We start from the raw sequence: 144,179 nt of genomic DNA on the forward strand, positions 1-144,179 counted from the left end.
AGGAAGTGAGAGAACAAAGGAAAAAAAGCATAGAGGCTGGAGGGGCATGTGGATCTCTCTGTCCCAGCCTCTGCGTAAGCCATTTTCGTGTGGTTCAGAGGAACGGACCAGGGCAGAAGGAGGAGTACAATCAGGCTCCAATTGATGCGATTAAACAAGGATAGCAGGAGTTGGACGCGAAACAAGCCACCAGCGACCAGACAGGAGGAATCGTCTCACCTAGCCCAGAGGACAAGCCATTCCTGAGTGTTGCTTGCTGCAGCGACGAGACTGGTGAGGGGCCTGTGGCCACAGTACTTTGGGTTTAATTGTTCCTTCACCTGGCGAGCGAGAAGGGGCCCCTGCCCCTCTCAGCTCAGAGTCCTTTGGAGAGCTGGTCGTGCCATGTGGATTACAAATACCTTCTCTTGAAGGTCTGAGCGCTCCAACATTAACTTGAATGGGCCCCATCGCTAGCAGACTTTATAGCAGTTTCACCACTGGCCAGTGGTTAGTCAGGGTTTGAAATGTTTTAGCTAAGTGCAGTAGCTAGTTGCACCTCCTCTGCTATTTGTGTGAATTGCATATAACTGTTTGCCTGTTTGATTGTTAAGAATTGTACAGCAGTTTTGTCTCTCTCTCACCCAGTGCATTAAGGGGCAGAGTCTCTTCACGGGTGGACAGGGGAACAAACTCTATTTATGACTGTTGCACTATTGAACTGCTGTTTCTGCTTCACTAACCCATTGTCACTAAGCTGTTGCTTTTATTTGATGCCATTGTACCCCTATACCATTGTGAATCCTGTTTGCCCACACCCTTCTCACAGGGCATCTTGTCTGCCCCTAATAAAACCCCCTTATAGTTATTGGTGTGTCGGAGTATTAAAGGGTCCTTTCACAGGACGGGTCATCACTGGGGACAGTAGGAGAACCCAACTCTTACAGCAGCTCCTGTGGGAGTCAGTGCTACACGTGGGGGCTCGTCTTCTGGGATTCTAACCTAGCCCCTAGAGTGATGACTGCCCTAGGAACAACGAGCCAGGCCAGCAAAATGGACCCAGTCACTGCTGCCCGCTGGTGTGAAGAAGAAAATGGTAGACTACAGTTCAGTGTGGTGATGGATATACCTGCTGATGGATGGACAGAGAATCAAATAGATAAAGCTATCACAGCCCTAGCACTTGATCGTCGGGTGTTCGTCTTAGACACACGGACTGATCCGGAGATCTCTCACACATATGCCCTGCTAGAAGTGAAAAAAGGCCTTCCCACTTGCTTCCAGAACACAATCTTACAGCTAACGGATGACATCAAAGTTCAGTTGATCCGACCAAGTCCCTCAACCAACCACTCAGACAGTTCCAGTGAAAGGCCACCAAGTAAAAGAGAGGTCTGCTCAGCCTCTGTTGACTCCATGCCCACCACCCCAGGATATCCACCCGCTTCCTTCTACACTGATATGGGAAAACTGATGGAAAATTTAGTGACAAATTCATTCCAACCTATCAGTTATGGGTACAGAAAACTGAGGGTTTGTTCTGGGCAGATACCTGTCCCATCCGGGGAAGATGACTTTGAGACCTGGATAGACCAGGCTGCACAGGCCTTAGATGAGTGGGAGGTCTCAGATACAGTCAAGCGACAGAGGATTGTAGAGAGTCTACGTGCCCCTGCTTCAGATGTTGTCCGGAATCTTAAAAGAGACCAGCCGGGTTGCACTGCCACAGAGTGTCTGGATGCCCTTCGTGAAGTTTTTGGGCAAATAGAAAGTTGTGCTGATTTGCTACATCAGTTTGGACATACCTACCAAGAGGAAGGGGAACGCCTATCCACCTTTGTCACTCGCCTGGACAAGATCCTACACCAAGTAATCCTAAAAAAAGGAATGGCACAAGACAATGCAAGTGAGGCTTTATTGACTCAGATCCTAAAAGGTGCACAACCTTTAGACCCTATCATGCTGAAAATTCAAATGAGAGACCGAAGTGACCTTTTCACCTACTCAAAACTGATTAAGGCCATTCGAGAGGAAGAGACACTGTTGTCCGCTAAGTCCCAGAAGATGACCACCTCTGCTGGTTCTGGGCGAAGTAGTGGTAGTGCATCTGTGTACTTAGCACGAACCCCCTTGGAAGCTCCGGGAGAGATGGACAGTAAGACCCCTTCTACTGCTGAGGCCCTCACTCAGGCGATAACACAGATGGTGCAGTCAAATTCCACTTTACAACAAGCTTTTACTGAGATTCAGAGATCGATGATGCAAGTGATAGAGACTCAGGCAGGGATGCAACAGTCCATGGCTGAGCTGCAGAGAGCTATTGCACACCCTACCCCAGAGGGCTCACAGCTATCCAGAGGAATAAAGAGTAGAAGATATTCAGCCGGAGTAGAGTGCTTTAATTGTGGGCAAACTGGACATTACCGAGCCCAATGCCCTAAACCCCGGCACTCTCGGACCTTAACAGAGGAAGTGCGCCAGGCCCTACAGGATCTTTTACCTGCCAAGCCGGCGGAAAACTTCAGAGGGCCCCGGTGAAGGAGCAAGCCGGGAGCCCAATTGCTTCAGACAGCTCCAGCCCGCATCTAAAGGATGACTGGGCAAACGTACAGGAACCCTTGAGTAGGACATTGCACCGGATTCCTAAGAGACAGTCAAATACGCCTCCCTCAGCAATGGGCCCCAGTGTACAGGGGAGAAATACACATCAATGTGAGAAAGGCCACCAGGAGCATCGCTTAGAGCGTAACAGGAGGCCAAAAGGAGTACAAGCTCAACCAGCCAGGCCTACAAGTACACCTCCTTCTGGGCAAATCCCTGCTAACTTAGTGGGCCCCTCTCCAGTGGTGCCTGTTCAAATAGAGGGCATCTTCACAAGAGCGTTACTTGACTCGGGTGCACAAGTGACTTTATTATATCGAGACTTCTATGATAAGTATCTGCAGCACCTGCCCCTGCGAGAATTAAAAGACCTAGAGATCTGGGGAATTGGAACCGAGCAGCTCCCCTATGATGGGTATCTGCAGATCAAGTTGACCTTTGACCCACTGGTTGTTGGGCAACCGGGAACCTTTGACACCTTGGCCATTGTATGTTCTCGACCCCCAGGTTCAGTGAGAAGTTCTTTAATTGTGGGGACTAATACAGACCTGATAAGACGAATCTTGTCCCCCATAGCCTCCTGCTATGATCTACCACCAGAAGGTGTGCACCCCATGCTTCATCCAGTCTACCAACGTTTAGTCCAAGAACAGAGGGCTCCAGCCGAGGGAGTGGGAAGATTGTGGCGATTGGGGAAGAAGGAGAAACTGTTGCAACCAGGGGAAGTGGCATGCCTTCAGGCTTCAGTAAGACTGAGCTGGGATCTGCCGGGACCGCATGTCCTGCTAGAAACCATCCCTGGAGAGAAGACAGCCCCCGGGATAGAGTTGATCCCTGAAGTGATCCCAACAAAGGCACTACAGAAGGCTCAAGGAAAGATCTCCGTCAGTGTTTGTAACACCACTGACTCCCCAGTGAGGATCAAAGCCCGGATGCTTCTTGGACAGGTGGGCTCAGTCACCCCAATTTCGCCATCCCTTTCAGTGGGGGGAACTGAAGATGGAATCCCTGTAGACAGCTTCTACCCAGCAGACTCCCCGATATCTCCAGAATGGAAGAGCAGGATTCAAGCCCTGCTTCTGAAACGGCAAGAGTTATTCTCCAAGAGTGAATTTGATGTTGGGTGTGCGAAAAGTACTCAACATCGCATACGCCTACAGGAAGACAAGCCTTTCAGAGAGAGATCTCGTCGGATTCCATTTGGGGATTTGGAAGATTTGAGGGAACAGATTGCAGAGTTGAAGAGAGCTGGAGTGATCCGTGAATCCCGAAGTCCCTATGCCTCCCCCATAGTGGTGGTTCGGAAGAAGGATGGGTCCATCCGAATGTGCATAGACTATCGCACTCTTAACCGTCGTACCACCCCAGATCAGTACACAACCCCACGAATAGAAGATGCCCTACATTGCCTAACAGGAGCTAAGTGGTTCAGTGTACTGGATTTGCGCAGTGGGTATTACCAAATTCCAATGCACCCCGATGACAAAGAGAAGACCGCTTTTATCTGCCCTTTGGGGTTCTACGAATTTGAAAGAATGCCTCAAGGTCTTTCAGGAGCGCCTGCAACCTTCCAGAGGCTGATGGAGCGCACAGTGGGAGACATGCATCTGCTAGAAGTCTTGGTGTATCTGGATGACGTGATTGTCTTTGGAAGAACACTGGAGGAGCATGAGCAAAGGCTGGAGAAAGTACTGAGTCGACTTCAGGAAGAAGGACTGAAACTGTCCCTTGAGAAGTGCCAGTTTTGCCAACCGTCTGTCACCTATCTGGGGCATGTAGTCTCAGCTGAAGGCGTGGCCACAGACCCCAAGAAGCTGGAAGCTGTGGTCAATTGGCCTAGACCGCAAGATGTAGCGGGATTGAGATCATTCCTGGGGTTTTGCTCCTATTACCGAAGATTTGTGGAGGGATTTGCCAAGATGGCCCAACCCCTTACTGAGCTCTTAAAGAATGAAGGTGACGAAAGTGACTCGAAACTTTCAGACAAGGCTCAATCAGCTAAAGGGCCCAGAAGACCTCGAGAGTCAATACAGGAAGAGTGGTCCGATCGTTGTGAGGAAGCATTTCAGCAGCTGAAGTGGAGTCTAACCCATGCCCCAGTCCTAGCCTATGCTGATCCTACTCTTCCTTATGAACTGCATGTGGATGCTAGTAGAGAAGGGCTCGGTGGAGTGCTGTACCAAGAGCATGAACGGCATCTAAGACCTGTTGCTTATGTAAGTCGAAGTCTCTCCCCATCTGAGAAGAACTATCCTACCCACAAGCTGGAGTTCTTGGCTCTTAAATGGGCAGTAGTAGACAAGCTTAGGGACTACCTGTATGGGGCTGAGTTTGTAGTCAAGACAGACAACAACCCACTCACCTACATCCTCACTACCGCTAAGTTAGATGCTACAGGACACAGATGGCTAGCTGCACTGGCTGAGTTCCGCTTCAGCTTGAAGTATCGACCAGGAGTGGGGAACAGAGATGCTGATGCCCTGTCCAGAAGGCCTCATAACACTGGAGCTTCGGAAAGAGACTGGACTCAGCTGACCCCAGAAGGGATACAAGCCTTGTGCCAGGGGGCAGAACATTGGGTCAGAGGAGTGACAGGGGCTGAAGTTGTTGGAGTCAGTACAAAAGGGGTCCCCAAACTCTACTGCAACCTGACCCAATTGAAGGATGGGAACTTGCCCATCCTTAGAAAAAAGGATCTGAAGCAGGACCAGTCAGAAGATCCCCTCTGCCGACTGACCCTGGAGGCCCTAGAAAGCCAACGACCAGAGCTCCTGCAAACTGAATCTGTTGAGAAGGCCAAGATGGTTTACAGAGAATGGAATCGGCTACAGCTCCGAGATGGACTGGTCTACCGTAGAGCTCCTGTTGATGATCTGGAAGAAAAGTGGCAGTTATTCCTTCCTGAAAAACACAGAGAGACAATACTAGTGGCCTTGCATGATGACCATGGTCATTTGGGAGCAGAGAGGACTCTCGGCCTAGTCAAAGATAGATTCTACTGGCCCTGTATGAGAGCTGAAATAGAAAGCTACTGTCACTCATGTCTGCGGTGTATACAGCGAAAGACCTTGCCCACTAGATCTGCCCCAATGGGTCACCTACAGAGCCAAGGCCCCATGGAGTTGGTATGCATGGATTTCCTGTGCCTGGAACCAGATATGAGCGGACAAGGAAGTATCTTAGTGGTGACTGATCACTTCACCCGATACGCCCAAGCTTTCCCCACAAGGGACCAAAAAGCTTCCACAGTAGCAAAAGTCCTAGTAGAGAAGTTCTTTGTCCATTATGGTCTACCGCAGCAGCTTCATTCAGACCAAGGTCGAGACTTTGAGAGTAAACTCATCAGAGAGTTATTGCAAGTGCTGGGGGTGCAAAAGTCACGGACTACTCCTTACCACCCCCAGGGCGATCCACAACCCGAGCGGTTCAATCGCACACTTTTGAATATGTTAGGGACACTTACCTCTGAAAAGAAGCAGCACTGGAGTAAATATGTCTCAGCAGTGGTCCATGCATACAACAGCACAAAGCATGATACAACAGGATATTCACCTTACATGCTAATGTTTGGAAGAGAAGCTCGACTACCAGTGGATCTTGCCTTTGGCACCTCCACTGATGGGACTTCAGCTGCATCTCATAAAGGCTATGTTGACCGACTTCGGAGGAACCTGAAAACTGCCTATGAAAAGGCCCAAAGTGCTTCCAATATTCGGGAACAGCAAAACAAGAGAAGATATGATCTGAGGGTTCGGGTCCATGACTTACAACCGGGTGACCGGGTGTTATTGAGGAACCTGGGCCTTCATGGGAAGCAGAAGTTAGCTGACCGGTGGAGCTCACAGCCATACATTGTTTGTGCACGGTTGCCCGGCCTTCCAGTGTATCAGCTCCGTCCAGAGGGGAAGACAGGGCCCTTGAAGACTTGGCACCGCAATCACCTTCTACCACTGAATGAAATAGTGCGGGTGCCCCCTCCACGTGAACCATCCCTGCCTAAACGAACCCCAGTAACTCGGTCACAATTGCCTTCTACTGCAGTGGAAGAAGAAGATGACGAGGAAGAGGACCTGGAGATGGAATGGCTGTGGCGGTTTGACCCCATTGCTTCCACACCGCCTATAGAGGACAACTACTCTAGGCCATTAAGAGCTGATGCACAAGAATTCATACCACGGGCCCAGGTTGAGGAGGGGCCAGAACAGGTACCCACTGAGCCTGAAGAGGAAGGAGAGCCCCAAACTATGGCTGAGACCCCATCAATGCCACCTCGGGAGATTGTAACAGAATCCCCCGCGAGAGAGGTTGTAACTGAATTCCCTGCCAGAGAACCCCTAGAGCCTATGGAGCAGAGAACCAAGCGACAGATCAAACCTCCCCTGAGGTTGACATATGACTCCAGAGGAAACAGTTCTGAAGAAGCCATCACCACCGTCTGCAGATCTACTAAGACACAAGTCCATCAGACCACTGTACCAGTGTGTGATACCTCCTGCCCCGTATCCGACACACCATGGTGGGAAGTCCCACTGCCCACAACCCAGGATAGCTTCAGTTACCTAGTTACATGTAGGTATTAAGTTAGATAATTGGTAGTTAAAACTTTGTTCTTTGGGGGCCAAAGACTTTCAGTGGGGGGAGAGTGTAACATCAGTGGATTGAGACTGCAATATTTATACCCACCACACGATGGCAACCTCACCCCTCTTGCAGAGTTAAAGGAAGTGGACAGAGGGGGGTGATGGGGGGAGGACAGGAGAAAGGAGGAAGTGAGAGAACAAAGGAAAAAAAGCATAGAGGCTGGAGGGGCATGTGGATCTCTCTGTCCCAGCCTCTGCGTAAGCCATTTTCGTGTGGTTCAGAGGAACGGACCAGGGCAGAAGGAGGAGTACAATCAGGCTCCAATTGATGCGATTAAACAAGGATAGCAGGAGTTGGACGCGAAACAAGCCACCAGCGACCAGACAGGAGGAATCGTCTCACCTAGCCCAGAGGACAAGCCATTCCTGAGTGTTGCTTGCTGCAGCGACGAGACTGGTGAGGGGCCTGTGGCCACAGTACTTTGGGTTTAATTGTTCCTTCACCTGGCGAGCGAGAAGGGGCCCCTGCCCCTCTCAGCTCAGAGTCCTTTGGAGAGCTGGTCGTGCCATGTGGATTACAAATACCTTCTCTTGAAGGTCTGAGCGCTCCAACATTAACTTGAATGGGCCCCATCGCTAGCAGACTTTATAGCAGTTTCACCACTGGCCAGTGGTTAGTCAGGGTTTGAAATGTTTTAGCTAAGTGCAGTAGCTAGTTGCACCTCCCCTGCTATTTGTGTGAATTGCATATAACTGTTTGTCTGTTTGATTGTAAAGAATTGTACAGCAGTCTGTCTCTCTCTCACCCAGTGCATTAAGGGGCAGAGTCTCTTCACGGGTGGACAGGGGAACAAACTCTATTTATGACTGTTGCACTATTGAACTGCTGTTTCTGCTTCACTAACCCATTGTCACTAAGCTGTTGCTTTTATTTGATGCCATTGTACCCCTATACCATTGTGAATCCTGTTTGCCCACACCCTTCTCACAGGGCATCTTGTCTGCCCCTAATAAAACCCCCTTATAGTTATTGGTGTGTCGGAGTATTAAAGGGTCCTTTCACAGGAAGGGTCATCACTGGGGACAGTAGGAGAACCCAACTCTTACAGCAGCTCTTGTGGGAGTCAGTGCTACATATGTATACACATATTACACAGATCTGTACACCAGCCCTGAAAGAGGGACACATGAGGAGGAAAGAGGGACAGGGGGAGCTATGTATACACATATTACACAGATCTGTCCATCAGTCCTGAAAGAGGGACACATGAGGAGGAAAGAGGGGCAGGGGGAGCTATGTATACACATATTACACAGATCTGTCCATCAGTCCTGAAAGAGGGACACATGAGGAGGAAAGAGGGACAGAGGGATCTATGTATACACATATTACACATCTGTCCATCAGTCCTGAAAGAGGGACACATGAGGAGGAAAGAGGGACAGGGGGAGCTATGTATACACATATTACACAGATCTGTCCATCAGTCCTGAAAGAGGGACACATGAGGAGGAAAGAGGGACAGGGGGAGCTACGTATACACATATTACACAGATCTGTCCATCAGCCCTGAAAGAGGGACACACGAGGAGGAAAGAGGGACAGAGGGAGCTATGTATACACATATTACACAGATCTGTCCATCAGTCCTGAAAGAGGGACACAGGAGGAGGATGAAAGAGGGACAGGGGGAGCTATGTATACACATATTACACAGATCTGCCCATCAGCCCTGAAAGAGGGACACATGAGGAGGAAAGAGGGACAGAGGGAGCTATGTATACACATATTACACAGATCTGTCCATCAGCCCTGAAAGAGGGACACATGAGGAGGAAAGAGGGACAGAGGGAGCTATGTATACACATATTACACAGATCTGTCCATCAGTCCTGAAAGAGGGACACATGAGGAGGAAAGAGGGACAGGGGACGGAAACGGCTATTTAGCCGCACAATGAAATGGACGCGCCGGTTCAACCTAGTGTATCTTCCATACCGTTATGATCCACATTACAAATCGGCGCCGTATCGGCTTTGATAACGGCGCGGCCAACATTCTCGTACCGTTGTGGATCATAACGGTATGGAAGATACACTGCGCACTGTATCAGACACTTGCGAGGTGACCCGGCCGGGGTTGCACTGGGGATGGGCGGACGGTAGAGCAGCAACCCGGCCTTGGATGGTCGGACACGGGCGTAAATGCCTCCTCCTCCCCGGGCGTAAATGCCTCCTCCTCCCCGCTGAGCAGGTACCTCCAGGCAGGGGCAGCTGGCCCCGGGGTGTCGGAGCACACACCGCCTGCTCTCAGCTCCCGGAGCCGCTCTGTAGGAGGGATCCGCAGCCAGGCCCCGCACTCGCAGGCCGCCCTGAATATCCCTGGAGCAGCTCGGGACTCTGGCAGCAGCACCCCCGAAGAGGGAGGCAGAGAGCGCCCGCCGGGGGGAGGCGGTGGTTCTAGACTGCTCATTGGATCTGGACGCGTGTGTTGCCGCAAATCTCATGTCTAACAGCAACCTTCAATGTTTCATAGCCGGTTGATAGCCGTATATTAAAAAGTAAAATATACGGCTATCAACCGGCTATGAAACATTGAAGTTTGCCGTTAGACATGAGCTTTGCGGCAACACACGCGTCCATTTCTAATCGCGGCTAATATTCTCGTACCGACAGGGGAAGCTATGTATACACATATTACACAGATCTGTCCATGCCAGAGCAGCATCCTGGGCACAACCCCCCCCTCCACACCTCACCACCCCCCCTCTCTATTCTGCTGAGCAATCACTGTGTGTGTAATGGAAAGGCAGAGCCTTTAGCTTCCTCTACACAACCCCACCCCTCTATCCTGCAGTGCAGAACTCCTTCATTCCTTTCACTTTCTAGTAGAATGATTGAGATGCTGATGTGTTTCCTCCTCAGGGCAGAGGAGTTCCTGTACTGCAGTAACAGCTGCACTCACAGATCTGGAGAGAAGTGTGGAGTGACGTCCCATCATCAGCCAGGAACTGCTCTATTCTCCTCCTTCTACTACAGGTAGGGTGGGGAGGGAAGGATTATCTGCTGCTGAGACACAGCCGGTCCATTGTAGCTTCTATGTGTGTAACACAGCTATTCCACAGTGGGATCCATCTGAAAATGGCGCCTGCAAATAATGGCGCACGGTGTTGCCGCTAATCCGTTTGCCACTTATCGCTATTTAACGTTAAAGCCTTATTGTTATTTAACGTTAAAGCCTTATTGTTATTTAGCGTTAAAGCCTTATTGTTATTTAGCGTTAAAACACAGAACCCTCTCTGTACCTATCCCTAACCCCTAAACCCCCCCTGGTGGTGCCTAACCCTAAGACCCCCCTGGTGGTGCCTAACCCTAACCACAGCCCTGGTGGTGCCTAACCCTAAGAACCCCTGATGGTGCCTAACCCTAAGACCCCCTGGTGGTGCCTAACCCTAACCACCCCCCTGGTGGTGCCTAACCATAAGACCCCCTTGGTGGTGCCTAACCCTAAGACCCCCCTGGCGGTGCCTAACCCTAAGACCTTCTGGTGTTGCCTAACCCTAAGACCCCCCTGGTGGTGCCTAACCCTAAGACCCCCCTGTTGGTGCCTAACCCTAAGACCCCCCTGGTGGTGCCTAACCCTAAGACCCCCCTGGCGGTGCCTAACCCTAAGACCCCCCTGGTGGTGCCTAACCCTAAGACCCCCCTGGTGGTGCCTAGCCCTAAGACCCCCCTGTTGGTGCCTAACCCTAAGACCCCCCTGGCGGTGCCTAACCCTAAGACCTTCTGTTGGTGCCTAACCCTAAGACCCCCCTGGTGGTGCCTAACCCTAAGACCCCCCTGGTGGTGCCTAACCCTAACCACCCCCTGGTGGTGCCTAACCCTAAGACCTCCCTGGCGGTGCTTAACCCTAAGACCTTCTGGTGGTGCCTAACCCTAAGACCCCCCTGGTGGTGCCTAACCCTAAGACCCCCCTGGGTGGTGCCTAACCCTAAGACCCCACCCAGTGGTGCCTAACCCTAACCTTGACAGTGTTACATTAAATCCATTCACCGTTTTGCAGTTAAATAACGTCTGCAGTTTGGCTTATGAAGGGCGCTATTGATAAATAACGTTACTGTGGGCAATAACGTCTGCTGTTTGGCAAATGAACGGCACTATTGATAAATAACGTTAGTGTGTGCCACTATTGATAAATAACGTTAGTGTGTGCCGTTTTTCTTCTTTTTTCCCTGTGCGCCATTATTATGCAGCACTAACGATAAATAGCGATAAGCGTATCTTTTTAATGCGGCACCATTTTTATGCATAGGCGCTGTGCGCCATTATTCACTGATCCGCCACAGTGTTCCCAGCAGACTGTGATATGGGGGGAGGAGTGACACGGGCTCCTGCTCTGTGCTGGTGTAATGCAGCCATTCCACTGTGTTCCCAGTAGCCTGTGATATGGGGAGGAGTGACACGGGCTCCTGCTCTGTGCTGGTAATGTGTGTGTAATGCAGCTATTCCACAGTGTTCCCAGCAGCCTGTGATATGGGGAGGAGTGACACGGGCTCCTGCTCTGTGCTGGTAATGTGTGTGTAATGCAGCTATTCCACTGTGTTCCCAGCAGCCTGTGATATGGGGAGGGGTGACACGGGCTCCTGCTCTGTGCTGGTAATGTGTGTGTAATGCAGCCATACCACAGTGTTCCCAGCAGCCTGTAATATGGGGAGGGGTGACACGGGCTCCTGCTCTGTGCTGGTAATGTGTGTGTAATGCAGCCATACCACAGTGTTCCCAGCAGCCTGTGATATGGGAGGAGTGACACGGGCTCCTGCTCTGTGCTGGTAATGTGTGTGTAATGCAGCCATACCACAGTGTTCCCAGCAGCCTGTGATATGGGAGGAGTGACACGGGCTCCTGCTCTGTGCTGGTAATGTGTGTGTAATGCAGCCATTCCACAGTGTTCCCAGCAGCCTGTGATATGGGGAGGAGTGACACGGGCTCCTGCTCTGTGCTGGTAATATGTGTGTGTAATGCAGCCATACCACAGTATTCCCAGCAGCCTGTGATATGGGGGGGTGACACGGGCTCCTGCTCTGTGCTGGTGTAATGCAGCCATACCACAGTGTTCCCAGCAGCCTGTGATATGGGGAGGAGTGACACGGGCTCCTGCTCTGTGCTGGTAATGTGTGTGTAACACAGCTATTCCACAGTGTTCCCAGCAGCCTGTGATATGGGGAGGAGTGACACGGGCTCCTGCTCTGTGCTGGTGTAATGCAGCCATACCACAGTGTTCCCAGCAGCCTGTGATATGGGGAGGGGTGACACGGGCTCCTGCTCTGTGCTGGTAATGTGTGTGTAATGCAGCCATACCACAGTATTCCCAGCAGCCTGTGATATGGGGAGGGGTGACACGGGCTCCTGCTCTGTGCTGGTAATATGTGTGTAATGCAGCCATACCACAGTGTTCCCAGCAGCCTGTGATATGGGGAGGGGTGACACGGGCTCCTGCTCTGTGCTGGTAATGTGTGTGTAATGCAGCCATACCACAGTGTTCCCAGCAGCCTGTGATATGGGGAGGGGTGACACGGGCTCCTGCTCTGTGCTGGTAATGTGTGTGTAATGCAGCCATACCACAGTATTCCCAGCAGCCTGTGATATGGGAGGAGTGACACGGGCTCCTGCTCTGTGCTGGTAATGTGTGTGTAATGCAGCCATACCACAGTGTTCCCAGCAGCCTGTGATATGGGGAGGGGTGACACGGGCTCCTGCTCTGTGCTGGTAATGTGTGTGTAATGCAGCCATACCACAGTGTTCCCAGCAGCCTGTGATATGGGGAGGGGTGACACGGGCTCCTGCTCTGTGCTGGTAATGTGTGTGTAATGCAGCCATACCACAGTGTTCCCAGCAGCCTGTGATATGGGGAGGAGTGACACGGGCTCCTGCTCTGTGCTGGTAATGTGTGTGTAATGCAGCCATACCACAGTGTTCCCAGCAGCCTGTGATATGGGGGGGTGACACGGGCTCCTGCTCTGTGCTGGTAATGTGTGTGTAATGCAGCCATACCACAGTGTTCCCAGCAGCCTGTGATATGGGGGGGTGACACGGGCTCCTGCTCTGTGCTGGTAATGTGTGTGTAATGCAGCCATACCACAGTGTTCCCAGCAGCCTGTGATATGGGGGGGTGACACGGGCTCCTGCTCTGTGCTGGTAATATGTGTGTAATGCAGCCATTCCACAGTGTTCCCAGCAGCCTGTGATATGGGAGGAGTGACACGGGCTCCTGCTCTGTGCTGGTAATGTGTGTGTAATGCAGCCATACCACAGTGTTCCCAGCAGCCTGTGATATGGGAGGAGTGACACGGGCTCCTGCTCTGTGCTGGTGTAATGCAGCCATACCACAGTGTTCCCAGCAGCCTGTGATATGGGGAGGAGTGACACGGGCTCCTGCTCTGTGCTGGTAATGTGTGTGTAACACAGCTATTCCACAGTGTTCCCAGCAGCCTGTGATATGGGGAGGAGTGACACGGGCTCCTGCTCTGTGCTGGTGTAATGCAGCCATACCACAGTGTTCCCAGCAGCCTGTGATATGGGGAGGGGTGACACGGGCTCCTGCTCTGTGCTGGTAATGTGTGTGTAATGCAGCCATACCACAGTATTCCCAGCAGCCTGTGATATGGGGAGGGGTGACACGGGCTCCTGCTCTGTGCTGGTAATATGTGTGTAATGCAGCCATACCACAGTGTTCCCAGCAGCCTGTGATATGGGGAGGGGTGACACGGGCTCCTGCTCTGTGCTGGTAATGTGTGTGTAATGCAGCCATACCACAGTGTTCCCAGCAGCCTGTGATATGGGGAGGGGTGACACGGGCTCCTGCTCTGTGCTGGTAATGTGTGTGTAATGCAGCCATACCACAGTATTCCCAGCAGCCTGTGATATGGGAGGAGTGACACGGGCTCCTGCTCTGTGCTGGTAATGTGTGTGTAATGCAGCCATACCACAGTGTTCCCAGCAGCCTGTGATATGGGGAGGGGTGACACGGGCTCCTGCTCTGTGCTGGTAATGTGTGTGTAATGCAGCCATACCACAGTGTTCCCAGCAGCCTGTGATATGGGGAGGGGTGACACGGGCTCCTGCTCTGTGCTGGTAATGTGTGTGTAATGCAGCCATACCACAGTGTTCCCAGCAGCCTGTGATATGGGGAGGAGTGACACGGGCTCCTGCTCTGTGCTGGTAATGTGTGTGTAATGCAGCCATACCACAGTGTTCCCAGCAGCCTGTGATATGGGGGGGTGACACGGGCTCCTGCTCTGTGCTGGTAATGTGTGTGTAATGCAGCCATACCACAGTGTTCCCAGCAGCCTGTGATATGGGGGGGTGACACGGGCTCCTGCTCTGTGCTGGTAATGTGTGTGTAATGCAGCCATACCACAGTGTTCCCAGCAGCCTGTGATATGGGGGGGTGACACGGGCTCCTGCTCTGTGCTGGTAATATGTGTGTAATGCAGCCATTCCACAGTGTTCCCAGCAGCCTGTGATATGGGAGGAGTGACACGGGCTCCTGCTCTGTGCTGGTAATGTGTGTGTAATGCAGCCATACCACAGTGTTCCCAGCAGCCTGTGATATGGGAGGAGTGACACGGGCTCCTGCTCTGTGCTGGTGTAATGCAGCCATACCACAGTGTTCCCAGCAGCCTGTGATATGGGGAGGAGTGACACGGGCTCCTGCTCTGTGCTGGTAATGTGTGTGTAACACAGCTATTCCACAGTGTTCCCAGCAGCCTGTGATATGGGGAGGAGTGACACGGGCTCCTGCTCTGTGCTGGTGTAATGCAGCCATACCACAGTGTTCCCAGCAGCCTGTGATATGGGGAGGGGTGACACGGGCTCCTGCTCTGTGCTGGTAATGTGTGTGTAATGCAGCCATACCACAGTATTCCCAGCAGCCTGTGATATGGGGAGGGGTGACACGGGCTCCTGCTCTGTGCTGGTAATATGTGTGTAATGCAGCCATACCACAGTGTTCCCAGCAGCCTGTGATATGGGGAGGGGTGACACGGGCTCCTGCTCTGTGCTGGTAATGTGTGTGTAATGCAGCCATACCACAGTGTTCCCAGCAGCCTGTGATATGGGGAGGAGTGACACGGGCTCCTGCTCTGTGCTGGTAATGTGTGTGTAATGCAGCCATACCACAGTATTCCCAGCAGCCTGTGATATGGGGGGGTGACACGGGCTCCTGCTCTGTGCTGGTAATATGTGTGTAATGCAGCCATTCCACAGTGTTCCCAGCAGCCTGTGATATGGGGAGGGGTGACACGGGCTCCTGCTCTGTGCTGGTAATGTGTGTGTAATGCAGCCATACCACAGTGTTCCCAGCAGCCTGTGATATGGGGAGGAGGAGTGACACGGGCTCCTGCTCTGTGCTGGTAATGTGTGTGTAATGCAGCCATTCCACAGTATTCCCAGCAGCCTGTGATATGGGAGGAGTGACACGGGCTCCTGCTCTGTGCTGGTAATGTGTGTGTAATGCAGCCATACCACAGTGTTCCCAGCAGCCTGTGATATGGGGAGGGGTGACACGGGCTCCTGCTCTGTGCTGGTAATGTGTGTGTAATGCAGCCATACCACAGTGTTCCCAGCAGCCTGTGATATGGGGGGAGGAGTGACACGGGCTCCTGCTCTGTGCTGGTAATGTGTGTGTAATGCAGCCATACCACAGTGTTCCCAGCAGCCTGTGATATGGGGAGGGGTGACACGGGCTCCTGCTCTGTGCTGGTAATATGTGTGTAATGCAGCCATACCACAGTGTTCCCAGCAGCCTGTGATATGGGGGGGAGGAGTGACACGGGCTCCTGCTCTGTGCTGGTAATGTGTGTGTAATGCAGCCATTCCACAGTGTTCCCAGCAGTCTGTGATATGGGAGGGGTGACACGGGCTCCTGCTCTGTGCTGGTAATGTGTGTGTAATGCAGCCATACCACAGAGTTCCCAGCAGCCTGTGATATGGGGAGGGGTGACACGGGCTCCTGCTCTGTGCTGGTAATGTGTGTGTAATGCAGCCATACCACAGTGTTCCCAGCAGCCTGTGATATGGGGGGAGTGACACGGGCTCCTGCTCTGTGCTGGTAATATGTGTGTAATGCAGCCATACCACAGTGTTCCCAGCAGCCTGTGATATGGGGGGAGGAGTGACACGGGCTCCTGCTCTGTGCTGGTAATGTGTGTGTAATGCAGCTATTCCACAGTGTTCCCAGCAGCCTGTGATATGGGAGGAGTGACACGGGCTCCTGCTCTGTGCTGGTAATGTGTGTGTAATGCAGCCATACCACAGTGTTCCCAGCAGTCTGTGATATGGGGAGGGGTGACACGGGCTCCTGCTCTGTGCTGGTAATATGTGTGTAATGCAGCCATACCACAGTGTTCCCAGCAGCCTGTGATATGGGAGGAGTGACACGGGCTCCTGCTCTGTGCTGGTAATATGTGTGTAATGCAGCCATACCACAGTGTTCCCAGCAGCCTGTGATATGGGGGGGTGACACGGGCTCCTGCTCTGTGCTTCTGCTCACTAATATCAGCATTATGAGGAGCAGAAAATGTGTCCTTAATATAAAAAAGGGTTGCAATTGATTTAAAGTGAACCTGAGATTAAATAAAAGAAGGAAATTGTACATACGTGGGGCTTCCTCCAGCCCAAGTCACGCAGAGGGGTCTCTCCCCATCCTCCTCGGCCCCCTCGCTATTCCGTTAGGAGTTTCCGGTAATTCCTGCAGTCGCCACGTACTGCACATATGCAGTTCGGCCGCATCGTCCTCCCGCTGCCACGAGCATTCTGTGCCTGTGCTACTCTGCTGGTGCTGCACGCTGCCATCTAAGGGAGCACGGCGAGGGAGTGTGTCCAACAGCGCCTACTGTACAGTATACTGGGACCCCTAGCGGAATATCCAGGTGACGAGGGACCCATCACAGTGCTGGAGGAAGCCCCAGGTAGGTATCATTTCTTACTTTTATTTGATCTCAGGTTCTCTTAAAGAGGAACTGTCGCGAAAATCTGAAAATTTAAAACACATACAAATAAGGAGCACGTTTCTTCCAGAGTAAAATGAGCCATAAATGACTTTTCTCCTATGTTGCTGTCACTTACAGTAAGTAGTAGAAATCTGACATTACCGACAGGTTTTGGGCTAGTCCATCTCTTCATGGGGGATTCTCAGCATGGCCTTTATTCTTTATAAAGACATTCCCTGAAAGTGAGTAATACAATGATGCTAGCCAGTCTCCCTGCTCACTGTACACTTTTTTGGCAGTTGGATAGAGCAACTGCCATTCACTAAGTGCTTTTAAAGCAGTAGGATCAGCCATACTATGCCAGGGAAAAATCACATACAGTATATAAGTAGATAAATACTTGATCTACTTACATAACACATGTATTATACTGTCCACGTTTTGATTTCAGTGAATGTTATATAGTAAATGACGAGAATTCTGTTCCTGGTGGGGGCCATGTCTTTTGCCCATAGTTAAGGCTAACTCGTGATGTCATTTCTGCCCTTTACTTTTTTTTCTTGTCTCCTCCAATCACTGAGTCGCCTCAGCCTTGCTTGTAAACACAAGTGAGTAGGGGATTAGGTTTCAGATAAGAAGCTGGCAGGGAAATAAAGGGAAGAGGAGGAATAGATTATAGATAAAAAGAACCCCCAGCATGCAATTCTTTGGCACAGACTACTAAATGTAATGAATGGTGTCAGCACACAGAGAGTATCTGATTATTGATAATCTGCAGTATCACCAACAATACAGATGTATACCTGATTATTAGTCATCTGCAGAATCACCAATAATACAAGTATGGCTAACCTCTGGACACCTAATAAAGTGTAAGGGCTGGTGCACACCGGGCGGCTTTTTGGGCGTTTTCAGATCCGCTTGCGGCTGCGGATCTGCTTGGTCAATGTATCTCAATGGGGTGGTGCACACCAGAGCGGGAGGCGTTTTGCAGAAACGAAAAATGCCGGGGTGAGGCATTTTTTGGATTGCAGATGTGTTTCCGCCTCAATGTTAAGTATAGGAAAAACGCAAACCGCTCTGAAAAACGGCAGTTCAGAGCGGTTTTGCAGGCGTTTTTGTTACAGAAGCTGTTCAGTAACAGCTTTACTGTAACAATATATGAAATCTACTATACTGAAAACCGCAGCAGCAATCCGCAAAACGCTAGCAAAACGCCATAGAAAAATAAAAAAAAGCGTTTCAAAATCTGCTAGCATTTTGCGGATCTGCTAGCGGTTTTTGGTGTGCACTAGGCCTGAGTGTTTGGGTGCAACTGTAACTTTAATAGTTTGAAGAAACCTCACCAGAGGGGCTGGTGAGGTACTATTAGTACACGCAGCGTGCACTAGCGTACAAGTTCCAGCAATCTGGAGAACAATACTGAAGTGGCTGAATCTCCCGAGGAGCAGGTGACTCAGAATATACTGCAGGCAAATGAACACCCGAGGGGCGGGTGAGTCAGACTGTACGGCAGCCTACGAGATGCAGTAATACTAAAATGACAGGTACCTAAAGAGCAGGTAATTAAGGCTGAACTATAGCCTAGCAGAGTTTCTTAACCAGTGGAGCTGGCGTAGTAACACCTCACCAGTGGCGAGGGCCCACTGGCAAGTAGAATGGTCAGGCAGGCAAGGTTCGGCAACAGAGAGGTAAGTATCAGTACAGAATCGTGAGACAAGAGAGTAATCGGTAATCAAGCAGAGGTTCAGCAACAGGAAGATACGTATCGGTACAGAATCGTGAGACAAGAGAGTAAACGGTAATCAAGCAGAGGTTCAGCAACAGGAAGATACGTATCGGTACAGAATCATGAGACAAGAGAGTAAACGGTAATCAGGCAGAGGTTCAGCAACAGGTAGGCAGATAGGCGAAAGTACAGGATCAGAAGGCAGGATCAGAGTCAGAGGTAATAGCTAAGAGTCATACACAGGAGATCAATACAGTGAGCAATATCCTAGTCTAGGTGTGATATCCGTGGCATCAACACCCGGGAACTAGTCTACAAGTAACAATAGCAATACAGCAATATCCTAGTCTAGGTGTGAAATCCTTAGCATCAACACCAGGGAACTAGCCTAAGGTCTGAGGGCTAACACGCAAGTATTCACGACTACAGACAATCCTACAATGAAGCCCGGAGGCTTATGAAGCAGAGGAGACCTCACTGGCACACCCCCCTCTCATCAGCCAATCCTGGGCGCCGTGGGACTCCTCTGACGTCAGCCGACCGACAGGTCAGCTGACGGGCTTCCTCCCTGCATAAAGGTCCCGCCTGTGCGCGCGCCCGTGCGCTACGGCGACCCCCTGCCTAGGAAAACGTTCCGCCCTCGGCGTCCTGGACGCCGAGGGTACGGATGGCCGCATGGAGGCAGCTGCGGCGGCGGTGCTGTTCGCCGCAGCTGCCTCGTTTCTCACACTAAAGTGCCAGTACTCTTTAAGTATGTGATAACTCCAAATCATAACAGCAGAAAAAGTTTTGAAAGTTTTTGAATGCAGGATTAGCATCTTTATCACTTAATACACTCAGACCAGTTGCTGTTGAAATTTGATTTTTATGGTGACGATACCCCTTTAAAAATAAAGAAAACCCTGAGAACCTCCCATGAGAAGATGGGCTAGTCTAAAATCTGTTGGTTCTACTACCTACTGTAAGTGACAGCAGCATAGGAGAAAAGTAATTTATGGCTCATTTTACTCTGGGAGAAATGTACTTCTTATTTGTATGTGTTTTAAATTTTAAGATTTTTGTGACAGTTCCTCTTAAACCATTTAAGCCGCGGGGATGTGAGCTTGATGTCTGCAGCGGTAGGTGCTAGAGCCGCAAGGGCACGCTAGTCACGTCCCTGCAGATTGGGGGGTTTGCAGGCGATCGTGCGGGCAAATGCCCGCAATCGCCCTGCTGCTGCTAGCAGGGGGGATTGGCTGCTGGGGACAAAAGTTCCTTGTGCCAATCTGAGCAGGTCCGTCGACAATAAACACTGTTTTTGTTCAAAAACAGTGTTTATTCTTACATACAGCCGCCGTGCTATCTCCCGCCGCTGATTTCCGCCGCCCAATCATTCAATTTATGAATAGAAACAATGTTTCCATTCATAATTCCCCGCCGCCACTGTGATCTACGTCACTTCCCCTAGTTACAATGTAACGATACATTGTATCCTATGTAGCGTAATTGTACCCTACACAGAATTTTGCTCAGCGTGGACATCTTGTGGCCAAATAGTAAGATACACCTACTGACTATAGGGTAAATAAATAATAAGAAGATCTATGTCAAGAAGGTATCTTATTATTAAATAATAGGCTCAAAATTAGTGATGGAAGTAAAACTGAAAAAATGCACCTTTTATATCCAAATAAAATATTGTCACCATACATTATACTAGGGATATAATTTTAACGTTGCAATAACCGGGACAAATGGGCAAATAAAATGTGTGGATTTTAATTACGGTAGCATTAATTATTTTGAAACTATAAAGGCCAAAATCTGAGAAATAATGATTTTTTTCCATTTTTTTTTTTTGTGTTATTCCCGTCAAAATGCAACTAGAATAAAATAATTCTTAGCACAATGTACCACCCAAAGAAAGCCTAATTGATGGTGGAAAAAACAAGGTATAGATCATTTCTTTGTGATAAGTAGTGATAAGGTTATTGGGGAATGAAAGGGAGAAGAACTGACAGGGGAAAATTCCTCTCGTCCACGAGGTGAAAATTACCTGCGGGCTGAAATGCTTAAAGAGACCGAGGGATGAAAAAATAAGAAGAATTGATACTTACCCGGGCCTCCCTCCAGCTCCATAAACACGTGCAAGTCTCTCGCCGTCCTCCTGCGGTCTGCCGTGATCAGCCCCGGTAACAGGCTCAGTCAGGATCAGGCTGGGTCCTCTGCACATGCGTGGTCCTCCCATGCATGCGCAGAGGACCCAGACTGAGCCTGTTACCGGGGCTCACTGCGGCTGTATGGCAGACTGCAGGAGGACGGCGAAGGGCTCAGACATGTTTATGCAGCTGGAGGGAGCCCTGGGTAAGTATCGATTCTTCTTATTTTTATCTCTTGGTCTCTTTTAGTTGAGATGCATTTTCTTTTTTTTTACAGCAGAAGAAAGAAAAAGTGATGTCACATCGCCAGCGGGGTCTCCTGTCAGATATACAGGGCTAGAGGGGGTCAGTGATTGTTTGCCTGGCATAGGTGCTGTCTCCATGAAGATTGGAGGATTATTTATTGTATTTATATAGCTCCATATATTACACTGTGCTGGAGAATAGATGATGGAGACCGCCAGATGCTGTGCTAGCTGCTGGCAATGTTGTGCTAGCTGCTGGCAATGTTGTGCTGGCCAAGCATCAACACCGGACAGCCCATCAGCACGGCTAGTCCCGATTAGCACCCCTTCCAGCCATCCCGACCCCGTCCCCGACCCACCCAGCCCAGCATCACCTCCTGACATCACAGCACTGCCGGGCAGCTCAGCATCACCGCCAGGCAGCACCGTACCACCAGACAGCTCAGCATCACCGCCAGGCAGCACCGTACCACCAGACAGCTCAGCATCACCGCCAGGCAGCACTGTACCACCAGACAGCTCAGCATCACTGCCAGGCAGCACCATACCACCAGACAGCTCAGCATCACCGCCAGGCAGCACCGTACCACCAGACAGCTCAGCATCACTGCCAGGCAGCACCGTACCACCAGACAGCTCAGCATCACTGCCAGGCAGCACCGTACCACCAGACAGCTCAGCATCACCGCCAGGCAGCACCGTACCACCAGACAGCTCAGCATCACCGCCAGGCAGCACTGTACCACCAGACAGCTCAGCATCACTGCCAGGCAGCACCATACCACCAGACAGCTCAGCATCACCGCCAGGCAGCACCGTACCACCAGACAGCTCAGCATCACTGCCAGGCAGCACCGTACCACCAGACAGCTCAGCATCACTGCCAGGCAGCACCGTACCACCAGACAGCTCAGCATCACCGCCAGGCAGCACCGTACCACCAGACAGCTCAGTATCACCACCAGACAGCTCAGCATCACCGCCAGGCAGCACCGTACCACCAGACAGCTCAGCATCACCGCCAGGCAGCACCGTACCACCAGACAGCTCAGCATCACCGCCAGGCAGCACCGTACCACCAGACAGCTCAGCATCACTGCCAGGCAGCACCGTACCACCAGACAGCTCAGCATCACCGCCAGGCAGCACCGTACCACCAGACAGCTCAGCATCACCGCCAGGCAGCACCGTACCACCAGACAGCTCAGCATCACTGCCAGGCAGTACCGTACCACCAGACAGCTCAGCATCACTGCCAGGCAGCACCGTACCACCAGACAGCTCAGCATCACCGCCAGGCAGCACCGTACCACCAGACAGCTCAGTATCACCACCAGACAGCTCAGCATCACCGCCAGGCAGCACCGTACCACCAGACAGCTCAGCATCACCGCCAGGCAGCACCGTACCACCAGACAGCTCAGCATCACCGCCAGGCAGCACCGTACCACCAGACAGCTCAGCATCACCGCCAGGCAGCACCGTACCACCAGACAGCTCAGTATCACCACCAGGCAGCACCGTACCACCAGACAGCTCCACATCACCGCCAGGCAGCACCGTACCACCAGACAGCTCCACATCACCGCCAGGCAGCACCCTACCACCAGACAGCTCAGCATCACCGCCAGGCAGCACCGCACCACCAGACAGCTCAGCATCACCGCCAGGCAGCACCGTACCACCAGACAGCACCGTACCACCAGGCGGCACAGCATCACTGCCAGCCCGGCACATCATCATCACCAAGCCAGCCAGGCCCAGCACCCAGACCAGTCAGCCAAAGAGGACACAGAATCCAGGTGAGGAGACTCTGCTGCATGCACTCTGTCTTTTTATGTCTACATTGTGATCGACTTACTGGGCACCCCTGTAATAGAGGGTCAGCTTCAATACTCGACCAGTTATCTTAAAGGACAACTGAAGCGAGAGGGATATGGAGGTTGCCATTTTTATTTTCTTTTAAACAAAACCAGTTGCCTGGCTGTCCTGCTTTATCCTTTGCCTCTTAACCCCCCTGTCAGTGAGCCCGCCGCGGAGGATTTCTCAGGCCCTGGTGGGCCGATTTGCATAATTATTTTTTTTTAGTACACGCAGCTAGCACTTTGCTAGCTGGGTGTACAAACCGATCGCCACCGCTCCGTGCCAATTCGCCGCTACCCGCCGCGCCGCCCCTCCCCCCCCCCCCCAAGACCCCTTGCGCAGCCTGGCCTATCAGCGCCAGGCAGCGCTAAGGGGTGGATCGGGACTCCCCCGTGCGCCATGACGTGGATGACGTCGGTGACGTCATCCAGATCGTCGCCATGGCGATGGGGGAAGCCAAACAGGAAATCCCGTTCTGAACGGGATTTCCTGTTTGCTCTGATTGCCGGAGGTGATCGGAAGGGGAGGGGGATGCCGCTGCACAGCAACTATCATGAAGCTAACGCTAGGCTAGCTACATGATTTAAAAATAAAAATAAAAAAAGTGTAATGTGCTGCGCTGCCCCCTGGTGGCTTTAATAGACCTCCAGGGAGGTTAATACTTATAGCCATAGACCCTGAACAAGCATGCAGCAGATTGGGTGTTTCTGACAATATTATCAGATCTGACAATACAGCTAGCATGCTTGTTTCTGGTGTTCTTCAGACGCTATAGCAGCCAAATAGCTCAGCAGGGCTGCCAGGCAATCAGTATTGTTTAAAAGGAAATACATATGACAGCCTCTATATTCTGCTAACTTCAGTTTCCCTTAAAAAGCTGCGCATGATTATCATAAGTGGAAATGAATTGTACATCCATACTGCGTTTATTTCTATCCATCCTCTCTCCAATGTTGCCCCTGTTTGTGCTGTTTCTTTTAAATGTTTCTCATCATAGCCCGTTGCTGTACATTATTTTACCGTCTGTCAGCCTGTATTGAATAAGTCACATCATTGGACGTGATCTGCTTAGCCCTGAGGAACTGGCTTTTAGGAAGTCCTCGTATCAGAGATATCAGAGGCTGAGGATGGCAGCTTGTCGCCAATAAAGCATTATTTCTATCAGTACTCTTTCTGGAAAGGTCTGTGTGAAGCATACTTCCATCAAAATCAGGGCCAGATTTACAGCTTAGGACAGGGGCGCCTCTAGCCATTTTGTCACTCCAGGCTAGAAAATCCATGGTGCCCCCACCCCCCATGAAAATAATCATAATGCGGCAGCGTTTCACCAGAAAATAACTGTCATGCGTCAGAGTTGCACCAGAAATTACACTTATTGTGGCAGTGTTTCACCAGAAAATACATGTAAGAAAGAAAATACATGTAAGGAGGAAGGCACACAAAGGGGTGGGTGAAAGAGGCACAGGGGGACAGAGGAAGGTGCAGGTGACAGAGGTGGCACATGGGAACTGAAGAGGCATATGGAGACAGAAGGAGGCACAAAGAGAGACAGAAGGAGGCACAGGAGGACAAAAGGAGGCAGTGTGGGACAGAAGGAAGAACAGGAGGCAGAGGTAGCACAAGGGGAGAAATAAAGGCAAAGAGACATAAGGAGGCACAGGGGGACAGAAGGAGGCACAAAGGGGCACAGAAAGAGGCACAGGGGGACAGAGGAAGGTGCAGGAGACAGAGGTGGCACATGGGAACTGAAGAGGCATATGGAGACAAAAGGAGGCACAACGGGAGACAGAAGGAGGCACAGGAGGACAAAAGGAGGCAGTGTGGGACTGAAGGAAGAACAGGGGGCAGAGGTAGCACAAGGGGAGAAATAAAGGCAAAGAGACATAAGGAGGCACAGGGGGACAGAAGGAGGCACAAAGGGGCATAGAAGGAGGCAGAGGTGGAACAGGGGCACAAAAGGAGGTGGAGGTGGCACAAGGAGACAGAAGAAGGCACAAAGGGAAACAGAAGGAACAAACAGGGGGTCAGACATGGCAAAAGGGACTGAAGGAGGCACAAGGAGACAGAAGGAGGCACAAAGGGGGAAAGATGGATGCACAAGGCACAGAGGTGGCAGCTGCCTGCAACTTACGCTAAGTAGATGCAGCAGAAAAAAGCAATAGAACATCCATGGAGTGGGGCTTAGTCCTGGGGTTGGGGCTTAATTTGGGGTGGGGCTTAATCCAGCAACATGGTGCCCCCATGACCAATCACACTCCAGGCAATGGCCTGTACTGCCTATGCCTAGAGGCTCCTGTAGCTTAGGAGCCTATAGGCACAGAAGTTCTGGCGCCCTTAACTCCGCCCCTTAGTATAGGCCACACCCCCTTTTACCAATTTCAAAAATGCAAAGAAAAAAGGGGTTTTAAAGGAAAAAATAACAGTTTAAAAACCATTTTTCTTTAAATATTTAAAATCGATTTTCTCAATAACTACAAGTTTTTGTTTTTTTTTTTTAATTCTTTTTTTTTTTACTTGTACCCATTATTCTCCTTAACATACAGTGGGTTGCAAAAGTATTCCGCCCCCTTGAAGTTTTCCACATTTTGTCACATTACTGCCACAAACATGAATCAAATTTTATTGGAATTCCACATGAAAGACCAGCACAAAGTGGTGTACAGGTGAGAAGTGGAATGAAAATCATACATAATCCCAAACATTTTTACAAATAAATAACTGCAAAGTGGTGTGTGCATAATTATTCAGCCCCCTTTGATCTGAGTGCAGTCAGTTGCCTATAGACATTGCCTGATGAGTGCTAATGACTAAATAGAGTGCGCCTGTGTGTAATCTAATGTCAGTACAAATACAGCTGCTCTGTGAGGGCCTCAGAGGTTGTCTAAGAGAATATTGGGAGCAACAACACCATGAAGTCCAAAGAACACACAAGACAGGTCAGGGATAAAGTTATTGAGAAATTTAAAGCAGGCTTAGGCTACAAAAAGATTTCCAAAGCCTTGAACATCCCATGGAGCACTGTTCAAGCGATCATTCAGAACTTGAAGGAGTATGGCACAACTGTAAACCTACCAAGACAAGGCCGTCCACCTAAACTCACAGGCCGAACAAGGAGAGCGCTGATCAGAAATGCAGTCAAGAGGCCCATGGTGACTCTGGACGAGCTGCAGAGATCTACAGCTCAGGTGGGAGACTCTGTCCATAGGACAACTATTAGTCATGCACTGTACAAAGTTGGCCTTTATGGAAGAGTGACAAGAAGAAAGGCATTGTTAACAGAAAAGCATAAGAAGTCCTGTTTGCAGTTTGCCACAAGCCATGTGGGGGACACAGCAACCATGTGGAAGAAGGTGCTCTGGTCAGATGAGACCAGAATGAAACTTTTTGGCCAAAATGCAAAACGCTATGTGTGGCGGAAAACTAACACTGCACAACACTCTGAACACACCATCCCCAGTGTCAAATATGGTGGCGGCAGCATCATGCTCGGGGGGTGCTTCTCTTCAGCAGGGACAGGGAAGCTGGTCAGAGTTGATGGGAAGATGGATGGAGCCAAATACAGGCCAATCTTGGAAGAAAACCTCTTGGAGACTGCAAAAGACTTGAGACTGGGGCGGAGGTTCACCTTCCAGCAGGACAATGACCCTAAACATAAAGCCAGGGCAACAATGGAATGGTTTAAAACAAAACATATCCATGTGTTAGAATGGCCCAGTCAAAGTCCAGATCTAAATCCAATGGAGAATCTGTGCCAAGATCTGAAAACTGCTGTTCACAAACGCTGTCCATCTAATCTGACTGAGCTGGAGCTGTATTGCAAAGGAGAATGGGCAAGGATTTCAGTCTCTAGATGTGCAAAGCTGGTAGAGACATACCCTAAAAGACTGGCAGCTGTAATTGCAGCAAAAGGTGGTTCTACAAAGTATTGACTTAGGGAGCTGAATAATTACGCACACCCCACTTTGCAGTTATTATTTTTTTTTTTTTAATGTTTGGAATCATGTATGATTTTCGTTCTACTTCTCACATGTACACCACTTTGTATTGGTCTTTCATGTGGAATTCCATTGAAATTGATTCATGTTTGTGGCAGTAATGTGACAAAATGTGGAAAACTTCAAGGGGGCCGATTACTTTCGGAACCCACTGTATATACCAATTTTGGTAGCAAAGGGCATTTGGCACAAAATTTCACGAAAATTAAGTAAAAATTACGCAAAATTATGAAATACTTCTATTACATATGTACTGTATATTCCTGCGTATAAGACTACTTTTTAAGCCTTGAAAACCTTCTGAGAAGTCAGGGGTCATCTTATACGCCGGGTGTCATTGATGCCGGGTGATACGCCCTGTCCTGTTACCGCCTCTCAGATCTCGCTGCTGAGGACTGTAGTGAAGCGGTGCAGGCGCACATGTGTGAGATCCTATCCTGTTACCGCCTCTCAGATCTCGCTGCTGGGGACTGTAGTGAAGCGGTGCAGGCGCACATGTGTGAGATCCTATCCTGTTACCGCCTCTCAGATCTCGCTGCTGAGAACTGTAGTGAAGCGGTGCAGGCGCACATGTGTGAGATCCTATCCTGTTACCACCTCTCAGATCTCGCTGCTGAGGACTGTAGTGAAGCGGTGCAGGCGCACATGTGTGAGATCCTATCCTGTTACCACCTCTCAGATCTCGCTGCTGAGGACTGTCGTGAAACGGTGCAGGCACACATGTGTGAGATCCTATCCTGTTACCGCCTCTCAGATCTCGCTGCTGAGGACTGTAGTGAAGCGGTGCAGGTGCACATGTGTGAGATCCTTTCCTGTTACCGCCTCTCAGATCTCACTGCTGAGGACTGTAGTGAAGCGGTGCAGGCGCACATGTGTGAGATCCTATCCTGTTACCGCCTCTCAGATCTCGCTGCTGAGGACTGTAGTGAAGCAGCGCAGGTGCACAGCACATGTGTGAGATCCTATCCTGTTACCGACTCTCAGATCTCGCTGCTGAGGACTGTAGTGAAGCGGCGCAGGCACACATGTGCGAGATCCTATCCTGTTACCGCCTCTCAGATCTCGCTGCTGAGGACTGTAGTGAAGCAGCGCAGGCGCACATGTGTGAGATCCTATCCTGTTACCACCTCTCAGATCTCGCTGCTGAGGACTGTAGTGAAGCGGTGCAGGCGCACATGTGTGAGATCCTATCCTGTTACCACCTCTCAGATCTCACTGCTGAGGACTGTAGTGAAGCGCAGGCGCACATGTGTGAGATCCTATCCTGTTACCACCTCTCAGATCTCGCTGCTGAGGACTGTAGTGAAGCGGTGCAGACGCACATGTGTGAGATCCTGTCCTGTTACCGCCTCTCAGATGTCACTGCTGAGGACTGTAGTGAAGCGGCACAGGCGCACATGTGTGAGATCCTGTCCTGTTACCGCCTCTCAGATCTCGCTGCTGAGGACTGTAGTGAAGCGGTGCAGGCGCACACGTGTGAGATTCTATCCTGTTACCTCCTCTCAGATCTCGCTGCTGGGGACTGTAGTGAAGCGGTGCAGGCGCACATGTGTGAGATCCTATCCTGTTACCGACTCTCAGATCTCGCTGCTGAGGACTGTAGTGAAGCGGCGCAGGCACACATGTGCGAGATCCTATCCTGTTACCGCCTCTCAGATCTCGCTGCTGAGGACTGTAGTGAAGCGGTGCAGGCGCACATGTGTGAGATCCTATCCTGTTACCGCCTCTCAGATCTCGCTGCTGAGGACTGTAGTGAAGCAGCGCAGGTGCACATGTGTGAGATCCTATCCTGTTACCGACTCTCTCAGATCTCGCTGCTGAGGACTGTAGTGAAGCGGCGCAGGCACACATGTGCGAGATCCTATCCTGTTACCGCCTCTCAGATCTCGCTGCTGAGGACTGTAGTGAAGCAGCGCAGGCGCACATGTGTGAGATCCTATCCTGTTACCGACTCTCAGATCTCGCTGCTGAGGACTGTAGTGAAGCGGTGCAGGCGCACATGTGTGAGATCCTATCCTGTTACCACCTCTCAGATCTCACTGCTGAGGACTGTAGTGAAGCGCAGGCGCACATGTGTGAGATCCTATCCTGTTACCACCTCTCAGATCTCGCTGCTGAGGACTGTAGTGAAGCGGTGCAGACGCACATGTGTGAGATCCTGTCCTGTTACCGCCTCTCAGATGTCACTGCTGAGGACTGTAGTGAAGCGGCACAGGCGCACATGTGTGAGATCCTGTCCTGTTACCGCCTCTCAGATCTCGCTGCTGAGGACTGTAGTGAAGCGGTGCAGGCGCACACGTGTGAGATTCTATCCTGTTACCTCCTCTCAGATCTCGCTGCTGGGGACTGTAGTGAAGCGGTGCAGGCGCACATGTGTGAGATCCTATCCTGTTACCACCTCTCAGATCTCGCTGCTGAGGACTGTAGTGAAGCGGTGCAGGTGCACATGTGTGAGATCCTATCCTGTTACCGCCTCTCAGATCTCACTGCTGAGGACTGTAGTGAAGCGGTGCAGGCGCACATGTGTGAGATCCTATCCTGTTACCGCCTCTCAGATCTCGCTGCTGAGGACTGTAGTGAAGCAGCGCAGGTGCACATGTGTGAGATCCTATCCTGTTACCGACTCTCAGATCTCGCTGCTGAGGACTGTAGTGAAGCGGCGCAGGCACACATGTGCGAGATCCTATCCTGTTACCGCCTCTCAGATCTCGCTGCTGAGGACTGTAGTGAAGCAGCGCAGGCGCACATGTGTGAGATCCTATCCTGTTACCACCTCTCAGATCTCGCTGCTGAGGACTGTAGTGAAGCGGTGCAGGCGCACATGTGTGTGATCCTATCCTGTTACCGCCTCTCAGATCTCCCTGCTGAGGACTGTAGTGAAGCGGTGCAGGCGCACATGTGTGAGATCCTATCCTGTTACTGCCTCTCAGATCTCGCTGCTGAGGACTGTAGTGAAGCGGCGCAGGCGCACATGTGTGAGATCCTGTCCTGTTGCTGCCTCTCAGATCTCGCTGCTGAGGTCTGTAGTGAAGCGGTGCAGGCACACATGTGTGAGATCCTGTCCTGTTACCGCCTCTCAGATCTCGCTGCTGAGGACTGTAGTGAAGCAGCGCAGGTGCACATGTGTGAGATCCTATCCTGTTACCACCTCTCAGATCTCGCTGCTGAGGACTGTAGTGAAGCGGTGCAGACGCACATGTGTGAGATCCTGTCCTGTTACCGCCTCTCAGATCTCGCTGCTGAGGACTGTAGTGAAGCGGTGCAGACGCACATGTGTGAGATCCTGTCCTGTTACCGCCTCTCAGATGTCGCTGCTGAGGACTGTAGTGAAGCGGCGCAGGCGCACATGTGTGAGATCCTATCCTGTTACCGACTCTCAGATCTCGCTGCTGAGGACTGTAGTGAAGCGGGGCAGGCGCACATGTGTGAGATCCTATCCTGTTACCGCCTCTCAGATCTAGCTGCTGAGGAATGTAGTGAAGCGGCGCAGGCACACATGTGTGAGATCCTATCCTGTTACCGCCTCTCAGATCTCGCTGCTGAGGACTGTAGTGAAGCGGCGCAGGGCACATGTGTGAGATCCTGTCCTGTTACCGCCTCTCAGATCTCGCTGCTGAGGACTGTAGTGAAGCGGTGCAGGCACACATGTGTGAGATCCTGTCCTGTTACCGCCTCTCAGATCTCGCTGCTGAGGACTGTAGTGAAGCGGTGCAGGCGCACATGTGCGAGATCCTATCCTGTTACCACCTCTCAGATCTCGCTGCTGAGGACTGTAGTGAAGCGGTGCAGACGCACATGTGTGAGATCCTGTCCTGTTACCGCCTCTCAGATCTCGCTGCTGAGGACTGTAGTGAAGCGGTGCAGACGCACATGTGTGAGATCCTGTCCTGTTACCGCCTCTCAGATGTCGCTGCTGAGGACTGTAGTGAAGCGGCGCAGGCGCACATGTGTGAGATCCTATCCTGTTACCGACTCTCAGATCTCGCTGCTGAGGACTGTAGTGAAGCGGGGCAGGCGCACATGTGTGAGATCCTATCCTGTTACCGCCTCTCAGATCTAGCTGCTGAGGAATGTAGTGAAGCGGCGCAGGCACACATGTGTGAGATCCTATCCTGTTACCGCCTCTCAGATCTCGCTGCTGAGGACTGTAGTGAAGCGGCGCAGGGCACATGTGTGAGATCCTGTCCTGTTACCGCCTCTCAGATCTCGCTGCTGAGGACTGTAGTGAAGCGGTGCAGGCGCACATGTGTGAGATCCTGTCCTGTTACCGCCTCTCAGATCTCGCTGCTGAGGACTGTAGTGAAGCGGTGCAGGCGCACATGTGCGAGATCCTATCCTGTTACCACCTCTCAGATCTCGCTGCTGAGGACTGTAGTGAAGCGGTGCAGACGCACATGTGTGAGATCCTGTCCTGTTACCGCCTCTCAGATCTCGCTGCTGAGGACTGTAGTAAAGCGGTGCAGACGCACATGTGTGAGATCCTGTCCTGTTACCGCCTCTCAGATCTCGCTGCTGAGGACTGTAGTGAAGCGGTGCAGACGCACATGTGTGAGATCCTGTCCTGTTACCGCCTCTCAGATGTCGCTGCTGAGGACTGTAGTGAAGCGGCGCAGGCGCACATGTGCGAGATCTGAGAGGCAGAGAAGGAGGTAAATAGGATACAAGGGCGGGGCCAGAAGGGTGGCGTGTTTTATGGGCACAGCGCAATCTATTCTTCCATACCGCGCTGATAAACAGGTTCACAAGGAGAGCTGACCAATCCAACCAGTCAATCACCTATATACTGTTATATACTGGGTACCACATACAGTAAAGCACCAGTATCTGTTCATACATAGCACCAGTATTTGATGTTTGTTTTTTTTAATTTTTATTTGGTGTGCAATGGAAGAGGGGTAGTCTTATACGGCGAGTATATCCCAAACTCTATATTTTAACTGGAAAAGTTGGGGGGTCGTCTAATACACCCAGTCGTCTTATACACCAGAATATACGGTAATTATGAATTTTTTCCCTGAAATTTTGCATTACGATTATGATGCGTAAATGTGAATTTAGATTCAAAATTTTGCATTTGCGAAATTTCGGCCCACCACTGCGCATGAATACTCAGTAAACATTTTGGTTTTCTATTCTGCTCAGAATATAACTAAATGTACTGATTCAGCATTAGGTTATACCATGACCGATATAAAAAGCGCTAATAAAATACCCATTTCTTCATAATCCTATGATAAACAGGCATGTAACATGTTAATTAGAACACACTTCTTAATCATTATCTTAAATCATATATCCCAGGATCTTATATCATATATAAAGGGAAAATGAAATCATATCTATCTTTTTTGTCTATAAATTAATCAATTCAATCTTCTATATTGGTAAATGCGACAATTGTGTGGCGACATATGCTGTCCTCAAGTCTAAGTTGTTTGGATATCTGTGTTTTTTTGTTTGATTTGGCTTGTAGATTGCTTCTTAGTGACTTGCATTCACTGTCAAACCATTTCTTTGAGTTTTTCGATGATGGACTCTTTGACATCATTGATCAACAACGGTGAAAACGCACCCATGAGCAAATTACATTCTAGGATGTTGCCTGGAGTGTCTTTGCCTAAAAACAGCCCTGATTGGGAGAACATCGCTGTAGCAGAACACAGCTTGCTGCTGAGACCTACTCCACAGAAGGTTAGTGTGTTGAAGTTACTAAACTATTACCGCAAAAGTGTCTAAAACACTGAATGCGGTAATTTACCAACCTATAATTTTTTTACCATAACAGCCCTTAGTGAATTGAGCCCATTGTCCCTAGAGAATGATCCCCTATTGTTAACAGTAACCTCCTCCCTGCAACGTGGTGGACAGGTTCCCCACATACTAACATGCAAAAATTGGGGCCATGGGGGAAAGAATGGGACACAACTATCCAGGTAGATATGGGCTGTTGATTGGAGTCTTCTGCTCATGGGAAAAAGGTAGGGGAACCTTCCTTCAAGAAAGACTAAAGGAAAAATACAAAGCGATAATAAATTACAGCCTTGAACTGTCAGATGTGGGCAGCTGTTCCTTGCTTACTTCCTGAAAATAAAAAGAAAGTAGTGTATTTATTGAATCATCAGGAGGGAACTAATATATATATATATATATATATATATATATATATATATATATATATATATATATATATATATATATATATATAGTGGCTTGCAAAAGTATGCGGCCCCCTTGAAGTTTTCCACATTTTGTCACATTACTGCCACAAACATGAATCAATTTTATTGGAATTCCACGTGAAAGACCAATACAAAGTGGTGTACACATGAGAAGTGGAACGAAAATCATACATGATTCCAAACATTTTTTACAACTAAATAACTGCAAAGTGGGGTGTGCGTAATTATTCGGCCCCCTGAGTCAATACTTTGTAGAACCACCTTTTGCTGCAATTACAGCTGCCAGTCTTTTAGGGTATGTCTCTACCAGCTTTGCACATCTAGAGACTGAAATCCTTGCCCATTCTTCTTTGCAAAACAGCTCCAGCTCAGTCAGATTAGATGGACAGAGTTTGTGAACAGCAGTTTTCAGATCTTGGCACAGATTCTCGATTGGATTTACATCTGGACTTTGACTAGGCCATTCTAACACATGGATATGTTTTGTTGTACACCATTCCATTGTTGCCCTGGCTTTATGTTTAGGGTTGTTGTCCTGCTGGAAGGTGAACCTCCACCCCAGTCTCAAGTCTTTTGCAGACTCCAAGAGGTTTTCTTCCAAGATCGCCCTGTATTTGGCTCCATCCATCTTCCCATCAACTCTGACCAGCTTCCCTGTCCCTGCTGAAGAGATGCACCCCCGAGCATGATGCTGCCAACACCATATATGACAGTGGGGATGGTGTGTTCAGAGTGATGTGCAGTGTTAGTTTTTTGCCACACATAGCGTTTGGCATTTTGGCCAAGAAGTTCCATTTTGGTCTCATCTGACCAGAGCACCTTCTTCCACATGGTTGCTGTGTCCCCCACATGGCTTGTGGCAAACTGCAAATGGGACTTCTTATGCTTTCTGTTACAATGGCTTTCTTCTTGCCACCCTTCCATAAAGGCCAACTTTGTACAGTGCATGACTGAGCTGTAGATCTCTGCAGCTTGTCCAGAGTCACCATGGGCCTCTTGACTGCATTTCTGATCAGCGCTCTCCTTGTTCGGCCTGTAAATTTAGGTGGACGGCCTTGTCCTGGTAGGTTTATAGTTGTGCCATACTCCTTCCATTTCTGAATGATCGCTTAACAGTGCTCCGTGGGATGTTCAAGGCTTTGGAAATCTTTTTGTAGCCTAAGCCTGCTTTAAATTTCTCAATAACTTTATCCCTGACCTGTCTGGTGTGTTCTTTGGACTTCATGGTGTTGTTGCTCCCAATATTCTCTTAGACAACCTCTGAGGCCGTCACAGAGCAGCTGTATTTGTACTGACATTAGATTACACACAGGTGCACTCTATTTAGTCATTAGCACTCATCAGGCAATGTCTATGGGCAACTGACTTCTCTCAGACCAAAAGGGGCCGAATAATTACGCACACCCCACTTTGCAGTTATTTATTTGTAAAAAATGTTTGGAATCATGTTTGATTTTCGTTCCACTTCTCACGTGTACACCACTTTGTATTAATCTTTCATGTGGAATTCCAATAAAATTGATTAATGTTGGTGGCAGTTATGTGACAAAATGTGGAAAATTTCAAAGGGGCCGAATACCACGAAGCCACAAACAGCCAATCAGATTTCCTTGGTGGATAAACTGCTTTCATTCATACATTTTTGATGCCAGGAACCTGAAAGCTCACACACTTGGCCATTGGGTGACTGTGTGTCAAGGTTACAAAAAGTAGGCAGAGCCAAAAACAAATTTCACTGGTAAAATATAAACTACAGCCATTCTTACACTGTTAATGGCAGGGTTCCCAATCTTTGCACAGTTAGTCACTGGGTGACTGGGATTAATATTCAGGGAATTGGGTGGAGCCTACAGTAGCCAATCAAAATTCACCTGTTATTTTTCAAGGGGAATATTTAAATTGCTGTATTTTTACACTGTTAATAGCAAATGCCTCAAACCTGGTACAGGCGGTCATTGAGTGATTCTGGAATTCTGGAAAGGGGTGGAGCTACAAACAGGCAATCAGATTAGTTTAATTTCTATGGGAATATACACAAGGACCCCAAAGCTCATAAACTTGGTCATTAAGTGACTGCATGTCAAGGTCAGGAAAAGTGGGCGGAACCAACAACTAAGTTTTTTTTACATTGGAAAATATAAACTGCTGCCACTTCTTCCACTGTTAATGCCAGGGTTCTCAAAGTTGACACAGTTGGCCATTGGATAACTGGGGTTAACCATTTTTCCAACCACTCCACGCCAATTGATGTGAACGCGGCAGCAGCCCCAGTACTGCTCAATGCCAATTGGTGTGAAGTCTTGGGGCGGGGTTTTGTAGGAGATCGCGCCTCCACTTGAATGACGGAGCTCCGTATCAGACTGTTTGATGTCGAAACCGCCATCTATTTACAATGTACAGTGCTGCAATCTAAGGCAGCACTGTACTGGGTACAGCCGTGTCACTCGCCTGTCCCCTACATAGGATCAGGAGTAATCGGCTGTCATAGGCTGATGCAGGGGAGGAAGGGAGGGCTGGGGATTAAAAATAAAAAAAATAGACACATTTGTTTAAAAAAAACAAATAAACAAACAAACAGGGCAGTAGCGATCAGATCAGAGCCCACCAACAGAAAGCTCTGTTGGTGGGCAGAAAAGGGGGGGGGATCACTTGTGTGCTGAGTTGTACGGCCCTGCAGCAAGCCCTCAAAGGTGCAGTGGCCGGAATTGTAAAAAATAGCCTGGTCACTACTAGGGTGATGTAAGCCTACGGTCCTCAAGTGGTTAATATTCAGAAAAGTGGGTGGAGCCAACAACAGCCAATCAAAATTCAACTATTGATTTTCAAGGGGAATATTTACATTGTTGCCATTCTTATACTCTAAATGGCAAAGGCCTCAAACCTGGTACAGTCAGTCATCGGGTGACTGGGGTTCACATTCTGAAAAGGGGGCGAAGCCACAAACAGCCAATCAGATTTGTTTCATTTCAGTGGGAAAATTTTAATTATTGATGCCAAGGACGACAAAGCTCACATCACAAACTTGGTCATTGAGTGACTGTATGTCAAGGTTTGAAAAAGTGGGCGGAGCTAACAACTACATTTTTTACACGGAAAAATACAAACATCCAATCAGTCATTAAGTGACTGGGGTTTAAAATCACTAAAGTGAGTAGAGTCACTAACAGCCAATCAGATTTCTTTGGTGGATAAACTGCTTCCATTCACAAAATTTTGATGCCAGGAACCTGAAAGCTCACAAACTTGGCCATTGAGTGACTGTATGTCAAGTTTACAAAAAGCGGGTGGAGCCAAATATTAATGTCACTGAGAAAATGTAAACTGCAGCCATTCTTACAGTGTTAATGGCAGGGTTCTCAAACTTTGCACAGTTGGCCACTGGGTGACTGGGATAAATATTCTGAAGTAGCCTAAAAAAGCCAATCAAAATGTATCTATTGATTTTCAAGGGGAATATTTAAATTGCTGTCTTTCTTGCACAGTTAATAGTACGAGCATCAAACCTGGTACAGTTGGTCATTCGGTGACTGGGGTTCAAATTCAGAAAAGAGGGTGGAGCCAAAAACAGCCAATCAGGTTTGTTTCATTTCAGTGGGAAAATACAAATTGATGCCAAGGACCCCAAAACTCACAAACTTGGTCATTGAAAAATTGTGTGTTGGGGTTAGAAAAAGTGGGCGGAGCCAACACCTGCCAATTTCATACCTGGGCAACGCCCAGTCATCAGCTAGTATGAAATAGTTTTGTCTTTGTCTTTTCTGGTAGGAGATGGAAGGCAGATAAATATCTTGGTGTGATTGGCTGGTGGGAATAGGAAGGAGCGGATATACAGTGGTGTTAGGATACATGAGAAATGCACACCTGGGATTGGGATTGGGCACCGTATGTTGGTTGGGAGTCAGCGGTGATGACATGGGAAGGGTAGATAAAATGCGTTAATAGTAGATATGTTGGCAAATATGACTTGGCTGGTTTCTCCATTCCACATGAACCATATGGAGGCTGTACTGCAATTTAGCAAGGGCCTAACCTGATCACAATCTCATGCATAACTTGCAGCTTTAACCCTTTCACCTCCAAGGGTTTTTAAAAATAATTAACATGTCTTTCATATTTCTATGGGAAGGTGTATAATAAGGTATTTGGATGAGGTTTTACTTTTTGGCCACAAGATGGAGATATAGAGTCAGTGTGTTCTAAAAATAGAAACAGAACCATCTGTTTATATTTGTTTGTATTTGTGTACATACAGGGACATAGATACTCGTGCTGGGGGAGGTGAAAAGGTGGCAACGGTGAGTTGTTGTGCTGGACAGCTGAGCTGTGCAGGAGGCTTTCTGTAGATACGAATTTGGAGTATTTGCCAGATGTTGTGTAGATGTGAACTGAAGGCTTTGCTTGCCTAATGAACGGGCATAGAGTATTGCTGTACTATGGCTGGATGAGCTCTTCTAACCATGTGTAGGAAGGTAAAGCCCTTCAAATGAGAGAAGACCTTGTGATCATTCAGGCCCTTTATACACCAAAAATGTCACTAATATAACAGAGTCATATGCATAGGCCCGCCCCCCAGCTAGTAAGGTACTCCCTGCAGCAGAGTGCGCTGACAGAGTCATATGCATAGGCCTGCCCCCAGCTAGTAAGCTTCTCCCTGCAGCAGAGTGCGCCGACAGAGTCATATGCATAGGCCCGCCCCCACCTAGTAAGGTACTCCCTGCAGCAGAGTGCGCTGACAGAGTCATATGCATAGGCCCGCCCCCCAGCTAGTAAGGTACTCCCTGCAGCAGAGTGCGCCGACAGAGTCATATGCATAGGCCCGCCCCCCAGCTAGTAAGGTACTCCCTGCAGCAGAGTGCGCCGACAGAGTCATATGCATAGGCCCGCCCCCCAGCTAGTAAGGTACTCCCTGCAGCAGAGTGCGCCGACAGAGTCATATGCATAGGCCCGCCCCCCAGCTAGTAAGGTACTCCCTGCAGCAGAGTGCGGCGACAGAGTCATATGCATAGGCCCGCCCCCCAGCTAGTAAGGTACACCCTGCAGCAGAGTGCGCCGACAGAGTCATATGCATAGGCCCACCCCCAGCTAGTGACGAACTCCCTGCAGCAGAGTGCGGTGACAGGGTAAAATGCATAGCTCCACCCCAGCTCAGTGACGTACTCCCTGCAGCAGAGTGTGTCGACAGAGTCATATGCATAGGCCCGCCCCCAGCTAGTAAGGTACTCCCTGCAGCAGAGTGCGCCGACAGAGTCATATGCATAGGCCCGCCCCCAGCTAGTAAAGTACTCCCTGCAGCAGAGTGCGCCGACAGAGTCATATGCATAGGCCCGCCCCCAGCTAGTAAGGTACTCCCTGCAGCAGAGTGCGCCGACAGAGTCATATGCATAGGCCCGCCCCCAGCTTGTAAGATACTCCCTGCAGCAGAGTGCACTGACAGTGTCATATGCATAGGCCCGCCCCCAGCTAGTAAGGTACTCCCTGCAGCAGAGTGCGCCGACAGAGTCATATGCATAGGCCTGCCCCCAGCTAGTAAGGTACTCCCTGCAGCAGAGTGCACCGGCAGAGTGATATGCATAGGCCCGCCCCCAGCTAGTAAGATACTCCCTGCAGCAGAGTGCACTGACAGTGTCATGCATAGGCCCGCCCCCAGCTAGTAAGGTACTCCCTGCAGCAGAGTGTGCCGACAGAGTCATATGCATAGGCTCGTCCCCAGCTAGTAAGGTACTCCCTGCAGCAGAGTGCGGCGACAGGGTAATATGCATAGCTCTTCCCCAGCTCAGTGACGTACTCCCTGTAGCAGAGTGGGGTGACAGAGTCATATGCATAGTGCATATAGGCCCGCCCCCAGCTAGTGACATACTCCCTGCAGCAAAGTGCGGCGACAGAGTCATATGCATGGGCCTGCCCCAGCTAGTGACGCACTCCCTGATGTACAGGAAGTCCCGGATTCCCATCATCGATGCCACATTGTGCTCCTGTCGATGAAATTCTTGCGTTGCCTATCGCCTTCAATAACTTCTGTCGCCACAGAAGTCAAGCGGTAACATGCTGCAGCCTTTGCGTGACGCAGTGGTGGATCGGAAGCTTCCAGCGCAGTGGTCAGGTCAGCATTAACTGTGGAAGGCTGCATAGCCATACGTCACGTGCATGTATATACTGTGCTCATGTATGTTTATGCTGTGCGTGTATGATTATACTGTCTGTGTATGTTTATGCTGTGCGTGTATGATTATACTGTCTGTGTATGTTTATGCTGTGCGTGTATGATTATACTGTCTGTGTATGTTTATGCTGTGCGTGTATGATTATACTGTCTGTGTATGTTTATGCTGTGCGTGTATGTTTATGCTGTGCGTGTATGTTTATGCTGTGTGTGTATGATTATGTGTCTGTGCATTCATCCATCCATCCACTTATATCATCCAGTAGGGAATTGCAGATTTTCAAAACAGCTTATATACCATAGCTGGGATTTGAACCCAGGATGCAGTGTGTAGTAGGTATCTGTCTTAACCTCTAGACCATGAACCACACTACATGGTAAAGCTATCCTAGCATAAACCATACTACCATTATGATCAATTCAATAGAAAAAGTAGCATGATTAAGGATTGGTACTTTTTGAAAAGCATGCTTATATACCATAGCATATCTATTGAATTGATCATAATGGTAGTATGGTACATGCTAGGCCAGCTTTAGCATGTAGAGGTGGGACAAGGTCCTTCAGCACCCAAGGCTGAGACAGCAAAGTGTGCCCCCCAGCCATCACACACTGATTGCTATTACACTAAGAGGTGCCCCAGGGCCCCCAACCCCCCCCCCAACACCTTAATCGCTACTTATCTGGCGTGCAGTCGCTGCCATGTATCACCTTTTCTTATTTATTTCTGCTTCAAACACAATTGGGAATGACAGCTGAATGAATTGTGCACCCCCTCCTACACTGCGCCCTGAGGCTGGAGCCTCTCCAGCCTCTGCCTTGGCCCGGCCCTGAGTGTGGTTGATGGTCTAGGGGGTAAGACAGATACCTACTACCATGTAGTGTGTTCATGGTCTAGAGGGTAACACAGATACCTACTACACACTGTGCCCTGGGTTCAAATCCCAGCTATGGTATATAAGCATGCTTTTCAAAAAGTACCGATCCTTAATCATGCTACTTTTTCTATTGAATTGATCATAATGGTAGTATGGTTTATGCTAGGATAGCTTTACCATGTAGTGTGGGTCATGGTCTAGAGGGTAAGACAGATACCTACTACACACTGCATCCTGGGTTCAAATCCCAGCTATGGTATATAAGCTGTTTTGAAAATCTGCAATTCACTACTGGATGATATGAGAGAGAGAGAGAGAGAGAGAGAGACTGAGAGACTTTTGATGTGATTCCGTCGGAATTATAAATTTCTGCGGAATTCCGTTTGAGAGATTCCGTTCCGACTAACAAAATCGGAATTGTTAATAATTCCGCGGAATTTTCCGACCATGCCTGGTCTGTGTATGTTTATGCTGTGCGTGTATGATTATACTGTCTGTGTATGTTTATGCTGTGCGTGTATGATTATACTGTCTGTGTATGTTTATGCTGTGCATGTATGTTTATGCTGTGCGTGTATGATTATACTGTCTGTGTATGTTTATGCTGTGCGTGTATGTTCATGCTGTGCGTGTATGATTATACTGTCTGTGTATGTTTATGCTGTGCGTGTATGTTTATGCTGTGCGTGTATGATTATACTGTCTGTGTATGTTTATGCTGTGCGTGTATGTTTATGCTGTGCGTGTATGATTATACTGTCTGTGTATGTTTATGCTGTCCTTGTATGTTTATGCTGTGCATGTATGTTTATGCTGTGCGTGTATGATTATACTGTCTGTGTATGTTTATGCTGTGCGTGTATGTTTATGCTGTGCGTGTATGATTATACTGTCTGTGTATGTTTATGCTGTGCGTGTATGTTCATGCTGTGCGTGTATGATTATACTGTCTGTGTATGTTTATGCTGTGCGTGTATGTTTATGCTGTGCGTGTATGATTATACTGTCTGTGTATGTTTATGCTGTCCTTGTATGTTTATGCTGTGCATGTATGTTTATGCTGTGCGTGTATGATTATACTGTCTGTGTATGTTTATGCTGTGCGTGTATGTTTATGCTGTGCGTGTATGATTATACTGTCTGTGTATGTTTATGCTGTGCATGTATGTTTATGCTGTGCGTGTATGATTATACTGTCTGTGTATGTTTATGCTGTGCGTGTATGTTCATGCTGTGCGTGTATGATTATACTGTCTGTGTATGTTTATGCTGTGCGTGTATGTTTATGCTGTGCGTGTATGATTATACTGTCTGTGTATGTTTATGCTGTGCATGTATGTTTATGCTGTGCGTGTATGATTATACTGTCTGTGTATGTTTATGCTGTGCGTGTATGTTCATGCTGTGCGTGTATGATTATACTGTCTGTGTATGTTTATGCTGTGCGTGTATGTTTATGCTGTGCGTGTATGATTATACTGTCTGTGTATGTTTATGCTGTCCTTGTATGTTTATGCTGTGCATGTATGTTTATGCTGTGCGTGTATGATTATACTGTCTGTGTATGTTTATGCTGTGCGTGTATGTTCATGCTGTGCGTGTATGATTATACTGTCTGTGTATGTTTATGCTGTCCTTGTAAGTTTATGCTGTGCATGTATGTTTATGCTGTGCGTGTATGATTATACTGTCTGTGTATGTTTATGCTGTGCGTGTATGATTATACTGTCTGTGTATGTTTATTCTGTGCGTGTATGATTATACTGTCTGTGTATGTTTATGCTGTGCGTGTATGATTATACTGTCTGTGTATGTTTATGCTGTGCGTGTATGATTATACTGTCTGTGTATGTTTATTCTGTGCGTGTATGATTATACTGTCTGTGTATGTTTATGCTGTGCGTGTATGATTATACTGTCTGTGTATGTTTATTCTGTGCGTGTATGTTTATGCTGTGCGTGTATGATTATACTGTCTGTGTATGTTTATTCTGTGCGTGTATGTTTATACTGTCTGTGTATGATTATACTGTCTGTGTATGATTATACTGTCTGTGTATGTTTATGCTGTGCGTGTATGTTTATACTGTCTGTGTATGATTATACTGTCTGTGTATGATTATACTGTCTGTGTATGTTCATTCTGTGCGTGTATGTTTATGCTGTGCGTGTATGATTATACTGTCTGTGTATGATTATACTGTCTGTATATGTTTATACTGTCTGTGTATGATTATACTGTCTGTGTATGATTATACTGTCTGTGTATGTTTATGCTGTGCGTGTATGTTTATACTGTCTGTGTATGATTATACTGTCTGTGTATGTTTATTCTGTGCGTGTATGTTTATGCTGTGCGTGTATGATTATACTGTCTGTGTATGATTATACTGTCTGTATATGTTTATACTGTCTGTGTATGATTATACTGTCTGTGTATGATTATACTGTCTGTGTATGTTTATGCTGTGCGTGTATGTTTATACTGTCTGTGTATGATTATACTGTCTGTGTATGATTATACTGTCTGTGTATGTTTATTCTGTGCGTGTATGTTTATGCTGTGCGTGTATGATTATACTGTCTGTGTATGATTATACTGTCTGTGTATGATTATACTGTCTGTGTATGTTTATTCTGTGCGTGTATGTTTATACTGTCTGTGTATGTTTATGCTGTGCGTGTATGTTCATGCTGTGCGTGTATGATTATACTGTCTGTGTATGTTTATGCTGTGCGTGTATGTTTATGCTGTGCGTGTATGATTATACTGTCTGTGTATGTTTATGCTGTGCGTGTATGTTTATGCTGTGCGTGTATGATTATACTGTCTGTGTATGTTTATGCTGTGCGTGTATGTTTATGCTGTGCGTGTATGATTATACTGTCTGTGTATGTTTATGCTGTCCTTGTATGTTTATGCTGTGCATGTATGTTTATGCTGTGCGTGTATGATTATACTGTCTGTGTATGTTTATGCTGTGCGTGTATGTTTATGCTGTGCGTGTATGATTATACTGTCTGTGTATGTTTATGCTGTGCATGTATGTTTATGCTGTGCGTGTATGATTATACTGTCTGTGTATGTTTATGCTGTGCGTGTATGTTCATGCTGTGCGTGTATGATTATACTGTCTGTGTATGTTTATGCTGTGCGTGTATGTTTATGCTGTGCGTGTATGATTATACTGTCTGTGTATGTTTATGCTGTGCATGTATGTTTATGCTGTGCGTGTATGATTATACTGTCTGTGTATGTTTATGCTGTGCGTGTATGTTCATGCTGTGCGTGTATGATTATACTGTCTGTGTATGTTTATGCTGTGCGTGTATGTTTATGCTGTGCGTGTATGATTATACTGTCTGTGTATGTTTATGCTGTCCTTGTATGTTTATGCTGTGCATGTATGTTTATGCTGTGCGTGTATGATTATACTGTCTGTGTATGTTTATGCTGTGCGTGTATGTTCATGCTGTGCGTGTATGATTATACTGTCTGTGTATGTTTATGCTGTCCTTGTATGTTTATGCTGTGCATGTATGTTTATGCTGTGCGTGTATGATTATACTGTCTGTGTATGTTTATGCTGTGCGTGTATGATTATACTGTCTGTGTATGTTTATTCTGTGCGTGTATGATTATACTGTCTGTGTATGTTTATGCTGTGCGTGTATGATTATACTGTCTGTGTATGTTTATGCTGTGCGTGTATGATTATACTGTCTGTGTATGTTTATTCTGTGCGTGTATGATTATACTGTCTGTGTATGTTTATGCTGTGCGTGTATGATTATACTGTCTGTGTATGTTTATGCTGTGCGTGTATGATTATACTGTCTGTGTATGTTTATTCTGTGCGTGTATGTTTATGCTGTGCGTGTATGATTATACTGTCTGTGTATGTTTATTCTGTGCGTGTATGTTTATACTGTCTGTGTATGATTATACTGTCTGTGTATGATTATACTGTCTGTGTATGTTTATGCTGTGCGTGTATGTTTATACTGTCTGTGTATGATTATACTGTCTGTGTATGATTATACTGTCTGTGTATGTTCATTCTGTGCGTGTATGTTTATGCTGTGCGTGTATGATTATACTGTCTGTGTATGATTATACTGTCTGTATATGTTTATACTGTCTGTGTATGATTATACTGTCTGTGTATGATTATACTGTCTGTGTATGTTTATGCTGTGCGTGTATGTTTATACTGTCTGTGTATGATTATACTGTCTGTGTATGTTTATTCTGTGCGTGTATGTTTATGCTGTGCGTGTATGATTATACTGTCTGTGTATGATTATACTGTCTGTATATGTTTATACTGTCTGTGTATGATTATACTGTCTGTGTATGATTATACTGTCTGTGTATGTTTATGCTGTGCGTGTATGTTTATACTGTCTGTGTATGATTATACTGTCTGTGTATGATTATACTGTCTGTGTATGTTTATTCTGTGCGTGTATGTTTATGCTGTGCGTGTATGATTATACTGTCTGTGTATGATTATACTGTCTGTGTATGATTATACTGTCTGTGTATGTTTATTCTGTGCGTGTATGTTTATACTGTCTGTGTATGTTTATGCTGTGCGTGTATGATTATGCTGTGCGTGTATGATTATGCTGTGCGTGTATGATTATGCTGTGCGTGTATGATTATACTGTCTGTGTATGTTTATGCTGTGCGTGTATGTTTATGCTGTGCGTGTATGATTATGCTGTGCGTGTATGTTTATGCTGTGCGTGTATGTTTATGCTGTGCGTGTATGATTATACTGTCTGTGTATGTTTATTCTGTGGTGCGTGTATGATTATACTGTCTGTGTATGTTTATTCTGTGCGTGTATGTTTATGCTGTGCGTGTATGATTATACTGTCTGTATATGATTATACTGTCTGTGTATGTTTATGCTGTGCATTTTCAGGCGTTTTTATACGATATAGTCATATAAACTATAACCGGATGTATAAAATCAAAAGCTAAGTCCTCCTACAAAAATAATGGGAGGAGTCTTACTATATTAAACGCTCAACCTTACGTTCTTTTAGTGAGTTTCTCAAGCTACTGGTACAAAGAGTGAAAAGTCAGGACAACTTTTTACTTTTAAAATAATTTATTTATTTAAGGTTGAATAATTTTGAACACAACTGTATATTTCAACGTTGAACCATCACTGTTTTGCCACATTTTACTTTTGGCAGCCCTCCTATCTTTCATCTTCAGCAATCAATGTAGTTATACATACTTTATATACAGATTCACTAAAATTGTCACTAAGGGTTTCTTTTTTTTTTTTTTTTCTTACATATTAGCTTTGGTGGAAAACAAGAAAAAACCTAATGATTCTCACAGAATGACATCAAAAGCGCAAAGGTGAGCAAGTCTAAACTTATTAGATGTAAAATGTATTTGTAATGTTATGTTTGGCCATTTATTACACATTACTATACAGTAAAGCATTGATAAAGTTTATATGGCTTAGATTAAATGCTTTACTGTGATTTACACTTTTATATACATTGATGTTGTGTAGGGGCATAGCTAGAAATGACTGGGCCCCATAGCAAAAAAAATTATGCCCAACAACCTTCCAACCCCACGGACCTCTGACCTCCCACCCAAACATTTTGTGGGGAAATCTGATTTCCCCACAAAATGCAACCAGATTGTCGGCAGATTTCCCCACAAAATGCTCTCTTCCAACCCTCCCCGGCCCCCTCGCACCTCCGTTAGTCCACAGCACAGCCAGCCAGCAGCCACAGCATACTTACAGTCCTGCAGCTTGCCTCGCTCCTGCCTCCCGCTGTCACTCTGCGGCCATGGCGTAAGGTTGGGTCGCTCCTTGGGTGACAGGTCCACCTCCGTCTCCAGTCCAGGGAAGGCCTCCAGTTCCAGGGCACACTCCTCTGGCTCCAGTCACAGGCGCTGCCACCGTCTGCAGTCCGCTCCCTCTCCGTGAGCCCTGCACGAGACCGCCGGGTGTAACTCCTCCTCCTTCCACCCTGGCTGGCTGGAACTATAGAGTGTAGGGTGACCATATTTTGATTTCCAGAAAAGAGGATGATCACAACAGCATGTGGACGTGGTCATGGGTGGGGCCAAATATACAAGAGCTTAGCAGTGTGCTGTCCAACTTCGTGGGCATAGAGGGCCAGACCACATGGTGGAGGGCTGGCCGACCACAAAATGCAATCAGATTTGCAGAAGATTTCCCCACAAAATGCAATGAAATTGGCAACAGATTTCCCCACAAATGGAATCAGATTGACAGCATATTTCTCTACAAATGCAATGAGATTGGCAGCATATTTCCCCACAAATGGAATCAGATTGGCAGCATATTTCCCCACAAATGCAATCAGATTGGCATATTTCCCCACAAATGCAATGAGATCAGCATCAGATTTCCCCAAAAATGCAATGAGATTGGCAGCACATTTCCCCATAAATGCTATGAGATTGGCAGCACATTTCCCCACAAATGCTATGAGATTGGCAGCACATTTCCCCACAAATGCTATGAGATTGGCAGCACATTTCCCCACAAAATGCAATTAGATTGTCAGCAAAACTACCCAAATAAAATGTTTAATAATAAAAAAAAAATTACAATAAAAAAAACACATAAATATTTACCTAAGGGTCTAAACTTTTTAAATATCTATGTAAAGATGAAATATTTCTTTCTATTTTTTTATTATAAGCTTGTAAATAGTGAAGGATGCAAAACTGAAAAAATGCACTTTTATTTCCAAATAAAATATTGTCGCCATACATTGTGATGGGGACATAATTTAAACGGTGTAATAACCGGGACAAATGGGCAAATACAATACGTCAGTTTTAATTATGGAGGCATGTATTATTTTAAAACTATAATGGCCAAAAACTGAGAAATAATGCATTTTTTTCCGTTTTTTTCTTATTATTACTGTTAAAATGCATTTACAGTAAGGTAGCTCCTAGCAAAATGTACCCCCAAAAGAAAGTCTAATTGGTGGTGGAAAAAACAAGGTATAGATTCAATTCAATTCACTTTATTGTCATTGTGTAACACAACGAAATTACTTTTCATGACAACCCCACGGTGCATATAGGGGCCATAGTGATAGTAACAAGGAAGAGAAGAAATTATACAAGTATGCCAGGTATTACAGATGTTTAAACAATTTGTACACAGTGTTAATTATTTCAGAGAGGATTCAGAGTTTATCAAGTTTATGGCGGATGGGAAAAATCTGTCTTTCAGTCTGTTTGTGTGTGTGCGGGTTGATCTAAAACGTTTACCTGATGGAAGGAGCTCAAACAAGGCATTTTCAGGGTGAGTGTTGTCCTTGATAATGTTTTTGGCCCTTCTCAAGCTGCGAGTATTATACAAAAGTTCCAGTGATGGTAGTTCAGTGCCAATAATGGCTTTTGCTGTTTTAACAACTCGCTGCAGGGCTTCCCTAGTAGCCTTCGTGCAGCTGTTGTACCAGGCCGTCATGCAATTGGTCAGAACACTTTCTATAGTGCATCTGTAGAAATTAACCAGCAGCTTCTGTGGGAGGTTAGCGCTCCTTAGTTTTCTCAGAAAGTAGAGGCGTTGTTGTGCTTTGCCAGTTAGAGCTAAAGCATTGTCAGCCCAGGACAGGTTCTCTGCGATGGTGACTCCCAAAAATTTGAAGCTGGAAACTCTCTCCACAGCCTCTGCATTGATCATTAGCGGTAGGTGATCAGTTCATTGTGATAAGTAGTGATAAAGTTATAGGGTAATGAATGGGAGGTGAACATTGCTCGGATGCATAAAGTGAAAACAACTGAGGGCTGAAGGGGTTAATTTGGATTTCAGCTGTCAGGCTGTCTTGGGTCCCTGTTCCAAACTTTCCTGCCAGTTATCCAGTGTGCCAGACTGCCCTTAATACTTTTTATTCTTTTTTTTTTTCTTTTTACAACTATTAATTGTATAAAACATTCAAGAGGGATATTCTAAAAATAATTATCTTTTGTTTTTTAGTGATCTTCTTTTAAATATTTTCCCTGATGTCATTTTGGATGCCGGTGAAGCCACCCTCGGTGAAAAACAGAGGGACACAATGAAGGACAAAGCAAAGAAGGAGAAACAGAGAGAAGCAATAACCAGAGCTGTGTGCGCCTTATTAAATTCCGGAGGTGGAATTGTATTGGTGAGAAGTGACGACCCAGATTACCAGTACATGAAGCATGGGTTAGGGATGGACATTGAAAACGAATTAAGTCAGCTGGTTTTATCTATTGCTAAATCTCATTACTGTGATTTCCTGCAACACGGGTCATGTTTACTGATTTTCATCAAAACCTGGATTGTTCAAGACAAACATCCCCGACTCTGCTCATTGCAGACTGGACTATACAGTAGATCTTTTACCTCCAAAAAGACGTTGGAGCTTGCGGAAGTTGGTAATCTTCTGGAGGAGAAGATAAAAGGGTGGGCTTCCTCCCCCTTACATAACAAACCCCTTGTTTTCCAGTATATTGAAGATAAATTAGAATCAGAAAACAATTCCCTCAGTGTGGGTGATGATTTTGATGTGGGAGAATCAGAATTTGTGGAGTACAAAAGTTTTATGTCAAAAAAGCTGAAAGATCGGATTAAGGAAAGTATTAAACAATATGTTTCAGCATTTGCTAACAGCAGAGGAGGGTATTTTATTATCGGTGTACAGGATGATACACTTAAAGTTACAGGCTGTGATCCCCAATTTACGGAAGAGGAACTGGAACGTGCTATAAATAAGGACCTTTCAGCCTTGAGAACTGTTCACCTTGACAACTGCAGCTCTGACAGGTCCAGCTCTATTAGGAACCTTTGCAAGGTGTCCTTTAAATCTGTCAAAGGTATAAATGGTGAAAATAAAGGCTTTGTCATTTTTTTAAAAATCGAGCCTTTCTGTTGCCTAATTTTTGCAATGGAGCCTCAGTCTTGGATATTGGATCCCAATATAGAGAGACTGACTGCATCTGAAAGGGATCCTAACCTTGATATAAAGGCACTGTCTGCATCTGAATGGACAAAGATGATGACCAGTAGCACAGGTAAAGTATTTTTCACTTTATCTATAGATTACTGTAGCACTGCCTGTTTCTTCTCATGTGTCAAATATCAGAGGGATGTGGACAATTACTTCTGTTCAATGATGAGGGTTTCTGTTGATAGCTTAGATTTGACATTCAGTGCCCAATCCAATTCACCATTTCTCCTAGGACATCATTTGTAATCTTCTGTGTAATACATTTTCAGCACCCTGCTGGTGAAAATATACCAAAAGGTAGGTTAAAAAGTTCTGTCCAAATTACTCTGAGTAATTTCCTGCTTGCTGTTGGCCTAAAATGCATTTTATTGATAAGATGTGAAATCACCTGGGTGAAAAAATTGTAGAAGAAAAAGTGAATTGGATCAGGCTCTTAGTCTATGCACTTTTTTCCCCCTCAACTTAAAGAGAATCTGTACTATTCTTACAATAAAAAGCATACCATTCTATTCATTATGTTCTCCTGTGCCCCTCTGTGCTGTTTCTGCCACTCCCTGCTGCAATCCTGGTTTGTAATTAACAGTTTTAGGCAGTATTTACAAACAAAAAACATGGCTGCTAACCAGCATGTAATAGGCTGAGAGAAGCTCAGTCTGTGACTCATACACAGCCTGGAGGGGGCGTGGAGAGGGTGTGTATAGCTTCTGCCTATCACAGCAGAGCAGCACATTCCTGCCTTGCCAACAAAGCTGACAAAGGAAAGAAGATTAGATTATATAACATATATAATATAGCCACTGTGCAACTAGAAAAGCTGCAGTAATCCAGACCACATTAGAACAGGTATTGGAACTTATAGGATAGAAGAAATAAGGCTGAACATTTTGTTACAGAGTCTCTTTAAAGAGGAGCTGTTAGGTATAAGGTCTCATAGAAAATAAACACATATATCAGTAGCTAAATATTGGCTGCACTTACATTACATATGCATTTCACTGTCCACGTTTGGATTTCACAGAATTGTTATATAGTATTTGCAGAGAATGATGCTCCTGACAGCTCATGGCAGGTTCCATGTTTTTCTGTCTCCTATGAAGCCAAATGTGTTGTCATGTCCTGCCTGCTTCCTGAGGATTCACTCACACAAAAGATCCCTAATGAATAACACTACTGTGCAGTGAATATTAATTAGCCATGTGGCTAGGAACAATGGCGGACTCCTGCAGTGTACTCTGCCCAGAGATTTTTCACTGCTACGCTGTTGTAACTTGACCCTGTACTTTCTCACTAGCAGCCGAGGGGAGGACCCAAGCAGCCCCAGAATGCTTTGCAGTATGGTATGCGGCCTTTCGTCCTTTTGAGAGCTTGGGTCTAACAGCTTTGCTGTTCAGCACACATTAAAAGTGAGGCCCAGTGCACACCGAGCGGTTTTTGGAGCGATCCGCCGGCCGCATCCGCCTATAAAAATGCTTGTCTAATGTATTGCAATGGGATGGTGCACACCGGCGGTTTGCGGTTTTTGCCAAGCCGCAAACGTGCCTCCTGCTGCGCGTTTGCGGATTTCGGAAGCGTTTCGTCCTCAATGTAAAGTATAGGAAAAACGCAAACCGCTCTGAAAAACGCTACTTCAGAGCGGTTTGCCAGGCATTTTTGTTACAGTAGCTGTTCAGTAACAGCTTTTACTGTAACAATATGTGTAATCTGCTACACAAAAACGCACCCAAAACCGCTAGGTATGTTTAGAAAACCTCTCTAAACATACCTAGAATCGCTCTGAAATCAGCTCCCAAAACTGCTAGCATATTGCGGATCTGCTAGCGGTTTTGGTGTGCACTGCGCCTAAGAGAGATTTTTAACTTCAGTATTGCCTTTTTGGCTTCCTTCTAAACTGTTTAACACAGGAGAATAGAGGTTTAAATTAGCTTTTGCAGCCTGACAGTTACTCTTTAAGCTCCTTGTAAACGTTTGTAGATTTGTGTTGTTGAAAATGTAATAACACTTTTTGTTGTGCTTTTATAGAACTGACTCTTGAAGAACTGCATGAAAGACTTACGCCTAGTGAACAACCACCCCAAGCTAAACCAGTATACAGCAAGAAAGGCTTGGAGACTTTGGAGCAGCAACAAGCTAATCTGTTTGGCAGTATGTATCCTTTTATCATCAATTTGTACTTACATAGCATTATCATGTCGCTAACTGTCCCTCAAAAGAGCTCACAGTCTAATGTCCCTACCATAGCACCATAGTGTTGAAGTATTTTTTTTAATAGTGAGCTAATTTATAACCATATTTTTTAATTTGTGTCTTAAGATCTGAAACTGCAGCAAGGTAAAACCCACAATCCCCAGTGATGACTGCAGTGGAAGCTAGGTGACTGCAGTCAGCCTAGGATTGTGACCTACTTCCTGTACAGAACCCAGAGACTAAATTAGTGTCCACGAGGGGCCAGCACATGGGGTCTTGGGTGGTTGTTTGCAGTGCAATTTGGAGAGGCAATCATCATTGGTGGAGGAGGTGTAGCAGGGCAGATTCCTCCAGTGCGAGGATGTACTCGCTGTGCTCTGGGAGCCAGCAGTCGGAAGCAGTTAAATCCAAAGCTGCCACCTCCAGACCAGCAGCTGAGTGTCTCCCGATGTTCCAGCAGATGAGGCCACCAGCTAATGCCTGGTGGGACCCAGATGAACCCCCTAAATGCAGGTATAATGGTAGTGCAGTTGGGAGATCTACACACATGCTGCCAGTCAGGCTGTCTGGTTTTCTGCACTGGTCTACCTAGCGGCTTCTGGCAATCTTGATTGGGCAGCTCAGCTGTGCATGAGGGTGGAGAGAGGAAACAGGTTTAGTGCTGTGAGTGGGAACAAAGCTCCCTGAGATGCCCTGCACCATGGATGCATCAGGTTAAGAATATTTTATTCCCCTGTTTTTTGTCCTCTAAACCAAGCTGTGTCTTATGGTATGAAAATACAGTAATACTGTATGTATTTCGGCGCTGGGCTAATGTCAATAGTTAATATACAGCCTCATTTATCTGGCATAGACGGGAATTGTCTGATGCTGAATATGTGCAGCCGGAATGACTTATAAATCCTATGCAAAGCTGCTGGAATCTGCAGGAGACAAGACCAGCGCCCGGAGGATACGTAAGTCATATCAGCTGCTCACCACTCTGCAAACTACGATATGAACACCCCTAGTCTCCCCCACTAGGCACGCTGGTTAGTTGATACAGCCGGATGCCTGAGTTCCGGTTAACAAGGAATTTACTGTACTGGTAACGTTACTGATATTTTGGATTAAAAACACTTTATTACCAATATTTTAAAACTTTTAAGAGTACAAGCATTAAAGGAGTGCCAGACATTACACAGCACAATACAATTTATTACAAAAAATAAACAAAAAATGAAAAGGGGGGAAACCTGATTGCTGTTATTTGGCTGGTGTTGGCTTCGCCCACTTTTTCTAACCCTAACGCACAAACACTCAATGACCAAGTTTGTGAGCTTTGTCGTCCTTGGCATCAATAATTTGTATATTCCCATAGAAATTAAACAAATCAGGCTGTTTGTGGCTTCACCCCTCTCCAGCATTTGAACTCCAGTCACCCAATGACCAACTGTAGCAGGTTTGAGGCATCTGCTATTAACAGTGTAAAAATGGCAGCAATTTAACCACTTAGCAACTTCTGCCACGCCTTTTCTACGTCCTTGTTTACAAACGCCTATAAACACATCTAAATATTTGGTTCTGTTTTCTATTTTTAGAAAACTGAGTACGTATAGCACCATCTTGTGGCCAAAAAGTAAAACTACTTCCAAATACACCATTATTCACTTACCATAGAAAAATTAAATACATTTTCATTATTTTGAAAAACTCCTTCACCCCTAACCCAAAATAAAATATTATCGCCATACTTTGTACTAGGGACACAATTTAAACATTGTAATTACTGGGACAAATTGGCAAATAAAAGATGTCTGTTTTATCTACAATAGCACATTTTATTTTTAAGCTACAATGGTGGAAAGCTGAGAAATTGTGATTTTTTTTTTCATTTTTTTCTTCTTCTTCCCTGTCAAATGCATATAAAATAATATAATTCTTAGCATAAAGTACTGCCCAAAGAAAGCCTAGTTTTTTCTGCAAAAACCAATGTATAGATCATTTCAGGGTGATAATTAGTGATAAAGTTATTACCGAAAGAATGGGAAGAGCTTTTGAAGGGGAAAAAACCTGTGGTAGAGAAGTGGTTAATTATTCCCCTTGAAAATCAACAGGTGAGTTTTGATAGGCTATTATAGGCTCCACCCACTTCCCTGAATATAAATATGTCACCCAGTGACCATGTGGGCAAAGTTTGGGAACCCTGCCATTAACAGTGTAAGAATAGCTGCAGTTTACATTTTACCAGTGAAATTTGTTTTTGGCTCTGCCCACTTTTTGTAACCTGGACACACAGTCACTCAATGACCAAGTTTGTGAGCTTTGGGGTCCTTGGCATCAATAATTTGTATTTTCCCATGAAATGAAACAAATCTGGTTCACTGTTTGTAGCTCTGTCCCCTTTTCTGAATTTGAACCCCAGTGACCCAATGACCAACTGTACCAGGTTTGAGGCTTGCGCCATTAACAATGCAAGAATGGCAGCAATTTTAATATTTTCCTTGAAAAGCGACGTGATTTTTGATTGGCATTTTTAGGTTCCACCCACTTTCCTGAATATTAATCCCAGTTGCCCAGTAACCAGCTGTGCAAAGTTTGAGAACCGTGTCATTAACAGCGAAGAAAGGCTGCAGTTTACAATTTCCCAGAAAAATCTGTTTTTAACTCCACCCACTTGTTGTAACCTGGACACACAATCACTCAATGACCAAGTTTGTGAGCTTTTGGGTTCCTGGCATCAAAATTGTGCTAATGGAAGCAGTTTATCCAGCAAAGAAATCTGGCTGTTTTTGGCTCCGCCCCTTTACTGAATTAAAACCCCAGACACTTAAAGTGAACCTCCGGACTAAAAATCTACTCAGCAGAACTGAAAAGGCTCGGTGTTTCTTTAACAGTTTCACAGCATCAGAACTTTGTTTTTCTTACCAAAGCATCATTTTTAGCTGCATTTTTATCTAAGCTCCACCCACCAAAGAAAACTGCCTGGGCTTTTTTTCCCTGATGCTGTGCAAAGCATGATGGGATTTCCTATGGTGTTATTCACGTTGCCTAGCAACTGGGAGGGGTGATCAGCACACAGGACAGTTGGAACTGTGTCTCATGCTACCTGTCAACTCCTTTCAACCAAAAATATGGCTACCCTCATGAAATCAAACATTTGCCTGTTCTTTTAAAACAGGGTGGGTAAGAGATTATATTACCTATCTATTTTAATTAACATAAGTAATGTAACTTAATAACAGTATGTTTGTTTAGGCTGAAGTTCCTCTTTAACGACCGACTGTAGCAGGTTTGAGGCCTCTGCCATTAACAGTGTAAGCATGGCTGCAGTTTTAATATTCCCCTTGAAAATCAATAGGTGAATTTTGATTGGCTCTTGTAGGCTCCACCTACTTTTCCAAATATTAATCCTAGTCACTCAGTGACCAACTGTGTCAAGTTTGAGAACCCTGCCATTAACAGTGCAAGAATAGATGCAGTTTATATTTTCCCATGCAAAAAGTTAGTTTTGGATCCGCCCACTATTTTTAACCTTGACATACAGTCACTCAATGACCAAGTTTATGAGCTGTGGGGTCTTTGGCATCAAGAAGTTGCATTTTACCATTGAAATTAAACAAATCTGATTGGCTGTTTTTATCCTGCCCCCTTCAGAATTTAAACCCCAGTCTCCCAGTGACTGACTGTACCAGATTTAAGGCCTCTGCCATTAAGAGTGCATGAATGGCAGCAATGTAAATATTCCCCTTGAAAATAAACAGGTACCTTTTGATTGGCTACTGTAGGCTCCACCCACTTTCCTGAATATTAGTCTCAGTCACCCAGTGACCAACTGTGTCAACTTTGAGAACCCTGCCAAAAACAGAATGGCTGAAATCAATCTAACAAATCTGATTGACTGTTTGTGTCTCCACCCCTTTAGCGAATTTGAACCCCAGTCACCCAATGACTGACTGTATCAGGTTTGAGGCCTCTGTCATTAACAGTGTAAGAATGGTAGCAATGTAAATATTCCCCTTGAAAATCAATAGGTGAATTTTGATTGGCTGTTGTAGGCTCCACACACTTTCTGAATATTCATCCCAGTCACCCAGTGGCCAATTGTGTAAAGTTTGGGAACCCTGCCATGTAAAAAATGTAGTTGTTGGCACTGCCCACTTTTTCTAACCTTGACATACAGTCACTCAATTATCAAGTTTATCAGCTTTGGGGTCCTTGGTATCAATACTTTGTATATTCCCATTGAAAAATAAATAAATCTGGCTGTTTGGGGCTCTGCCCCCTTTCTGAATTTGAACCCTAGTCACCCAGTGACCAACTGTACCAGGTTTGAGGCATCTGCTATTAACAGTATAAGAGAATGGTAGCAGCTTAAATATTCCCTTTACAAATCAATAGGTGAATTTTGATTGGCTGTTGTAAGCTCCACCCACTTTCCTGAATATTAGTCCCAGTCACCCAGTGACCACATGTGCAAAGTTTGAGAACCCTGCCATTAACAGTGTAAGAATGGCTGCAGTTTATATTTTCCCAGTGAAATTTGTTTTTGGCTCCGCCCAATTTTTGTAACCTGGACACACAGTCACTCAATGGCCAAGTGTGTCAGCTTTCAGGTTCCTGGCATCAAAAATGTGTGAATGGAAGCAGTTTATCCATTAAGTAAATCTTACATAGTTACATAGTTATTTTGGTTGAAAAAAGACATACGTCCATCGAGTTCAACCAATCTGATTGGTTGTTTGTGGCCCCACCCCTTTAGTGAATTTGGACCCCAGTCACCCAATGACCGACTGTAGCAAGTCTGAAGCCTCTGCCATTAACAGTGTAAGAATAGCAGCAATTTAAATATTCCCCTTGAAAATGAATAGGTGAATTTTTATTGGCTGTTGTAGGCTCCACCCACTTTCTTGAATCTTAATTGCATCCACCCAGTGACCAAGTTTGCCCTATCGATTTAAGGCCAGGAACTATGCCTCCTAGAGGTCATAACTACCCCCTGTCTGGTCCTGAGAAAAAATCTATGAAAGAATACATCAAAGAAAATTTTGAAAAGGGTTTCATCCGCCCTTCTAGTTCTCTGGCCGGTGCAGGGTTTTTCTTTGTTCAGAAGAAGGATGGTGGTCTTACACCATGCATTGCTTATTGGGGTCTGAATAATATCACCATAAAAATCAAATACCGCTTATAAAGGATTTGTTCTCACAAGTCACTGGGGCACAGATATTTTCCAAATTAGACCTCAGAGGGGCTTATAACCTAATCAGGATCAGACAGGGGGATGAATGGAAGATCGCTTTCAACACACAAGACGGTCACTACGAGTACCTGGTGATGCCTTTTGGGTTGTGTAATGCACCTGCTGTGTTTCAGGATTTTGTGAACGAGATTTTTAGGGATGTACTAGGTAGATTTGTTATCGTTTATTTAGACGATATTCTTATTTTTTCCAAGAATATTGATGTACATCGCCAACATGTTAAATTTGCGTTACAGAAATTGAGAGAGAACTCACTTTATGCTAAGATTGAGAAGTGTGTTATTGAGGTCAGAGAAATTCCATTTCTGGGATATATCATCTCAGATTCAGGTTTATCTATGGACAAGAAACATGTTGATGCAGTGTTGGAGTGGCCTCAACCTCTCGGTCTGAAACCCTTGCAGAGGTATATTGGTTTCGCGAATTATTATCACAAGATCATTCGCAACTTTTCTACCATCATAGCTCCTTTGACCAATATGACCAAAAAAGGAGCCGATCCTTCTAATTGGTCTGTTGAGGCGTCCCAGGCCTTTCAGACCCTCAGAGGCCTTTTGTTCTGCCCCCATCCTTATGCATGCCTGATGCCCTCCGACCCTTTATTGTCGAGGTTGATGCCTCAGAGATAGGGGTAGGTGCCGTCCTATCTCAATATTCTGGTCAACCAGAACGCCTGCACCCTTGTGCATTCTTTTCACGTAAATTCAGTTCGGCGGAGAGAAATTATGACATTGGTAATAGAGAATTGCTGGTGGTTAAGATGGCATTGAGTAATGGAGGCATTGGCTGGAAGGGGCAGAACACACCATTACTGTGTGCACACATCACAAAAATCTGGAGTACATAGATGGAGCTAAAAGACTGAATCCCAGGTAGGCTCGCTGGGCTTTATTCTTTTCCCGCTTCAGGTTTATCATAACATATAAACCTGGGAGCAAGAACGTAAAGGCTGACGCATTATCCAGATGTTTTGATCCTGTTGAGTCACTACCTGTTACTCCTTCTAACATACTTCCAGAACATATTGTCATTTCTGCAACCGAATTGTCAGCTGATTTATTGGAATCAACACTGGTTCAATTTCAGGCAGAGGCCCTGTCGGGGAAACATTCTGAGCGATTGTTTGTCCCTTTGCATTTACGACTATCTGTACTGAAGCAATGTCATTGCAGTAAGGTAGCTGGTCATCCAGGTGTCACCAGAATGTTGGATTTACTCCAGCGGCATTTCTGGTGGCCTTCTCTCCATACTGATTGTAGGGAATTTGTGTCAGCATGCACTATGTGTGCCAGAAGTAAGGCGACCAGGAGTGCTCCTGCTGGTACGCTACAACCGTTGCCAGTCCACAGTTCTCCCTGGACGCACATTTCTATGGACTTCATTGTAGATCTCCCTGCGTCCCAGGGAAAAACGGTTATCTGGGTTGTCGTGGATTGGTTCAGCAAAATGGCACATTCCATACCACTGGAGAAATTACCTTTTGCCAAAGAATTGGCCGATTTGTTTATTGAAAATATTTTTCCTCCTCATCCTTCCCAGTTCTGCAGGATTGGGTGATCAGTATGTGAGAAATTTGGGCCTCAGTGTGAGAAAACGCGGAAAAGCCGCCGTGTGTGCTCAGAACAAGGCGGCTGATTCCGCATCCAACGCGGCGGCCTAAATCTACCAGTATGGCTGAACGCGGAGAAACCGCCGCATGCCCTGATAGCGGTGCGGCTGGTTCCGCGTCCAGCGCGGCGGGTGGTACACAACACATGTCTGGTGTGGCTGGGACTGATAGTCCACACAGGTTCAGAAAGACGCGCGCGCGCTGAGAGGCAGAACTTTTATGACAGCCAGAAGGTGGTCAGCTGACCAAGCCGGTCAGCTGACGATTCAACCAGTTCCCATTGGTCCAGCACTTAGGGGAGGAGCTGGAGAGCGCTGCGCTATATATACCGGGTGCTGGTCATTCGCTGGTTGTCTGCCGTTGCGATCACTACGTGGAAGCACTCAGACCTTATTGTCAGAATCTGTGTTATCATTCTGTTATACTTCAGACTAGTTCCAGGGTGTTGATGATCAAGGACCTCACACCCAAGATTAGGGACTTGTGTTATCATTCTGTTATACTTCAGACTAGTTTCAGGGTGTTGATGATCAAGGACCTCACACCCAAGATTAGGGACTTGTGTTACCATTCTGTTATATGTCAGACTAGTTCCAGGGTGTTGATGATCACGGAGCTCACACCCAAGACTAGGCATTGTTTATTATCTGTTATGACTTACTGCTTTCCTGACCACTCTTCTGTTCACTGATTCGGTACTTCGCTATATCTGATACTCTGTTGCCAAACCCTGCGTGCCTTAGGATTACCGAATCAGCCTCCTGTCTTTGTACTTTGTATGTCCGTGTGTTGCCGACCTGGCTTGTCCGACCTTGAGAACTATCTCCTCAGTTTAGAGATAGTTCACAGATCAGTCAGTGACATCCTCCTATTGGTGTCACTCACGCTCTGGTCCTTTCTCCTCCCAGTCTGACTCCTCCCTGCAGGAGATTCTCAGGCTGCTGTAAGGTACTCATTCTCTAGTGCAGTATTCCTTACTGCCTTTGTACCTGTCCTCCAGATATTGTTCTCAAAGTATTACTGTTGCACCAAACACTCATATTACTCAGGTGTCCAGAGGTTAGTAATATATCTGATTATCGGTGATACTGCAGATCATCAATAATCAGGTATATATCTGTATTTTTGGTAATACTGCAGATCACCAATAATCAGACCCTCTCTGTGTTACACCGATCGTTACACTCAGTCAATCAGAATTTAAAGGAAGCTGTTGCATCTCAGAAGCAACAAGCCGATCGCCATTGCTCTCTTCACCAGCAGTTTTCTCCTGGTGATCGAGTATGGGTTTCCACAATAAATATTGGTTTGCGCCAGCCCTCGGCCAAACTCGATCCCAAATATATTGGTCCTTACCTTATTTCTGAAAAAATTAAGGAAGTAACCTATAAGGTGTCACTGCCGGCTTTTCATGTGTCATTGCTGAAGTCTGCTGCCAATGCTGATATTGATTCCACTAACCCCCCCTCCCGTAATTATTGATGGTGAACCTGAATATGAGGTAGAAAAAATTCTAGATTCTAGGAAAATAAGGAATTCCACACAGTATTTGGTACATTGGAAGGGTTACGGCCCGGAGGAGAGATCTTGGATTCCTGCTCATAAACTTCATGCAGATGAATTGATTTCTGAATTTCATAATTCTCACCTGGATAGACCAGTTTTGGCGTGTTAGTAGTCCACGCCTCGGGGGGGGGGGGGGGGGGGATGTCAGTATTCCTGCTCTTACCATGTCAGTTTCTGCTGCCTCCGCTGGCAGCGCATCTGGGACTTCCGGTGCGGCTGGCCGCATTGACAGGGATGGTGTCAGCAGCGTGCCTGCGGGGATCCGGCCGCATGATACTCAGATTGTAAATGAGGGCGGACGCATGTGCTGTCAGCGTCACTCCTCTTATGCTCTAAGGAAGCGTGTCAGCTGATCACCTGCTGACACGCATGGCTCCTCCTCCGGTTCCTGATTGGCCAAGTGGCCTGGGGGCGTGTTCTCCTGCTTACCTGGGCTTCTTGTTCTGGCACTTGCTCACTGTCTGCTCTAGCTAACACTTCGCAGTGAAGGCTTCAGACCTTAGTCAGTTCCGTGTGTGGCTTGAACCGGCAGGACCCCGGGGATTCCATACTAGCGCAGCTTATTATATATTGATTACTGTGTTTGACTTCTGCCTGGTTCTCTGACTACTCTTTGCCTACCGATTTTGTAACTCTGCCAATCTGATCTGTTGCCGACTTCTGCCTGATTACTCACTTAGATTTTGCCTGCCGACTCTGTGCATTTGCCAATCTGATCTGTTGCCAACCTCTGCCTGATTAACCACATTGTATTTGCCTGTCGATTTTGTACCTTACCAATCTGATCTGTTACCGACCTGATTTGTCTGGCCATTCTCATTATCTGTACTCAGTGTTAGTACAGCCTTCTACTGACACTGTCTGCAGACATTTCCCTTTGTGGGAACGTCTGATACTTGTCTGTCTGCTAGTACTCTCACACACTAGCAGCTCGTTACAAGGGCATTCCTCATGCCAAATACGTTTTTGTTTTTGTTTCAATACTCTAATTCCCTAAAACCTAAAACAAGCCTCGCCCACAGCTTTCCAGTGTCTTGGCATTCTCAGATCCATGTAGCAAGGGCTTATGGGAGCTCAGTCTGGGCAAGAGGAGGAGGAGATTACTAGCCATAGATTTCAGAGGCAGAGGGGAGGAGGTTGAAGGCTGGAGATGCTATCAGATTGTTTGTGTAATGTGACAAGCAGAACATGGCTGCCCTCATTGTATCACAGGAATAAATAATAATAAACTATTGAAGCTGTTTGCAGCTAGATTTGCTGTGCAAACTATCTACACTTTAGATAAGATATATAGACAAGTTACTTGTTATAGTTAGTTTTTCATCTTGGATCCGCTTTAACAATGACTAAGGACAAGTGATAATTCCTCACGCACTTTACAGTTGTTATCACTTGCATTCCTCTCTGAGAATTGACAGCCTGTCTTTAACTTTAGAATTTTGTCGTTATTTGAAGGATTGAAACCATAACTCTAGAAATCTCTCCTTGACTTAAAGACAGAATTCTTAACTTCAGGTTTGCCTGTGGTACATTGTTTAGTGAATATTACATGCTTCATCACCATGGTGATAACAGTAAAAACAGCTCAGAAACAGTATTAAAGACAAGAGATGAGCTTAGTGATTTGAGGCCAAAGTATTCTATCTTTTCATAGGACAACAGTGAAGATGTGACACTGTGATTGTAACGATCTGCTCAGCGGTCTGCACGGGCAGACAGCTGTTTGTCCATTTCTTAAGTCTGAGGGATGCATGTCTCTAGAAAAGAGACCTGCCTGTGCTTTGCAAGTATCTGACCTGTTCTGCTGCTGAGCAATTTGGATACACTTGTCATGCAAACGGCCTAGCTGCCTCCTTGGAAGGCTTGCAGTATAAATATCATGTGATCCCAGAATCCTTTGCCGCTCATAGAGGTTTGTTCCTGCTGGTCTCACCTGGAGTGTCAGCCACTGCTATCTTAGTATAGTTAATTCTTGGTGAGTGCTCCTTGCATTCCTAGTTAGTGCAGTCAGTTTGTGTATATTTGTACTGCCTATTCTGTCCTGTCTTGTCTGTCGCGATTGCGCTGTCGCCAGCGGCGGTTGATAGCGAATCGCTCTGTCTTGTTTGGATCGCACTAGCCTCTAGCGGTAGCGGCTGTGGATCCTTCTGATCTGAGTTCCTGGAGTGTAAGCTGGAGCAGCGGTTGCTACTTGCTACCTCATTTGTCTGTCTTGTCTGTTTGTGCTCATTTGTGTTATTTGTGGCTAGTGAGGGTGGCGTGCTTGTCTCTGTTGCGCTATTCGTGCGGAGACCGCGCTGTAAACATGTTCGCTGTTGCGAATGAATGCGGTGTTCGCGTTTAGCTAGCGTTTGTTATTTTCCTTATCTTTTATTGTTGTTTGCTGTGCCTTTGCTACTCTCGTGCTCTGTCCTGCTCAGTCTGGTGTCACTATTTGGCAATCGCCATTCTTGCGATTGCATTCCCACTTGGTTTCCGCTGTTGTGTGTTCACCGTCGCTGAGTGGCGACTAGTTTGGTGGACACACATTGATTCTGTCTCTTTGCTCTCTCTTTTTGGGGGCTATCTTGCCTTGTGTTGCTTCTCTTCGTACAATTCCCACCTGGCATCTGTGGCTGTGCAGAGGCTGTGTTCGTCTGCACTCCACAGCTCCATCTGCCGGTGGGAATTCCCCTCTACTGGTGCTTGCACCAAAAGCTGGCTTCTAGTATTTTGACACGCTTGTGGAGGACTTCCGCAGTGTCAGCGCACATCTTGTGCACTGACCACGGAGATATCCCACAATCGTTACAGTGATACAATGTAAAGCATTCAGGGTACAGCTTGTATTACAGGGTAAATTTGTTGTCCTATCATAATAACGCAATAACTCAACACACAACCATTATTGTCTCAACCGCTGGCAACAAAAGTGAGTGCACCGCTAAATGAAAAATGTCAGAATTTTGCCTGAAGGACGCAAGAAACTGAAGCTAGAAAGGGTAGATATACTATTTTTGGCCATACAGTAAGCATTATTGCATTAAAACAGCTAAAATATAAATGTGATATTTAGTAACAGATTCTTGTTTACTGTGCAGGTTTGGATGGAGGTGCGACTATCAGACCAGAAGGCTTGTACTCCATCCTCAAAGAGGAGCACCCAGAGCTGGAGGGCTTGCTACAACCTCTGATATCAGGTGCAGCAGGAATAGTGATTGTGTCCAGAAGCTGGGCTGTGGATCTCGAGTTTCCCAGAAACCCAGATGTTGTATGTGATGCTCTGGTACTGATCCCTGGAGAACATCCCAAACTGTACTCAGTGTTTAAAGGTGACATCTCTAAAGAGGCGTTTGCTTACTCACGTCGTACAGCCCTTGTCTTGAGACAAAAACTTGTTAACATGGGAAGTTACACCGGAAAACTCTGTGTAATACCTGCTGCACTGCGACTGAATTCTACAAATGAAAGTGCTCAGTTTCCATGGCCTGACATTATATACCCTGAGACATACCGGATGCCGGATGTGAACACCATAAATAAATTACTGCGGTCTCTTGCGATCGTCCTGCTCCATTTCAGATCATTTTTGAGTGACAAGGTTGGAATTGAATATTTTAACTTACTAACCACAGAGCAGTATAAAATACTGTCAGAGACATTGCTGAAGGGTCCTTATTTTGTGTGCGGACCACCAGGAACTGGGAAGACTGTTCTTGCTGTGAAGATGATCATGAAAATTAAAAATACTTACAACTGCTCCCCTGATGAAATACTCTACATCTGTAAAACTATACCTTTACGGGATTTTGTGAGGTGAGTTTTCTTTTCACATTTCATATATTTTATATGTATCAGCACAGTATGTGTATGTTGTTCTCAGAATCCAGCATTTGATGTGTTAATTGGCTGAAGAAAAAGACTTGCTTGTCTTTTCCTCTTTTTATAGAAAACCAGCGTAAGGTCCTGGAGCCAGGCATGAAAGAGTAAGTGGGTTACCTGGACACCTGGGTCCATGTCTGGGTTACCGTGCCACCTGGGCACATGTCTGATTTACCGTGCCACCCGGGTCCATGTCTGGCTTACCTTGCCACCCGGGACCATGTCTGGATTTCCTGCTCACCCGGGTCCATGTCTGAGTTTCCTGGTCACCCGAGTCGAGTCCATGTCTGGGTTTCCTGGTCACCCGGGTCCATGTCTGGGTTTCCTGGTCAACCGGGTCCATGTCTGGGTTTCCTGGACACCCAGGTCCATGTCTGGCTTACCTTGCAACCCAGGTCCATGTCTGGGTTACCGTGCCACCTGTGTCCATGTCTGGGTTACTTAGCTGCCCCCTAGGATCATGTCTGAGATTCTGTACAACCTGGGCCCATGTCTGGCCTACCTTGCCATCCAGGCCCATGTCTTCACTTACTTTGCCACCCGGGCCTTTGTCTGGGTTACCTGGCTACCCAGGTCCATGCCTTGGTATTTAATCACATTTTAAAGGAGTCATCAACAAAATGACTCCCCCAAGTAATACTTACCCAGGGTTTCCTCCAGCTCCTGGCAGCCGCTATGCTCTGCTCTCTGACGCTGGCTCCCGATTCCCAACAGTGCCTCACTCTACTGCGCCTGCCAGAGTGCTGCTGTCAATCACCTTCACGTGGTGCATAGCGTGCTGCACAGTTGCAGAACTGCTGCAAGACAAGAAAAAAGAGAGAACAAACCAGTTTATGCTGCTCAATACTGCATATTTATTGAAAATTATGAAACCATACACAGCTTATTATGCAAAAAGTGTCAGTGATCATCTAATGCCTAATTATTGAACTGTAAATACAGTATAAAGTGCTGTCCTGTCGTGGACAATGTGATCTCGACTATGAACTAGTGCAAGATCCATTTGGCTGGGATGCTCATCCGGATTTCGGGTATCCGGGTAACTCGAGTATCCGACCATTTTTACCCTATCCGGTCGGATCCAGATTCCAGATAGTTGGGCAGATATCTGGATAGCTATCTGCAGATAGTTTCACCACCGACCCGGATATCCGCGGATTTCTGCCAGATACCCGGACCTGGATTACAGGTTCAATAGCAAAAAGGACCACCATCTCGTCTTGCAGGGATTTTTCTTGCAGACATTTGTAGTATGTCAAAAGCAAGCTCACATACCTTGGCCAGGAATTGAACCTAGGTCCACTGCGTGGTGGGCAGCTATGCTCACCACTATACCAACAACCACACACACAGCAAAGGACAGCAAAGGACAGCACTTTGAAATCTAGAAGATTCCAGGGCAAGGGTGGGAAGGATGAAAAGCTAGGTGGCCATGCAACCATTCCTGTTAACCTAAAGCTTACTTATAGACAGTCATATGAGACACATGCCGGGTGCAGGGCTGTGTGGTGAGTGATCATACAGACAGTCATACGTGACACATGCTGGGTGCAGGGCTGTGTGCTGCTCCCATTTTACATCATGTGGATGTTACTTTTCCGTTTATTGTGGAAGTAGAAGCCTCCGACGTAGGAGTGAGGGCTGTACTGTCTCAATATTCTGGAACTCAGGGACGGTTGCATCCATGTGCATTCTTTCCCCGCAAGTTTTCACCAGCGGAAAATAATTATGACATCGGCAACAGGGAACTTTTGGCCATAAAAATGGCATTTGAAGAGTGGCGACATTGGTTGGAAGGGGCGGAGCATGTGATTACGGTGTACACAGATCACAAGAATCTGGAATATATTGAAGGTGCAAAGAGGCTCAACCCAAGACAAGCTCGGTGGGCACTCTTTTTCTCTCGATTCCGATTCATAATCACATACAAGCCTGGTAATAAGAACATTAAGGCCGATGCACTGTCCCATTGTTTTGAACCCGAGACAGTCCAGCCCTCCCTGTTAATATTTTGCCGGATCACATAGTGGTAGCAGCTACGGAGCCCATGGAGGATCTGACAGTCACTCTGCAGCCATATCAGATTGAAGCCCCAGAGGGAAAGCCAGATGCATTGGAAGGCTGGCCTAACTCGTGTAAGAGAATTTGGTCGTTGGTAAAAGTTAATCGGGAGAGAGCATTTAATGTGCAAAAGAGACAGGTAGATAGAAAGCATTCACCTGAGTGGGATTTTGCCCCAGGAGATATGGTATGGGTCTCCCCACATGCCACATAGCATTGAGACAGCCTTCAGCCAAGTTGGGGCCGAAATATATCGGTCCATACCACATTACAGAAAAAATAAATGAGGTGGCTTACAGGGTTGCTCTCCCAGCTACCATGAGGGGTGTAAAGTCCTTCCATGTGTCCTTACTTAAACCACTGTGTATGCGGATTCCTCTCCCCCCCCCCCCCCCCCCCGTGGTTATTGATGGAGAGTCAGAATATGAAGTGGAGGAGATTTTGGATTCTCGTAGAGTACAGAACTCTGTACAGTATTTGGTCCACTGGAAGGGGTATGGTCCTGAGGAGATGTCATGGGTCCCAGCTCATCATCTTCATGCTGAGGAATTAAAACAGCAGTTTCATTCATCACACCCTGAGAGCGCTTCGGGGGCGTGTCCGGAGGCCACGCCTCAAGGGGGGGGGGTAATGTTAGGAATATTGTTACCTCTGCAGCGGGGAGCGGCGCGGCCGCCGCTCCCGCGTCTGACGTCACGGCGGATCCCGCCGCGTCCTCTCGCTCATCTCTTTCCGGCAGAACAGGTCTCTCCAGGGTGCATCAGGACAGGATAGCGCACGCGCGCACCAGGAGACAGGACCTTTATGCATTGAGGAGGCGGGTCAGCTGACCTTCCGGTCAGCTGACAGTGATGGGCTGACTTTCTCTGCTGATTGGCTGAAATGCGCTGGGCGGAACTTCTGGATTGCCTGTTTGTATTTAAGACCTGAGCTGTCAGTAGCTCATTGTCTGCTGTTGCTGATACTTTGCGGTTAAGCTCTCAGACCTTAGTCAGTTCCTGGTGTGTTTGATCCGGCAGGACTCCGGGGATTCACACATAGCTTAGGATTATTATTATCTATTGTAATTGTAACTACTATATTGTATATCCTTATTGTGTATGAACCTTGCCTGAACTCTCGACTATTCTTCTGCCTTCTGATTCTGTACCCTGCCTATCTGATTGCTGCCGACCTCGGCCCGACCTCGACCCTGATATTGCCTCCTGATTCTGTACCTTCGCTCATCTGATCTGTTACCGACCTCGGCTTGTTTACTCACTACGTATTTGTCTGACGATATTGGACCGCTACCTGACCGACCTGTCACCGACATAGCCTGTACGACCACTGTATTTAGTGATAGTCCCTACAGCCAAGGGCTATCACATAGGAGTACTCCTGTGTTATACTGTGCACAAAAACACATGTGATCACACTCTGAATAAAATACTGACTACTGTGCTGTTAGATTTATTACTGATCATTACAGGAATCAGGAGATTCTTCCTCTATTACACATTCTTCATGCACAATCTGAACATCTATCAGGCCCTAGGCAATGTGACTGTGGGTGCAAGTAAGAGTGATGTGCAGGTACTCTGCAGGGGAATGAGGAGATTCCTCCTCTATTACACATTCTTCATGCACAATCTGAACATGGATCAGGCCCTAGGCAATGTAACTGTGGGCACATGTAAGAGTGATGTGCAGGTACTCTGCAGGGGAATGAGGGGATTCTTCCTCTATTACACATTCTTCATGTACAATCTGAACACGGATCAGGCCTTGGCAATGTAGCTGTGGGCTGTAGCGATTGGTGTTAGCAAACTGATGTCTGATTATTGAGTGATCTGCAGTATCACCAATAATCCAGACACTATACCTGATTATGTAGTGATCTGCAGAATCACCAATAATACAAATATAGCAACACACAGAAGGAATACAATGTATAGTGCTTGGTGCAACAGTAGAACTTGATAGATTCAGCTATACCTCACCAGAGGAGCTGGTGGGTACTATCAGTACAGAGGCCCTCACCAGATTTCAGGGCTCTCTGGTGGGGAGGCGAGGTCAGACAGGCAAGTTCGGCAACAGACAGGTATAGTAACAGTACAGAATCAGATAGCAATAGGAAGGTGGTTATACAGGCAAAGTCGGCAACTGGATCAGATGGGCAGAAGTACAGAGTCAGAAAACGAGAGAGAGGTCAGAGGCAAGCCAGAGTCATACACAGGTATCAATGAGAGTAATAACAATAATATTCCTATCTAGTGTGAAATCCCCGGTTTCCTCCCGGATCAAAGCACACCGGATCTATCTAAGGTCTGAGCGCTAACACGTAAGTATTCGCAACAGCAGACAGGTTGCGAGTGAATCCGAGAGGCTTAAGAAGCAGAGGAGACCCAATTGGCATGCCCACTCCTCTGAGCCAATGAGGAGCGGCGGACGTCTCCTCTGACGTCAGCCGCCCGGCTGGTTAGCTGACGCGCCTCCTCCCTGCATAAAGGTCCTGTCTGTGCGCGCGCATGCGACAATGCAACCCTATGTGCGGCTGACAAACCTGTCCTCGGCGTGCTAGACGCCGGAGACACGGGTGACACGCTAGGCACAGGAATGGAGGCAGCTGCAGAGGACGCCATACTGCCCGCAGCTGCTTCCTCCATGTTTATTACATGGGCACATGTAAGAGTGATGTGAAGCTACTCTGCAGGAGAATGAGGGGATTCTTCCTCTATTACACATTCTTCATGCACAATCTGAACATGGATCAGGCTCTAGGCAGTATAACTGTGGGTACATGTAAGAGTGATGTGCAGGTACTCTGCAGGGGAATGAGGAGATTCTTCCTCTATTACACATTCTTCATGCACAATCTGAACATGGATCAGGCCCTAAGCAATGTAACTGTGGGTACATGTAAGAGTGATGTGCAGGTACTCTGCAGGGGAATGAGGGGGTTCTTCCTCTATTACACATTCTTCATGCACAATCTGAACATCTATCAGGCCCTAGGCCATGTAACTGTGGGTACATGTAAGAGTGATGTGCAGGTACTCTGCAGGAGAATGAGGAGATTCTTCCTCTATTACACATTCTTCATGCACAATCTGAACATGGATCAGGCCCTAGGCAATGTGACTGTGGGTACATGTAAGAGAGATGTGCAGGTACTCAGCAGGGGAATGAGGAGATTCTTCCTCTATTACACATTCTTCATGTACAATCTGAACATGGATCAGGCCCTAGGCAATGTAACTGTTAGTACATGTAAGAATGATGTGCAGGTACTCTGCAGGGGAATGAGGGGGTTCTTCCTCTATTACACATTCTTCATGCACAATCTGAACATCTATCAGGCCCTAGGCAATGTAACTGTGGTACATGTAAGAGTGATGTGCAGGTACTCTGCAGGAGAATGAGGGGATTCTTCCTCTATTACACATTCTTCATGTACAATCTGAACATGGATCAGGCCCTAGGCAATGTAACTGTTAGTACATGTAAGAGTGATGTGCAGGTACTCTGCAGGGGAATGAGGGGGTTCTTCCTCTATTACACATTCTTCATGCACAATCTGAACATCTATCAGGCCCTAGGCAATGTAACTGTGGTACATGTAAGAGTGATGTGCAGGTACTCTGCAGGAGAATGAGGAGATTCTTCCTCTATTACACATTCTTCATGTACAATCTGAACATGGATCAGGCCCTAGGCAATGTAACTGTTAGTACATTTAAGAGTGATGTGCAGGTACTCTGCAGGGGAATGAGGGGATTCTTCCTCTATTACACATTCTTCATGCACAATCTGAACATGGATCAGGCCCTAAGCAATGTAACTGGGGGTACATGTAAGAGTGATGTGCAGGTACTCTGCAGGGGAATGAGGGGGTTCTTCCTTTATTACACATTCTTCATGCACAATCTGAACATCTATCAGGCCCTAGGCAATGTAACTGTGGTACATGTAAGAGTGATGTGCAGGTACTCTGCAGGAGAATGAGGAGATTCTTCCTCTATTACACATTCTTCATGTACAATCTGAACATGGATCAGGCCCTAGGCAATGTAACTGTTAGTACATGTAAGAGTGATGTGCAGGTACTCTGCAGGGGAATGAGGGGATTCTTCATCTATTACACATTCTTCATGCACAATCTGAACCAGGTTTATGGGTGATAGACAACACCTCTGTGTTCAATGTGCACAACATTTTAAGTGGATTCCCTGCAGCTCTTTGGGGAGTACATATGTAGAGTATAGTACTACTGTGTAACTTCATTTGTAGTCGCCTACCCAAGATTTAGGGCAGTAAGAAGAAAAGGATATCCCGCTACACTGTGGTGAGGGTTAAAAGGATCTCTCCAACTTTATTTAACACATCAGTGGATACAAAGAAAACAGCTCACGCGTATCGGAGCTCTGCATGGCTCCTTAATCATAGCTAACATCAAGCAACTAGACACAGGTTTAAATAGTCAGGTGCCCGCCTACAATTTACAACCCCCTATAGTCTAGAGTATAATAAAATTATTAATGTAATAAAGAAGTATTTGCCAGTTCTGCACTCGGACCCCGGGCTACGCACAATTTTGGGGGAAGGTTGCAGTTTTTCTGCACGTCGGGCTCCTACTTTGGGGACTCGCCTTTCTCCCAACCTTTTCACCAGTTCCCACCTGGTTGGTGCATAAAGGCTCTTTCAAGTGTGGGTGCAGCACATGTAGATACTGCCATGTCCACGACCAGACACGAGAGATTATGTCAACCACCAAAAAAGTTTGATATCAAGCAGTATATAAATTGTAACTCCAGTAATGTGTATTTGATCTCGTGTGCTGGTTGTGGACTGCAATATGTGGGTTGCACCACACGTCCTTTGCGTCAATGGATCGCAGAACACTAGAATGGACCTGCTAGATGCCTCAGAAATGAGGTGTAACGATTGGTGTCAGTAGGCAGAGAGAATCTGATTATTGGTGATCTGCAGTATCACCAAGAATGCAAATATATACCTGATTATTGATGATCTGCAGAATCACCGATAATACAGATATATTACTAACCTCTGGACACCTACGTATATAATAGTGTTTGGTGTAACAGTAAGACTTTGAGAGACACACCTAAAGAGCAGGTGATCTTAGGCAGTATGGGCAATACTGCCCTAGAGAGTACAGGAACCTTCCCACAGCTTGAGACTTTCCAGGGGGTGGAGTCAGGCTGGAGGTAGGAAGGACCAGAGAGTGAGTGACACCTAAAGGTGGATGTCACTATCTGATCTGGAGACTATCTCTTAAGGGGAGAGATAGCTCTCGAGGTCGGGCAAGCCAGGTCGGCAACTCACGGACAGACAAAGTACAAAGACAGAAGGCTGATTCGGTATGCAAGGCAGGCAGGGTTTGGCAACGGAGTATCAGATGTGCAAGGTACCGAATCAGAGATCAGAGGAGTAGTCAGGAAAGCATGAAGTCATAACAGATATCAAACAATGCCTAGTCTGGGTGTGAGGTCCTTGGTCTCTACACCCTGGAACTAGTCTGATGTATAACAGAATGATAACACAAGTTCCCTAGTCTGGGTGTGAGGTCCGTGGTCTCTACACCCTGGAACTAGTCTAACATATAACAAAGCAATTACAAGTAATCTGGCTCAGTGTGAATTCCCAGGTCCACCTGGTTCAAACACACTGTTGGATCTGACTAAGGTCTGAGTGCTTCCACGTAGTGTTAGCAACGGCAAACAACCAGCAACTGGCAAGCAAGCTGTATATATAGTTGCAGGACTCTGCTGCCCCGCCCGAACCACTCAGCCAATCAGGAGTCCAGCAGGAATCAGCTGATCGTCCTGATCAGCTGATACATCTCCTGCTGGTATAAAGGTCCTGACTTCTGGCCCGCGCGCGTGTAGCTCTCCATCCAGGTGCATTAGAGATCCCAGCCGACCAGACGCCCGCTGCTGCGTGCAAACCACCGCATTGGACGCGGAAACAGCCGCCTTGCTGCCAGTACATGCGGCGGCTTTTCCGTGATCTATTACAGTATCAGACGCATGCTGCTGCATACAAACCACCTCACTGGACGTGGAGCCAGCCGCCTTGCTGTCAGCACACGCGGCGGCTTTTCCGCTTTCTCTCACATGAGGCCTATGTTTCTCAGGTCTCCAGTGTATCTAAACACTTCTTGAATGTACATGGGGGTAATATGAGGGACTTTAGTTTTCAGGGAGTGGAGAGAATAATTTGTTCATCTAGAGGGGGAGAAATGCATAGGCTCTTGCTCAAGCGAGAGGCATTATGGATATGGAAGTTGGGTACACCTGTACTGGCGGGTCTTCATTCTAGATTGATCATCAGTCTAACCTATGATGTTAGGATATAACCCCCATACCAGCTGTCATTCCATTTCCATCTTTTGCTACATCCTCCCTCTCTCTGTCCCTTCCTACATCCTTCCCCTCCTTTCCCCTCCTCCTTCCTTCCCCTCCTTTCCCCTCCTCCATCCTTCCCCTCCTTTCCCCTCCTACATCCCCCCTCTCTCCGTCCCTTCCTACATCCTTCCCCTCCTACATCCTTCCCCTCCTTTCCCCTCCTCCTTCCTTCCCCTCCTTTCCCCTCCTACATCCTTCCCCTCCTTTCCCCTCCTCCTACCTTCCCCTCCTTTCCCCTCCTACATCCTTCCCCTCCTTTCCCCTCCTCCTTCCTTCCCCTCCTTTCCCCTCCTACATCCTTCCCCTCCTTTCCCCTCCTACATCCTTCCCCTCCTTTCCCCTCCTCCTTCCTTCCCCTACTTTCCCCTCCTACATCCTTCCCCTCCTTTCCCCTCCTCCTTCCTTCCCCTCCTTTCCCCTCCTACATCCTTCCCCTCCTTTCCCCTCCTACATCCTTCCCCTCCTTTCCCCTCCTACATCCTTCCCCTCCTTTCCCCTCCTACATCCTTCCCCTCCTTTCCCCTCCTCCTTCCTTCCCCTCCTTTCCCCTCCTCCTTCCTTCCCCTCCTTTCCCCTCCTCCATCCTTCCCCTCCTTTCCCCTCCTACATCCCCCCTCTCTCCGTCCCTTCCTACATCCTTCCCCTCCTACATCCTTCCCCTCCTACATCCTTCCCCTCCTTTTCCCTCCTACATCCTTCTCCTCCTTTCCCCTCCTACATCCTTCCCCTCCTTTCCCCTCCTCCTTCCTTCCCCTACTTTCCCCTCCTACATCCTTCCCCTCCTTTCCCCTCCTCCTTCCTTCCCCTCCTTTCCCCTCCTACATCCTTCCCCTCCTTTCCCCTCCTACATCCTTCCCCTCCTTTCCCCTCCTACATCCTTCCCCTCCTTTCCCCTCCTACATCCTTCCCCTCCTTTCCCCTCCTACATCCTTCCCCTCCTTTCCCCTCCTCCTTCCTTCCCCTCCTTTCCCCTCCTCCATCCTTCCCCTCCTTTCCCCTCCTACATCCCCCCTCTCTCCGTCCCTTCCTACATCCTTCCCCTCCTACATCCTTCCCCTCCTACATCCTTCCCCTCCTTTCCCCTCCTACATCTTTCTCCTCCTTTCCCCTCCTACATCCTTCCCCTCCTTTCCCCTCCTCCTTCCTTCCCCTACTTTCCCCTCCTACATCCTTCCCCTCCTTTCCCCTCCTCCTTCCTTCCCCTCCTTTCCCCTCCTACATCCTTCCCCTCCTTTCCCCTCCTACATCCTTCCCCTCCTTTCCCCTCCTACATCCTTCCCCTCCTCCTTCCTTCCCCTCCTTTCCCCTCCTCCTTCCTTCCCCTCCTTTCCCCTCCTACATCCTTCCCCTCCTTTCCCCTCCTCCTTCCTTCCCCTCCTTTCCCCTCCTACATCCTTCCCCTCCTTTCCCCTCCTCCTTCCTTCCTCTCCTTTCCCCTCCTACATCCTTCCCCTCCTTTCCCCTCCTACATCCTTCCCCTCCTTTCCCCTCCTACATCCTTCCCCTCCTTTCCCCTCCTCCTTCCTTCCCCTCCTTTCCCCTCCTACATCCTTCCCCTCCTTTCCCCTCCTCCTTCCTTCCCCTCCTTTCCCCTTCTACATCCTTCCCCTCCTTTCCCCTCCTACGTCCTTCCCCTCCTTTCCCCTCCTACATCCTTCCCCTCCTTTCCCCTCCTACATCCTTCCCCTCCTCCTTCCTTCCCCTCCTTTCCCCTCCTACATCCTTCCCCTCCTTTCCCCTCCTCCTTCCTTCCCCTCCTTTCCCCTCCTACATCCTTCCCCTCCTTCCCCTCCTTTCCCCTCCTACATCCTTCCCCTCCTTTCCCCTCCTCCTTCCTTCCCCTCTTTTCCCCTCCTACATCCTTCCCCTCCTTTCCCCTCCTACATCCTTCCCCTCCTTTCCCCTCCTACATCCTTCCCCTCCTTTCCCCTCCTACATCCTTCCCCTCCTTTCCCCATCCTCCTTCCTTCCCCTCCTCTCCCCTCCTACATCCTTCCCCTCCTTTCCCCTCCTACATCCTTCCCCTCCTTTCCCCTCCTCCTTCCTTCCCCTCCTTTCCCCTCCTCCTTCCTTCCCCTCCTTTCCCCTCCTCCATCCTTCCCCTCCTTTCCCCTCCTCCTTCCTTCCCCTCCTTTCCCCTCCTCCTTCCTTCCCCTCCTTTCCCCTCCTACATCCTTCCCCTCCTTTCCCCTCCTACATCCTTCCCCTCCTTTCCCCTCCTTCCTTCCTTCCTTCCTTTCCCTCCCCCTAACTATTTGTTCTGCAATTCCTTTCCCCTTTATTCCTTTCTGCATCTCATTTACATTCACTTATACAGATATAGCCTCAGATGTCATTGTTTGATGTCCATACTATGTGGTTGCATAAAGGTGCTTTTTGTAATATGACTCTTGATGTTTTTTCGATCTTGCCACTAGAGGGTTTTTTAACCTTTTTTGTACACACTGGCATAACCATTTTAAATGTGTCTTGTACTGTCACTTTAAGAAAAGTAACAACGCCCATTGTAGGCGGACACCTGACTATTTAAACCTGTGTCTAGTTGCTTGATGTTAGCTATGATTAAGGAGCCATGCAGAGCTCCGATACGCGTGAGCTGTTTTCTGTGTATCCGCTGATGTGTTAAATAAAGTTGGAGAGATCCTTATAACCCTCACCACGGTGTAGCAGGATATCCTCTTCTTCTTACTGCCTGAAATTGATGCACCTGGATCCCAGGCTCCCGTTGGTTACGCTGGTGGTTACCAGCGTAACCAAGATTGGGTAGTGTTACTACTAGTGTTGGGCGAACATCTAGATGTTCGGGTTCGGGCCGAACAGGCCGAACATGGCCGCGATGTTCGGGTGTTCGACCCGAACTCCGAACATAATGGAAGTCAATGGGGACCCGAACTTTTGTGCTTTGTAAAGCCTCCTTACATGCTACATACCCCAAATTTACAGGGTATGTGCACCTTGGGAGTGGGTACAAGAGGGAAAAAATTTAGCAAAAAGAGCTTATAGTTTTTGAGAAAATCGATTTTAAAGTTTCAAAGGGAAAACTGTCTTTTAAATGCGGGAAATGTCTGTTTTCTTTGCACAGGTAACATGCTTTTTGTCGGCATGCAGTCATAAATGTAATACACATAAGAGGTTCCAGGAAAAGGGACCGGTAACGCTAACCCAGCAGCAGCACACGTGATGGAACAAGAGGAGGGTGGCGCAGGAGGAGAAGGCCACGCTTTGAGACACAACAACCCAGGCCTTGCATGAGGACAAGAAGCGTGCGGATAGCAATTTGCATTTTGTCGCCATGCAGTCATAAATGTAATACAGATGAGAGGTTCAATAAACAGGGACCGGAAACGCTAACCCATCACAGATGTTCATTGTTCATGTTACTTGGTTGGGGTCCGGGAGTGTTGCGTAGTCGTTTCCAATCCAGGATTGATTCATTTTAATTTGAGTCAGACGGTCTGCATTTTCTGTGGAGAGGCGGATACGCCGCCGATCTGTGACGATGCCTCCGGCAGCACTGAAACAGCGTTCCGACATAACGCTGGCTGCCGGGCAAGCCAGCACCTCTATTGCGTACATTGCCAGTTTGTGCCAGGTGTCTAGCTTCGATACCCAATAGTTGAAGGGTGCAGATGGATTGTTCAACACAGCTACGCCATCTGACATGTAGTCCTTGACCATCTTCTCCAGGCGATCGGTGTTGGAGGTGGATCTGCACGCTTGCTGTTCTGTGTGCTGCTGCATGGGTGTCAGAAAATGTTCCCACTCCAAGGACACTGCCGATACCATTCCCTTTTGGGCACTAGCTGCGGCTTGTGTTGTTTGCTGCCCTCCTGGTCGTCCTGGGTTTGCGGAAGTCAGTCTGTCGGCGTACAACTGGCTAGAGGAGGGGGAGGATGTCAATCTCCTCTCTAAAGTCTCCACAAGGGCCTGCTGGTATTCTTCCATTTTGACCTGTCTGGCTCTTTCTTCAAGCAGTTTTGGAACATTGTGTTTGTACCGTGGATCCAGAAGGGTATAAACCCAGTAATTGGTGTTGTCCAGAATGCGCACAATGCGTGGGTCGCGTTCAATGCAGTCCTAGGCCGAAGAGGTCATAGCCTAGGGTCACAAAACCTGTTTATTGGGCAATTTCAATGGTGGCGAGTCTGACGTACATAAATCGCAGCAATGGCCGTTAGCAACGTCTGAATCTCACGAAATGTCTCATGCAGGTAGAAGACATATTGTTAGACTTGGGCTCCAAAGATGGGTTCCCTACATCTCTGCAAACCAGAGTTACAGGGCTCCAAATTTGGTAAAATCCCCCATAGGCTTTCATTGGGCCTCCTATTTACAGTTCCAAAATCTCACATCTTTTCAAAGGGCAATTACTCAGCAGTGGCAAATTTTCTAGCATTGTAGGGACCCTTAGGGGGAACATGACTGGTGAGTTTCGGGCCCCTAGGCCGAAGAGGTCATAGCCTAGGGTCACAAAAACCTGTTTATTGGGGCTATTTCAATGGTAGTGATGGTGACGTACATAAATCGCAGCAATGGCCGTTAGCAAAGTCTGAATCTCACGAAATGTCTCATGCAGGTAGAAGACATATTGTTAGACTTGGATTCCAAAGATGGGGTCCCTACATCTCTGCAAACGAGAGTTACAGGGGTCCAAAATTGGTAAAATCCCCCATAGGATTTCATTGGCTCCCTATTTCACTTTCCAAAATCTCACATCTTTTCAAAGGGCAATGGCTCAGCAGTACCAAATTTTCTAGCATTGTAGGGACCCTTAGGGGGAACATGACTGGTGAGTTTCGGGCCCCTAGGCCGAAGAGGTCATAGCCTAGGGTCACAAAAACCTGTTTATTGGGGCTATTTCAATGGTAGTGATGGTGACGTACATAAATCGCAGCAATGGCCGTTAGCAAAGTCTGAATCTCACGAAATGTCTCATGCAGGTAGAAGACATATTGTTAGACTTGGATTCCAAAGATGGGGTCCCTACATCTCTGCAAACCAGAGTTACAGGGGTCCAAAATTGGTAAAATCCCCCATAGGATTTCATTGGCTCCCTATTTCACTTTCCAAAATCTCACATCTTTTCAAAGGGCAATGGCTCAGCAGTACCAAATTTTCTAGCATTGTAGGGACCCTTAGGGGGAACATGACTGGTGAGTTTCGGGCCCCTAGGCCGAAGAGTTGATAGCCTAGGGTCACAAAAACCTGTTTATTTGGGCTATTTCAATGGTAGTGATGGTGGCGTACATAAATCTCAGCCATGGCCGTTAGCAACGTCTGAATCTCACGAAATGTCTCATGCAGGTAGAAGACATATTGTTAGACTTAGATTCCAAAGATGGGGTCCCTACATCTCTGCAAACCAGAGTTACAGGGGTCCAAAATTGGTAAAATCCCCCATAGGCTTTCATTGGGCCTCCTATTTACCGTTCCAAAATCTCACACCATTTCAAAGGGCAATGGCTCAGCAGTGGCAAAACTCACCAGTCATGATCCCCCTAAGGGTCCCTACAATGCTAGAAAATTTGGTACTGCTGAGCCATTGCCCTTTGAAAAGATGTGAGATTTTGGAAAGTGAAATAGGGAGCCAATGAAATCCTATGGGGGATTTTACCAATTTTGGACCCCTGTAACTCTGGTTTGCAGAGATGTAGGGACCCCATCTTTGGAATCCAAGTCTAACAATATGTCTTCTACCTGCATGAGACATTTCGTGAGATTTAGACTTTGCTAACGGCCATTGCTGCGATTTATGTACGTCACCATCACTACCATTGAAATAGCCCCAATAAACAGGTTTTTGTGACCCTAGGCTATGACCTCTTCGGCCTAGGGGCCCGAAACTCACCAGTCATGTTCCCCCTAAGGGTCCCTACAATGCTAGAAAATTTGCCACTGCTGAGTAATTGCCCTTTGAAAAGATGTGAGATTTTGGAACTGTAAATAGGAGGCCCAATGAAAGCCTATGGGGGATTTTACCAAATTTGGAGCCCTGTAACTCTGGTTTGCAGAGATGTAGGGAACCCATCTTTGGAGCCCAAGTCTAACAATATGTCTTCTACCTGCATGAGACATTTCGTGAGATTCAGACGTTGCTAACGGCCATTGCTGCGATTTATGTACGTCAGACTCGCCACCATTGAAATTGCCCAATAAACAGGTTTTGTGACCCTAGGCTATGACCTCTTCGGCCTAGGACTGCATTGAACGTGACCCACGCATTGTGCGCATTCTGGACAACACCAATTACTGGGTTTATACCCTTCTGGATCCACGGTACAAACACAATGTTCCAAAACTGCTTGAAGAAAGAGCCAGACAGGTCAAAATGGAAGAATACCAGCAGGCCCTTGTGGAGACTTTAGAGAGGAGATTGACATCCTCCCCCTCCTCTAGCCAGTTGTACGCCGACAGACTGACTTCCGCAAACCCAGGACGACCAGGAGGGCAGCAAACAACACAAGCCGCAGCTAGTGCCCAAAAGGGAATGGTATCGGCAGTGTCCTTGGAGTGGGAAAATTTTCTGACACCCATGCAGCAGCACACAGAACAGCAAGCGTGCAGATCCACCTCCAACACCGATCGCCTGGAGAAGATGGTCAAGGACTACATGTCAGATGGCGTAGCTGTGTTGAACAATCCATCTGCACCCTTCAACTATTGGGTATCGAAGCTAGACACCTGGCACAAACTGGCAATGTACGCAATAGAGGTGCTGGCTTGCCCGGCAGCCAGCGTTATGTCGGAACGCTGTTTCAGTGCTGCCGGAGGCATCGTCACAGATCGGCGGCGTATCCGCCTCTCCACAGAAAATGCAGACCGTCTGACTCAAATTAAAATGAATCAATCCTGGATTGGAAACGACTACGCAACACTCCCGGACCCCAACCAAGTAACATGAACAATGAACATCTGTGATGGGTTAGCGTTTCCGGTCCCTGTTTATTGAACCTCTCATCTGTATTACATTTATGACTGCATGGCGACAAAATGCAAATTGCTATCCGCACGCTTCTTGTCCTCATGCAAGGCCTGGGTTGTTGTGTCTCAAAGCGTGGCCTTCTCCTCCTGCGCCACCCTCCTCTTGTTCCATCACGTGTGCTACTGCTGGGTTAGCGTTACCGGTCCCTTTTCCTGGAACCTCTTATATGTATTACATTTATGACTGCATGCCGACAAAAAGCATGTTACCTGTGCAAAGAAAACAGACATTTCCCGCATTTAAAAGACAGTTTTCCCTTTGAAACTTTAAAATCGATTTTCTCAAAAACTATAAGCTCTTTTTGCTAATTTTTTTTTCCTCTTGTACCCACTCCCAAGGTGCACATACCCTGTAAATTTGGGGTATGTAGCATGTAAGGAGGCTTTACAAAGCACGAAAGTTCGGTTCCCCATTGACTTCCATTATGTTCGGAGTTCGGCCATGTTCGGCCCGAACCCGAACATCTAGATGTTCGCCCAACACTACACGTGACCCGTTCGGCCAATCACAGCGCTAGCCGAACGTTCGGGTAACGTTCGGCCATGCGCTCTTAGTTCGGCCATATGGCCGAACAGTTTGGCCGAACACCATCAGGTGTTCGGCCGAACCCGAACATCACCCGAACAGGGTGATGTTCTGCAGAACCCGAACAGTGGCGAACACTGTTCGCCCAACACTAGTTACTACCCAAGATTTAGTAAAATTGATTTCATGAGCAAAACAAGTTTAAAAATCATATAAAATTAGTACAGGAGCTGACAATAGTTGCATGTGTTCAGTCAACGCTCAAATGCACTTGTTTGGGGGAGATGAGAACAAGTTTGGGGACAAAAAATTGTTGATATCAACAAGAAGTTGAAAGTTGAAAGTCACCCAGGATTACTATAGAAATTTTACCACACAGGAATTGGAGAATTCCAGCAGAAAACTGATGTAAGGATAGGGAAGAAGAGCCAGGCAGCTGATAGAGGACTGCATTATGGAGGTGACAGGGGGGCTATAGACAGCATGGATTACAAAGGATGGGAGAGAGGGAATGGGGGCGAGTGGAGCATCTATCAGAGAGGAGAATAAGGATGGGAGAGAGGGAATGGGGGCGAGTGGAGCATCTATCAGAGAGGAGAATAAGGATGGGAGAGAGGGAATGGGGCGAGTGGAGCATCTATCAGAGAGGAGAATAAGGATGGGAGAGAGGGAATGGGGGCGAGTGGAGCATCTATCATAGAGGAGAATAAGGATGGGAGAGAGGGAATGGGGGCGAGTGGAGCATCTATCATAGAGGAGAATGCCCACCCCGCCACTATATCTGCACTAGAGATGTAGCGAACATCACATTTTTCGTTTGCGAACAGCGAACGCGAACTTCTGCGAATGGGCAAACCACCATTGGCTTCAATGGGCAGGCAAATTTTAAAACCTACAGGTATTATTTCTGGCCACAAAAGTGATGGAAAAGTTGTTTCAAGGGGTCTAGCACCTGGACTGTGGCGTGCCAGAGGAGGATCCATGGCAAAAGTCTCTGGGGAAATTACGTATTTGACACAGAGTAGGGTTATACGGGGACAGGCAAAAATGGCGCACAGCGCCAATAGTGTCAGAATGGTGCTGCACTTAAAACGATATTTATCGTTTTATATGTCAAGTTTTTTTTTTGCAGGGATCGGGCTGGAGAGGCAGCGGGCAGTGGGCTGGCAGCGGAGTCAGGGTGGAGAGGCAGCGGGCAGTGGGCTGCAGGGGCAAACGCAGGATTTTTAAGGGGGGGGTTCCTGAAAGGTCCAGAAGCACGTATGTCCCCGAGTGCTTCCGAATACAGGTGGCTCCATACTGCCCATGCACAAAAGTGCGCTGGCGTATTACGGAGCTGCCTATCTTTGGGACACGAGTGTTTCTGAGGGCTTCTGGTAGCAGCAAATGTGAACGGGGTACAGCGCTGGAACAACTCCCCAAGAGAGGAACAGGAGATAGACTTAGTTTGGACAATTCAGTGGAATATGCTACATAGTGTCACATACAACAAGCGATACCCATATGATGCAGGGATATATGCATCTGCGGAAGATGTCAGCGCTACATAAATACTAAATAATAATATTTTGCCTCACCAGGATTGCACTTTTATTTAGCTTTCCTGTATGGCAAGAAGACACAGCCAGCCAGCACTAGGGAAAGAGGGAAACAAAGGTGAATGAAGGAGGCTGCTGCACACCAAGAGTGCTTCTGAGCGTTTTTCAAATCAACAGTGATTTGAAAAGCGCTTGACTAATGTTACCCTATGTGGGTGTTCCCACAGCAGCCTTGTGATTTTTTCAAAATCGCAGGTATACTGCATGTAGCATGTTTTTGAGCAATTCATTCAAAAATCGCTCTGAAAATCACTTCACAAAATCACACTCACAAATTGCTAGCGATTGCTATTGTCATTTTGGCGTTGCACTAGCCCAGAGAGAGGAGTGTAGAAATTGAGAATAGCCTGAGATGGAGCAGAGAACTTATCTGTATTGCAGTCCCACATCAGACAGGCTACTTGCCTGTAATCGGACTCCTGTCCCTGTCAGTCTCTCACACAAGTCAGAAAGAAGCCCTCCTGGAGTCTAGGGACTGTCAAAAACTTTTCAGCTTGTTAAACACCTTACCCACACATGCAGTCATTATAACAATGGGGAGAGACCAGACAGATGTTTGCCCACGGACCCTGAGTCCAGGCAAGCTCTGCATCATGCTGTGCATATTTACCAGCTTGCCTGCACTCTAATTTCATCATGTCTGACACTTCTGTGCTGTGGAGAGTCCAGGACTCCATAATCAACATTCTCTCACTGCAGGCTGCATCTTCTTGTGAGGGAAGCTGGGCTGCCTCTCTCATTCTATTAGCTGGAGGGAAGCACCAGAAGTAAGAAGGGAGGGAGAATGAGGCTGTTTATATTATGCGGGCTTCCCTGGCTGAATACACAGCTCAGTGCAGGGGGGAGGTTCCAGACACCCGGAATAGCCCCCTCAGTTCGCCAGTGGGCTGGCAGCGGGGTCAGGGTGGAGAGGCAGCGGGTAGTAGGCTGGCAGCGGGGTCAGGGTGGAGAGGCAGCGGGTAGTAGGCTGGCAGCGGGGGTCGGGCTGGAGAGGCAGCGGGCAGTGGGATGGCAGCGGGGGTCGGGCTGAAGAGGCAGCGGGCAGTGGGCTGGCAGCGGGGTCAGGGTGGAGAGGCAGCGGGCAGTAGGCTGGCAGCGGGGGTCGGGCTGGAGAGGCAACGGGGTGGAGGGAGTAGGATTAGGTAGCATTGGTATACATTACCTCGTTCCGGCCGGCGATCGCTCCTTCACTTCAGAGCTTGCACGAGTCCTGCATCCAGCCAATCACCATGCGGAAACTGAAGCCGCATGGTGATTGGCTGGATGCAGGACTCGTGCAAGCTATGAAGTGAGGGAGCGATCGCCGGCCGGGACGAGGTAATGTATACACATGCTACCTAATCCTACTCCCTCCACCCCGCTGCCTCCCCAGCCCGACCTCCTCTGCCTGACTAGCTCCCTGAATTTTTCAATGGCGCACTGTTCCGCTGTTTTATAAAACGCTATTTACCGTTTTAATGTATATACATTAAAACGGTAAATAGCGTTTTATGATCGGCAGAACGGTGCGCCATTTTTTACTCTGCACCATTTTTGACTGTTATACTCCCTAAAGGGCAGAAATCACATTACATTACATTTCTACAAATAATGCACTGGAGTGGTACTGTGCCCGCAACTTAATGTGACCACAATAGTAGTAGTGTACACACAGCTGTGGGTGTCAGTGGGCTGTGGAGTGTCACACACAAAAAACAAACAAACAAACAGGAGATCGATGTGCTAGCCCTCAAAAGGGCTGTTTGGGGTGCTTTCACAGCAAGTGAGGAAAAAGGATACAGGCCTAGCTAATGCTTTCCCTACCTATCTGCAGCAAGTCAGACCCTGCTCTCACTATGCAGCCGAGCAATATGTCCAAAATGGCCGGCGCAACTGCGTTTTTTATAGGGGGTTGGGATGTCCAGGAGGGGGTGCTAGCTGATTGACTGCCATGTGTCTGCTGAATGTGAGGTAAGGGGTCAAAGTTTGGCTCCATGATGTATAGTCAAACATGCCATGTGTTCACCATCTGCCGCGAAGGCAAACAGCCAATGTTCGCTGGGAACTTTCTGCCGGTGAACAGTTTGGGCCATCTCTAATCTGCACTCACCTCTAGGGATAGGAGTAAAGTGTAGCCCTAGCCTTTCATCCTAAGCCTGCTCTATCAGCATATATTCCATGCCTAATCCGTAACAATAACACATTTTATTACAAGGTCATTTCTGAATAATGGAGAAGTATGACATTTTTTTTGAGAAGTGTAACTTCTTTTCCTTTTTGTAATGACTGTTTGTTTTATGTTTCAGGAGACAAGTCACTTGTGAGGTTGGGACATTACTGGACTTTCTGTACGGAGAGCATTCAAACATTAAACACATTGTTGTTGATGAGGCGCAAACCTTTGAGCGTAAATACGGCGACTGGTTTACAAAGGCAAAAGAAATGGTTGGTGAAACCCGCAGCTTGTACATTTTTCTAGATCCTTTCCAGTCAGGACAAACAACATATGAAGGCCTACTACCACCAGTGCAGGAGTACAATCATAAGATTTTGTACAATATAATCAGAAGCCCAAAAGGCATCTTTGCACACATACCTGACCTGATGAAGGGAACCATTACACAAGCAGAACGCATCAATGACTTTGTTGTACAACAATACAGATCCCCTGAAATGGAGAGGAATCTAAGGAAAACTGAGGTCAGTTTTTTGAGAGGCATCGTGGATGGATGCAAGTGTGCTCATGACGTAGCAGGATTGTGGGATTTGAAGGAGGGCATTCAAAGTCTTCCTGAACTAGTTGAGTTTTTGTGGGAAAGTTGCAAGAAATACCTTTCTGAGGGATATGCACCAGGAGATATCGCTATTTTGTTTGTCACATCAAAACGTGCAGACATGTCACTTCTTAAACAAGAGATGGAAGAACAAACAAAAGAAGAGTATTTTGTCACAGCAGCTCATTTCTCTGAAGATCGCATTGTTGTTGACAATGTTCATGAGTTTGCTGGCCTCGAACGCAAAATTGTGTTTGCAATAGTTCACGTTTGGGCGGATCCTGGTAACAGTAATGAACCATTGCTTTGTGCTGCCTCTCGTGCTACAGCAAAGCTACACGTTATAGATTTTATTTAGGAGGATTGACTCAGACTCCTCAGTTTGTGAAACCCCCGACTCAGAATCGCTCTGACTCCCCGACTCCACAGCACTAATGAGGATAGAGGCAGTGGCGTAGCAAAAGGGGATGTAGAGGTTGCAAACACAGCGGGGCCCTTGGGCCGGAGGGGGCCCACCCTCACCCTCAGTATTAGCTTTTCATTGGTCCTGTGCTGGTAGTAACTAGGGATGCTCGTTTGGTTTGATTTCTGATCGGAAATTGCATTTCCGCATCGGAATGCGGAAATCGGTAATACAAGTGCACTAGGCGGATTTACGCCAGACTTTAACATTGATTTTTGGTCTTTTTGGAATCTTTTGTTTTCATCTTGTTCACAGTCTTCTGTTTAATAAACCCTGAAAATTGTGTGTCTAGGACCTATGCGGGCTGTGCTATTAACCGCTAAAGTCGGTGGCTTTTGACTGTAATGTAAAATGCAGAAAATCCTCATTATCCGATATGCAGTAATTTTAAGCCAATCAGAAGACTCAGAATGAATAAACCAATCAAAGAATGTGGATTTAGGCGGAAATTTCAGCATTCTCTGATTGGTTTATTCATTCTGAGTCTTCTGATTGGCTTAAAATTACTGCATATCGGATAATGCGGATTTTCTGCATTTTACATTACAGTAAAAGCCACCGACTTTAGCGGCTAATAGCACAGCCCCCTTTTCTGGCTGCCATATAAGTTCTGCCTCTCCGCGCCTCTCCGCGCGCACGTGCGTCATTCTGAACCTTGGTGGAATATCAGTCCCAGCCACACCAGCACTGTCTTGCAATGTCTCTGCTGACCCATGCGCGGGGTTGGTCGCACCGCTATCAGCACAGGCGGCGGCCTCCCCGCGCTGGGTCAAAGTGTCCGCAACAGGGCCATGCGCGCTAACCGCCGCTGTCAGACGCGGCGTTTTCTCCGCGTTCCGCCATGCCCTCCATGGAAACAGCCGCCTCACGCTGAGTAGAGGCGGCTGCTTTTCCGCGTTTCCTCACAGTACCCCCCCTCCCCGAGGAGTGGACTCCGGACAGCTCCTTCCTGGCTTTTCAGGATGTAGAATGTGGAATTCCCTTTTCAAGTTGTCCGCATGCATGCGACAATCAGGTACCCATGACCTTTCCTCAATCCCATACCCCTTCCAATGCACCAAGTACTGCATCGAATTCTGTACTACACGTGAGTCTAAAATTTTCTCTACTTCGTACTCAGGTTGGTCATCTATCATCACAGGAGGAGGAGGAGTGGGACCCACATGGACTGCTGGCTTGAGCAGCAGTCAACTACACATGGAAAGATCTTACGCCACGCATGCTGGCAGGAAGATCAATGGCATGAGTAACATTGTTGATCCTTCTAGCCACCGGAAATGGACCAACAAACCTGGGGCCCAACTTGTCTAAGGGCTGTTTCAGGGTCAAGTGACGTGTGGACACCCATACTCAGTCTCCTGGTTGGAATCTCCACTCTGAAGAGCGTCTTTTGTCAGCTTGACCCTTTTGACTCTGAAACGCCTTTTCCAAACTATTTCTCACTGTCCACCAAATGTCTTTAAATGACCTTTGCCAGGCCTCCAGAGCTGGAAACGGAGTGGAGGCCACTGGCAATGGGGAGAATTTGGGCAATCTTCCAGTCACTACCTGGAACGGAGAAAATCCAGAGGAAGAACTTTTCAGATTATTTTGTGCAAATTCTGCGAAGGGCAGAAATTTGACCCAGTCATTCTGCGCCTCTGCAACGTAACACCTCAAAAACTGCTCCAATGACTGATTGACCCTCTCCGTCTGACCATTGGTCTGTGGGTGGTAGCCCGACGAAAACGACAGCTTCATGCCCATTTGGTGGCAGAATGCCCTCCAGAATCTAGATACGAATTGGACTCCCCGATCTGACACTATGTTTTCCGGAATGCCATGCAGCCGGAAAACGTGGATGATGAACAAGTCGGCCAATTCCTGGGCCGAGGGGAGTCCTTTCAAGGGCACAAAATGGGCCATTTTACTGAAGCGGTTGACTACCACCCAAATGACCGACATGCCCTCCGACCTGGGAAGCTAACCCACAAAATCCATGGACAAGTGGGTCCGCGGCTTCGGGGTGGGTAAAGGCTGCAACGTACCTACAGGTGCCAGCCGGGAGGGCTTGCTTTTTGCACACACCGCACATTCCCTAACAAACTCTTTGCAGTCTGCTGCCAGAGAAGGCCACCAAGCACACCTGGCCACAAGATCTTGCGTTCTAGACGCCCCAGGGTGTCCCGCATTCTTGTGTGACTGGAACATCTGCAAAATCCGGAGACGGAATGGCAGAGGCACAAATATAACCCCTTCAGGCTTACCCTCAGGGACATCCTGCTGAAAGGGACTCAAGGTCTCTGTCCAGTCTTCCCAAGTCTCCGTTACCGCTAGCACCAGTTTTTGTGGGATAATGGTCTCTGGGGCAGAAGGCTGTGCTGTCTCCGGCTCAAAGCATCTGGACAGGGCATCTGCCTTAATGTTCTTGCTGCCCGGAGTGTACGTAATTATAAATCTGAACCTCGAGAAGAATAATGACCATCGAGCCTGACGGGGATATAATCTCTTAGCCCCCTCGATGTATTCCAAATTTTTGTGATCAGTGTATACTGTAATCGTATGTTCTGCTCCTTCTAGCCAGTGACGCCACTCTTCAAAGGCAAGTTTAATGGCCAGGAGCTCTCTGTTGCCTATATCGTAGTTTCTCTCTGCCGGAGAGAACCTACGAGAAAAATAGGCACAGGGGTGTAGTCTTCCCTGCAACCCTGACAGCTGAGACAGCACAGCCCCTACCCCGACCTCCGAGGCGTCTACCTCAACAATAAAAGGAAAAGAGGTGTCAACGTGTCTCAGGATGGGTGCGGAACAAAACAAATCCTTCAAAGTGGAGAATGCATACAGAGCTTCAGGAGACCAGTGGGTGGTATCTGCCCCTTTTTTTTAGCAAACTCAAAGCCCATAAAATTAGCTGCAGAGCCAGAATCAACAAAAGCTTCAGTGACCTCGGTTTTATCTTCCCATGTAACTGTACAAGGAAGAAGCAACCGTTTATCTTCTAGGGGTAAGAGTCGGGTGCCTAGGGTGTTACCCCCTACAACTCCTAGGCGGTAGCGTTTCCCGGCTTATTAGGACAGTTTCGTACTCTATGCCCCCCTTCAGCGCAATACAGACACAGTTGTTCGGTCATTCTCCGTCTTCGCTCCACTTGGGTCAGTTTTGACCGACCAATCTGCATCGGCTCGGGTGGAGGCAAGACAGGAGAAGATGAGACAGGAGGAGATGGAGTCACTAGGGGTGCAGCGTAAGACATCAACCTGACACGGTGACTGCCCCTGGTCTGCCTCTGATGGCGTAGCCTGCGGTCGATTCGAATGGCCGATGAAATGGCCTCATCGACTGTTTTGGGCTCAGGCTGACTCAGCATCATATCGGAGACCTCATCAGACAAGCCTGACAGAAAACAATCTAACAGAGCATAGGTGTCCCACCTGGCTGAAACTGACCACCTCCTAAATTCTGCTGCGTAATCTTCGACCGGACCCTTGCCTTGACGCAAAAATTTGAGCTTCCACTCAGAAGTCGAGGCAAGATCTGGGTCGTCGTAGATTACTGCCATGGCTTTAAAGAATTCCTCCACATTGGTAAGGGCTAAATCTCCGGTGGGCAAACTGTACGCCCATGTCTGGGAGTCGCCGGATAACAATGTTTTAATAAATGTGACCCTTTGGGCCTCGGTTCCTGAGGATCGGGGTCTCAACTCAAAATAAGTTAACACTCTACTCCTAGAATTACGGAAGTCAGATCTGTGGCCAGAAAACCGTTCAGGAACAGGCATATGTATGTCTATACTAGGAGGGGATCGCACCTCATCCACTGCCGTCTGGAGGGTTTGTACAGACCCTGATAGGGCATCAATTAAGGCTTTATGATTACCCAGTACTTGATTGATGTTATCCACCGAAGTGGCAAGTACACCCAGAGGGTCAGCGTGTGCGTCCATCTTGTTTTTGGTCTGGCGTTCTGTAACGATCGGTGTAACACAGAGAGGGTCTGATTACCGGTGATCTGCAGTATCACCGAGAATGCAGATATATACCCGATTATTGATGATCTGCAGTATCACCGATAATCAGATATATCTCTAACCTCTGGACACCTGAGTAACTAGAGTGTTTGGTGCAACAGTAATACTTTGAGAACAGCTCTTAGAGAGCAAGTACAGAGCAGTATGGAGTACTGCACAGAAGTACGTTCCTTCCGTTAGCCTGGACTCTCCTGGGGGAGGAGTCAGGCTGAGCGTAGGAAGGACAGAGTGAGAGTGACACCAATGAGGGAGTGTCACTAACAGATCTGGGAACTGCCTCTAACAGTAAGGCCAGTTCTCGAGGTCGGACAAGCCAGGTCGTTAACACACAGACAGATCAGGTACCAAATCAGGAGACAGATGCAGAGTAAACGGACAAGCAGGGTTCGGCAACAGGAGATCAGAGATAACGAGGTACAGAATCAGAAGGCAGATGCGGAGTCTAAGGGTGAGCCGGGGTTCGGCGACAGAGTATCAGAATAGCAAAGTACAGGATCAGAGTTCAGAAGAATAGTCAGGCAAGCAGAAGGTCATAACAGATAATACAATTCCTAGTCTAAGGTGTGAGATCCTTAGCCGTCAACACCTAGGAAACTGTCTAAATAATTACAGCTAATGTCACAGAACGGACAGGGTCTGAGTGCTACCACGTAGTGATCACAACGCCAGACACCAGAGGAATGACCAGCCTCCAGTATATATACACAGACACTCTCCAGCACCTCCCTAAGTGCTGGACCAATGAGAGGAAACAGAATTGTCAGCTGACCAGCTTGGTCAGCTAACCTTTTTCTGGCTGCCATATAAGTTCTGCCTCTCCGCGCGCACGCGCGTCATTCTGAACCTTGGTGGACTATCAGTCCCAGCCACACCAGCACTGTCTTGCAATGTCTCTGCTGACCCATGCGCGGGGTTGGTCGCACCGCTCTCAGCACAGGCGGCGGCCTCCCCGCGCTGGGTCAAAGTGTCCTCAACAGGGCCATGCGTGCTAACCGCCGCGTCTGTCAGACGCGGCGGTTTCTCCGCGTTCCGCCATGCCCTCCATGGAAACAGCCGCCTCACGCTGAGTAGAGGCGGCTGCTTTTCCGCGTTTCCTCACACTCAGTTTATGATTGCTCTGACTCAGACTCCTCAGTTTATGATTGCTCTGACTCAGACTCCTCAGTTTATGATTGCTCTGACTCAGACTCCTCGGTTTATGATTGCTCTGACTCAGATTTCTCAGTTTATGATTGCTCTGACTCAGACTCCTCAGTTTATGATTGCTCTGACTCAGACTCCTCAGTTTGATTGCTCTGACTCAGACTCCTCAGTTTATGATTGCTCTGACTCAGACTCCTCGCTTCATGATTGCTCTGACTCAGACATCTCAGTTTATGATTGCTCTGACTCAGACTCCTCGCTTCATGATTGCTCTGACTCAGACTCCTCAGTTTATAATTGCTCTGACTCAGACTCCTCGGTTTATGATTTCTCAGACTCAGACTCCTCGCTTTATGATTGCTCTGACTCAGACTCCTCAGTTTATGATTGCTCTGATGCAGACTCCTCGCTTTATGATTGCTCTGACTCCTCTAATTTACATGCTGTATAAAAATCTCATTGATGTAACATAAAAGGAATTTCATTACTGTCAAAGCTTAGAACTTGTAAAACATCAGGGTCAGCCATACTATCCCAGGGGGAAAACACATATATAAGAAGATAAATACTTGTGCTATTTACATAACATACTGTATGTATTGTAATGCTCTATTAATTAGCCCCTTACCTCCTCCACTCTCACATAGTTACCAAAATAAAACTCTTGTGTATATATAAAAAAGTGAAATTTAACAAAAATAAAATACATAAATAGTTACCTTAGGGACTCAACTTTCTTTTAATATGTTTGCCATGAGAGAATATTACTGTTACTTTTGCAAATATGTGCTTGTAATTAGTGACGGACGCAAAACTAAAATAATAATACACCTTTATTTCCAAATAAATAATATTGTTGCCATACATTGTACTTAGAGATGGGCTGAAGTATTTGCCAGGCAAATACTTCGCCGTGAAGAATGCGTTTTCACATTCGCCACCTCAGACAAATATATGGCGGATTTGGTTCGTCCCCTATACATTATAATGGAGCCAAACTTTGACCCCTAACCCCAGAGTCAGCAGACACGTGGCAGCCAATCAGTTATCCCTCCCACATGGACCGCCCCCCCCATCTGAAAGCCAGAACAGCAGCCATTTTGCAGTCTGTGTTTGGCTTCTGTGCTAGGCAGATGAGGGACAGTGTGTTGTGACAAGGAGAGCGTTAGGTAGGCCTGTGTTCTGTGTCCTCAGTGCAGATTCTTGCTGCTACCACATTGTCCTGACACGCTAAGCCCTTCTCAGGACTGATACATTGATTTTCTTGCTATTGTATTGCTCTTTTGTGGCCAGTGCACAAGTTAGCTGTTGGAGACAGGTCTGCTGGTCCTAGTAGTGTGCCAACTGTAACCAAATAATCCTTCACACCACTTCTGGCATCTAGTATCCACTACTGGCCCCTGTATAAGACCTCAGTGCTGTTGGAGACAGGTCTGCTGGTCCTAGTTATAAACCTGAGACCATGGGCAAGCAGTAATGTGATACACAGATCTTATGGGAATGTGCGCACTAGTAATGCGACCTAAGTGTCGCTTCAATAGAGATGGCCCAAACGGTTCGCCCGGCAAGTAGTTTGTGCGGATATTAGCCGCCCCATACCTTGTCATTGGGCTAAACTTTGACCCTCTACATCACAGTCAGCAGACACATAGCAGCCAATCAGGCTGCACTCCCTCCTGGACCCCCGCCCCCCCCCTTTAAAAACCCAGCAGCATTGGCCATGTTCTCACTCTGCTGATGCTGCTGTCATGAGAGGAAGGGAAAGACATTTTGAGCTAGGGAAAGTGTTAGTTAGGCTCTTGTTAGCTTGCTTCTTGCTGAATTTTTTACTGAAAGCACCCCACAAAAGCTCTTTTGAGAGCTAATATTCTTCTGATGTGTTTTTTTTGTGTGTGTGACACTAACAGGCATAGATACAGCCCTGTCGCAGCTGGGCCTAGTTACTGTACTGTGCCAGGCCCAGCACAATGTATTACCATTGCATATCTTTCCACTGTATTTGTGATTTAACTTACTAAAGCATAGCTGTCTTTGTGGGTGACACTGCATAGATACAGCCCAGCCACAGGCAGTTGCCAGCCAGGCCAGCTGGGATTTGTAGTCCCAACACTGGCAGCACACTGTATTACCAGTGCATATCTTTTCACTGTATTTTTGATTTAACTTATTAAAGCATAGCTGTCTTTTGTGGGTGACATTGCATAGATACAGCCCACAGACAGTTGCCAGGCCAGCTGGGATTTGTAGTCCCACCACTGGCAGCACACTGTATTATACCAGTGCATACCTTCCCATTGTATCTGTGTGACAGCACACTGTATTATACCAGTGCATACCTTCCCATTGTATCTGTGTGACAGCACACTCTATTTTACCAGTGCACACCTTACCATTATATCAGTGTGACAGCACACTGTATTATACCAGTGCATACCTTTCCTCTGTACCTGTGTGACAGCACTCTCTATTATACCAGTGCATACCTTTCCTCTGTACCTGTGTGACAGCACACTGTATTATACCAGTGCATACCTTTCCTCTGTACCTGTGTGACAGCACACTGTATTATACCAGTGCATACCTTTCCTCTGTACCTGTGTGACAGCACTCTCTATTATACCAGTGCATACCTTTCCTCTGTACCTGTGTCACAGCACACTCTATTATACCAGTGCATACCTTTCCTCTGTACCTGTGTGACAGCACACTGTATTATACCAGTGCATACCTTTCCTCTGTACCTGTGTGACAGCACTCTCTATTATACCAGTGCATACCTTTCCTCTGTACCTGTGTCACAGCACACTCTATTATACCAGTGCATACCTTTCCTCTGTACCTGTGTGACAGCACTCTCTATTATACCAGTGCATACCTTTCCACTGTATCTGTGCTTAAACATACTATACCATAGCTTCCTTTGTGAGTGACACTGCGGGTGTCTTAGACACCCTTTGTGGGTCTTAGCCAAAAGGCAGAGAACCGTTCCATAGCTTGCAAGTCTCCACTGCGTGGCTCTGCATTGGAGTTGGGTGACACCACCACCACCAGGAATGGCAAGCAGGCCTGCTGCTACCAGCCTGACACCTGCTGACTTGCGTTTACTTTTTTTGAAAATTATCATTAAAATTAGAATTATTACCTTGAATTTTTTTTTATTTTTTATAAATAAATTTGTATTTCTTACTTTGTTATAAATAACAATTCTATACATAAATAACTGTCAAAATATTTTTTTTTCAATAACCTACCTTTCCCTGAAACGTATCAAAACAAATACTACAACTAGAGAAGGCACAGGTGTTTATACACAGCACAAATTCTTTATGGCACTGTACAGGTCAGCTCTCATCGGCAGGTATTAGCTCTGGTATTACCACAGTTATCAAAGTAACATATCAGGAAAATAACAGTGTAGAATTCGATAAATAACTCTTCAATTTTCAATCAGTCAAAAAAAACCAAAAAAACGAATTTTTCAATTTTCATCATCATGGCCTGCACTCTCGCCAACGTGCGCACGAGCACGGCCATCACTACACAAACATTGCCACCCTGAGGACTGACAGTTTGTCCTGGGAGTGTCAACTAATGACAACCCTTTGCAGCTGTTTGCGGTGCATTAAACCGTGAGTTTTGTCTGTCAGTGTGAAGCAGTACACTACTTACACTACCTGATCCATGTATACACACGCAAGATGTTTTCAAGAACTTTATGCTTCCAATTCAGGAATGCAATGTAATTTCTGCCCTTTAGGGATTATAACCCCGATCTCCATCAAATACGTAATTTTCCCAGGGACTTTCGGCATGTATCCCACTCCGGCATGCCACAGTCCATGCTTGTTCTAATTTTTCCTACTTTTTTCAGAGAAAGGGATGTTAATAGCTTCCAGGCAATCTTGGGGAATTTGTGGAAAGTTTATTAGGCTTAACCACTTAAGGGGAAGGTACACGGTCCCTAAAAAATAAAAAAATGCTAATCCACTTACCTGGGGCTTCCTCCAGCCAGTGGCAGGCAGGATGTGCCCTCGGCACCGCTCCGCAGGCTCCCGGTCTCCTCTGGTGCCGACCCAACCTGGCCAGGCCGGCTGCCAGTTCGGGCTCTTCTGCGCTCCAAAATGCGCCTCACGCGGGCGCGATGACTTCATCGGACGTCCTCCGGGCTGTACTGCGCAGGCGCAGTAGTTCTGAGCCCAAAGGCTTATACCCACCTAGTGACCAGGCCATTTTTTACAAAAAAGGCCACTGCAGCTTTGAGGCCGGCAGGGCGGTACAACTCAGCATACAAGTGATTTCCCCCCCCCCCTTTTACTGCCACCAACAGAGCTTTCTGTTGGTGGGCTCTGATCCCTGCTGGAGTGTTTATAAAATAAGCTTTTTTCTTTTAAACTGGTCTGCTGTCATAGTCTTCAACACACATTTTTGTGAAAGGCGCTGCACACTTTTTTCTAGAGTGCTATGAAACAGCAAGTGAAATGCAAGGTTAGTCAATTTGGAGGCTTCCTCTTTGGAAAGTTGACTTTCCATGGCATAGATACTAGAGATCATATGGCCCCATAGCAGAACTTGTATGGGGCCCTCAGATGTAGGCACTCTAAAGCTGTGTACACACTTGGAAGATTAATGAAAGATTACGGACAAATTTTACAATCTATTCTATTGAGCTGAACTCCCCATCAGATAAAAATCTTAGCAAGATGCTGCACACATCAGTATCTGCAAAAGATCAGTTCTTCAAAAATGCATTCATAGTCTATGATATCTGTAGATCTCGTACACACACAGTTTAACCATTTATGCCGCCTGGACGTGATTGTCATGGCAAGTGGCACGTGTTGTCCCCCTGTTAGCCCGGAGATAATTGAATGGAAACATAGTTCCCATTTATTGATCTAAGCCCCCGGTAGAAAGACCAATGGCTTCTTATCAGAAACTGCCGTCTTTCTGATAAAAAAAAAAAAGTTTCCCATCCTCCTTATGCTTCCTGGAAGCGAGAGCGTTCGCTTCCAGGAGTGAAACAATTTTTTTTGACAGTGGCCTTCTCGTGGCCAAATAGTAAAACTACATCTATATACATTTTTTCAATGAAATAAACGCACATTATTACATTTAAAATTAACTGTTTACCTCCCACACTTCAAAAATTACCCAAATAAAATTTTTAATGAAAAAAAATTACAATTACAAAAAACAAAACTAAAAACACAAATAGTTACCTAAGGGTCTGAATTTTTTTAACCACTTCGCCATATCTGGACGCATATATCCGTCCAGATAGGCAGTGGTGCATTTTTGTATTAAAAAAAAAATAAAAAAAATTACAATAAAAAAAAAAAATCTACATAAATAGTTACCTAAGGGTCTGAACTTTTTAAATATACATGTCGAGAGAGTATCTTATTAGATTTTTTAAAATTATGAGCTTGTAAATAGTGATGGACGCAAATTGAAAAAATGCACCTTTATTTCTAAATAAAATATCGGCGCCATAAATTGTGATAGGGACGTAATTTAAATGGTGTAATAAGCGGGACAAATGGGCACATAAAATGCATGGGTTTTAATTACTGAAGCATGTATTAATTTTAAACTATAATGGCCAAAAACTGAGAAATAATGATTTTTTTCCATTTCTATCTTAATCTTCCTGTTAAAATGCATTTACAGTAAAGTGGCTCTTAGCAAAATGTACTACCCAAAGAAAGCCTAATTAGTGGCGGAAAAAACAAGATATAGATCAATTAATTTTGATAAGTAGCGAAAAAGTTATTAGTGAATGAATGGGAGGTGAACATTACTCGGATGCATAAGATTTTCGAAGCTGTAGGCTGAAGTGGTTAATATGCATGTGAAGAGGGTATATTACGAACATTTTTTAAATTATAAGGCGGCGCTGTGTCACGCGGCTGTCCCCTCCAGCGGCACAAAAGTGATCCGCTGTGATCGGCTGAAGCTTATCACAGCCGATCATGCTGATTGGCTGGCGGGGGGAGGGAGGGAGGGCTGGGGAAATAATTAAAAATAGAGGACATTTATTTAGAAAAAAATGAAATAAATATTTATAAAAAATAAATAAATAAACAATGCTGGGGGATGATCAGACCCCACCAACAGAAAGCTCTGTTGGTGGGGAGAAAATCTCTGTTGGTGGGTAGAGAAGGGGGAGGGAAATCACTTGTGTGCTGAGTTGTGCGGCCCTGCAGCTTGGTCTTAAAGCTGCAGTGGCCCATTTGTTGAAAAAGGCCTGTTCTATGGGGGGGGGGGGGGGGGTTTAACACTGCGGTGCGACCTGCCCCTCCCCTATGGATAAGAGCTAATTTGGCAATTTACATTCTCATTCGATTTACACTGCTCATAGTTCATGGGCTCTGAGACAAAGTTTGAGGTTGGAGGAACTCAAGAAAGTGAATGGTGAATACATTAAGTACCACCTGGGTCCCCTTTTGCTCCAGGGCACTATAGCAGATGGCAAATCTCCGAACTAAGTAAGGTTTTGAGACCTCTCATGTTTAATGTGTCCATATTAAGCTGCATCATAAAGGAGGAGTGCGCTGGCCTGCATAGTATTAACATTCCATACCCAATACCTGTGTTAAAGTTGAAGAGCAAAAGCTGTGTACCAAACAGCTGATATACTGAAATGGACATGTTGGTAAGGGATCTGCAACCAGTATAAAAGGTAAAAACCGTGTAAGAAGTCTAACTCTATGCAACAAGCATAGCAAAGTCTGCACGTTGGCGTAGTGGTTAGCGCACTCGCCTTGCAGCGCTGGGTCCCGGAATGGAATTCCAGCCAGGTCAACATCTGCAAGGAGTTTTTATGTTCTGCCTGTGTCTGCGTTGGTTTCCTCCGGGCACCCTGGTTTCCTCTCCTATCCCAAAAAAGATTAAAAAAAAGATACGTTATTTGGCTTCCTCCTAAATTGGCCCTAGGTATGATACAAACACTACTCACTACATTTTCATGGTAAATTTCCACATTTTCTGATTAGTCCAGAACTACCTAATATTTCCGAATTTCCCTTTTTTTTTCTAAATTTAAAAAAAGAAAATTTGGAAATAATCGGAAATACTAATACAATGTATAGTGAAAATAGGTTTTTTGCATTTTGTGTTTTTAGTTTTATCCTTGTACTGAATAATTACAAGCCCCAATTTGCAAAAACAACAATAATATACCCTCATATACCCTACAAATATGCATCCCTAACATAATACCCTTTTGTGTCTACGTTTTATTCATCATGTTACTTCTGTCACTGTAATTAGCAGCTGTGTATTTTGTACCAGTACTGTATGTTGTATATTGGTGTACACCATTGTCTGTATTATTATGTTCCACGTGTTTGCGTCTCACTTTGTACAGCGCCACGGAATATGTTGGCGCTTTATAAATCAATAATAACTGAAAACTGTACAATTGGTGATAACTATAAGGTTTTACAGCTGAGATAGGGGGAAGGACACATTGGGCTTGATTCACTAACCGGCGCTAAGTGTTAGCATCGGAGTGAAAAGCCCTTTTTGGCCGCTAGTGCGCGCAAAGCTACTTTGCACGCGGCCCTGTGCACTGCGCGCGCAGCGCGGGTGCGCCGACCTTAGTGCGCGGTGCGAGGTTAACGTTGCACCCGCTGGCCTGTAAAAGTTGCACCTGATGCAACAAAAATGACGCATCGGGTGCCCCGAAGTGGCGCATCATAGCGCTGCTTAACGGGCACCCGATGCATCATTTTCGTCGCATCGAGTGCAACTTTTAAAGCCAGCAATGCGCACTATTACCCACGTTGCGCGCGCAGTGAGCGGGCTTGTTTCAACTGTGTGGGCGCAAACCACCTAACGCCGTGGTTTGCGCCCACTAACACTTAGGGCACACTAACAGGCTTAGCGCCGGTTAGTGAATCAAGCCCATTGTGTATTGCCTAATATTGGATAAAAATTACATTTATTGGCCAGTGGAGCTAAGCAGGTCATTTTTGCATATGTTGTGTGTCATTTGGGTGAGGACAATAGCCTGACCCCAAGCTATGTGTCCCGCCAAAGTGCTACGACTCAGAGGAATAGTATTTAGCACCACCGGGTATTTCAGCGTCGGCTGAATCCATACAACATTGCAGTGCCTCATTGCTCTTCCTTACATGTGAAATGGGGTGGTCATGAACCCCTGAAGGAATTGCCACTGGCATCCAGCCATGATCAGCACTGGTGGTTAGGGGTCCATGAGAGAACTGTTTGGAATTAAACTAAAATTAACACAAGTTAAACTTGATTCAGAAACTGGACCAAAGGTAAAATAGTGTGTCAGTGTTCTCTTTCATATTTTAATCCTTTTTGCTTAGACTGTAAATTATTTGTTAGTTTTATGAGTCTTTTCTTTTATCTTTATTTCTTGTAACAATAAAGTTTAATGGCTAAAGTCCATCGCTAAGGTATGATACTGTACAGATATTATACTATAAGGTGTAATAGTCTGTTAGCTATGTCTGCAGTGTGCCAAGCTGTATGGACTGTCTTAGTGAGGCACCCTACAGACGCCACTAAGGCTGGACACCTCACAGACTATATTGAGGTTTGGTACCCCTCAGATATATTACTAAGATATGATACCATAAGGAAATGTAAAGGTTCATATTAATGGTACAATCTCTCAAACGATCGAGTACCGTTATTGGTGCTAATCAACTTTGAATGATTGTACTATCAATGTCTGATCAATTCTGTTAGTTTGATCAGATTGCTTATCATTTTTCTCTCCGATAGATCACAATCATCCAATCAGATGGCCAACCATTCAGGGGATTATATTGTTAATGGGCATCTTGATAATGTTTGCTATGCCACGGCTATTCATTAAAATTTGGCATCAAATAGACATTATTAAAATATGTTACTCTGCAGCAGTGTTTCTCAAACCTGTCCTCGTGACTCCCCAATGGTGCTGCATGCTTGGCAGGCAACCTCACCTATGCACAGGTGGGGTAATAAAGTGTCTCAACTGGGTGGATTCCATGTAGTTGAGACACTAATTACCCCACCTGTGCATAGGGGAGGTTGCCTGCAAAACATGCACCGTTGGGGAGTCACGAGGACAGGTTTGAGAAACACTGCTCTACAAATATTCACAGAGGATGGTCCTCTACAGACCATCCATGAGGTTGGGTCCACGGAAGACATTTGTGTAACCTACATACATTTCATAAGGTTTGGTGCACCATAGGCTGTCACTAAACTTTGCTATCCTACAGAGAGTCAGCCATGTAAGGGCGTACGTTAAAAAGGGGCGATGGGAAAAAAGGGCGCCGGGTTTTTAACGATAAACATGGATTACGTTTAAAAATGTATTTCGTTTAAAAGTAATGTTTTTAAACGTTATAAATCATTAAATAATGTGTATTAAATCGGCAATTGTAAAAACGTTAATCTTTCGTTTAAATAATGAAACGCATAATAACGTTTAAAAAAAAAATTACTAAGTAACCCTCCCTGTACCTACCCCTAACCCCTAGACCCCCCTGTTGATGCCTAAACCTAAGACCCCCCCTGTTGGTGCCTAAGTAACCCTCCCTGTACCTACCCCTAACCCCTAGACCCCCCTGTTAGTGCCTAAACCTAAGACCCCCCTGTTGGTGCCTAAACCTAAGACCCCCCCTGTTAGTGCCTAAACCTAAGACCCCCCTGTTGGTGCCTAAACCTAAGACCCCCCTGTTGGTGCCTAAACCTAAGACCCCCCTGTTGGTGCCTAAACCTAAGACCCCCCTGTTGGTGCCTAAACCTAAGACCCCCCTTTTGGTGCCTAAACCTAAGACCCCCTGTTGGTGCCTAAACCTAAGACCCCCCTGTTGGTGCCTAAACCTAAGACCCCCCTGTTATTTTTTTCGTTTAAAAATAATGTAAAAAAAAAAAAAAAAAAAAAAGTAATGTTTTTCGTTTAAAAATAATGTTTGGGAAAAATATTGTACTGGTTTTCGTTTAAAAATAATATTTAAACATGTATAAATCATTAAATAATGTGTAATCATGAGAAACAGTAATAAAACATTAAGTCTCCGGGCGCCGCTTTTAAAACGTTAGTTTTCTCCGGCGCCCTTTTTTCCTACCGGGCGCCCATTAAACGATATTTATTATAGAAGTGAATGGCGGCGCCCGATTTGTCCACTAGCCTCAGGCGCCCGAATTTACTGTTTCCCATGTAAGGTCCTATTTGCAGTGGTGCTCATCCGGATTACGGAATCCGGGTAACCCGGATATCCAAACTTTTTTTCAGCTATCCGATTCGGTTTCCAGATTTCTGTGGAAATCTGGATAGCAATCCGCGGATATTTGGTCGCATACCCAGATATCTGGCGGATATCCGGATCTGAATACTGTAACTAAGCAGATGACATCATTGAGCCAATCAGAGGGCTCCCAGCAGAAGCCCTAGCAACCAATCACAGAGGGGAACCCTGGCCAGCCCCACCTGACCTTGTTGAGCCAATCAGAGGGTCACAGCCTAAGCCCTGGCACCCAATCACAGAAAGGAACCCTGGCCAGCCCTCCTGTACAATAAGGAGGGCTGCCATGATGAGAAATATCGTCCTTGCTTGTGAATGCTCACTGAGAGACATGTTCCAGTGCTGCTGGCCTAGCAAGTGCTGTACACAGTGATAAACCTAAAGCTGTTCAGTGATTAACCCCTTCACTATCACTACACTATTGTTAAATTGTTAATTAGCTTGATTTCATTGTCTGACACAAGTCCTGATGTTAATTGACAGCCTTTTTTTTTGGGGGGGGGGGGGATTTTAAGTCCCCACATCATCAATTAGTGTTTTCCTTTAAAAAAAAATATTGATGCTACAGGCCTCATTTACCCTAAAAAAAAACGTTTTTTTAAAGCAATTTAAAGGCCACTTCTGGTTTTGTATCCAGATATCTGAATCCGCCCAGATACTGAGGTCGTATATCCAATTCTATTCAAATACCCAAAAGGTCAGATCCGGATATCCAATCTGGATCCAGATATCTGGGTATCCGGATCCAGATCAATCCGGATTTTGAAAAGGGGTATACGAGCACCCCTGGCTACAGGGGCGTCTCTAGCCATTTTGTCACTCCAGGCGAGAAATCCTGTGGCACCCCCCCCCCCCCCGTGATTGCCCCCAGTCCCATACCCCGCACCCCTCATGGTGAACACCACTCCTGTGGTGAACCCCACCCCCAAGACCCCCGAAAATCATAATGCAGCAGCGTTTCACCAGAAAATGTACTTATTGCGGCATGGGTTCACCAGAAAATAGTTGTTATGCAGCAGAGCGTTTCACCATAAAATATACTTATTGCGGCATGCACTCACACACACCACACACAGTACACACACACACACTATACACACACACACACACACACAGTGTACACACACACACACACACACACACAGTACACACACTGCACACAACATACACACTATACACAGTACACACACACACACACACTCTAGACATGCACAGCACAGTACACACACTATACACACACACACACACACACACACACACACACACACACACAGTACACACACTGCACACAACATACACACACACACACACTGTACACAACATACACACTATACACAGTACACACACACACACACACACACTTTAGACACGCACAGCACAGTACACACACTACACACACACACACACACACACACACACACACACACTGCACACAACATACACACACACACAGTACACACACTGCACACAACACACACACACACACACACACACACACACACACACACACACACACACACACACAGAGAGAGCACACTATACACAGCACACAGTACACATACACTATACACATACAGAGATAGGAGGAGTGGAGTGAGACTGAGAATAGCCTGAGATGGAGCAGTTTATCTGTATTGCAGTCCCACATTACACAGAGACTAGTTGCTGGTAATAGGACTGCTGTCCCTGCCAATCTCTTACACAAGTCAGCAAGCAGCCCTCCTGGAGTCTAGGGACTGTCAAAACTTTTCAACCTGTTTAAGACCTTATCTGCACATGCAGTCATTATAACAATGGGGAGAGACCAGACAGATTTTTTCCCACTGACCCTCCAGACGAGTTCTACATCATGCTGTGTATATTTACCAGCTAGCCTGCCCTCTAATTGCACTTTTATCAGCTAGCCTAGTATTTTACATTGCCTTACATCAACAAACCTGAATACAGCAGACACAGGACCAACCCTAAATCATTGAATGAAAGGCGGCCTGGGGGGAAGTCAATGCCTGGCTGCTACACAGTCTCTACATCCACGCAGTTAGCAGTAGCAGAGAGAGAGGGACTGATTTCTCAGGAGTGGGACTCAGGAGCTGATGATGCTGTACTCCTCGGATCCCTGACTAGGATGAGTGCCTTCTCTCACTGACTCATTCATTACTGTGGTTCTTTGAATCATTGAGCTGAAGTCCAGTCAGCCCCGCTGCTGCTGTGTAAACTGACACCTGAGTCAGCTGAGAGGCATTTCTTCTCTCACTACTCAGTGCAGAAGTGCCCTTGCCTCTTCCTGTCGCCTTAGGCGAAAATTTATAGCTGCCTAATGGCTCGGACGCCTCTGCCTGGCTATTTATATTATGTTGTATTATATTACATTATGTTATGAATGTTCTGCTAGTAGATTGACATTTCTATGATCTGCATTTTATTTTTGGATTGTCCCTCTGTGATTGCCATAATTAACCACTTTGTCCTCCTTGACGTATAAAAACGTCAAGGAGGACAGGCGCGCTCCCGCGCGCTCCCGCGGCCGATCGCGCGCGTGCACGCGCACTCCCGGCCGCGGGATCGGTAGCCACGGAATCAATGTATCGGGCTGGGGAGCCCGATCATTGATTCCTCTCCCCCGCTGAAAAAGCGACAGCTTCTCTCGGAAGCTTCGCTCTTTCTGAAGCTGTGTCCCTCTAAGCGTACATTGTACGCTTAGAGTGACGTCATGTAAAAAAAATCGAGATTGCCATCTTGTGGCCAAAAAGTAAAACTACATGTAAATGCCCAAAAACATTACAATACACCAATATTTCCCCAAATAAAACACTTTTAAAACCCACCCTCCCAAAAATGCCCACATAAAATGTTTAATAAAAAAAAACCAAAAAAAACATTACTATAAAAAAAAAAAAACACATAAATATTTACCTAAGGGTCTAAACTTTTTAAATATCTATGTAAAGATGAAATATTTCTCTCTATTTTTTTTTTATAAGCTTGTAAATAGTGATGTATGCAAAACGGAAAAAATGCTCTTTTATTTCCAAATAAAATATTGTCGCGATATATTGTGATAGGGACATAATTTAAATGGTGAAATAACCGTGACAAATGGGCAATAACAATACGTGGGTTTTAATTATGGAGGCATGTATTATTTTAAAACTATAATGGCCGAAACTGACAAATAATGAATTTTTTCATTTTTTTTCTTATTCTTCCTGTTAAAATGCATTTACAGTAAAGGGGCTCTTAGCAAAATGTACCCCCCAAAGAAAGCCTAATTGGTGGCGGAGAAAACAAGATATAGATCAGTTCATTGTGATAAGTAGTGAAAAAGTTATAGGCTAATGAATGGGAGGTGAACATTGCTCGGATGCATAAGCTGAAAACGACTGAGATGTTAAGTGGTTAAACAGGAGTGTACCGATTGGTGTCAGCAAGAACAGATTTTCTGATTATTGGTGATCTGCAGTATCACCAATAATACAGATGCTATACCTGATTATGTAGTGATCTGCAGAATCACCAATAATACGAGTATAGCGAGACACAGGACAACCAGATATAAAGATAGGTGTTTGGTGCAACAGTAATACCACGTATACTGATCACCCGTGGAGCGGGTGATTCAGACTGTACTGCAGCCGGTGGTCACCTGAGGAGCAGGTGATACAGACTGTACTGCAGCTACTGGTCACCTGAGGAGCAGATGATTCAGACTGTACTGTAGCTACTGATCACCTGAGGAGCAGGCGATTCAGACTGTACTGCAGCTACTGGTCACCTGAGGAGCAGGTGATTCAGCTGTACCGAGAATCCCTCACCAGGGACTAGGTTCACTGGTGAGGGCAGGAGAGTCAGACAAGCAGATTCGGCAACAAACGGACAGATACGGTACAAAGACAGAAGGCTAAATCAGAGTAGTGTTCAGGCTGAGTCGGCAACAGGATCAGATAGGCAGAAGCACAGAATCAGTAGGCAGAAGAGTAGTCAAGGCTAGCAGAAGGTCATAACAAATAATACAATTCAATTAGTACTTTAGCTATCAACAGAATCTGACTAAGTGTGGATCCCCAGCTCTTGCTGGTTCTAGCACACTTTGGGATCTGACTAAGGTCTGAGTGCTAACACATAGCATTTGCAACAGCAGACGAAGAGCTACTGACAGGCAGGTCCTATATATACTTGAGAGCGCCACATAGCGCCGCCCCAGTCTCTCAGCTAATCAGGAGCACCGCTGGAGTCAGCTGACCGGTCGATCAGCTGACTCCCCTTCTATGTGCATAAGGGTCCTGTCGCCTGGTGCGCGCGCAGCCCTCAGTCTATGTGCAACTGAAGGCCCAGGCAAAACTCCACCATGTAACCGCGCGGCGGAGGCCGCCGGCTGACACACGGAGACAGCCGCCATGCCGTTCACCGCTGCGGCGGCATCTCCGCTATCCCTTACAAGGAGATATCAAATAATCCATTTACAAAACTATATCAATAAGTCTTTGTGCTCATATGGAAGAAGTTGCGCTAAATATATGAAACCTGTATATTATATGTGTTAATACAGTATTTTAGGATAATTTTAGGACACTTTTACAAGAATCGGGAGCAGACATGGTGGAGCATTTGCCAAAAAGTGGGGCTACGTAGCTGATGTGAATTGCCACTTTTTAAAGTGGCTATCTAAAACAAAAAGTGACTGAAAACATTAACAGTCTCCACTTCCAAAGTGAGGAACCACCCCGACTTACAAATGCCCGCCGGTTCAAACCGCCAACACGCCGCCATCAGGGATTCCCTGCCTTTGTCCCTGCTGTGGCTGTCTCCCCCCTCCCCTTGTTTGCCTCTCCTCCCTCCCCCTTGAGTCTCTCGGGCACCCCTTCCAAGCAGTGGCAGTGGCTTACCTCACCAACAAGCCTGCGGAGATTGAAGTCATCCGGCTTCCCTGTGCAGCTTCCTTTAGTCTAGAGGAAGCCGCACGGAGAAGAGGGATGTCTTCAATCTCCGTGGGCATGTTGGTGAGGTAAGCCGCTGCCACTGCTTGGAAGGGGTGCCCAAGAGACTCAAGGGGGAGGGAGGAGAGGCAAACGGGGTGGGGGGGGGGGGAGACAGCCACAGCGGAGACACGTTGGGTTGGTGGAAGGAGGCATTGGGAGACAAGAGGAGGCATGGGGTAGAAAAGAGGAAGCATGGGGAGGGATGAGGAGGCATGGGGAAAACAGGAGGTGGGAAGATAGGAGGAGGCATGGGGAGATAGGAGGCATGGGGAGATAGGAGGAGGCATGGGGAGCTAGGAGGCATGGGGAGCTAGGAGGCATGGGGAGATAGGAGGATGCATGGGGAGATAGGAGAAGGCATGGGGAGATAGGAGAATGCATGGGAAGATAGGAGGAGGGATGGGGAGCTAGGAGGAGGCATGGGGAGGTAGGAGGAAGGCTTGGGGGAGATAGGAGGAGGCATTGGGAGACACAAAGAGGCATGGGGAGAGTAGAGAAAGCATGGGAAGAGATGAGGAGGCATGGGGGAAACAGGAGGTGGCATGGGAGAGGTAGGAAGAGGCATGGGAAGATAGGAGGAATGGGGGAGATAGGAGGAGGCATGGGGAGCTAGGAGGAGGCATTGGGAGACATGAGGAGGCATGGGGGAGACAGGAGGAGGCATCGGGGAGACAGGAGGCGGCATGGGGAGACAGGAGGAGACATTGGGGAGACAGGAGGAGGCATGGGGAGACAGGAGGAGGCATGGGGAGACAGGAGGAGGCATGGGGGAGACAGGGGGATGCATGGGGAGACAGGAGTAGCCATCGGGGAGACAAGAGGTGGTATGAGGAAGACAGGAGGACACATTTGGGAGACATGGGGGATACAGGAGGAGACACTGGGACATAGGAGGACACATGGGGTACACAGGAGGACACCATTCGGGGGAGGGCATGTACAAGACACTCCTGGAACATGTACACACCAGGTTTAGTTTATTTTTTCTTCCCTGGTTTTTGTCCTCTAAACCTAGGTACGTCTTATATTCTGGAGCGTCTTATATGGCGGAGAATACGGTAATGAACTACTTCAGCCCTCAGTCGTTTTCACTTTATGCATCCGAGCAATGTTCACCTCCCATTCATTAGCCTATAACTTTATCACTACTTATCACAAAGAACTGATCTATATCTTGTTTTTTCCGCCACCAATTAGGCTTTCTTTGGGGGGTACATTTTGGTAAGAGCCACTTTACTGTAAATGCATTTTAACAGGAAGAATAAGAAAAAAACTGAAAAAAATCATTATTTCTCAGTTTTTGGCCATTATAGTTTTAAAGTAATACATACCTCCATAATTAAACCCCACGTATTGTATTTGCCCATTGGTCCTGGTTATAACACCATTTAAATTATGTCCCTATCACAATGTATGGCGACAATATTTTATTTGGAAATAAAAGTGCATTTTTTCCGTTTTGCATCCATCACTATTTACAAGCTTATAATAAAAAAAAAAAAATAGAAATATTTCATCTTTACATAGATATTTAAAAATTTTAGACACTTAGGTACATATTTATGTGTTGTGTTTTTTTTTTTTTATTATTATTGTAAGGTTTCTTTTTTTTTTCATTATTATACATTTTATTTGGGTATTTTTGGGAGTATGTATGTATGTAGTTTTTGTATGTAGCTGTAGTTTTACTTTTTGGCCACAAGATGGCAGCCATGAGTTTATTTACATGACGTCACTTCTAAGCGTAACACGTACGCTTAGAGGGACGTAGGGAGACGTAAGAGTCAGAAAAGGCGAAGCTTCCGAGAGAAGCTGTCGCTTTTTCTGCGGGGGGAGAGGAATCAGTGATCGGGCACCATAGCCCAATTCACTGATTGCCTGCGCAAAAAAGTGGGATCAGCGCATCACCAGGCTGCCTCTGAATGGCCTCTGCTCAGAGATGCGCTGAGCCCCCCCAGAAACTGCAAAAGAGTGCAAGCCCCACTTATGGGATAAAATACACACTGAGCATACACATGAGCAGAGGCCATTCAGAGGCGGCCTGGTGATGCGCTGATCCCACTTTTTTGCGCAATTTTCAATTTTACTTGGTAGCGCGCCCAGGCTATGCATATGCATAGGTAGGATTTAGTTAGTGTTAGGTCCCCTCCCATGGAGGAAAGACTTCTTCGACAGTGGGAGGGACAAGTACTTAACAAGTTGCATGCAAGCTGTTACAGGAAACCAACATCCTCGGGTGGTAGACAGGTCATGTGTATGCTCAGTGTGTATTTTATTCCATAAGTGGGGCTTGCACTCTTTTGCAGGTAAGCACTCATCTGTTTTTAAGTAGCGCTGTTTATTTCTTTGCTATGTTATAATTTATTTCTGGTCAGCTGCTCCCACTTAACAGTTTTGCCTTTGGTGTATATGCAGAGCCTCTGTTTGGGTTCAAGGTGCGTTTGTAGTTTCTGGGGGGGCTCAGCGCATCTCTGAGCAGAGGCCATTCAGAGGTGGCCTGGTGATGCGCTGATCCCACTTTTTTGCGCAATTTTCAATTTTACTTGGTAGCGCGCCCAGGCTATGCATATGCATAGGTAGGGTTTAGTTAGTGTTAGGTCCCCTCCCATGGAGGAAAGACTTCTTTGACAGTGGGAGGGACGAGTACTTAACAAGTTGCATTGCAAGCTGTTACAGGAAACCAACATCCTCCAAGTGGTAGACAGGTCATGTGTATGCTCAGTGTGTATTTTATCCCATAAGTGGGGCTTGCACTCTTTTGCAGGTAAGCATTCATCTGTTTTTAAGTATCACTGATTGCCTGACTAACGAACCACGGACCGGGAGCGCGCGCACGCGCACATGGCCTCCTGGACCTAGCTGGTACCTCCAGGAGGCGAAAGTAGTTAATTGGGTGAACACTTTTATAAACATGGTGATCAGTTGGCTGTCAGTAAAGCAAAAAAATTTCAACATTAATAAAGTGACCCTGAAGTGACCCTTAAAAAAAGAAAAAAAAGATAGGTACTCACCTATTGTGCAGCTACAGAAAAAGTGATGCTTTTTCCATAGGTAGTAACTGCACAGGTACTTTGTACTTCCTCCAAACACCAGATACAATCAGTAATGATAAGATAACAAGCTTATTAATACAGATACAAAATTATACAAAGAGAGGCAAACCAAGACTACAATAAATCAATAAATCAATGCAAGACACATCACTATGGTTTTATGTCCGTTGCTCGAGTTGTAGTGGTTCTCAGGGATGCCGAATAGTTGTTATTCGGATTTCATCCAGGTAAATCATCACCTGTGCGGGGTCTTCTTAGGTCCGTCCCTCGGTGCCTCCCACGATGCGATGCAAGCAGCGGTCACGTGATTACAAACACTTCCTCCTTCTGGGCTGAAGGAGGAAGTGTTTGTAGTCACGTGACGCGCGTGGACCGCATCGTAGGAGGCACCGAGGGATGGACCTAAGAAGACGTCAGATGGGTAAGATTAGAGCCTTCACTATTCTTAGGTGACTATCTACAGTAAGTCTATTTTTGTTTTTGTTAGTTTGCTTCTGGTTTGCTTTACATTGTTTAGCTCATATCCACCAATAAGAAGAGGCCGCTCTGATTTTCCAAAGATTTTACCTGCAGTTTAGATCAGTGCTGCCGTAACATCACGGGGTCCTGAGAACAATCTGACCAGAACGGTGGCCCAGCGGTCCTCGGTACAAACTGAGCTGCACTGAGGCGGAAGACACAACTGAAATAGATTCAGCAGGTCCCATTACTACATTATACACTGTGTCCGGATGATCAAAATTATACACACGAAGGGTTAATATACCTATTTACATTGTTTTGATTGGAAATATATTGTTTAACCACTCTCCCTTGTTTGTATTGTTTAACCACTTCCCCTCCCCCGGGAATGAGTAACTAAGTCCCTGCATATCCCCACATCTTCTTGCAGGGATGTAGCTACTACGTACCTTGCCGCCGTGCGGCTCCCGCTCTCTCCCCATATGAATGAATGCTGACATTGGCCACTTTCATTTATTTACATCCGACGGAACCCACCAACGCATTACTTCCTATTTAGCATACCATAGGTACGCTATAGGAAGTAATGCACAAGGACATCTTGTGGCCGAATAGGAAAATTACACATTTTTATAAAAATAATAAAAAAACCAAATACATATAAAATTAACAATTTACCTCCCACACTATCCCATAATGACCCAAAAAAAAAATTCGCATTAAAAAAAAAATTGCAAATTAAAAAAAATTACATAAATAGTTACTTTAGGGACTAAACTTTTTTAATATGTATGTCAAGAGATGATATTACTGTTAATTTTTTAACTATGGGCTTGTAAATAGTGACGGAAGCAAAACTAAAAAAAAATGCACATTTTTATTTCCAAACCCTAATTGGTGGCAAAAAAACATGATATAGATTTTTTTGTCGTGATAAGTAGTAATAAAGTTATAGGCGAATAAATGGAAGGAGCGCTGACAGGTGAAAATTGCTCTGGTTTTAAAGAGGAAAACCCCTTGGAGGTGAAGCGGTTAAAATATGAACATTTTGTAGCTCCCAGGCTTTTCTAAAACACAAACCTGGGGATTGATATAGCCCTATATTCTTTTCTTTTTTATTAAACCTATGAGAGCTTTTCCTGGCCAAACCTCATCACTGCGGATCTGTAGGCCCTTCAGCAACCAACCTGCTGTCATTTTTTATCTAGCTAACTGTCCAAAACAGAAGTTGTAAGAGAGAGAGCAAAATGTCACCAAAAATCAGAATATCATTTTTTATTCACTAAGTTCAGAGTTGCCGTACAAGGATTTATTCTTGGCACAGCATAGCGAATATACTGTACATGAGCAAGGAAATGCAGAGTTGGGTACCCATAACACAGCATCCACATATGTACATAGACAGATTACATAGCACAGAGTGAGTTGCTAAAAAAATAAATATCACATTTTGATAGTTGCAGATTGCATTACTTCCGCAGTATGGTTACTGAGTTGGGTGGGGGCAGAGTTAAGGGCCAAGACGGCTTGGGGGAAGAAGGAGTTCCTGTGTCTGGTGGTCCTGGTGGAGATTGCCGTAAAGCGGCAGCCCAATGGAAGTAAGTTGAGGTATCGGTTTCCCAGGCGGGAGGGATCTTTTGCAATCCTGGCTGCTCTGGATTTCTGTCTGGAGGACTACAGGAGGTCTAGAGATGGGAGAGGGGACCTGATGATCCTCTCAGCTGCTTTGATAACTCTCTGAAGCTTGTACTTGCCCCTGACTGAGGCACCTGTGTAGTGTGTACTCTACAAAAATGGTGGAGATGAGAATTGACTTGATAGTAGTGGAGTAGAATTGAGTCAAAAGGGTGTGGGGCATGCCAAACCTTTTCAGCTGGCACTGAAAGAACAGACATTGCTGGGTCTTTTTCTCTGTTTTGGAGGTGTTAGCTTCCCACCTGAGGTTCCTGGAGATGGTGGTGCCCAGGAGGCGGGTGCTGGGGACTCTGGCGACCTCGGAGCCCTCAATGAGTACCGAGGCTAGCACCGGGGGGTGAGACCTGAAATCGATTATCAGTTTGATGGTTTTACTCAAGTTGAGGACCAGTTTATTGTCCTTAAACCAGTTGTAGATCCTTTTGATCTCCTGGTGGTAGTTTTGTTTGCCGCTCTTGTCCGAGGGGCCTATGATTGTGGTGTCATCCGCAAACTGGATTACCTTGACAGTTAAGTAGTGAGGTGTAGGAGTTTGTGTATATGGAGAACAAGATTGGTGACTGGTCATATCCTTGGGGTGTACCTGTGTTGGTGGTTTGCTCGCTCGAGCTGAAGGTTTTCAGCTTCACCACTTGGGTCCTGTTTGTGAGGAACTCCTGCAGCTACACGCAGAAGGAGGGATGCATGTTGATTTGAGTCAGCTTGTCGTGGAGGATGTTTGGGCTGATGGTATTAAATGCGGAGGAGGATTCTGGCGTAGGAGTCTGGTTTATCCAGGTGGGACAGGATGAGCTCCAGGCTGATGTTGATGGCCTCTTCGGCTGATCTGTTTGTTCGGTAGACAAACTGCAGAGGGTCAGTTTGGTCTTTGCTGGTAGGTTTCAGGGGTGAAAGGATCAGCCTTTCGAAGAGCTTCATAAAATTTGAGGTGAGAGCGATAAGTCTGAAGTTGTTGAGGTCTACAGCACCTGGTTTCTTTGAGACCTGAATTATGGTAGACTTCTTCAGGCAGGACGGAACCATGCATTCTGTTAGGGATTGTGAGAGTAGGGTGAAGGGGACAGGGGCCAGCTTGGAGGCATAAGTTCTAAGGCTCTGTGTTGACACACCGTCTGGGCCAGTAGCTTTCTTTGGGTCCAGTTTGCAGAGAATTTTCTGGACCACACCTGCATCTACTGTGAGATAGACTGGGGAGCCTGGAGTTGGTTGGTCTGGGGAGGCAAAGGGGGAGGGAGGCACATCTTGTTGCTGGACATGGGCTGGGCTAGTGTTTGGATGGTTCTCTTCAAACCTGCAGTAGAACCTGTGTAAGGCCTCAGCAAGTTCGATGCTGTGGGTCGTACGTTGGGAGTAAATCTTGTAGTTTGTAGCTGCTTTGAGACTTTTCCAGGCCTTTCTGGTGTTGTTTGAGATGAGGCTCCATCTCAGTTTTTCAGAGTAGGACCTTTTTGCAGCTCTCAGCTCCCTATTAAGGGAATTTCTGGCTTTCTTAAACTCTTCTGGGGTTCTGGACTTGTGCATTTCCTCTTTGGATTGCCGAAGCAGGTGTAACCTGTTATTGAACGAGGTATGTTGTTGAGGGAGACTCTGTAGGTCTTTGAAGGGGTGAGGAAGGAGACAATGGGAATAACTTCTGCTGCTGGTGTGGCTACTCTCTAATGATTGCTGGATGTTCCCTGTAATGAGCAGACCTGGGACAGCTCAGTGATAATGATGATGATGTTGGTCTGTTGGGTGCTGCTGCTGGTGTGGTTACTCTCTGATGATTTCTGGATGTTCCCTGTAATGAGCGGAGCTGGGGCAGCTCTGGGATGATGATGTTGGTGGAGATGTTGGTCTGTTGGGATCTGCTGCTGGTGTGGTTACTCTCTGATGATTGCTGGAAAGTTGCCTCTAATGAGCAGACCTGGGGCAGCTCAGTGATCAAGATGATGATGTTGGTGGAGATGTTGGTCTGTTGGGTTCTGCTGCTGGTGTGGTTACTCTCTGATGATTGCTGAATGTTGCCTGTAATGAGCAGACCTGAGGCAGCTCAGTGATAATGATGATGATATTGGTGAAGATGTTGGTCTGTTGTGTTTTGCCGGGAGACACAGTCCTGAGGGAGGTTCTTAGCCTGTATTAATGTGAGATGAGCTGAAGGAAGAGACGGGACTGTACAGAAGAGACGGGACTTTACAGAAGAGACGTGTTGAGGATCTGATATCAGCATTCTCAGCAGGTCCATCTTGTCTTCTTATTATTTTCTCTGTTACAGCAGAACTGCAGTAAGTCTCACAGTGGGATATTTCTTATTTTATTCAATTTATTGTGAAATAATGCAAATTACAACCTAAAAAACTCTGCAAAGGGTAAAATACTAGTGAAGAATGTAATCTGCTTATTACGATTATGCAAAACTTTGCGAAACATTTTGCAATTACAGCCACACATAATTACGATTTGGAAATTAAGTTGATTTTGCGTAATCCATTGGTAATTTTGACTAATTGTGTGCCAACTTCAGGGGTAAATTGCAAAGCCCTCATATATTTACATGCTACATAAGTTTAGGGTCATAATGGGAACAAGTAAAAAAAAAAAAAACAAGTTTGTAGTTTTTGAGAAAACTGATTTTAAATATTTCAAAGGAAAAATGGGTGTGAAATTCACACTCATCACTGAAGTTACAGTTGCGCCAACCTTTAACACAAAAGAGATGTTTGGGTATGCAGTAATTTAACACTGTATATTATAGGGTCTACTAGATTTTAGCTACATTTGAAATGGTTTGTTTGCAAAGGTGAATCTCTGTTATGCAAAGAACAGTGTAATATTGAAGCAGACTACAGAGTTCTATGAAAAGTCTTGGGTGTCAGCTTTTACATACAATTACAAACAAGTTACATTTCTTCTGCTCTCTGCAGACAGCTCAGTCAGAGACACAGGCAGCTGCCAGTGAGAGCTTTCTCACACACAGGGTTAACAGATGCAGTGTGAGGGAATCCCCCTCCCCTCATGATTAAGTAGTCCTTCAGATTTAGCATTTGGCTGTCAGTGAAGTGTGAAAGGACTTTGATAACAGTAAACAAACAGATAAGCTTTGAAATGTATAAACCCGTACTTAACAGCACTTCCCAAACCACTTCTATCTCAATTGAAAAAAGCATGTTAAATAATAGTGTTCCTTTAAGTGTATTCTAATTCTACTCTCATAAGATTATCACTGTAATAGTGAGACTATTGTGATCCGGACACTGATCCCAGGGGGCCGTTATGGGCTAAGTCTAGAAAGTAATGCATTGGGCCTAATGACCTTGCTGGGTCAGTCGTATCACTACAAGGACTTCACAAATGGGCGGGCGACTGCCTACAGAAGAGACCCCCAGACACACCCAAGGGACTGTACTGTACATAAAAGGAGTTTCTATTCCTGGTGGGATTGGAATGTGAGGTTTGTTTGAGCGATCACCATAATGTGGAGTTATGGAATCAGTATATGCTATATGGGTGCAATTACTGAATAATACTGAAAACTCAAGACAAATCAACTAAACATAACATAACCACAAGCTATCTTCATTTTCTTAAAGCAGACCTCAAGATAGGAAACTTGTTTCAGGTTTGATACTGACCTGAGTAGAGGGACGGCTCTGGATGGCAGAGAGCCTTCCTGGTTCTCAGTCCATGTCGTCGTTCCTGCTTCATCCCCAGCTGAAGTTAATCGACCTGCTTGGTCTTCACTACTCCTCGGCCAGCCTTTCTAATTACCATATTTTTCGGACTATAAGACGCACCTGACCATAAGACGCACGTAGGTTTTGAGGATAAAAACCTGGGAAAAAATATACTAATCCTGTGCGTCCATGGTGCAGGGGCATCTTCTGGAGATTGTTCCCCCAAGCTGTCTCTTTACATGCCACCACACTGGTTCAAGTTCCAGCTAACTGCAGCTCAAAGTCCCAGTTAGGCACACCAATCAAACCAGTTTTACCTTGTTCAAAAAAAATACCCAGCCAAAGGCAAATAAATGCATCAGTGAGTACAGATCAAGCACATACCGTAATTATGGGTAGAAATACCAGTCCTGTGGGAATAAAGGCCCTCGTCCTTTGTTGAGTGACTGGATGTGGCAAATTTGAACCTCCAGAGGGTTCCCAGAAACGGCAGGTGCAATGTTGCAAAAGTGGAAGTCAGTGGGGCCGATTCGGGTTGCCAGCACTGTATCTAAGAGAAAACTATGCCTGATGGCCTTGCACGGCATGTCCAGCAATCTAGACCTTTAACACTTCAGTCAGCCGGGCCACCAGTCACAGCGTCCCCGCGGCACAGGCTGCCCATCTCCCACTTCCCTGCCCAGGTTGTCTCTCCCTTCGGCTGTAGACAGGCAGTGGGCAGGAATATAGAGTGCAGAGACTCACTGGCAGTTCAGCAAAGGTTGACAGCGCTGCGGGGGTAATCGGGAGGGAAGCAGGAAAAAAGGGCGCAGGCAGCTAGTGGACAAAAAGGGCGCCGCCATTCACTCTCATAATAAATAACGTTTAATGGGCGCCGAGCAGGAAAAAAGGGCGCCGGAGATAAATAACGTTTACAAACGGCGCCCGGAGATTTTTAATGATTTATAACTGTGCTTGTGATGATTTACGTTTATAAAATGCACCCGTGCCGAATAACGTTTATAAAAATACTAAACATATTTATCTTATTTAACTAATTAAAACATTATTTAAAGTTTTATCCCTTACTGTTTGTAAAACATTATTATTCACAAAATAAAGCGATCAGTACGTAATGTAAATTGCTAAATATTTTTTGCAGCCACAATTAGTAAAACATTATTATCCACAGAGGGGTCTTAGGTTTAGGCACCACCAGGGGGGGTCTTAGGGATATGCACCACCAGGGGGGTCTTAGGTTTAGGCACCACCAGGGGGGTCTAGGGGTTAGGCACCACCAGGGGGGTTTTAGGGTTAGCCACCACCAGGGGGGTCTTAGGTTTAGGCACCACCAGGGGGGTCTTAGGTTTAGGCACCACCAGGGGGGTCTTAGGTTTAGGCACCACCAGGGGGGTCTTAGGTTTAGGCACCACCAGGGGGGTCTTAGGTTTAGGCACCACCAGGGGGGTCTAGGGGTTAGGGATAGGTACAGGGAGGGTTCTGTGTGAGAGTAGGCTTAGGTATAGTTTTATTAACATTTTAGTAATACTTACTAATGTTTTACAACACTTATTACGAACGTAGTTATATTTATATCATCGTTATAAAGAATATTTTCAGATTTTATTATAAGAACAAAACATAAATGAAGGTTATTCACAATAATATATAATTATAACAATTAAACATATATTATCGGTTTTTTTTAATAAACGTAATTATAAGTTTCACTTTTGAAACAGGGAAGATTAACGTTTTCACAATTGCCAATTTCATAAACATTATTTAATGATTTATAATTTTGTAAAACATTATTTGTAAACGAAATATAGCACACTATTTTTATAAACCCTATTAATGATTAATTATTAATTAGCGTTTACACCCCGCGCCCTTTTTGTCCGGGCGCCCTTTTTGTGCGTACGCAATCGGGAGAGCTAACTCGGAGAGAGTAAAAACTGCACAGCCTGCAATAAAGTACCACAGCCCACTCCGGTCCTTCCATACGCCAGTCACGCAGGCCTCCTGTTACAGCGTCCCGGTAAGCACATGTTGCCCATCTCACACTTCTCCGCCCAGCTCGGGTGTAAATAGGCAGAGTGCAGGAATATGGAGTGCACAGACCCACCAGCATTTCTGGGAAGATTGACAGCACTGCTGGGGTTATGTGGAGAGCCAGCAAACTGAGCACAGCTTGCAGCGCAGCCCACTCGGGCCTTCCACGCGGGAACCTCCAGTTACAGCGCCTGCAGGTAAGCACATGCTGCCCTTCTCACACTTCTCCCTTTGGCTGTGACAAGCAGTGGGCGGGCGAGCAGATGAAGCTCACAGGCACACCGGCATTTCGGCGAGCAGCTGCAGGCTGACAATGCTGCGGGGGTGATCAGGGCAGCCAGCACAGAGAGAACCAAGCCAAGAATCCCGGCACAGTCTGCAGCTCAGCACTACAGCCCACTCCAGTCCTTCCACAGCCGGCCTCCAGGTACTTCGGGTAAGCATGCACTTGCCTTCTGCTACTTCCCCGTCCATCTCCTACTTCCCAGCTGCAGTTGAAGCTCACAGCCTCACTTCGCATGGATCAGGCTCCTCCCGATGCTTTAAAGTTGCAGCAGAGATTAGTGGGGGTGCAGGAAAGACAGTTGGACAGGTCCAAAAATGTAGCATTCGAACCATAAGACGCACTGACTGGGGAAGAAAAAGTGTGTCTTATGGTCCGAAAAATACGGAACTTGCACCTCCAAGCTGTTCAAAAGACCCGCGCAGTACTGAAATGCTCAGGGAGGCAAGTCCTTCCGCAAGGCTGCCTGAGGATTGCTGATAGGCTATTCAACCTAGCAGGACCTTCCACGGAGGATGACAAAGGAACAATGGGATGGAGAGAGGACCAGGAAGGCTTTATGGCAGTGATGGCTAACCTTGGCACTCCAGCTGTGGTGGAACTACAAGTCCCATGAGGCTTTGCAATATTCTGACAGCTCTAAGCAGAACTCAGGAAGGCAGAGGCATGATGGGATTTGTAGTTTTGTCACAGCTAGAGTGCCAAGGTTAGCCATCACTGCTCTATGGTATCAGGGCCTTCCTCTACATAGGTGAATATCAAACCTGAAAAAGATTTTTCCTCACTTCAGGTTCTCTTCAAATAGCTTTAAAAATGATTTACTTGTCAGTATAAGTCTACAATGTATAATTCCATATGTTTGCATCATTGTTAATGTTTTTTGAGGCTTTTAAGGTACACATATACCTTAAAGAAGAGCTGTCAGCCATACTATCTCGGAAAAAACACATACATAAGTAGATAAATACTTGCTCTACTCACATAACACATGTATTGTACTGTCCACGTTTTGAATTTAGTGATTTTTCTACAGTAAATAAAGAGAAAAACCTTCTTAGCATTTCCCATTTTAACTGTGGCTATCTTGAAGCGAATCCTGATGTCATTTCCTCCCTTACTCTCCTCTGCCTGATTGTGTATGCATAGCCCGACCTTCACTATTGAAAGTGCATTGTCTCAGCATGAGAAATATTGGCCAATCAGAGAGGAACAGAGGTGTGGGAGGGGAAAACAGGAGGGAAAGAGGTTTCAGCCAATCAGGCTGTATTAGTTAAGTCTGAGGGGAAGTAGAGAAGCAAAAAAGGACAACCCAGCATGCCCTGCAACTTCCTTTTTGCGTACCAAATTTTGTGTAAACTGGTGAATGATCATTTATCAACAAGAAAAGTAATAGTGATTTTAACTTTTGGATTGCCTGGTTAGCATCCTTATTACTTGTTTACCAGATAAAAATAAAGAATAGATTTTCAATTTTATGCCTGACAGTTACACTTTAAGATGCATCATTAATTTCCTCTCTGCCCTATGCTGCTTAGCAGTTTACTTCCACCCCCTCCAGTTTCCCCCGTCTTCCCCACTTGTGGTTCCTCACATCCACCACCTCCTGGGTCATACCTATGTCTGCTACAGATTTAAAAATGTGTCTTTATTTTACGTTTGGAGATGCATTAGATAGTGGTGCTTTATATAATAATAATAATAAATACATGTGCTAAAAATGGAGGCGAGTAATGCTTGGGCAGTGGAGGTATGGGGAGTTTTCAGTGAAATGGTGATGTCCACATTTATTCTGTTAGAACTAACATGGTGGCAAACCTGAAACAAGCATGCAGCTAATCCAGTCACACTTCAAGGGAAGGTCCGAGGTGGTTAAAAAGCAAAAATCTACTTACTTTGGGCTTCCTCCAGCCCCTTGCCGCTGCTCTGGTGGCCTACGGTGCAGATGCTGACCTTGCCAGTTCGGCATCTACTTCTGCTCCAGCGTGCGGCTCTCGGAGTCGCATTGACGTCATCCGGACTATACTGCGCAGTACAGTCCGGATGATGTCAGCACGACTACGTGAGCCGCACGCTCCTGCAGCAGAGGGGAGAGCATGGAGGGTGGTCCCAGGGAGAGGAAGGGAGGCCGAAGTAAGGCCGTGCTCCCCCAAAGCCATGTCTCCCCCCTCCATCCCAGCACCCCCCTCCCTCAGCGCTCAGAAAACCTGCAAGATCTTAAAAAAAGAGTTGAACTTACCTGGGGCTTCTACTGGCCCCCTGCAGACATCCTGCGCCTGCATCGGGACAATACGATCCTCGGTCCCCCACCACGGCTCACTTTTGTTATCGTGACTTGCAAGTCAACAGCCACTGTGCCTTCGCAGCCCTGGCTGCGCATGTCCTCGCTTGCGTTCTCATTGCTGGGAGTGTTCTGCATAGGTGCAGTACAAGAAATCCTCATGCTGTGCCTGCACAGGATGCTCCCGGCAACGGGAGTGTGAATTTACTTTTTACTTTACTATTTACTTTTCATAAAACTGGACTGGATGCTACAAGCTGTTGACAAGCTCTTTTGCATATGCCACATGTCACTTCAGGTATGCTTTAATGTATTTGTTGTTCCCCAGAATGCTGGAGATGTTGGCACAGGAGAAGATCAGCAGATTAGAGGACCCATCCAATACCACATTCTATCCCAGCTTCTTCATTCTGACTGGCATTCCCGGGACAGAAACAACTTATAAGTGGATTTCTGTAGTTTTATGCTCATGCTACATAATCTCATTACTGGGAAACATGTTGCTTCTTGCTGTGATATCAGTATCTTCAGCTCTCCACAAACCCATGTTCATCTTCCTGTCGCTGTTGTCATCCAATGACGCCCTACTAAGCACAAGTGTAACTCCAAAACTGCTGTGTATCCTATGGTTCAATAACAACCACATCAGCTTTGAGGCCTGCCTTCTCCAGATGTTCTTCATTCACAACTTCACAGCTATGGAGTCAGGGCTTTTGCTAAGTATGGCATTTGACCGCTTTATTGCGATATGCCAGCCACTAAGATATGGCTCTATAATGACTAACAATGTCATCATCCAACTGCCCACTGTCTTGATGGTTAGAAATGTGGCTTTGGTGGCTTCCGTCGTCATCTTGGTCAGGAAATTTCCAGCGTTCAAGACCAATGTTGTTGTCAATGCTTACTGTGAACACATGGCAATTGCCAAACTTGCTGCTGCCGATATTAGGGTTAACAGTGCTTTAGGGTTAACTGTGGCTTTCACCATTCTAGGCATAGATTTGTTATTTATCCTGGTTTCCTACCTTGCCATCTTCCATGCCGTCTTCAGTCTCCCATCCAAAGATGCTCGACTGAAGACATTTAACACCTGTATCCCTCATATATGTGTCTTCTTGACCTTTCATGGCCTGGCCCTCTTCACCTTCCTAACCCACCGGTACGGTAAAGGGATTCCATCCTCTGTTCACACCATTTCAGGTTATATGTACCTTCTGCTGCCTCCTGTGCTAAATCCCCTTGTGTACGGGATGAAGACAAGACTGATCCGAGTACAAGTTCGAGAAGTCTTCTGTACATATCAAAAAACATTTAGAAACTAAAAATCCTTATTATGCGACCCTTATACCATTCCTTGTGTGTTTAGTTCTAGAATACATTAACCACTTCAGCCTTCAGTCGTTTTCACTTTATGCATCCGAGCAATATTCACCTCCCATTCATTCGCCAATAACTTTATCACTACTAATCACAATGAACTGATCTATATCTTGTTTTTTTGGCGCCAATTAGGCTTTCTTTGGTTGGTACATTTTGCTAAGAGCCACTTTACCGTAAATGCATTTTAACAGGAAGAATAAGAAAAAAAAAACGGAAAAAAATCATTATTTCTCAGTTTTCGGCCATTATAGTTTTAAAATAATACATGCCTCCATAATTAAACCCACGTATTGTATTTGCCTAATAGTCCTGGTTATTACACCATTTAAATTATGTCCCTATCACAATGAATGGCGACAATATTTTATTTGGAAAGAAAAGTGCATTTTTTCCATTTTGCATCCATCACTATTTACAAGCTTATAATTGGAAAAAAATAGAAACATTTCATCTTTACATTGATATTTAAACAGTTTAGACCCTTAGGTAAATATTTACGTTTTTTTTTTGTTTTTGTTTTTTTATTGTAATGTTTTTTTTTTTTTTTTATTAAACATTTTATTTGGGTATTTTTGGGAGGGTGGGATGGTGAGATGTAAATAGTAATTTTTTTATGTAAATATGTGTTGTTGGTTTTTTTACATGTAGATGTAGTTTTACTTTGAGGTACTTGAGTTTGTTTACATGACGTCATTCAAATCATAACATGTACGCTTAGAGGGACGTAGGGAGACGTAAGAGGCAGAAAAAGCGAGGCTTCTGAGAGAAGCAGTTGCTTTTTCTGCTGGGGAGAGGAATCAATCATCGGGCACCATGTCCCAGCCGGGCTAACGCTCCGCGGCCTGGAGCACGCGTGCACGCGCACAATCGGCCGCTGGAGCGCACATGGCCTTCTGGACGTAGCTTCTACCTCCAGAAGGTTTAAATGGTTAACTTACTGGTGGATGGAAATTACTTATTAGCCATGCTCAGTGCCCAACCGATATCACTAAACTTAAGGTTTGGTGCCCTACAGATATCACTAAAAGTTAGTACCCTACAGACATCACTAAGATTTAGTACTCAACAGACATCGCTGAGGTTTGGTGCCCTACAGACATCACTGAGGTTTGGTGCCCTACAGATATCACTAAAAGTTAGTACCCTACAGACATCACTAAGATTTAGTACTCAACAGACATCGCTGAGGTTTGGTGCCCTACAGACATCACTGAGGTTTGGTGCCCTACAGACATCACTGAGGTTTGGGGCTCTACAGACATCACTGAGGTTTGGAGCACTACAGACATCACTGAGGTTCGGTGCCCTACAGACATCACTGAGGTTTGGGGCTCTACAGACATCACTGAGGTTTGGAGCACTACAGACATCACTGAGGTTTGGTGCTCTACAGACATCACTGAGGTTTGATGCCCTACAGACATCACTGAGGTCTGGTGCCCTACAGACATCACTGAGGTTTGGTGCCCTACAGACATCACTGAGGTGTGGTGCCCTACAGACATCACTGAGGTTTGGTGCCCTACAGACATCACTGAGGTCTGGTGCCCTACAGACATCACTGAGGTTTGGAGCCCTACAGACATCACTGAGGTTTGGTGCCCTACAGACATCACTGAGGTTTAGTGCCCTACAGACATCACTGAGGTTTGGTGCCCTACAGACATCACTGAGGTTTGGTGCCCTACAGACATCACTGAGGTTTGGAGCCCTACACGCCACAACTTCCGCTAAACAGGAAGTAATTGATGGACATTTGTCACACAGTAGTTACAATGACGCAGGCATTCCCATTCATTCATCTCCCAGTTAACGGGCAGCGGTGAGTACAGCGGTGGGAGTGCGTGCGGAAGCGAGTGGCTGCCATGCGCAGCCATTGACGATTATCTATGTGGCTGAAGTCCTGCCTGATGTAGATATACTGTAGTGAACCACAAAAGTGGTTAAGGGTTGGTACCCTACCACTTCACTTAGATTTGATAGCCTATCAACATTACTAAGGTTTGGTGCCCTTCAGACATCACTAACGTTTGGCACCTCTACAGTCACTAAGGGTTGGTACCCTACAGACATCACTAAGGCTTGGTACCCTACAGACATCCCTAATGCTTGGAATACACAATGAGATTTTTCAGCAGATTTACTGTCCGATCATTTTCCAAATCGATTTCTATTCACTTCTATGAGGATTGGTGCCCTACAGACAACACTGAGGTATGGGGCACTACAGATATCACTGAGGATTGGTACCCTACAGACATCACTGAGGTTTGGCGTCCTGCAGACATCACTGAGATTTGGTGCCCTACAGACATCACTGAGGATTGGTACCCTACAGACATCACTGAGGTTTGGTGCCCTACAGACATCACTGAGGTTTGGTGCCCTACAGACATCACTGAGCTTTGGTGCCCTACAGACATCACTGAGGTTTGGTGCCCTGCGGACATCACTGAGGTTTGGTGTCCTGTGGATATCACTGAGGTTTGGTGCCCTACAGACATCACTGAGGTATGGGGCACTACAGACATCACTGAGGTTTGGTACCCTACAGACATCACTGAGGTTTGGTGTCCTGCAGACAACACTGAGGTTTGGTGCCCTACAGACATCACTGAGGTTTGGTGCCCTGCGGACATCACTGAGGTTTGGTGTCCTGCAGACATCACTGAGGTATGGGGCACTACAGACATCACTGAGGTTTGGTGTCCTGCAGACATCACTGAGGTTTGGTGCCCTACAGACATCACTGAGGTTTGGTGCCCTACAGACATCACTGAGGTTTGGTGCCCTACAGACATCACTGAGGTTTGGTGCCCTACAGACATCACTGAGGTTTGGTGCCCTACAGACATCACTGAGGTATGGGGCACTACAGACATCACTGAGGTTTGGTGCCCTACAGACATCACTGAGGTTTGGAGCACTACAGACATCACTGAGGTTTGGTGCCCTACAGACATCACTGAGGTTTGGTGCACTACAGACATCACTGAGGTTTGGTGCCCTACAGATATCACTGAGGTTTGGTGCCCTACAGACATCACTGAGGCTTGGTGCCCTACAGACATCACTGAGGTTTGGTGCCCTACAGACATCACTGAGGTTTGGTGTCCTGCAGACATGACTGAGGTTTGGCGCCCTACAGACATCACTGAGGTTTGGTGTCCTGCAGACATCACTGAGGTTTGGCGCCCTACAGACATACCTGAGGTATGGGGCACTACAGACATCACTGAGGTTTGGTGCCCTACAGACATCACTGAGGCTTGGTGCCCTACAGATATCACTGAGGTTTGGTGCCCTACAGACATCACTGAGGTTTGGTGCACTACAGACATAGGGTTGCCAGGTGTCCGGTTTTAGACCGGACAGTCCGGTTTTTGGCCGCTGTGTCCTGTCCAAAAAGGCATGTTAAACCGGACAATTAAGATGTCCGGTTTTATGCCTTTTGCCACTTGCCGCCAGTAACTCCGAAACATCCGTTCATCAGCCGTTTCGGAGGTCAGGTCACACCGTGACCGTCACAGAGATCATTCTGCCCGATTAGCAATAGGGATTCGGGAAGCACTACTGTGGATATGGCACCGCCCCTGTTTGTCATCACATCACAATACTGAGATCCGCCTCCAACATGGCGGCCTGTACGGCTCCGAAGTTGCGACATGGTGATGTACGACATGCCGCGCTAACTTGTGTGCGCATGCGCAGTGTCTGTAGTGAGGCTGTCTCCTGATGGTGGGAGCGGGGTTTTCCTGCAGTTTGTAATTCGGCAAAACTGTGCAGGACTCGTCACCAGCAGTATGGCGTTCAACTTCGGATCTGCTACAGGGGCCAGCACTAACCCAGGTAGGAAGATAGTGAGAGATGGGGACACAAAGCTCGGGGGGTGTTGTATAGAAGCAGCACGCTGTCACACATCATGCTTGTCAAACCTTATGTTACTGCTGTCTCTCAACACGATTACAGCAATTGAAATACAGTTTGATTATGAAGTCAGTGTAGCCCGTTTTGGGTAACAGGCCCGCCACCCGTCCGCCAGCGCTGCGCGACCGCTGATTCGCTGCCTGGCTGTCAGTCAAAGGCACAGCCAGCCAGCTTACGCGGCGTAAGTTACGCCAGCTTAAGTACAGCCCCCGAGCCCGCGCTTCCCGACGTTGCTACGTGTAATGCTTGTGCATTTACTGGTGAAAAGCGGTCTCTTATTATGTGCATTTACTGGTGAAAAGTGGTCTCTTATGTGCATGTACTGGTGAGGACAGTTAGTGACATGGCTATGTACTCTGTAATGTGCTGCAGAAGATGTCAGTGCGATATAAATACTGTAAAAAACATTTTTTAAAAAGCCCATTGCTTAGCCCCACTCTACATAAAAGTGCGCTTCTGACTCCGCCCCTAACCCCACCCCCTGTCCGGTTTTCTCCATCAGCCGACCTGGCAACCCTATACAGACATCACTGGGGTTTGGTGTCCTGCAGACATCACTGAGGTTTGGTGCCCTACAGACATCACTGAGGTTTGGTGCCCTACAGATATCACTGAGGTTTGGTGCCCTACAGACATCATTGAGGTTTGGTGCCCTACAGACATCACTGAGGTTTGGTGCCCTGCAGACATCACTGAGGTTTGGTGTCCTGCAGACATCACTGAGGTTTGGAGCTCTACAGACATCACTGAGGTTTGGTGCACTACAGACATCACTGAGGTTTGGTGCACTACAGACATCACTGAGGTTTGGAGCACTACAGACATCACTGAGGTTTGGTATCCTACAGACATCACTGAGGTTTGGTGCCCTACAGACATCACTAAGGTTTGGTATCCTACAGACATCACTGAGGTTTGGTGCCCTACAGACATCACTGAGGTTTGGTGCCCTACAGACATCACTGAGTTTTGGAGCACTACAGACAGCACTGAGGTTTGGTACCCTACAGACATCACTAAGGTTTGGTGCCCTACAGACATCACTAAGGTTTGGTGCCCTACAGACATCACTAAGGTTTGGTATCCTACAGACATCACTGAGGTTTGGTATCCTACAGACATCACTGAGGTTTGGTGCCCTACAGACATCACTGAGGTTTGGTGCCCTACAGACATCACTGAGTTTTGGAGCACTACAGACAGCACTGAGGTTTGGTACCCTACAGACATCACTAAGGTTTGGTGCCCTACAGACATCACTAAGGTTTGGTGCCCTACAGACATCACTAAGGTTTGGTATCCTACAGACATCACTAAGGTTTGGTATCCTACAGACATCACTGAGGTTTGGTGCCCTACAGACATCACTGAGGTTTGGTGCCCTACAGACATCACTGAGGTTTGGTGCCCTACAGACATCACTGAGTTTTGGTACCCTACAGACAGCACTGAGGTTTGGTACCCTACAGACATCACTAAGGTTTGGTGCCCTACAGACATCACTAAGGTTTGGTGCCCTACAGACATCACTAAGGTTTGGTATCCTACAGACATCACTGAGGTTTGGTGCCCTACAGACATCACTGAGGTTTGGTGCCCTACAGACATCACTGAGGTTTGGTACCCTACAGACATCACTGAGGTTTGGTGCCCTACAGACATCATCGAGGTTTGGTGCCCTACAGACATCACTGAGGTTTGGTGCCCTACAGACATCACTGAGGTTTGGTGCCCTACAGACATCATCGAGGTTTGGTGCCCTACAGACATCACTAAGGTTTGGTGCCCTACTGACATTACTGAGGTTTGGAGCACTACAGACATCACTGAGGTTTGGTATCCTACAGACATCACTGAGGTTTGGTGCCCTACTGACATTACTGAGGTTTGGAGCACTACAGACATCACTGAGGTTTGGTATCCTACAGACATCACTGAGGTTTGGTGCCCTACAGACATCACTGAGGTTTGGAGCACTACAGACATCACTGAGTTTTGGTACCCTACAGACAGCACTGAGGTTTGGTACCCTACAGACATCACTGAGGTTTGGAGCACTACAGACATCACTGAGGTTTGGTGCCCTACAGACATCACTGAGGTTTGGTGCCCTACAGACATCACTGAGTTTTGGAGCACTACAGACATCACTGAGTTTTGGTACCCTACAGACAGCACTGAGGTTTGGTACCCTACAGACATCACTAAGGTTTGGTGCCCTACAGACATCACTAAGGTTTGGTGCCCTACAGACATCACTAAGGTTTGGTATCCTACAGACATCACTGAGGTTTGGTGCCCTACAGACATCACTGAGGTCTGGTGCCCTACAGACATCACTGAGGTTTGGTGCCCTACAGACATCACTGAGGTTTGGTGCCCTACAGACATCACTGAGGTTTGGTGCCCTACAGACATCACTGAGGTTTGGAGCACTACAGACATCACTGAGGTTTGGTGCCCTACAGACATCACTGAGGTTTGGTGCCCTACAGACATCACTGAGTTTTGGAGCACTACAGACATCACTGAGTTTTGGTACCCTACAGACAGCACTGAGGTGTGGTGCCCTACAGACATCACTGAGGTTTGGTGCCCTACAGACATCACTGAGGTTTGGTGCCCTACAGACATCACTGAGGGTTGGTGCCCTACAGACATCACTGGGGTTTGGTGCCCTACAGACATCACTGAGGTTTGGTGCCCTACAGACATCACTGAGGTTTGGAGCACTACAGACATCACTGAGGTTTGGTGCCCTACAGACATCACTGAGGTTTGGTGCCCTACAGACATCACTGAGTTTTGGAGCACTACAGACATCACTGAGTTTTGGTACCCTACAGACAGCACTGAGGTTTGGTACCCTACAGACATCACTAAGGTTTGGTGCCCTACAGACATCACTAAGGTTTGGTGCCCTACAGACATCACTAAGGTTTGGTGCCCTACAGACATCACTGAGGTTTGGTGCCCTACAGACATCACTGAGGTCTGGTGCCCTACAGACATCACTGAGGTTTGGTGCCCTACAGACATCACTGAGGTTTGGTGCCCTACAGACATCACTGAGGTATGGGGCACTACAGACATCACTGAGGTTTGGTGCCCTACAGACATTACCGAGGTTTGGGGCCCTACAGACATCACTGAGGTTAGGTGCCCTACAGACATCACTGAGGCTTGGTGCCCTACAGACATCACTGAGGTTTGGTGCCCTACAGACATCACTGAGGCTTGGTGCCCTACAGACATCACTGAGGTTTGGTGCCCTACAGACATCACTGAGGTTTGGTGTCCTGCAGACATCACTGAGGTTTGGAGCACTACAGACATCACTGAGTTTTGGAGCACTACAGACATCACTGAGTTTTGGAGCACTACAGACATCACTGAGTTTTGGAGCACTACAGACATCACTGAGTTTTGGAGCACTACAGACATCACTGAGGTTTGGTGCCCTACAGACATCACTGAGGTTTGGTGCCCTACAGACATCACTGAGGTATGGGGCACTACAGACATCACTGAGGTTTGGTGCCCTACAGACATTACCGAGGTTTGGGGCCCTACAGACATCACTGAGGTTAGGTGCCCTACAGACATCACTGAGGCTTGGTGCCCTACAGACATCACTGAGGTTTGGTGCCCTACAGACATCACTGAGGCTTGGTGCCCTACAGACATCACTGAGGTTTGGTGTCCTGCAGACATCACTGAGGTTTGGGGCCCTACAGACATCACTGAGGTTTGGTGCCCTACAGACATCACTGAGGTTTGGTGCCCTACTGACATTACTGAGGTTTGGGGCCCTACACACCACAAGATGTCCTCACACATCATTTCCTATAGCGCTAAACAGGAAGTAATGCATGGACATTTGTCACACAGTAGTTACAATGACGCAGGCATTCCCATGCAGTCTAAGGCCATTTTGGGGGAAGCCAATTAACTTATCTGTGTGTTTTGGGGATGTGGAAACTTGCGTGCTTGGAGGAATCCCATGCAGGCAGAGGGAACGACAACAATGTTTCGTTGTTGTTGTTGTTTAAAGGGAAATAAATATGTCAGCCCCCATATTCACTTCAGGTGAATCCTTAGTGTCAGATTCCTTGTTATAACACATTGAAACCCTGTATTATATATTCTTTAGAGTCAACTATAATAATTTTAAAAAGATATGTATACATGTCAAGAATTATTGTCAGTTATATGGTAGCTAGCGTTATTCCTTAAACAAGTGTTATTCCTTAAAGAGCAACTGTTAGCTCCAAAATGCCCCCTCAAAAAATACACATACATAAGTAGATAAATACATGCTCTACTTACATAACAGATGTATCTGGGTGTCAAAGTTTTCATTTCAGTTATAATCATATTTATATATTAGAAGGTTCCTGTTGCTGGCAGGGGCCATCTTGTGTCCGGTTAGATCTTCTTCCCCCCCCCCCCCCCCCCCCAGCATCCCCCTCCTCCCCGCACTGACTCTGAGCACAGCGGGGAGGAATAAATGCAGCAGCCACACACAGACTCACCTAATAATGGATCCAAGCGCTGTCGTTCCCATCTATTCTCTGCACTAGTGCAGAGTGTAGGATACTGCAGCGCCTGGAACCATTGTTCCGGGAGTCTGTGTGTGTGCACTACCTTTATCCTTCCCCAAAAGCTCATTGCGGGGAAAAAGGAGAATGCGGCGACGGCGGGCGACAGAACGGCGGGGTGGGGGGGCAGTGGCACGGACATGCCACTGGAGGAGGGGGCAGAGGACAGTGACAGGAGATAGCCTCTGGCCCCCTTCCGTGCGCTCTAACAGGAGCGGCGACCAGGCAGACAAGGGGAGACCAGGCGGCCAATCGCAGTGCAGAGAGATGAGTGACAGAGGCATCAGCCAATCAGGCTGATTCAGCATGCCTGTCACTCTCTCTGCGGCTTGCGTTCACTTTTAGAGACTGGGACATGAGGAGAGAAATATACTAAAGTAAGAATGATTTTGAATGTTTACATTGCCTGGTTAGCATCCTTTCTACTGCTCTATTAGCCTGCAGTAGAGAATGTATTGGGTATTTTCTGCCTAACAGTTACTCTTTAAACAGTTTTGTTCTGTGGTTGAACTCGATGGACGTATGTCTTTTTTTCATTCCAAATAACTATGTAAGTGCAAATAGCTTCATTTCAAATGCATTCTGAAATGTTTGCTAAGAGGAATTGTTTTTTATTTCTTCTGGAGACTTTGATATATAGTTTCAGACAAAGCAAGGTCACCATGTCTTTCTACATTTTGGGAATTAAATATGCTAAAATTAGTGACGGCAGCAAAACCTCAAATTTTATGGTAAACTTAAAATGTCAGATTTGCAAAGCATTTTTAAGCAAAATATTATACTTTATATTACACTGCCACCTGGTAGTTTTATAATCTTTATAATATGTCATATTTTAATACTACTTAATAAAACCAATAAAATACGTTTTTTCTTATTATTTAAAAATGATTAAATATTGACACCTGCCAGTGGAAATTATTTCAGAATTTATTTGTTCATAAGAAAGACAAATATATAGAAAAGGGTTTTAAGTTATAATATGCAATTATATCTTATATGATTAAGTGTTTTAAGAGGAATTATATAATCAGCTTTATATTCAAATGAGTATATTGGTTGAAGCCCTGTATACATCAGAAAGTATTAAATTACTATAGACTGAAAGTTACAGCTTTGTTGGGTCAAAATGGCCGACTCCATTTCTAGAAAAGGACAGGCACATTCCAAACTCATTTGCAGAGAGACTTATTATCATAAGTGCGTCATCAAAAAATGATACCTAGAATTAAATTGTTTAATATTAAAAAGTCATTAAGTCTGGCGCAATTTAGTCAATTGGCAGGTCAAGATGGCTTCTGACGTCCATTTTTAATCATCTACTTCAAATAGACCCGATAAGCAAATATCAATATGTGTAAATGTTCCAAACTACATCAATTCCCACAGATAAGTTAAACAAGGAATTTGTAAATAGAGTTGGGCCGAACGGTTCGCCGGCGAACGTGGTTCGCGCGAACGTGGTTCGCGCGAACGTAGGTGGTTCGCGTGCGGGTACCGCACGCGAACGTTTTGCGGAAGAAGTTCGGTTCGCCCCATAATGCACCTGAGGGTCAACTTTGACCCTCTACATCACAGTCAGCAGGCCCAGTGTAGCCAATTAGGCTACACTAGCCCCTGGAGCCCCACCCCCCCCTTATATAAGGCAGGCAGCGGCGGCCATTACGGCCACTCGTGTGCCTGCATTAGTGAGAGTAGGGCGAGCTGCTGCAGTCTCTCATATAGGGAAAGATTAGTTAGGCTTAACTTCTTCCTGGCTGCATACCTGTTCTGTTCAGTGAGCCCTCAGCCCACTGCATACCTGTACTGTGATCCTGCCACTGCATACCTGTTCAGTGATCCTGCCACTGCATACCTGTTCAGTGATCCTGCCACTGCATACCTGTTCAGTGATCCTGCCACTGCATACCTGTTCAGTGATCCTGCCACTGCATACCTGTTCTGTGAACCCGCCACTGTATACCTGTTCTGTTCAGTGGACCCCCCACTGTATACCTGTTCAGTGATCCTGCCACTGCATACCTGTTCTGTGAACCCGCCACTGTATACCTGTTCTGTAAAAACCTGCACTCTCGCCATGGTGCGCACCAGTCCAGCACGGCCGTCACTACACAAACAGCTGTTTGCGGTGCGTTACACGGTGAGTTTGGTGTGTCAGTGTGAAGCAGTACCTTAATTACACTACCTGATTGATGTATACACATGCAAGATGTTTTAAAGCACTTTAGGCCTGTCATTTAGCATTCAATGTGATTTCTGCCCTTAAAACGCTGCTTTGCGTCAAATCCAGATTTTTCCCGGGGACTTTTGGCGTGTATCCCACTCCGCTATGCCCCCCTCCAGGTGTTAGACCCCTTGAAACATCTTTTCCATCACTTTTGTGGCCAGCATAATTATTTTTTTTTTTCAAAGTTCGCATCCCCATTGAAGTCTATTGCGGTTCGCGAACTTTAACGCGAACCGAACCTTCCGCGGAAGTTCGCGAACCCGGTTCGCGAACCGAAAATTGGAGGTTCGGCCCAACTCTACTTGTAAATACAAAATATTATGTCTTGATTAACATGTCAGGTATTTAATACAAAGAGTGACTGTTAGGCAGAGCGGTCTTACCTCCTCTACAGACTGCAGCGCAGGCGCCGCTTCCGGGTCTGACGTCACGGCGGCGGCCGCCGCATCATCCCAGTCCACTCGCGCCGGGCTTTCCCCGGCACATCAGCAAAGGTCACGCTCGCGCAGGGAGCGGCTGGACCTTTATGGGCTTAAGAGAAGGGTCAGCTGACCTGCCGGTCAGCTGACACGGGGTTTCTGCTTCTCTGCTCTGATTGGTGCTTGTCTTCTGGGCGGGAGCATGGGATTGCCTGGCTGTATTTAATCCTAGGAATGTCAGTAGCTCACTGTCTGTTGTTGCGAATACTTCACAGTGCTAGCGCTCAGATCCTTGTGTGCTTTGATCCGGCAGGACCCCGGGGATATCACACTAGATTAGGATATTATAATTGTATATTATATTGTATTACTGTGTATGACCCTTTGCCTGAATCTCTGACTACTCTTTGCCTTACAAATCTGTACCTTCACCAATCTGATCTGTTGCCGACCTCTGCCTGTCTATAGACTCTGATTTTGCCTCACTACTCTGTACCTTCACCAATCTGATTTTGCTGCCGACCTCTGCCTGTCTTTAGACTCTGATACTTGCCTCACAATTCTGTACTGCTGCCTGACTGACTCGTTACCGACCTCGCTTGTTTGACCTCTCTCTGTTTAGTGATAGCCCCAGCCACCAGGGGCTATCACTTTAGGAGTACTCCTGATATTACTGTGCACCAATTCACGTGTGATCACACTCTAAATAAAGTACTGACTATTGTATTACTAGTGCTACCACTGATCGTTACAGTGACTCATGGAAATTTAAGCCAATCAGGACCGAAAATTGAGGGAAATTCCAAATTAAACAGCCATGTTGAATTCAGCGAGTATAGAAATAGGTGGTTTTGAGAGCTATTCAGAGACATTCAGACCAAATCTCTTCTGAAAGACACCTACTGAGCTACAAGCAAGAAGCTACCTTCCCACAAGTGGTTCTAGATACTGAAGAGATAACAGCGAAGGGTAATATGCTTAAAGTAAACCTAAAGCCGGGGGAAAAAAATGAGATTAACTCACCTGGGGCTTCCCTCAGCCCCCTGCAGCCGATCGGTGCCCTCGCAGCCCCGCTCTGACGCTCCAGGACCCGCCGGTGAGCACTTCCGGGCACCGATCGGCTGCAGGGGGCTGAGGGAAGCCCCAGGTGAGTTAATCTCATTTTTTCCCCCGGCTTTAGGTTCACTTTAATATTCTGGTGAATTACTTTAATAATTTTACAACCTTAAAGAGAATCTGTATTGTTAAAATCACACAAAAGTAAAGATACCAGTGCGTTAGGGGACATCTCCTATAACCCTCTGTCACAATTTCGCCGCTCCCCGCCGCATTAAAAGTGGTTAAAAACAGTTTTAAAAAGTTTGTTTATAAACAAACAAAATGGCCACCAAAACAGGAAGTAGGTTGATGTACAGTATGTCCACACATAGAAAATACATCCATACACAAGCAGGCTGTATACAGCCTTCCTTTTGAATCTCAAGAGATCATTTGTGTGTTTCTTTCCCCCTGCAGCTATCTTCCACTGAAGTGTCAGGCTGTTTCTTCCTGCAGAGTGCAGACAGCTCTGCCTGTTTGTAATTCAGTATGTGAAAGCCCAGCCAGCTCAGAGAATGATTTATCCAGCTTGTAAAAGATAAGAGAGAAGAGAGAAGCTGCTCTAATCCTAAATAATACACAGGCAGTGTGCATAGAGGAGCCTGGAAGGGGGAGTTCATAGCAGAACCACAACACTGAAGAACTTGGCAGCCTTCCAGACACAGGCCTGACAAGTCTGACAAGAGAGAGATAAGTTGATTTATTACAGAGATGGTGATAGTAGAAAGTGCTGCAGTAAGCCAGAACACATTAGAATAGCTTTTGGAACTTGTAGGATGATAAAAAACAGGATGCAATTTTTGTTACGGAGTCTCTTTAAGTTCTGTTAAGATGTTAGCAAGAAGTTCTGTTAGATGTTATTTTTTATGCTATTTTTTCAAGATTACCATGAGTTTTTACACATCTACCAATACAGATGACACTACTTTTGATCCTAGTCAGCGTAACACAACTTTTATAATTCTTTTTTGAATGTACTTGATCACATGTAATATTGTTAGATGGAAATGCTACTTGGAACTGTTCATATTTTGTATATGTGCTGTATGACACTCAAATACAATTTTTTTATATAAAATCAAATACTGAGTGCTCTCATTCATTTCAAGGAATATCGTCAATCTATAATTACTTCATCTGTAACCAGCCCCGTTCTAAAGCCCTGGTCAGTGGGGTCAACATAGCTGCAGTATGTCCACGGGAGTATACACGCGTTCCCGTGGGAAGACTTAGCCATCTTGCGCGGTCACCTGACCCAGACATACTAAGCCCACATGTGTAGTATTTCCGCTATGGCACCTGGTGACCATGTGCCGGATTTGTCGTCCCGCAGGAGTGCGCACATACTCCCAAGGACATACTGCGTCTGTGCTGACCCCACCGACCAGGGCTTCAGACGTGGCCCGTTAGAGATGAATGTAGAAAGATGCCGGGCCAGGGGAGGTGCAGTAAGCCTATGTGCACCTCCCCACACATACAGGGTGTCAATTTAATTAAGGACTATGGCATCCTTTAAGGCAAATTTATCCAGGCTGTACAGAGAAGTATGAAATAAAGTGCAGAATATCATCCAGAGGAAGACATGAGGGTCACTTAGTGTGTCTGGTGTGGTTACTCTCTGATGATTGCTGGAATGGTGCCTGTCACAGAACAGCCATGAGAAACGAGAACGCAATTGCAATCGGTTTATTGCACCGATTGCCATTGACGTGCTAGAATCTAGATTGGTTGTGTAGGAGCATCTGCAGTCCAGCCTGGGGGCCCAGTTGTCTTCATAGGTGTTAGCACAGTTATTTTCATGAGAGTAAGTATGCTCACTGCAAAGACCTGTGTGGTTAATTAGCATATGACTAAGGTCTGGGCTTTCACTCAGGTTGTCCGAGCTGATCTCACTCAGATGCTAATTAAGAACCACAAGGCCTTCCTGGCCAGAGATACCAGGTGGGAAGCTTCCCCAGCAGCAAGCAGATGTCAGTTGTCCACCAATTGGTGAGCCTTTTCATATAGGATGAGCTCACAGCTCACACCTCAATGTGAATTGACTAGCAAATGGGGCTTCCTCCTGCTCAACAGACAAACTGTCTCCAGGGGTTAAAATGATGAAGCATGTGAATTAGGATTTCTGCTTATTAAAGGAAAACCGAGTATCACCCAGAGGTGGGAGGAGTGTATTCGGATCCGTTTAAATTGGACCAACGTCTCGGTATACAAATCATAATCATACCTTGTTCGGTTAAGGAGTTATGGGCCCCTCGGTAACCATACGCCCTAACACCCACATCCAAGGTATCATATTAATCGGTAGGTTCTGGGGATCGATAATATGTAATTATTATTTGTGTGCCGGCCGCGTAGGTCGGCCTAGAGAAATGTCAGGGTAATGGGGCTGGTGAAAGCCCCTGCCCAGATGTGATTACCATAATCCGGCCCAGGGTCCGACTCTGGAAGCCCGCCTCTGCACACAGCTCAATTAAAAGTAAATGAGCTGCCCGGGCAAGTGAGTCCTCCAAATTCCATCTGTATGAGAGCTGTCTGCTGCCAGCCAGAGGACACATGGTTGGCGGCCATCTTGTCTGAACTTTGCTCTGATCTGAAACAAAGAATTTTGCTGAAATTGGAACCAAGGACTTTATGATTTACCCACAAATGGACATCTTTCCATGAACCTAAGTATTTTATCCTTTTCTTTTCATACTGTGCTATTAATGCCTCAATAATTATTGATTTTAATGATTGTCTGTATATATTAATCTTGCATTAATAAACGACGTTCAAACGTCCTTTGTTTATTCAGCTACCCTGCTATTCAGCCATACACAGAAACTGATCCCAGGTCTCTGGAGAGACGCTACTACTATTGTTGATATCTAGACAGAATACAGCGTGTTTTAACCATTTTATTTGCAGGATCAGTCAGTCAGTCGGTAGGGACCACTGGCCCATACCAGTGGTGGTGGCAGATATACCCTGAAATAGTGTGTAAAGTGTATTTCCGTAACCGACAGGCTCCCTTCTGGTTGGTCTGCGGCCAATTCCCAATGGTTTCTACGCATTGACTGCGACCACAGTTTGCACGATCCGTGCACTGGAACCGTTTGGAAGGCATTTCGCGTTCCAGCCACCAGGGCTCCTGTGACAGTGCCTGTAATGAGCAGAGCTGGGACAGCTTAGTGATGATAATGATGATGTTGGTGGAGATGTTGGTCTTTTGGGTTCTCCTGCTGGTGTGGTTACTCTCTGATGATTGCTGGATGTTCCCTGCAATGAGCAGACCTGGGACAGCTCAGTGATGATGATGATGTTGGTGGAGATGGTGGTCTGTTGATCTCCTGCTGGTGTGGTTACTCTCTGATGATTGCTGGATGTCCCCTCTAATAAGCAGACCTGGGACAGCTCAGTGATGATGATGATGTTGGTGGGATGTTGGTCTGTTGGGTGCTGCTGCTGGTGTGGTTACTCTCTGATGATTGCTGGATGTTGCCTGTAATGAGCAGACCTGGGACAGCTCAGTGATGATGATGTTGGTGGAGATGTTGGTCTGTTGGGTGCTGCTGCTGGTGTGGTTACTCTCTGATGGCTGCTGGATGTTGCCTGTAATGAGCAGACCTGGGACAGCTCAGTGATGATGATGATGTTGGTGGAGATGTTGGTCTGTTGGGTGCTGCTGCTGGTGTGGTTACTCTCTGATGATTGCTGGATGTTGCCTGTAATGAGCAGAGCTGGGACAGCTCAGTGATGATGATGATGTTGGTGGAGATGTTGGTCTGTTGGGTTCTGCTGCTGGTGTGGTTACTCTCTGATGGTTGCTGGATGTTGCCTGTAATGAGCAGACCTGGGACAGCTCAGTGATGCTGATGATGTTGGTGGAGATGTTGGTCTGTTGGGTGCTGCCGCTGGTGTGGTTACTCTCTGATGATTGCTGGATGTTCCCTGCAATGAGCAGACCTGGGACAGCTCAGTGATGATGATGATGTTGGTGGAGATGGTGGTCTGTTGATCTCCTGCTGGTGTGGTTACTCTCTGATGATTGCTGGCTGTTACCTCTAATAAGCAGACCTGGGACAGCTCAGTGATGATGATGATGTTGGTGGGATGTTGGTCTGTTTGGTGCTGCTGCTGGTGTGGTTACTCTCTGATGATTGCTGGATGTTGCCTGTAATGAGCAGACCTGGGACAGCTCAGTGATGATGATGTTGGTGGAGATGTTGGTCTGTTGGGTGCTGCTGCTGGTGGGGTTACTCTCTGATGATTACTGGATGTTGCCTGTAATGAGCAGACCTGGGACAGCTCAGTGATGATGATGATGTTGGTGGAGATGTTGGTCTGTTGGGTGCTGCTGCTGGTGTGGTTACTCTCTGATGATTGCTGGATGTTGCCTGTAATGAGCAGACCTGGGACAGCTTAGTGATGATGATGATGTTGGTGGGATGTTGGTCTGTTGGGTGCTGCCGCTGGTGTGGTTACTCTCTGATGATTGCTGGATGTTGCCTGTAATGAGCAGACCTGGGACAGCTCAGTGATGATGATGATGTTGGTGGAGATGTTGGTCTGTTGGGTGCTGCTGGTGTGGTTACTCTCTGATGGTTGCTGGATGTTGCCTGTAATGAGCAGACCTGGGACAGCTCAGTGATGATGATGTTGGTGGAGATGTTGGTCTGTTGGGTTATGCTGCTGGTGTGGTTACTCTCTGATGATTTCTGGATGTTCCCTGTAATGAGCAGACCTGGGACAGCTCAGTGATAATGATGTTGGTGGAGATGTTGGTCTGTTGGGTGCTGCTGCTGGTGTGGTTACTCTCTGATGATTGCTGGATGTGGCCTGTAATGAGCAGACCTGGGACAGCTCAGTGATGATGATGATGTTGGTGGGATGTTGGTCTGTTGGGTGCTGCTGCTGGTGTGGTTACTCTCTGATGATTGCTGGATGTTGCCTGTAATGAGCAGACCTGGGACAGCTCAGTGATGATGATGTTGGTGGAGATGTTGGTCTGTTGGGTGCTGCTGCTGGTGGGGTTACTCTCTGATGATTACTGGATGTTGCCTGTAATGAGCAGACCTGGGACAGCTCAGTGATGATGATGATGTTGGTGGAGATGTTGGTCTGTTGGGTGCTGCTGCTGGTGTGGTTACTCTCTGATGATTGCTGGATGTTGCCTGTAATGAGCAGACCTGGGACAGCTCAGTGATGATGATGATGTTGGTGGGATGTTGGTCTGTTGGGTGCTGCCGCTGGTGTGGTTACTCTCTGATGATTGCTGGATGTTGCCTGTAATGAGCAGACCTGGGACAGCTCAGTGATGATGATGATGTTGGTGGAGATGTTGGTCTGTTGGGTGCTGCTGGTGTGGTTACTCTCTGATGGTTGCTGGATGTTGCCTGTAATGAGCAGACCTGGGACAGCTCAGTGATGATGATGTTGGTGGAGATGTTGGTCTGTTGGGTTATGCTGCTGGTGTGGTTACTCTCTGATGATTTCTGGATGTTCCCTGTAATGAGCAGACCTGGGACAGCTCAGTGATAATGATGTTGGTGGAGATGTTGGTCTGTTGGGTGCTGCTGCTGGTGTGGTTACTCTCTGATGATTGCTGGATGTTGCCTGTAATGAGCAGACCTGGGACAGCTCAGTGATGATGATGATGTTGGTGGGATGTTGGTCTGTTGGGTGCTGCTGCTGGTGTGGTTACTCTCTGATGATTGCTGGATGTTGCCTGTAATGAGCAGACCTGGGACCTGAGACCTCAGTGATGATGATGTTGGTGGAGATGTAGGTCTTGCCAAGAGACACAGTCCTGGGGGAAGTTGTGTGGCTCCTCATGCTCTATTAATACGAGGCTTCTGCACACAGTGCTGGGGGGACAGAAGGATGGAGAGCTGAGTGTGGAGCTGAGATCAGTATCTTTCACAGGTATGGTTTATTGTTCCCATATTTTACTGCATTCTATATCGGAACTGTGATTATGTTTTTCTAAAATAAACAGTATTTCAAGTGTTCAGCTTCACATGAGCAAAAAGTTACTCCCAAAATCCATAACTTCAGGTATGAATATGAAAATTATTTCTTATGTCACTGAAAAGTCAGATATATAGCCAGAACTGTCGATCTATAGAGCCCACCCAGAGCCTTTTCATTCTACAGAGCCGTATAATCCAAGTTACAGACTGCAGATTTGGCCTTTATCAGTACAATGTATGTATTTATATGTCTCTTCAGTAGGGCTTGGAAGGAAGTTCATTTTTGGGCGTACGAGAGGCTTCACGGCTGGGAGCCGCTGGCCATAACACATGTACGTGAGAAAGAATGCTGTGTTTAGAGGCATGCATGCAAAAAGGGCCCGGCTGGATAACGAAATGGCACTGGTGGATAACGAAATCTGATAACGATAAACATTGTTGTCAAACTTGGTTAACGATAAATACCATTGTAAAAACAGACAGGAAATAATAATGAAAAGATATTAACGTTAAAAATTGTTACGTAATACAAAAATACAGCTTAACCCAAACTTACTCTCACACAGAACCCTCCCCTGGTGGTGCCTAAACCTAACCACTCCCCTGGTGGCGCCTAACCCTAACCACCCCCCGGTGGTGCTTAACCCTAACCACCCACCCCCTGGTGGTGCCTAACCCTACCCCCCCCGGTGGTGCCTACTCCTAACCACATGGTTCCTAATCCTAACCATCCCCCCGGTATTGCCTAAAACTAACCGCCGCTCGGGTGGTGCCTAACCCTAACCACTCCCCCTGGTGGTGCCTGACCCTAACCACTCCCTCAGCAAAAAAAACATTTTTTTTGCTTCAGGTTTGCTTTAATAGGAAAATAAGGAATTATAAGTGAAATTTAAATATTTTTCATTTTTAGTACTTGATATATTGAAGTATAGTAATCACAGGCACTGCATTTTTCTATTTTCTACTATTTTCTTTGTAACACATCTTGCTTGTTTCTGTATTTTTTACTTTGTAAATTGGAATAATTCAAATAGCTTTCACTGTCTTTCTGTAATTTGAAAGTGGTTATCTCTCGACCATACAGCTTGCAATCAATGTGTAGCCCCATTTCCCAAAAATATGGGACACAGCAAATACAACTAGAAGGTAATGATTGGGAAGTCATATCTGATTGAAAATAGCACAAAGGCAGTACAAAGACAGCAGCACATTTTTTACAGAAGTTAGGAAGGGGAGCTTAATGCACAAACTGACTGATTCTCATGCAAATTACATTTACTGCTGCTGAGCAAAACAAGTTCTCAACCATAATTAACTGTTTCATATTCATGTTTAATATGTATGGATTCATAATGCCTTACTGAATGCAAATATCCATTCATTGGTAGGGTTAATGTGCACAGAGAAATCGGCTATAACAGGAAAACTGCCAGATTCCTTCTCTTCTGTGATCGACCCCAGCCGCGTCCCCGCTCGTCCGCGCGTGCAGCGGATCGATTTCCACTTGTCCCCTCCGGCTCTTCCTAATCAGCTGCTCGATTCCCTGCCATTGTCCGCCGGCGGGGATCGAGCGGGCGGCAGTCGAGCGGCATGATCGGGCCAGCTGAATATTATCAGCTGGCCGGATCAGCTGGTCGATACACGGTACAGAAACGTACCGTGTATCCCCAGCATAAGAGGGTTAGAGTTTCTTCTACTTCAAGCAGGGCATCAGCTCCTATATCAGCCCCTTCCTTCAGGACAAGGTCTTTAAGACCCCTGGGTCCATTGTTTTTTGTCGACTCCAGCTACCGACGTACGCCAGCAGGACACTTGCCCTAAATCGCCATTTAGGATTATTTAATACAAAGACTTTGGGCCATATGCAATTCACTTTTTCACCTGAGTTATCTCCAAGGTGATATTTTTAAATTTGTCGATAAAATGCATTTTAAGCCACCAGAAAGAAAGAAAATACTCAAAATAATTTTGATATCACTTTTTCATTTACATTTTGGTACATTTTTAGTTGAAAAGTGCTGGAAACTTATTTTAAATAGAAGGTGAAAAATTATCTCCTAGGAGAAAACTCAGGTGAAAAAGTGAATTGCATATGGGCCCTTATCACTTACTGGACTCCTGTAACGATCTGTGTCAGCAAAGAACAGAATTCTGATTATTAGGTGATCTGCAGTATCACCTATAATGCAGATATATACCTGATAATATGGTGATCTGCAGAATCACCTATAATACCGGTATATCAGAAGCTGATGTGACAACAAATAGCAATGTGTATAAAAGACAAGAGAGATGGCGCTCTGGCAAAATCACAATACATGAAAAAGTCCGTGTACTGAGGACCTAAAATTATGAAATGTCCATAAACATCTGAAACATCTGAAAGATATCTTCTTCTGTATGTGAGACACGATCTGCTGCATATCCTATTTCAATTGCATGTGAGTGGACCACCACCAACACCCTTTGTGTGCCACTCACCACTGTAGTAGACCAACCAATGGTCTATATGCACCTTGGGACCGTTCCCGGGTCGTCCCCCACCTCTCGATCAATGCTCTTTACAATCCAGATGCAGTATGTCATATACCTCAATAAAAAATGCTCAAAATAGCGTAGTATTGCTAAAAAACGTTTTAATGATAAAAAACTATTGCACTTACAATCTCCATGTACGTTTAAAAGTATGAGTAATTTTGGCACGGGCTCTCCCCCGCATAGGTGGCCGGGCTGGCCGGCTTTGGCTGACCCTGTCGTTTCTCCGCTGCGCATACGGTAGACGCCGGGTGCCTGTTCGCCTCCTCACCACGCTGCTCCGTGCACAATACACTTGCGCATTAGACTCCACCCTATCGATTTCATCACTTCGTGACTCATCAGGGGCTCGGAGTCCCACAAAATACATTTGAATCCCTCTTAATACCTCAACCCCTATCCAGCGCTATATGCATTAACATGACACACCACCTTTCACCATTCTCTCCATATTGTGCACCATCATTAACTCTATCCCTATACTATGCCAGTGCTTAAAAGGGCACCCCCTTTATTTCTATCCCCTGTCCCCTCCCCCCAAGACCCTACTTTCAGGGACTCCCCCCTTGTGATCTACCATAACTACTATGCACACTGTGTTCCTGCATTATGTGTACCTCCTCCACCTTCATACTTTATATTGCCTGGTGCATAATGTCACACATCAACTGTTAGCCCTGTTCTCAAGGGGGCCCGGGCGCATGCGCACACATCGCACCCTCCCCCCCCCCCTACCGACAATTGCCACCCCAGTGATTGTGCATTACGTCACCCCCAATGCAGCTAGCTTAACCTGCCCCCCACCCCATCAAACATCCCTTAATCACCCAAGAAACACACCAGATCTATGTCTATATTTAGACCCTCAGGTCTGAGGGTCCCCATATTGTGAATCCATTTTGTCTCCTCCTGTGAGACTCTCTTTAATTTGTTACACCCTCTCCAGTGGGGTATTAGTTTTTGTAGGGCACAGAATGATAAACCTTTAGGGTCACAATCATGATGTGTACAAAAATGTGCTGAGAGTAATGGAAAAAACTTCAACATTAGGGAATTCATCACGTGCAATGACAGACATGTGGTTTACCTTGCTTGGTGCGAATGCGGATGGCAATATATTGGGAGAACTACGAGGACCCTAAAGGAGCGAATGGGGGAGCACATTCGCAATATTCGGAAGGGGTACCCTAACCACAGTCTCTCAGCACATTTTTGTACACATCATGATTGTGACCCTAAAGGTTTATCATTCTGTGCCCTACAAAAACTAATACCCCACTGGAGAGGGTGTAACAAATTAAAGAGAGTCTCACAGGAGGAGACAAAATGGATTCACAATATGGGGACCCTCAGACCTGAGGGTCTAAATATAGACATAGATCTGGTGTGTTTCTTGGGCGATTAGGGGATGTTTGATGGGGTGGGGGGCAGGTTAAGCTAGCTGCATTGTAATGCACAATCACTGGGGTGGCAATTGTCGGTAGGGGGGGGGGGAGGGTGCGATGTGTGCGCATGCGCCCGGGCCCCCTTGAGAACAGGGCTAACAGTTGATGTGTGACATTATGCACCAGGCAATATAAAGTATGAAGGTGGAGGAGGTACACATAATGCAGGAACACAGTGTGCATAGTAGTTATGGTAGATCACAAGGGGGGAGTCCCTGAAAGTAGGGTCTTGGGGGGAGGGGGGAGGGGATAGAAATAAAGGGGGTGCCCTTTTAAGCACTGGCATAGTATAGGGATAGAGTTAATGATGGTGCACAATATGGAGAGAATGGTGAAAGGTGGTGTGTCATGTTAATGCATATAGCGCTGGATAGGGGTTGAGGTATTAAGAGGGATTCAAATGTATTTTGTGGGATTGTAATTGTGTGGGCACGCCTGCTGGATGGTTCAGCTGGAAGGCTATGGCAAAAATACGGAGGGTAGGAGGTTTGCTAATCTCACAGGCGAGTGACGTATTGCATACTGACAGGTCACGCATGGAGGGGGCGGGCTAGGGGAGGAGGAGGCAGCTATATTATGATCCGCTCTACGCATTGGACTCCGAGCCCCTGATGAGTCACGAAGTGACGAAATCGATAGGGCGGAGTCTAATGCAGAAGTGTATTGTGCACGGAGCAGCGTGGTGAGGAGGCGAACAGGCACCCGGCGTCTACCGTATGCGCAGCGGAGAAACGACAGGGTCAGCCAAAGCCGACCAGCCCGGCCACCTATGCGGGGGAGAGCCCGTGCCAAAATTACTCATACTTTTAAACGTACATGGAGATTGTAAGTGCAATAGTTTTTTATCATTAAAACGTTTTTTAGCAGTATTACGCTATGTTGAGCATTTTTTATTGAGGTATATGACATACTGCATCTGGATTGTAAAGAGCATTGATCGAGAGGTGGGGGACGACCCGGGAACGGTCCCAAGGTGCATATAGACCATTGGTTGGTCTACTACAGCGGTGAGTGGCACACAAAGGGTGTTGGTGGTGGTCCACTCACATGCAATTGAAATAGGATATGCAGCAGATCGTGTCTCACATACAGAAGAAGATATCTTGAAAATTTCAGATGTTTATGGACATTTCATAATTTTAGGTCCTCAGTACACGGACTTTTTCATGTATTGTGATTTTGCCAGAGCGCCATCTCCCTTGTCTTTTATTTATGTTTATTGCGAAGAGAGGGCGAACTGGCTGACTTGTTTTAAACTCTTGCTGTGAGCGCTGACCTCTTGTGATTACAAATAGCAATGTGTGATTGGTGCAACAGTAGTAATGATAGGTTTGGCAATACCTCACCAGAGGAGCTGGTGGGTACTAACAGTACAGTGCCTCTCACCAGAGTCAAGGGCCCTCTGGTGAGAGTAGAGTGGTCAGACAGATCGGGTTCAGCAACAGACAGACAGATGCAGTACAAAATCGGAAGGCAGAGACAGGAAGGTATAAGCAGGCAGAGTCGGCAGCAAGATCAGATGGGCAGAGGTACAGAATCACTAGAGCAGAAGAGTAGTCAGAACGAGCCAGAGTCAATGCACAAATAATAACACAGTAATGTAATCTTTAAGGCTATCAAACAATTCCTATCTTGTGAGAAATCCCCGGTTTCCTCCCGGATCAAAGCACACCGGAACTATCTAAGGGTCTGAGCGCTAACACCAAGTATTCGCAACAGCAGACAACTTGGGAGTGATTCAGCTAGGCTTATGAAGCAGAGGAGACCCCTCTGGCACGCCCCCTCCTATCAACCAATGAGGAGCGGCGAGCGTCTCCTCTGACGTCAGCCGACCGGCCGGTCAGCTGACGCGCCTCCTCCCCGCATAAAGGTCCTGTCTGTGCGCACGCGACAATGCAACCCTATGAGCAGCTGACAGACCCGTCCTTGGCGTGCTAGACGCCTGTGGCACGGATACATTGCTAAACAGGGAGCTTGAGGCAGCTGCGGTGGTAGCACTGTTCACCGCGGCTGCCTCTCCAACGTTTGTTACAGTACCCCCCCTTGAGGCGTGGACTCCGGACACGTCCTGCATGGCTTCTCAGGATGCAACTCATTAAACTTTTTCCTAAGTTCCTCAGCATGCATGCGATGACCCGGCACCCAAGAT

At 46.6% G+C, this 144,179-nt stretch overlaps 2 protein-coding genes across 2 annotated transcripts; both read left to right on the forward strand.

Moving 5' to 3' along the window:
- The first annotated feature begins 21,466 nt into the window (after positions 1 to 21,466).
- Positions 21,467 to 84,514, forward strand: LOC137544584 (schlafen family member 13-like). Its single transcript, XM_068265682.1, has 6 exons — positions 21,467 to 23,063; positions 45,659 to 45,719; positions 48,343 to 49,400; positions 51,356 to 51,478; positions 63,015 to 63,729; positions 83,657 to 84,514. Exons 1-6 carry the CDS (start codon positions 21,467 to 21,469, stop codon positions 84,480 to 84,482), a joined length of 4,380 nt encoding a protein of 1,459 aa, XP_068121783.1. The 3' UTR covers positions 84,483 to 84,514.
- Positions 84,515 to 118,776: 34,262 nt separating this feature from the next.
- On the forward strand, positions 118,777 to 119,769 carry LOC137544586 (olfactory receptor 52A1-like). The gene has a single exon (XM_068265683.1). It carries the CDS (start codon positions 118,777 to 118,779, stop codon positions 119,767 to 119,769), a length of 993 nt encoding a protein of 330 aa, XP_068121784.1.
- Positions 119,770 to 144,179: the final 24,410 nt, after the last annotated feature.

The sequence above is a fragment of the Hyperolius riggenbachi genome, chromosome 2, assembly GCF_040937935.1.
Source record: "Hyperolius riggenbachi isolate aHypRig1 chromosome 2, aHypRig1.pri, whole genome shotgun sequence".
Lineage (NCBI taxonomy): Eukaryota > Metazoa > Chordata > Amphibia > Anura > Hyperoliidae > Hyperolius > Hyperolius riggenbachi.

What these genes read in the sequence shown, in the direction of transcription:
- LOC137544584 (XM_068265682.1), top strand. Translation starts at nt 21,467, where the DNA reads ATGGAGACCGCCAGATGCTGTGCTAGCTGCTGGCAATGTTGTGCTAGC. An exon ending in ATGACATCAAAAGCGCAAAG is followed by an intron (nt 45,720 to 48,342) that starts GTGAGCAAGTCT and finishes TTTGTTTTTTAG; the next exon opens with TGATCTTCTTTTAAATATTT. An exon ending in ACAAGCTAATCTGTTTGGCA is followed by an intron (nt 51,479 to 63,014) that starts GTATGTATCCTT and finishes TTTACTGTGCAG; the next exon opens with GTTTGGATGGAGGTGCGACT.
- LOC137544586 (XM_068265683.1), top strand. Translation starts at nt 118,777, where the DNA reads ATGCTGGAGATGTTGGCACAGGAGAAGATCAGCAGATTAGAGGACCCA.